The sequence below is a fragment of the Lemur catta genome, chromosome 10 (assembly GCF_020740605.2).
Source record: "Lemur catta isolate mLemCat1 chromosome 10, mLemCat1.pri, whole genome shotgun sequence".
NCBI lineage: Eukaryota > Metazoa > Chordata > Mammalia > Primates > Lemuridae > Lemur > Lemur catta.
The window spans coordinates 76017130-76161308 of NC_059137.1; the positions used below are offsets into that span (position 1 = coordinate 76017130).

Consider the following 144179-nt stretch of genomic DNA (forward strand, 5'->3'; position numbering starts at 1 on the left):
GGTTGAGAAGGATGTTGGATCTGAGACTGTACGTGGGGCCGGGCACAGTGGTAGTTGGCGCTGTGCAGGCTCGAAGAGGAAGCTAATAACCACCACGGAAGGCATGGAGGCCACTTTGGAAATTCTTCTTGGCAATTTCTTCAGAACCAATTTCCAAGTCATATGACAAGAGCAGCCTCATGTGGGAGGTAAACTTTGTTTCTGACCAAAACCAGTATTGCCCGGTTTGATCATCTTTCCCGTGATGAGCTTTGAATAAATTTAGGCCATTTGAAAAATGCAGAAAACCAAGATCGTAACCACTGCTCTCACGGCAGTCTTTAGAATAGATGTTTATTTAGGCTTCATGCGTTTCCAGAGTTGTCCCAGTGCTTCGAACCAGCTATCTTCACTAAATCTCTCAACAGCCCTGAAAGGTGGGTATTAGCAACCCCATTTCACGGATGAGAGAACAGGCTTAGAAGTTAATTGTCAGGTTAGATGGCAAATGGATGGTAAGGCAAGAATTGAAGCCCAGGTCTGGTTTTCTCTGAAGCACATGCCCTTTCTGTAGGCAGTGTTTAAGGAGGATCCCGAAATACTTTAAACAATCTTGCAGTAGTGTAGCCTCCTCAGGAGACTGCTTTCAAGGGGACAGTACACATCTGGCTCTGTGAAGTGTGAGAAATGTGACAAAGACTCTCTCCTTGACCTAACTCTAGTCAGGCTCCTCTGAGCTTCTTTTTGAACTGGCCTCAACCTTGGGCTTCCGCGTCCGTCCTTGTTGGGCCAGCATTGCCCAGTTTTAGCAAGAACTCTGTTAAGTCAGTTTAGAGACAAGCCCCCACCCTTGATGCCTGACCCCCTCACTGTCTGATCACATTCGTACTGCCACCCTCGATGTCTCGTCCCCTGGCCTGCCTTCACCAAGAAGCCTCCTCACCCTCCGTGTCTCCTCTTCGAAATTTCCATCTACCACCTACCCGGACCCCTCCCACGTGCTCTTTGGCTATAAATCCCCACTTGTCCTTGTTCTGTTTGGAGTCGAGCCCAGTTCTATACTGAGGTCTCCTTTCCCCAATTGCAATAGTTCCTGGATAAAATCTGTTTTTACCACTTTAACTGCAATGCAGCTCTGGGTTGCTTTAACAGAAGTCACAGTTAACATATGTGAAAGCCCATTTGCAAAACAAATCCACAGGATTCTGCCCAAGTGCTGTGAAATCTTTGATTAAAGGCTTAAAAACAAGGAAAAGTAATAAACAGTAGATCTGAATACAGTTCAGATAATAAAATACTTTCGCTGGTTCTCATACTCAACAAAAGTATTTTTAATGATTAAAAAAATAAGTAATCCTCACTCTGCTAACTCAGTGACACATTGAAAAATTAGTCTAACTTGTGCAGCCTTAAATGAAGGTACTGTGTGTGTGGGCATGGCCCTTTCTGCCAAGGTACCGAAGAACAAGCCCACTTGTGAAGAGGGTCATCTCTGGGCATGTCTTTCTACGATTCGTAATGTGTATTTGTCAAGGACTACACACTCATAACAGCTAAAAATCTAACCCTCTCGATTTAATGTGGCTACCATCAGGCCGGTCTTCAGACTAAAGCTAATGCCCACGTGAAGGAGGAAGGGGAGACGATCACTTAATTGCGATGCTTTTACACTTCCTCCACGGTGGAGCAGGGAAGGAAGGACTCTTGTGTAGGAGATGCGATGGGTGGGGAGTGAAGATTTCAGATTTTCTTTTTTAAAATAGTAGTTTGCTGCACAGGCAGCAGTGGGTGGTCGAGTCGCACCTGTCCTGCTCAGGGCCGGCCAGTCCCACACACAGACCAGAACTGCCTGTTGTGGGATTGTCTCTGTGTTGTCAGGAAGCCTGGCCACCCTGGGGGGCTTGCATGGCTGATCACATCTTGTTTTGTTTTTTATTTTTGGAGGCAGGGTCTTGCTGCAGCCTCAAATTCCTGGGCTCAGCTGATCCTCCTGCCTCAGGCTCCCAAGTAGCTGGGACTACAAATGCACACCACCTCACCCAGCTAATTTTTAAACATTTTTTGTAGAGATGGGGTCTCCCTATGTTGCCCAGGCTGGTCTTGAACTTCTGAACTCAAGTGATCCTCCCACTTTAGCCTCCCAAAGTGCTGCCTGGCCTGATGAAATCTTAATTTGTCTTCTCCACCCTGGGTGGTGTCTTCTGTCCCCTTCATCTCCCCGTCTCTGACATGGTGGACATGTTGATGGCAGTGCTGTGTTGTCTTAAGGTTTCTTTCAACAAAGCAAAACCAAACAAACAAGCAAATACTGTCTGCTTCCCAGCTCTGCCCCACTAGGTGGGATTCAAAGGCTGTGCTGACACAGACAGACGCTGGTGTCTCTGCTGCCCTGTGGATGTGGGCTTTGCGGGGACGGCAGGAGTGGAGGAAAAGCAGGGGAAGGGCCGACTGAGCGGAGGGACCGCCGTGGCCATTCCTTCCTGCTACAGTTGCTTCAGACGGCCCAGCTCCAGCCAGACGGCCCCTTAATGGCCCTGCACAGCATGCAAAAAAAACCTCCTTTGTAAAAATAACTCCTTTGATTTCTCCCAGCCTTGGACCCTGTTTAGTTAGGGCAATGACCAGGAGGCAAGTCGTCTGGGGCCTTCCTGGTAGAGGGAGGGGGAGACACCCGTGGCTCCCCCAGCTGCACTGCCTGTGGAGCAAAGGGTTCAGAAGCAAAGGAGTTTTAAAAATATAATAAAAAAAGAACAAAAGAAAGAAGCCCTTTTTGAAAATCCTTAATGTTTCCCACTATCTCCTACAGCGATTGCCCTTTCATTAGTGTGGAAATCCAACAATGTGGAAATCGAGGGTTTTTTTTTTCTCTTGCGCTTTGATATCAGCCTAACCCTTGAGGCTAAACTTGTGGTAAGCCACCTATCAAGGTTAGCTAAAATAATGTTGTAGCTGGGAATCCTTTTGCATTTTCATGTTCTTCCTTTGAGGAGTGAGACAATAATCATATGTTATCAGAATCCCCTCAGTTGCTGGCAGACGAAAGCCAGGTTGAACTTGGTTAGGAATAAGGGAGGAAGGTATTGGGAGGATGTTGTAACTGAAGGAGGGATTAACAGTGAACCCATGAGGAAGACAAGGAAACAGCCAGAAATTAAACATCAAAACAAAATAAAACTGGAACCAGAGCCCAAATGCTACTACCAGGATTGTCTAAGTCATTCTCTCTCGTTGTAGATCTTGAGTCTTACATATTATGGGTTAAAACACCAAAGAAGGACTGACTTTGTTTGTTATTTCCATATAGAAAAGTCTTGGGGAAGGCTCTTGTGCTGGTGTTCGACAAGGACCCTCAGGCGGGTCTGGTCAACTCTAGTTGGTGGGGCAGGGTCGTGTAAGAACATGGCAACCCCATCCCCTCCCCCTGAACCACACGTTTGGAAGATGGAAAGGAACAGTTCCAAGAAGGGGGTTTCATTCTTGGAAGGAAGGACAGGTTCTGTTAATAGTCAAACCCAACAGCAGCCATCCACCATTCATACATTATATACTTGCACTTGGACCTGAGTCATGTGATTTTGGCCATCTTGGCAAACAGAGTAGAGTCCTGATAAAAGTCAGAAATCAAAAACCAAATCCAGATATGTGTATATGGCAAGAACTGTATTATTCTTTTATTTATTTGTTTTTAACTTGGAACTCCAAAAAGGACAAAATAAATTGAGAATGACGGGACCCGCACTCTGAAGAAAAAATGCATAGCAGTTTACACTCGTATTTACATAGTCCACAGGACAAGGGACTTTAGTGTGTTCTTATATTCACCTCCACTTTCTCTTCCCTAAGGAAGCAGTGGCCACTGCAAATTGCAGTCGCTAAGGGATTTTCTAGGCTTATTTGGACCAGATTCTCTTTTGCATGCTCTCCATTGTTTTTCTCTTATTTGGCTTGGTCTGAGCTGAGATGCCCACTCTACCCGAGGGCTGTCATCTGGGAGTCTTGCCTCTGCTGACTCACTGGGTGGGCTGTGTTCACTGTAGCCACCTCACCTGTATGAGTTGATCTGCACACTCTCAAGGAGTTCTCTCTCATTCTGCGTGGGTGGCTGTCTCTGCAAGCGCTGTGATGGTGGGTAGCATGTTTGAGGCCCCGTAGGCAGGATGAACCTTCTCCTGACTGGTGTCTGAATGGCATTGTCCATTTACTCAACTCAATGACTTATCACTGAAATATCATTGAAATAAGATAATGAAACACTCCTTCACTCCACTCATCTCACCTGACCCTACCTGCCTGCAATATGTTGCCAGCAACCTGGATATTACTGTACATTAATTCATGCCTAACATGCAGTAGCTTACACTTGGTGTTATTGAATGTTTAAAAATAGGCACAGAGCCTGGAAGTGAGAAGTGAAAATTGCAAAATGGCTGGGTGGGAAAAATGATGGGGTATAGAGCAGGCCTTTTCGTATTTTTCACTGTAGTCCTTTATAGGTTAAATAAAAATTAATATTCATGGTAAACCAAGAGCAACTAACCACTTCATATGTTTTACTGCTTCTTAGCCTATTCCAAATCTGTTTTATTTATTTTAATAGAACTTTCCCTTGATTAAGGCCATTCGTATTAGACCCTGTGCTTTCCATATTTGCAATAATGTTTGCATGTTTGCATTTCTAAAGTTTTGCATTTCAAATCAGGCAACTAGTTTGAGCAAATATACTTCATGTCCACATGACCATAATAAGGGCATAAGACTGTACTACAACAAACCCTCCAAATGGTCTTTTGGAATCAAAGGTTTTATGTTTTCTATTTATAAGAAGAATTGGGGGTGTGGCAGGGATTGGTTTTATTTTTAAAACAGAATAATTCCGTACGTAATTTAAATGCAAAATTGTAGACTAGTATTTTTCTAATTGTAATCAAAACCTGAACTCTCTGACAGGGGCAGATGGAGGTTGGGACATCTCCATGCATGATGATAGCTTTTCCCTTTCTCTTTCCTGCTGCTCCCTTGAGACATCTGTCCCCACTGAGTGTCACACACACATTGCTTACTCCCGCTCCATTTTCCAGGATGCTTCTAACATGCTGTAAAGATGACTTCACAAATAATTTTATTACTTTGATTGTATTTAATCTGTCGAACAGATTTGTGAGGTAAACATCCTAGGCCCACTTGCTACAAATGTCAGGGCTGGGATTTTTATCCATAGTTTTTGACTTTTAATCAAGGACCTTTTTTACTTCATTCATATTTCTCAAATTAGGGTCTGAAGATCGTTGAAAGTCTGCAGTCATATTCTCAAGGGGTCTCAAGTTCTCTGCAAGATTTTAATTTTGTATTTTCATTTTGGTGCAATATCATGAATATCAACATATTTTGGTTCATTTGGATGATGGACTTAACAGAGAACTTCCACATACTTACAGGGTCTGCAGTTTTATCTGTGTTTAAGATTTTGTTGGTGCCAGGGAGTGCCACTTTATTTGTTGTAGACAAATACTTAAAAAAAATAAAAGAACACACTGGCAGCTAATATGTGAATATTGTGTTCTCACCAAACGAAGGCCAAATGACTTCATCACAGGATGTACAAAGGAAGGTTCTGCATAATTTAAATAGAGACAAGCAGTGGAGGCGTTGAGTCATTGCAAAGCATGTGGTTGGCAGACTGAACACAGGAGAACCTGCATGTTGGTAGGTTGGGGGGTGGGGTGGCCATTCTGCATTTGTCCCATTAAGTTAAAATTGTTAATTTGAATTTTATGAGTTTCCTACATTTGTTGATTACTGAAGTTTGTTTTAGTTTTATTATTGCATGATATCTACTTGCAGACATTCTCTGTATCTAGTTTTAATTTTATGTATATTAAAAATAATGTTATTATAAAAATCAGTTAGGATGACATCAGAGGTACATAAGAATGTCTTTTCTTTAAAGAAGTCCATAAATTATTCAAGTTTGAAAAACAGCACTACATCATAGGCTAAATTTCCAAAGAGGTTTTAGGAAAGAGGAAAGTGAGTTTGAGTTTTATGCAATTTATATTTTACTCCTTTGCTCATTCAGTGGGGAGTGTGTATGTGTGTGTGTGTGTGTGTGTGTGTGTGTGTGTTAAACCAAGTGTTGATTTTGCGCTGTGTGCTCCCTCATGTCTGTGAGTGACATGGCAATGATCATTATTGAACCTCACTCTTCTAGGTCTAGGAAGGAATAGAAAACACACAAGTGATAAGATCCTTGCCCATAGGTCAGCAATTTTATTTCGATGTCAAGGCCTATATATAAGAAATTACTAAGGAATAATATGGGAAAATATTTAACTGATACAAAAATTTACAGTATAGATGCAATATGTAGGATGTAAGCTTTTTTTGACTTAGTTGGTAGAAGAGACAACAAAAAGAAACACTTGCAGAAAAACTGTACATTACGAGCATTTGAGTGGTGATGAAAATATCATGCCTCCTTTGACAATCAAGCTTTTAGCCAAATATGTGGAGAGTGAGAAAAATTTATGAAGATTGCTGCTCTTCTTTCTCTGGTTAGATATTTCTAACTTTACCACTCATTTGCCTGACAGATATGCCTGGGGAAATAGCTCCTTACAGAGTCGGTTGGATTTTCTGGTGGTTCGTGAGTCCAGGGGTGACTCACTAAACCAGTAGAGGCCCTGCCTTCAAAATCTACCCAGAGCCTGGTCATGTCTTTCTTGCTCTACTGTTAGTACCTGGCCTAGTCACCACTTCTCAGCTGCCTGGACTGCAGCCACAGCTCCCAGCCCCTGCGGACCCCTTTACCTTTCTCCACTGACAACCAGGAGGCTGCTCAAGCCTGAGCCAGTGCACGTCACTCCTCTTCTCCCCACCTGCTGAGCACTCCCCCCCATTCACAGTGACTGCACAGACCCCCATGGCCAGCAGGCCCTGCACAACGCAGCCCTCTGAATCTCCCAGGCTTCTCTCTACTGCTCCCATCTTGCTCCCTCCACTGCAGGTGCACTGACTCCTCCTTGTTCCTTGAACCCACCAGGCCTGCTCCTGCCTCAGGTCCTTTGCACTTCCCTGTTCCCACTGCTTGAAAAACTCTTCCCCAGATATCCAGAGAGTGCACTCCCTCACCTGGTCAAGTCTTTTCTCAAATCTCAGTTTGCCAGTGATGCCTTCCTGACAGTTCTGTATACAATTGCAACCGCTTGCCCTCCAGCACTCCCCCGTCCCTTTCCCTGCTTCATTTTTTCCATGTGACTTATCTTCAAAGACACTAGTTACTATATGTATTTAATACAAGAAATACAAGAAAAGTGAAAGTATCACCCACTGTCCAATGACCCAGGGACTTTTCTGTTTATATTTTCTTCTTATACTGTATATATAAGTCTGTGTCCCAATCTTTATTGTTTTATATCATCAGCTTTGTTATAAATTAACATGTAATCTTATAATATTATTTCAAATTATTATATTACAATTATTTCACCTTTTTGGCATATGATAATTATTTGCTATTATAAATAATGCTATGATGAATGTCTTTATGCCTGAAACCTTTTCAGGTTTGGATTATTACATTATTAAGTATGAAATGTCTGATTTCTTTAAGTACTAAGTTTGACAGTTGATATATCTGACATTTCACTTTGACACTTCTTATTTTATTTTTATTATGAAGGTACATTCTGATGCTTTGAAACACATGGTTTGGTTTGTGATTATCTTTCAATTTTTTTAGAGCAATTTTTGCTAACCCATGTGTAAATTGTGTGAGTTCTATCATGGAACCAATGCAGTGCAGACTGCTCAAAATATCAATGAAGTGTTTGGGAAGGATGTGGTTAAAGAACACAGTACATAGATGGTTTGAGAAAGTCCATTCTGGTGATTTTAATCTTGAAAATGAGCCACATGGGCGACTTGAAACCAAGGTGGATAATGATGAACTGAAAGCTGTAGTGGAAGCGAATCCATTTCAACCTATGTGTGCATTAGCAGCAAGGTTTGACGTTACTATTCCAACAATATTGGACCATTTGAAACAAATCGGAAAGGTAAAGAAGCTGGATAGATGGATACTGCATGAATTAAATGAGCTTCAGAAGATAAATTGTTTTGAAGCTTGCCTTTCTTTGCTGTCAGGACATAAAGGTGAACCATTTTTACACCATATTGTTACATATGATGAAAAATAGATTCTTTTTGATAATTGCAAGTGTTCAGCAGAATGGTTGGATAAAGATGAAGTGCTCAAAACACAGTCCAAAACTGAATATTCAACAAAAAAAGTTAATGGTGTCTGTTCGATGGTCCAGCGCTGGCATTATCCACTACAGCTTCATGAAACCTGGTCAGTGGATTACAGTGGATGTCTACTGCAATCAGTTGGATGAAATGATGAGGATATAAGCAGCCAAGATTAGTCAATAGAGACAGGCCAATCCTCTTGCAAGACAATGCTCAACCACATGTTGCACAAACAATGCTGCTCAAACTACAGCAGCTGGACTTGGAAACTCTCTGTCATCCACCATATTCACCAGACCTTGCACCAACTGACTACCACTTCTTCCAGGCTTTGGACCATTTCTTGCAAGGAAAAATATTTAATTCTCAACAAGCTGTGGAAAATGCCTTTCATGATTTCATCACCACCTGCTTTCTAGGTTTCTTTGCTGCTGGCATAAACAAGCTACCATTAAGATGGCAAAACTGTGTCAATAGTTTAGGCACATACTTTGATTAATTGTACTGTTTCTTGTTTGACATATAATAAACTAAATTTCTTATTTGAAATCAGACATTTCACATTTAATGACCTAAATATTTTCTTAAGAGATATTAAAAGAAGTGGTATTCCCAGGTCAGTCTCTTGAATGGGCATTTTTGAGGTTCTTGATTCATATCACGAAATTACTTTTGTAAAAAGCCTATAAAAATGTGCCATTCAAACAGCAAAATTTGAAAGGTTTGAACCAGTTTTTTAATGTACCTTTAACAGATATTCCATTTTCATGCCTGCATTCTTGTGATGATAACAGGAGCCAGAACTGATTGTGGTTCTCTTTTAGAGCCACTTCTCCAGCTGTTATGGAGCAATCAATGGGCTCACTGCATTATGCACGTAGAAGCCAGTACCATGACACCAGCCTTTGAGAAAAGAAAAGTTTTACTGCAAGTTGATTAGCAAGGAAACAGGAAGAAATGCTCAAATCTGTCTCCCTGATCAGGTTTTATAAGCATAGGGTAATGAGGCATAATCTAACTGGATCTTTCAATGGGGTGATGCCAGGAGGCATGCTCTGACTGGACCATGCTGTGGAGTGATGCCAGGGATTGATCTGATTGGATCCTGGATCCTACCCTGCAGTGTCTACTTCCTAATTCAGTCCCCGGTCCTCAATCTGGTCTAAGCACTTAGGTTCCACATATAGTTCATCTGGGCATGCTCAGGTTACGTAACCTTCAACCTGGGGGTCCATGGCAACTGAAAAACAACTCACAATTTTGTTACATAAAAGTTAAGCCAGATTGGTCTGGTGCAGTTATACAGCTACCCGAGGGAAGAGGGGACAAGAAGGGTTAGGGCAAATGGGCCCTAAGAGTCTTTTCGGGCTCAACTTCTTTTTTGTAGGGTCTGCTGAGGCTTTTTTGGACCCAGAAAGATACATGCAAGGGGTTGGGGTGTGGATTGGAATATAAATAAAAATCAGTAACTATGGGCTTAAAAATATTCACTTTATGGGGGATGGGTGGTTGGGTGTGAAGAAAAAACATTCACTTTATGACCTATCAGCATTGTGATAGCATTTTGTATTGACGTTTTCCATCTTAGAAATAGGCTTGATAATACCCAGCACTTATCTCATGTAAAAAGATTGATTTGGGTATTTAATATTCCTTACATGGCCAATGGTACGTAAGTATAAAGCATTGTGTTACTCCACTTAGTGATTAGTAATATTTAAGTGGAAGAGACCCCAGGTAAGGATAATTGTTTGGATGAAGGAATTCCAATCCCAAAGCCTCTTGCTTCCTCATTTTACTTACAGTACAGAAAGACACGATTCTCTCGCCCATGCCTGATAGCAGACACAATAGTCCAAAGGGTGTCTCCTACGGAATGTTATTGGTTCTTTCATTCTTCACATGATTGAGAAAACTGAAAAATGTTAGTCTGTGAAATGATTTTTTTCCATGAGAAGAGAGAGGAAAAATAAATATAAGAAACTAGTAACAGCTGTTGTCTCTAGGGAGGGGTTGGCTTAGGAATAGGGAGGAAGAAAGACTTACTATTCACTTCTGTACCTTTTGAATTTCGTAACAAGTAAGCGTGTTGCTTGTGTGACGATGCATCAATCAATAAACCCAGCAATGTGAAGGTGCGCCCTGTGTCTGCTGATGCTGTCAAGAGGTCCCATCTCTGTGGTCTTTGCTATTCAGCCAGGTGGTCCCTAGCATTGAGCACTGCAGTAAAATCCCATTAATTTGGCTTCGACTGTAAAGCAAATTTTATGATGAAAATGGCAGTCTTAGGAACTGTTTTCGGTTACCCTGGAAGTTGCCTTTGATTTCTTTCATCAAAACTGTCTTGAGTGACTGTCGTATGCCAGGTGCTGTGCTCCATGTGGCTCTGGACAAGACAGACGGGTTCCTCGTGGAGGTTACGGCAGGGTGAAGGAGACAGCGGTGAGCATGGTGGGGGGTAGGACACAGAAGCGCAGGGCGCGGTGGGAGCACGGAGCGGGGCGAGTAGCTATTGTCTGGTGAAGTCAGGGGGTGCCTGGGGAGGATGTAGGAGAAGCCAAGGTGAGGGGACAGTGTGCTCAGGTCTGACCTGCTGTGTCCTGTGCAGTGATCGCCAGACACCAGCAGCTGCTGAGTGCCTGAAGCAGGGCTAGTCCAGCTTGAGACACGCACCTTAAGTGTAGAACACACACAGGATTCCAAAGACAGCGTGAAGAAAGGAACGTGAAATATCAAACAATGTTTTACAGTGATTATATGTTAAAATCGTGGTATTTTGGATATATTGGGTTACATGAAATCTATTAAGATTAGTTTCAAAAGTTTAGGTTATTGTTAATCATTTAATCGTCTGAGTTACATTGATGTTGTCTGAACAGGTAACCCTGATTCAGGCTAAGAAATCTAGAATTTATTCCGGTTGGGATTTTATTTTTGTTATTTTGTGTTTTAATTCTTTTGTGGAGCAAGGAGGATCGCTGGTTAATTACTATGTAACTAATGGGAAAAACAGACATAAAAATAAAGAAACAAAGAAACAAACAAAAAAAGATTAGTTTCACCTGTTTCTGTCCATGCAATGTGATTATGTACTGGAAAGTTTAATATTACGCCTGTGGCTGACAATATGTTTCCACTGGATGGCGCTGTCTGGAGTTGACTGTGGGCCCAGTGTGTCCAGCACCGGAAGCAGGTACAGCACAGTCTGCAAGCGGAAGGCAAGGGGGTGTGGCAAGGGCGGGCCTAGATGCCAAACATGATTGGCCCTTGGAGGTCCTTTCAAGGCTCAGACCTTCCTAAGGGCGTGGGAAGCCAATGAAGAGATTCCAGCAGGGCAATGGTAAGAGCACATGTGCATTTTAAAGAGCACCTGGCTTTCGTGGGGAATATACTGGAAGACAGTTAAAGGGCTGCTGCCATCCTCCCCGGCTGCTCTGTGTGCTTGGCCTAAGATCCAAACCCTCACCTGGGCCTGCAGGGCCCTTCGCACCCGACCCCAGCCTTCTGCTCCCACCTCCTGTCGTGCCGTGTCCTCTGTCCGCTGTCTCTCTGGAACAGGGCAGAATCTTTTCCATCTTGGGACATTGTAACACGCTAATCCCCTTTGCCTGGAACACTTTTGCTTAGCTCTTCTCAGAACTGGCTTGTTACTAGAGCTTTCTTTCAGCTCCAGAGTCACCTCCTCAGAGAAGCCTTCCCTGGCCCCCTTCTTAAAATACCTCCCATTATTTCTTTCAATCCGCTCATCATTATCTGAAACTATCTCAGGCCTTATATGTTTGCATATTTGTTTGTCTTTTGGCATTAGGATATAAACTTCTGGCCTTCCGTGTCTAATTTGCTCTTGTGCATGACAGTCGGAGCTTTGGAGCCGGGAGGAACACAGGGAAACATGGTAGACCGAGTGCAGGAGAGGGCCCAGGATATAACTGGAAGGATGTAAATACCAGAGGGTGAGCTGGCGCTGGAGACTGCAGGAACATCTGGGCAGAAGAGGAGCGTCATGTCGTGGAAGACCATGGAAGACAGTGTTTGAAGGAGTTCGCGGTCAGTATGGAAACTGTTGCCTTGTGTCCACCAGCTGTGGAGACTTGGGCGGCACTGGTGACCTTAGTGACAGGCTGGGAGACAGACTACCAGGCAGAGCACAAGGGGGAGGAGAGGGAGTGGAGGTGGCAGGTGTGCACAGCCCCACTCCTCCGTGGAAGTTGGCAGTGGGAGGTCCCAGGGTGCAGCTGGAGGCTGATATGGGGCCTCTGGAGGACTTTTTTTTCAAATGGAAGATAGTTGAGTGGATGGGCTGAGGCTGGAAGAGAAGTTGAAGTGAAAAGGAAAGGAAAGATGAGGTTGGTGGATGTCACCAGGTCTGTGAGAGGCTGGAAGAGACAGAATCACCAGACAAGAAGAGGAGGGTGGGCTGTAGATAGGAGGAGGACACCACCTCTGTTATAGCAGGAGGAGAGGGGGGACAATTACCCAACCTTTGAGATTGGCAAACAACACGGAACATGGTCCCCGTCTCCAGGAAGCTGCAGTCTGGTTGGAGTGGCAAGACATTGCAACCAAAAGAATAATAACTCAGTGTGAAATAATCCTCCAGGCAATGAGTGCTGCAGTATTTCAGAGGAGAGCAAGATTAACTCCTGATGCTGTGATCAAGGAAGTTTTTATGAGAAGTGGCGTTTGATTTGGGCCTTGAAAGCAGGGAAGCATCTCACTAGCTGGAGATATAAGTGGTAAAAGAAAATAAGGGAGGAGAGTGCATTTCATGTATAGGGACTGGCATGAACAAAGGAATGAAGTGATCTACTTCCATCACTTCATTCCATCACTCCATTTATCCTTCAGCTAGGAAACAGAGCTTTTTTATTTTTGGTCTATACTTTGATAGAACATGGTAATTTAGAGGAAGAAAGAGACCTTAGAGATTATCTCTTCAAATGTCCTTATTTTTCTAGGTATGAAAACTAAGGTGCAGAGAGATGGAAATAACTATTGAAAGTCACAAAACTGGTAAGTGACAAAGTCGGGCTCTGGCTCACCAATGTAGCTTCTACGATAACATTATTGTACAGGTTGTAAGGGTAGAATATATTCAGTAAAACCACACCAAATTTTATTGAATTACATCAGAAGTGCAAGAAAGTCAAGTCTAGATCAATTTTAAATTTTTTAAAAGAGATATGGTTATGCAGTTACAGTGATTACAACAATTCTAACAAAGTTTTGCTATAAAGGCATTTCATTGCAACCTACATTAATGAAGAGATCAGGATGATTTGTTATTAGGAGATTAACTGATGACTTCCTTCAATTCACCAGATTTATTCTAGTCTCCCATGTGTTGGCCAAACAGTCCCAATTGGTCAAAGTGAATTTGAAGAAAAATCTATGTTAACTGGAAGCATAAATTCACAAAAGAGGAGGACAAGAAGGACAATGAGAAGGTATTAGTTTCCTATGGCTGCTGTGACAAATTACCACACACTTAGTGGCTTAAAACAACACAAATTTATTATCTTACAGTTTGGAATGTAGAAGTTCAACACAGATCTCACTCGGCTACATCGAGGTGTTAGCAGGGCTGCATCCTTTCTGGTGGCTGTAGAAAAAAATCTGTTTTCTGTCTTTTCCAGCTTCTCAAGACTGCCCACTCTCCTTGGCTGGGACCTTCTTACTCCATAGTCAGTGCCAGCCATTGCACTTCTCTCAGAGCATTTGAGCATCTCTGACCACCCCTGATAAAGGTTAAGAGCTACTGTGATTAGATCATGCCCGCCTGGATATTCCAGGCTGTCCCCCCCCACCCCCATCGCAGGGTCCTTAACCTTAATCACATCCGTAAGGCCCCGTTGCCATGTAAGGTAACAAATTCTCAGGTTCTTGTATTAGGACAGGGACATATTTGGGGGTCCATTATTTGCCTATCACAAAGAAGAAAGAGGAGAAAAAGACATATGGCAGATTATTAGAGAGATGGCTTACAGATAATTAGAAAAGAAAATGAGCATAAATTGCTAGTATAAATTCATTAAATCCTAGCAGATATCATTTCTTATTTAACAGAGTTACTGAGCACATAGATCTGGGGGATGCCAGAGACAAATTTATCATCTGGTTTTTCTTAGGATGTTCTTGTGGAAAGATGAAGGAACTAAGATGTCCCTGCAGTGAGCCCCATTCACAACTCATCAGACAACTGATGAAAAGTGGGAACAGATGTAAACCTGGAGGAACATCTTCTGATGTGGCACGGGGCTTTCTGTCCTCCGTCCTTCTTTATCCACAGCATTATCGGCGACTTGGATGAGGACGTGAGGATCAGGTGTATCAAATTTTCATGTGATCTAATAGGTTAAAAATTGAGGGAAAATCTCAATAGGAAGACAGGACGAAAGCACATGAACCATTTCAATTGTAAATATGAAGTCTTAAATTTCAGGGAGAAAATCAATTAAATACAGGATGGATGGCACTGGATTTGGTGTTAGTTTATGTGAAAATCTTTTCTTGAAAAAAAGCAATAGCTGTGTTTATGAAAGAAGAAGTGATATTAAGGGGATCAATTAACAAATGTTGAGCATCTACTATGTACCAGGTCCTGCACTAGGGGCTTTCCATTTGCCATATGTTTTCACCCTCACAACAAATCTATGAGGAATAATGCTAATCTGTGTTTCACAGGTGAAGTTAGAGGTGTGAAGCAACTTGCCCGAGATTACAAAATCATCTATCCATACAAACCTGGCACTGACTCTACTCCAAAGACATATAACAGAATGACAGGTGTTTTCAAAGGGCTGAGGAATTGTCACTTCATTAGTAAAAGCACAGTGTCCAGGTCATTATAGAAAACATCTAGGGTACATTATCCACTTTGGTCTCCTCCCTTTAAGAGGGGCTTTGACAAACTTGAATGTGGAGTGTTCTGGACACTGTCATAAGAGGAGTAATTGAGCAAACGTGGTATGTTTTGCCTAAAAAATCCTTGGGGTCAGGGTGGATGACACAAAAACTTAATACTCCCTGGAAATATTCAAAGACAACAGAAGTTTCTCTTCTGGAAGTAGTGTGGAGGCGAATTGGGTTCAAGAGAACTTGATGATAATGATTTATGTTATGAAGTCAGCATTCAAGGACAGACTTTGTGTGAGTTTTTTGGATGTCACAACCAAAGTGCTTTCATCTTTGTGGCTAAATAAATGGTGCTTGACATGGACAGGTGCTCAATTTGTGTCTGTTAAGTGTGTGAACAAGTGACTTTGTCAGGGACATTGTACGAGAAATTAGCGAATTGAGAAGGAGGTTAGAAGAGGTAAACTTTAGGGTTATTTTCAAGTTTGGGATTTTTCTTTGATTTGATTTAGATTGTTGAACTGAGATAAGTAGGGCAAACATCCATAGTTCCGGGTTTGCTGCCTCTTTTGTTTTCTTATTGATAAGTCAATGAGAAGTTCTAACAGCCTGATTGACACTAAGCTCTAATGACCTGAATATCAACATCAGAAGCATTTCATATTTGTATTACAAATAAGTCTCTTTGTAAACATGTTGACATTTACATTGTTCTTGAGTACCCCCCACTTTTTTTTTTTTTTTGCATTCTTGCAGGGTTGATTGGCTAAGTCATAGAAAAACAAATTAAATTTGCAATCTAGCCACTTTCTGTAAACAAGCCGGCAATAGAAGGGTCTTTCAAGGGTTGTAGCTATGACGACAGCCCCCTAGAATCAAGTGAGATGTGTTTAGAGGGTTCATTTAGGCAGTGAGTCATAAACTGTGGTGCAGTGAAGATGCAGGAGGATACAGATATAGAAGGGGATGTCCTAGAGCTGAGCCAGGGTCAGCAGTGGCCTATATTGTATGCTCTGAAGAGCTCAAAGGAAGGCCACTGTCCAGCTTTAATTTATTCAAAAATAATGTTGAGGCCATATACATGTATGTCAAAATCCCATCTTTAATACAACCAAACATGTAATATTACTTATTTGTGGTTCCAGTGGAGCAGACAGCTGAATTTTACTAATATTCCTTCATATCTTTTGTTCTATTTTGATGCCCAGTTATTGGACCCAATGGGGTAGATGCCATTATATCCATCCCCAACATGCCAGTGTTTTGTACCCAGTTATTTGGAATCCCTACATTATTAAACTCTTACAAAGTTTATTACAATATGAGACCATGTCACCATAGATACCTGCAAGTGACTTATATGTACAGTTATTTAGTTCTTTGAAATATGCCTCATTGGAATTTAATCTTTGGGAATTCCCAAGTTAATTTACCACTACAGTCATTCTAGCTAACAACCACTCACTCCTTTGTCCTAGATGCCTGAAATTTCCACTTTCAGGGTTATTTCTTTCATGTTCAGACAAGGCTGTTTATTTAGGAAAGGTAATCTTCTAAAACACTTTAATAGAATTAGTTTATCAGATTAGTTTGCCTATCTTTTCTTTCCTAGGATCCTTTGTGTATCACTCAGTCTCTTTAGGAAACTGATGGCATTCTCAAGCTGAGTGATTAAGGGGATTTTAATAGAAGGGCTATTTACAAAGTGTGTGTGTGGTTTAGGAAAAACAAGAAGGGCTAGGACAGCAGCCCAGGCTAGCGACAGTGGGGCTTCAACACCACACCTGGGCCTGATGGGGGGAGTGGGCCAGTACTGGAACCTGGAGACGTAGTTGTATGAAGAGGGCCCCCTGGAAGTTGCTGTGACATTAGGAGGAAGGATGAACAGGGAGTGAGCTGGAGAACAAATATCTGGATGTCATTCTCCTCTCTCCTTCTATCTACTGCTGGTCTCTCACATGAACTAAACCCAAGCAAAACCAGAGGGCAAGGATGCCCATTGGTGTAGTCCATGTAGATCATTCTTCTGGGGCAGGGGCAAAAGTAAGAGATCTAGCACAATTTGTAACAGACTTGGTGTTCCCAGGGCACTGTGCTTGACCTTCTTACACCAACTATTTCCCCTGCTCTATCTCATTTATAATTTTTACTCCTCCTCTTACCCCATATGCTAATGTCCAGATAAGTCTACCTGGTCCTCCCAAAGGCACCTCCCCCTCAACATGCCCTGGACAGACTCATTAAAACTCATCATCTCTATGCCCTTTATCCAACCTGCTCTTCCTCCTGTATTCTGTATCTTATAAGATATCACCAGTCTGGTGCCCAGGTCAGAAATCCAGGAATTATTTCATACGACACTCTTTCCCTCAGCCCCAAGAGCTAATCACCAATTCTGCTGATTTTACCTCTAAGACATTTCTCCATCTAACTTCTTTTTTCTCTATTTCTACTCCCACTTTTCTGGTTTAGGTCATTACTACCTCTTGTAACATGTCCCTTGGCCTCTAGTGACTTCCCTCTTGAAACAATGACCCATGTTGCTCTCAGAGTGTACATTTAGAAATAAAATATGTTTCATTCACACATTGATTTAGAAAATATTTATTGAGACCTATTATGTGCCAAATATGCAAAGCATTGGAAATTTGGGGATGAGTAGACATGTTCTCTGCCTTTGGTTGTTTCTTGTGGTAGACAGAGGCAAATACAGATTGATAGCTGCAATGATAGAATTGTAAGCAAGGCACTTAGCTTATGATAGGGGTAAGGGTGGTGGAGAAAACTCCCTAGAGAAAGTAGCACATAATTTTAGCCCTGAAGGACTATTAGAGGTTAACTAGGTAAAAGGAAGAAGAAAAGGAGACACAGCCAGGGAAAGATGTTTCAGACTGAGTGCAACCTATGCAAGTTCTAGAAGCAAGAGACAACAGGAATTTAACACAATGTGGGTGAAGCAGAAAGTGTGAAATCAGTATCAGATGATAAAGAATTTGTTAAGGACTTTGAACTTTATCTCAAAGATTATGGGGGCCCCTGGAGAACATTAAGTTGAGACTTGGCATGATTGTATTTGTGTTTTGAAAGGATTATTCTTAAAGTTAGTTGGTGAATGGACTTGGCAGCGGGTAAGACTAGAAGCAGATTTGCTGGTTTTTAAGAGCTTTCACTGAACTAAGGAAGTAGCAGTGGATATGAAGGGATCCAAAATTTATGAAGGTGCGATTATTTATAGGACACAACTGAGAGACTGAATTTGGAGAGTGTGGAGAGAAACGAATTGAGACTGATGCCTAGGACTCTGGCTTGAGCAACTGGGTGGATGGTGCCAATATTCACCTAGGTAGGGGATTTAGAAAGATGAGGTGTAGGCACGTTAGGTAATGCCCTTGATTTTGGACATGCTGAATTTGTGATTCCTGTGGGCAATTCAAGTGATGTTGAGTTGGATGTTCATATCTATATTTTGAATTTTGATAGGAAATGAAACTTGTCAAGGCATGCCTGTTGAAGGAAAATAGGCTCCAGAAAGGACCAAATATATAAAGCTTGTTGGAGGAAAGAGAGAACAAGTGTTCAGTGAGTTAGGAGGAAAAATTTTCAGTCCACATTAACTATGGGACCCAGGCCAAATTGTTAAGTTAAAACTTTTCTCTCCAACTTCATAAGCTCTATTAGTACAAACTGCTGGTGGTTCTCCATGCATACTTGGGTCTTTGTTTCTTGGATATCCATCTGCTCTTTGCTTTTAGAGTTTTCTTTGCTTAAAATACCTTTTCTTCCCTCTTTATCTGGTTATTGCTCAAAAACTTTAAAACATTCCAAAATTATCTCAAGATTGTCCACTCCAAGACGACTTAACTTGAGCCTCTGGTTGAGTTGATGCCCTCTCCTCCCCTCCCATAACTTTTTCTTTATATGCCTATTCTAGCTCTTCTCACATGATATTGAAATCATCTGTCTACCTGGCTCATCATACAGATAGTTCCATGAGTTCAAGGACCATGTTGCATGTGAAATTACCCAGGAAGCTGATTCTGAGACAGAGTTAGTGTACCAGATGTTTATTCAGGAGTGGCCTTGGGATCATCAGCTGTGAAATGGAGTAGGAGGAAGCAGGAGTGGGCTGAGGGAGAAGACGAGATCTGATGCAAACCTAACAACTGCCTCACCTGACACCACGTAGATCTATGGAGTGAGAATGGTCTTCCAGAGTTGTTCCAAGTTGGAGTGAGGGGACCTGTCTTCATATACCCCTGCCTCCAACAGTCACTGGGTATGAGCCACCCAGGAAGGGGCGTGACCTTGGGTGAGGCGGCTCTGCAGCTGAAGCAATAACTGAAGGGGCTGACAGCTGAGGGCTGCCTGCTGCCTGCACTCCTCGCAGCTGGGCAGCACATCCTTTCTTGAAGGGGGCTCGATCAGGGCAGTGCACTGCAGTGTCCACCATAGGCTATATATATTTTCTTTGCATTCCCAGGGCCTCCCATAGTTATGTGGCACATAGTAGACCACACTGGAGGTCAATAGGACAAATTTGGCTAGTAGACGAGTATTGTTTTGTTCACCCACAAAGGGATTTTTAGAAATTATTTGTCAACATTTAAAATTGAAAGATTTTACATTAAAATCATCATGGTTTCTAGCTTTTCTTGAACAATCAAAACATTTGGAAACACTGTATCTTTTTCTCAGATGCAGACTGTGGGGCTGGAGCTGAGTAGCGGTTGTCCTCAGACAGGCTTGTGAGCTCTAGTTCTCCAGACACACAACCTTGCCAGTCCCTGAGGCATGGAACCCTGTCTGCTGCATGCATTTATCTTACCCGTAGTCCTTGGAGTTTGCCACCACTGTCAGTTATTAAATAAGTGTTTATTGAACTGAGGAAAGATTAACATCCCTGCAGTATACTTCTCAAGGAACATTCATCTATACTGGCTTTATTTATCCTTAAAACAACCCTGAAAATGAGTATGATCACTCCCATTTTACAGATGAGAAAACTGAGTCCCAGAGTGGCTCAGTGATTGCTCACGGTCTCTAGCTAGAAAGTGGTAGGATTATGATTTGAAATCAAATCAAGCATTTTGATCTTAAACCCCATGATCCTCCCACTATGACACCTGAGGGCCTCGGGATGTTACTGCTGGATGACAATCAGACGAGGCTGTAACTAGTCTAGGCAGAAAGAAAAAACGTCTTAACAAACTAAAAATACTGAGTGTGAAAGAAATCGGAGCATTTCTAAGCTGGCAGCAACAACTGGAAAGGGAGACCTTCTTTTTTTTTTTTTTTTCTCCAGATGGGTTCAAAGGAATAAAAACAATTAGAGCTGCAAGGGAGAGAGGGAGACAAGACAAGGTTGCTGATCAAAGGGAAGAGCCGTGTAGGAAAATAGCAACGTCTCATACACAGCCACACACACGCTGAAAACGTGTCTGCAGCGCGAGGTCATTGTAACTGCCAAGAATAAGCCTGAAATAGATTGTTAAATGAGAGACAATATTGCCAAGGCTGAGTTGTTTGCCTGCCTCAAAAGGACAAAATTCTGAGAGGTGGAATGAAAGCAAATTTAACCAATTGACTGGAAATATGATGAAAATACGATGGGTCCAGTGCCAGATATGGATTAGAACTTCTTTTTCATTATACTAAACTTGACCAGTCCAAAGGCTTTGAAAATCACATTTTTCTTCTCTACATAATTTTAAATAAAGGATATTATTTTTTAAAAAAGAAATTTGCTTTTTGTTCAAAAGCTGGGAGATGAAGTTCTTGACTTCATCTCTAAAAAACCTTTTTTGTTGATACATAATTATAGATATTTATGTGATATTTTGATACATGTATTCAATGGGTAATGATCAAATTAGGGGGTAAATAGGATATATGTCACCTCAAACATTTATCATTTTTTGTTGGGAACATTCCACATCTTCTCTTCTAGCTTTGAAACACACAATAAATTATTGATAACTATAGTCTCCCTACCGTACTATGGAGCACTAGGACTTATTCCTTCTGTGTTTTTGTAGCCATCAACCAAGTCTTCTTCATACCCACTCCTGCCTCTAAAAAACATTTTAAAGTTTAATTTTAATGATTACAGAATACTTGTTTCAGACAGGAGAGATATAAAGCATATGGATATGAAGATGAAGAATATAAAATTATATAATCATAATTTACATCACATTGTATAAGTCATATAACGAAGTCTCAGAGGTGACTTTATTCCTTTGTAATTTAGACTCATATACAGATTTTTTAAAAATAGAATGTGGAAACTTTAAGTTTTGAAAACATGACTGATGAAATTAGAGTTTTTGGTGTAGGAAGGCACAGCTGTTAAATGAGAAATTACCAATAGCAACTTCCTTCGGTTTCATTAGTTGACGTAAATATATTTAGATCAACTTTTGCCACAATATGTCTTTATATGTCTGTCTGTCTTTTTTTGTTTGTTTGTTTAAAGAGACAGGGTCTTGCTCTGTCACCCAGGCTGTCACCCAGGCTGAAGTGCAGTGATGCAGTCATAGCTCTGTGCAGCCTTGAACTCTTGGCCTCAAGGGACCCTCCCTCCTCAACTTCCCAAACTGCTGGGATTATAGGTGTGAGCCACCATGCCTGGCCTATCTAGTTGTCTTTCAGTCTACCTACTTACCTTCCTGTCTCTCTGCCTAGCCATCTATATTTTAGGGGTGGATACTGTTATGGACTGAATTGTGTTCCTTGCCAAATTCATATGTTGAAGCTCAAACCCACCACGTGACTGTATTTGGAAACAGGACCTATATGGAGGTAATTAAGGCTAAATGAGGTCATGAGGATGGTTCCCTAATCCTGTAGGAGTAGTGTCCTTATCAAAAGAGGAAGAGACACCAGAGAGCTCTCTCTCCCTGTGGGCACACAGACGGATAGCCATGTGAGAACATAGTAAGAAGGCAGCTATCTGAAAGCCAGGAAAAGAGGCCTTACCCAAAACTGCTCTGCTGGCATCTTGATCTTGGACTTCCAGCCTCCAGAACTGTTTGTTTAAGCCACCTGGTCTGTGGTATTTTGTTATGGCAGCCTGAACAGACTAAGACATACATATAGAATAAAAGTGAGAAGACATGCATGGAGTTCACAAGCACCAAATTTAAGATACAGCTTAACTTTGGGGTTAAGGGAAGGAATGAAATAGAAGACAGGTGAATATAGAGATCCAAAGCATTCCAATTTTTTTTCCCCCACAACAGAGTTTTGCTGTGCTGCTCCAGCTAGAGTGCAATGGCATCATTGTAGCTCACCACAACTTCAAACTTCTGGGCTCTCAGATGATCCTCCTGCCTCAGCCTCCTGAGTAGCTGGGACTACAGGCTTGTGCCACCATGCTCAGCTAATTTTCTCTATTTTTAGTAGAGATGGGGTCTCCTTCTTTCTCAGGCTGGCCAAAGTTTTAAAAATAAACATGATCCAAGCCAGGCTGGTGGATCATGTGTGTAATCTGAGGACTTTGGGAGGCCAAAATGGGAGGATTACTTGAGGCCAGGAGTTTGAGACCAGCCTGGGCAACTAGCAAGACCCTCTCTCAAAAAAAAAAAAAAAATAGCTGAGCATAATGGCATGTCCCTGTAGTCCTAGCTACCCAGGAGGCTGAAATAGGAGGATCACTGGATCCCAGGAGTTTGAGGCTGTAGTGAGCTGTGATAACACCATTGCACTCTAACTAGGGCGACAGAGAAAGACTCTGTTTCTACAAAATAAAAAATAAAAATGATCCAGTTTCTACTAAAATCCTTATTTTAAAAAACAACAACAACAAAACAGTTTGGCTGCAGTGTGAGAATTGGTATGAACAGGCACCAAGTGGAAGGAGAGACCAGCTGGGAGTCTATCACCTTAGGGCAGGTGAGAAATTATGGTGGCTCAGACTAGGGTGCCAAGAGTTCAGAGGAGAGAAGTGGACACATGCAAGATATATTTTGCAGGTAGGGCTAGGTTACTGATAGATTGGACATGCAATGTGAGGGCAAGAGAAGAATAAAAGATGACACCAAAATTGTGGGCCTGAGCAACTGGTTAAATGGCAATTGGTATGCAGAAAACTATGGTAGAAAGAGTTCTGGTTTGCATTTAAGTTTGAACTGCCTATTAGGACGCTATGTGGATATATCAAGTTGGTAGTTTGATATACAAGTTCAGAACCCAAAGGAGGGTTTAGAGATAGAGATATAACATACACCATTGACTCTAAGATGACATTCATTATAAAACACACCAATTTTTATGTACTTCTAAGAAAAAAAGAGAATGCTGCAACTAAACTATGCCATAATGCTTTCTTTTCACCAAGAATTTTTTATTTAGTAACTATTGAGAGAATTTTTTAAAGATTTATTTGAACTTTTTAAAAAATCATATACCTCATATCTCTCTTTTTTATACATAAAATGGAAAATATAAGTGAAATAAATTGGCTAAGATTTCCAATGCTGCTTCCATTCAGAGTATAAATCTTCTGAATCATTTTCAACTGAGAGTTGTTGACGTCTGTCATGTCATAGTATTATGCTATATGCCTTAGAAACATCAGTGATGCAGCGTTTCTTAAAAGAATGCTCCACTATTATCTCTGGGATTTTTCTCCCAAGGCATTGATACCAATCCTGTAAAGTTTGATGCTGCTGATGAAGATAATTAATACAGATTTTCAGGCAATAATCAGGAATTATACCTCATCCTCAAGTGTTCTTCAGTGTTTTGTTCACTGAAATGGGATTACTTTTGACTAGTCATCCCTGTTAGAATAACAATCAAGTATACGTGTGCATAGGCAGTGACAACTATGGCACAATTGCAGCCTGGTCAACAACAATCAAAAGGTTCCATTATTTGTAAGACACAAGTTGATGTTGAAGATGTTAAATGGCAACAACAAAATAATCAATGAAATATGCTATTGGGGAGGCCTCAGTGATAGATGGTACTTAACATTATGTGATTTGGTAAGATCATTAAAGCAAAGCATTTAATTAGAAAAAGAAAAAGACCCAGGAATAAGCACTACAACACTCCCTCATTTAGATGTTGGTGAAGGAATAACCAGCAAAAGCAATTAGCAATGACCAGCCAAGGAAATCAGAAGAAAATCTGGAGGTCACGATGTTACTGAGAGAGCGAGACTATGTTTTCCAAAGGAAAGAATAATTGGTTAGCTGTGTGGGATTTTGCTGAAAGCTTGACTAAGAGAATAGAGAACTATCCTTTAGAATCTGGCAATGGGGAGGAAACAGAGACAGCATTGGAAAGAATTTTTTTTTTTTTTCCTGTAAAATGGGATATGTTAGAATGTGGTTTATGCAGATGGAGAAGATCCAGTAAAAGAGAAGATATTGATAGTGGAGGAGAGAGAGAAAGAGAATAAATAGGATTCAGTATTTGACACATAGAATTAAGGAAGAAGGGAGGGGGCATGATGAGGCATGTTTGACCTCCCTCTGTTGGCTGGCAGCTCAGTTTAAGGGTATCCCCTTGGCCAGGAGGGGGGTCCAGTCAGTCAGCCCGTGAGAGTGGGGTAAACTTAAGATTTTGTTTTAGTTCACAACACCAAGTAACCAGTACTAGGCTCTTCCTTGAGTGAGCTCTAGCTATGTTGCAACAGTGTTAGAGGGAGAATTACTAACAGCCCTGGGTACAGTCAAAGATATGAGGAAAGAGTGACAATATGGGTTCTGGTTCTGACTAAAACGCTGTGTGTTCACTACACCCTATCTTTCCCACTGATTACTGCTAAAAACTCTAGGACAAAATATATAAAGCAGCTACCTGAGTTTTTGAAGTGCTGAAAAAAAGAAATATCAATCCAGATTTTTATATTCAGCAAAAATACCTTTCAAGAATAATGTTGGAATCGAAACATTTATAGATGAAGGAAAACTAAGAGAATCTATTGCCAGAAGACCTGCTCTAAAAGAAATTTTAAGGGAAGTTTCTTTAGACATAAGGGAAATGATTCTATAGCAAAACTTGGAACTGTAAGTGTGAAGAAAGAACACAAATGGTAAATATGCAGGTAAAACATAACAGACTATTTTCCCCTCCTAAATTCTTTAAAATACTTGTAACTATTAAATGCAAAAATTATAACATTGTTTGATGGCATTTTCAAAGTAAATAGGTATGATAACATATGACAATTGCAAAATAAAGGGGAAAGAGGAAGGAGATTAGGAACAAGGTGAGGGAGTTTGTTCTACAACTCCAACTCAACATTCATATTAGAAGCCTTAGCTACTACAATAAGGCAAGAAAAATAAATAAAGGACAATCAGATTGGAAAATAAAACTTTCCAGATGATGTTATTGCTTACATAGAAAATCTCAAATAATCTACAAAAAGCTCCCAGAATTTAAAAGTAAGTTTATCAAGGCCTTAGGATATGAAATCAATATACAAAAATCAATTGTATTCCCACACAACAGCAATAAACAATTAGAAACAAAAATTAAAAATTAGTACCTATTACAATACCTCAAAGTAAAGAAAATAAATATTTAAGTATAAGTTTATCAAGACCTGTATGTGGAAAACTACAAAACACTGATGAAATAAGGAAAGATCATTTTCATGGATTAGAAGATTCAATATAGTTAAGATGTCTGTTCTTCCCAATTTGCTGTATAGATTTGATGCAATTCCAATCAAAATCTCAGCAGGTGTTTGTATTTATTGACAAACTGATTTTAAAATTTATATGGAAAGACAAATAGCTAAAATATCTAATGCAATATTGAAAATGAACAAAGTTGGAGGACTGATACCACCTGATTTCATGCCTTACAATAAAACTACAGTCATCAAGACAAGGAACTATTGATAAAAAGACAGGCACACGATCAATGAAATGGAACAGAGACTTTAGAAATAGACTCATAAAAATATGGTCAGTTTATTTTTGAAACAGTTACAAAGGCAATTCAATGGAGAAAGGATATTCTCTTTAAACACTCGTGCTTGAATAATTGGACATCTATGTGCAAAAAAAGAAAATTAACCTTGACCTATAACTTCCTAGTTTACACAAAATTAACTTAAAATGGATAATAGACTTAAATGTAAAACACAGAACTTTTGAAGAAAATCTAAGAGAAAAATCTTCATGGACTTGAGTTAGGTAAAGATTTCCTAGATATGATACCAAAAGCAAGATTTATATGAGAAAAATTAATAGACTATCAATTAAAAATTTTTGCTTTGTCAAAATTGCTGTTAAGAGAATGAAAAGTCACAGGTTGAAAAAAAACATTTGCAAATCATATATTTGACAAAGGCCTTATACTTAGAATATATAATGAACTCCCAAAACTCAATCATAAGAAAGCAAAAAGCCCAATTTTTTTAAAAAATCGAATTTCAACACATCAAAGGAGACACACAAATGGCAAGTAAGTGCATGGAAAGATTCTCAGCATTATTAGGATTTAGTCATTAGGGAATGGCAAATTAAAATCACAATGAGATACACCATACACTGATTAGAATTACTAAAACTAAAAACAGAAAAGCAGTTGACCATACCAAGTCTTGATGAAGTTGCAAAACAACTGGAATTCTCATACATTGCTGTGTAAGAATGTTTATTGCAGCTTTATTCATAACTGCCCCCAAAATCAAGCCTAATCAGGCGTGTGCTGTGGGCAGGGCTATGTAGTCGGGGAACATGGAAGGATCTGGGCTGGAGAAAGCCGTGAATGGTCAGAGAGGACAGTTAGGGAGGAATCAAATATGCAAAAAGGGCAAAAGTGACCTCCTTGCATTCTCAGGTTCTTCCTGAATTGCCCAATCGGGTTTGCTTGTGTCAGTGATGCGTGACTAGTTCCCTTGGTCAAGCAAGGACTAAACGGAGTAAAAGTCCTAACGTGGTACAGCCACCCCCCTTTCCCCTCATCCTTGTTCATGAGTAGGGGAGGCTGGGTCTATCACGCAAGAGTTTCTGTTCTTTCTACACAAAGATCTCTTTAAGACGTGCAGCCACTCTGAGTACAGTGCACTCCACTGGGACATTTGCAGATTAATGCACTGATTCATTAGGGACACATTAAACTATACCAAACAAACAAAAAACCCCAAAACCTAATTATCCAATTTTGCAGTTAAGATTACTTAGAGCCAAAAGTATTAATGTATGTTAAATTTTAAAAACACACCCAACATTATGAACACAAGTGTTAGAAGATCAGTGAAATAAAAATCAAACAACCTCACTAGACTCTCATTAGAGGCGTTATTTTCATAAATACGGGACTTACGGTTTTTGGTCCCAAATCCTTTAAGGAAAGAATGCTGGTTTTCCAAAGTCCTTTGGAGGGAGAAATGAAGCTAAAAATGAATGTTCCCTAAAAAATAAAAAAAAAATCATCAAGTGAGATTCCTTTATTCATAAAGAATATTTATTGATTTCCTACTAATATAAAACATTGGTAAGTTTCTGGTTTTTCTTGCTGACAGGAAAAGCAGCTATTGTGGTCCTTGATTCAATTCAGTTGCAGTGTAATGGTTACTAGTTAGCAAAATTGGGGTAAGATGGACATTCTTGTGAAAGTTAAGGAAACTGACAAAGATACATACATTCTATTTTTGACTAGAGGGTGAAATGTACAAACGTCCTTGCTTAAAGCCAGGTTTTTCCAGTTGAAGTACTTAGGGTTTGTTCCTATGTGCAGGTGTATATCCCCAGTCAGGTCTTTCTGATTCACCCCACGGAGGGAGGAAGGATGACTGATACTTGCCCTGTGCTCCACTCCACTTCCCAGGCCCGCGTTTCCCGTTGCCAGACTGCTTTTGAACATAGTGCTGCAGGCAGCCAACAGCAATCACTCAGTGTGTTGGTGTCCCAGGGCTGCCAGAACAAAATACCACAGACTTAGTGGCTTAAGCAACAGAAATTTATTTCTCACAGCTCTGGAGGCTGGAAGGCCAAGATGAAGATGTTGGTAATTTTGGTTTCTCCTGAGGCCTGTCTCTTTGGCGGGCAGATGGCCACCTACTCACTGTATCTTCACATGGTCTTTCTTCTGTGCTCACACATCCCTGGTGTCTCTTCCTCAACCAGTCAGATTGAATTAGGGCCCTCCCCATGGCCTCCTTTAACTTAATCATCTCTGTAAAGGCCCTGTCTCCAGATAAAGTCATATTCTCAGATACTGGGGGTTAGGGCTTCATCACATGAATTTTGGAGGGACACAATTCAGTCTATAGCATTCAGATATAATCTGTGTGCTATCTCTGCCACAAAGTATGAACGCAATGTTTTTACCCAGGAAAAATTTGAAGTGAATATAACCTACTTTTTTTTTTTTAATTAAAAATGTTTGCCGACCTCTGGACTGGAGTGCGCTGCTTTGAGCATGAGATTTTATTGCATGATCCTATCTTCAGGTGCCCTCCTGAGCTTTGGGGGCAGTGCAGAGGGAGGTGTCCATTGTGAGCATCACTTCCCTAACGGGTACAGCGAGATAGTCTGGAAATGGTTCAGATGCTCAGTGGAATCTGGGTCAAGGCACCACCGCCACCCCAGAGACAGCACAAGCCAACAGCTGAGTGGGGACTTCCCCTAAACACTGAGCCGGTGTCACTGCATTTGGGAGTGTTCCTCCACCTCCTTAGCCTGGAGGGAAACCAGGATTGTAAAACTTAAAGAATTTGAGCCACAGTAATTCTATCTTACTGGAAGATACTGCAGTCACGTTTGCACATATGCACACAGAAGGATATTTCATAGCAATCTTCATATAACAGCTTATTGTCACTGGAGAGCAACAATAATGTTTTATCACTTAAGAGATGACCAGCACTCACAGGAAGAAAGCTGGGAACAGTCCCTTTATCCTATCTGTAAGATCCAAGGCAACTTCATAGAAAAAAGTGAGGAAGAGACAATTAAGGGTTACAGATGGGCATTTAGCAAACAAACATGCATATGTTTCTCAGGATTGGTGAGTTCTCTGGGATTGTGCAACACATACTGGCTCAGAACAGTCCACCTGAAACAGAGCAGTGACCGTTTTCTGGCTACTTTGTTACTGTTTTTCTAGGCGATACATAATATTCTTTAATTTGAGATGCACGTTTTAGTATTTCTGCAGCTGGACTTCAGTCTTGCAATAAACATAAAATGTAATATAGTCTTTCTTTCTCCTCCTTCTCTTCATCCTCTTTTCCCTCCTCTTCTTTTTTCTCCCTCCTGGAAAACCCTTATTAACGAACAAGTGCATCTTATAGATGGCGATTTAGAGTTGAGGTAATGTACTTCCAAGTTGTTTGAAGTCCAGTTTGAATAATGTCTTGCAGAATGACTCAGTTTAGTTCTCCCCATTTGGTTCATAGAGTAAACACTAATAATTTACCCTCCCAAACTGGAAGGAACCTCAGTGGGTCTGGGCATTGACAGCCTCTCACATCTCGGATGTTAGTGGGACTCTCATGAGAGGTGTGTCCTAATGAAGGCCTGGGAAGACTATGCCTGACAAAGGCTGTGTAAAGTGCTGGCAAATGCCAAGTTCCAGAAATGAACACAATGTCCTTGGTGGCAAGACAATGTAACATGTCTTTGCTCCAAGTCTATACAAATTTAGGCTTCTTTTCAGAGGAAACCTTTGTTTTGCAAAGTAATGTACACTGGGGGGTGTGTGTGTGTGTGTGTGTGTGTGTAATCTCTAACACAAAAAGAAGCCATCATCTTATGGTAAATTAGAATAAAAGAACCGTTAACTCTTAAATCACTAGAATACATTAAAGAACTAATTACATTAAGAGTAGTCTAAAAGTCAGTCCTCTGGAACAATCTGCTTCATAGATTAGCATGAGAGCTCATTTGCATATATGCTATAGACACATTTAAAAGAGAGAGTGTGTATGTGTATATATAGCATATATAGCATATACAGCATTTTAAAGAGAGTAAACATCATGTTAGTTCTTGTGGCAGAAGACAATTTCAGTGTTTTTGCAACATTTGACAATCACTTCATCTTTGTAATACCATCTAAATTAGCATTTGTAAAAATCCCATATATTACTTAACAGAAAAGGCCTAAGTGGTATCAAATGAGACTGGAGGCAAATTAAGTTTCCTTTTGTCCAACTTTGTGTCACTTCCTGCCTCCATAAATAGGGAAAGCAAAATATCTGTGCTTCTTATTCATGTACATCTGCCAAACCAATTAACACCTCCTGAATGTTATCTTAATTGCATTTATTAACATAACATTAACATAGCAGGGAGATAACATTCAGGAGGTATTAATTGGTTTGGCAGGCACTCTTGAATGCGGAGCATTGAGAAGGGCCCTTCTCAGTATCTTGCTTTTTCTTTATTTCTTCTTCTTCTTCTTCTTCTTCTTCTTCTTTTTTTTTGGTGGTGGAGAGGAAATGAGATTATGTTGAAAGAGAGAAAATATATCTTAACCAAAATGGTAGCCACATCACTTGATTCCCTTCCTAAAGGTTGCAAAAAAATATGTGCCCTCCACCCTGCCTCTTTGTCAGTTTACCGAGCTGCTCTCTCTGCAACAGTCTCTGTGCAGCTCTGCCTAAGGAGGCCCGAGGAGGTGTAGAGGCACTGGCTCCAGTTGTAAATTTTTATAGCACCTCAACTGCTTTACAAATAATCCAAATATGTTCTTCTGATGAGCGTTTAATAGGGCTCCTACCCTTATAGAATCGTAGAGCTATAGAATGTTCTAACTAGATTCATCCATTCATTAACTCGTTCGTTAGGCATTATTGATCATCTCCTGTAGTCCAGGGACTGTGAAATGCTGGAATAAAGAGATAAACAGGATTCAATACCTGGCTCAAGAAGTGCAGCTGGCACAGGAATTGGACACGTAGACCATAATTGCAGCGTTATAGTAGATGCCCGGTATATATTTATCAAGTGAATGCATTAGTGAAATGTGATTATTGTGGCTCTAGCTGGTGGTGGTAGGGAGGTTGGGGAACGTGGGGGTGTGGGAATATGTGTATGAGAGGGCAAAACTGAAGACAAAGAGATGATTGTGAACACAGTTGAAATGATTAGGGACTGAGCTAAGGGGATGGATAAAGAGGTCCGCATAGTAAAAATAGCTGCTAACATATGCTGAGATTTTCTTTGTGCCAGGTAGCACTCTGAGCACTTGATATGCATTTGCTTTTCTCAACAGCCATATGAAGTGGTTGGTCTCATTATTATACCCATATTAAAGACGAGGTGATTCGATGTGGTAGGCTGAATACCCCACCCTTCCTCAGGCTGTCCACACCCTGGTCCCCAGACCCTGTGAATATGTTACATTACATAGCAAAAGGGACTTGGCAGATGTGACTTTGAGATGAGGAGATCATCCCGGATTATCCCCATGGGCCTGATGTAATCGTAGGGCCTTTATGTGGAGGAGGCAGGAGGATCTCAGCGAGAGTGAAAAGATACCAGTCTGAAAGCAGAGCTCAGAGAGGAGAGAAGATGCCACGCTGCTGGATTTGAAGAAGAAGGGGCCATGAGCCCAGGAATGTGGTAGCTTCTAGAGGGTTTTCCATGGCACTCTGTAATGAGACTCCTCCCAGTTACTCACCCTGTTCACTCTCTTTAGAGTACTTTTCTCTACGGGAAAGTAATTTGTTTAATTGTACCATTATCTTTCTTTTAAAAGATAATTGTTTCCTTCATTAGATTATAATTTCTACAAAGGCTGTTTCTGTGTTGTCTGCCATTGATCCAGTACCCAACACTGTGCCTGATGCAAAAAAATGCGCTCAATAAATGTTTGTTAAAAGAATATATTAAAAATGTGAGGGCTGTCTTAAAAAGGAAAAAATTAAAAAAAAATATATAGGAAGAAGCCCAGGTGTGGTAGCTCACGCCTATAATCCCAGCACTTTGGGAGGCCAAGGCAGGAGGATCGCTTGAGGCCAGGAGTTTCAGACCAGCCTGGGCAACATAGCCAGACCTTGTTTGTCTCTACAAAACACTAAAACACTTAGCCAGGCATGGTGGCATGTGCCTGTGGTCCTAGCTACTCAGGAGGCTGAGGCAGGAGGACAGGAGAATTGCTTGAGCCCAGGAGTTTGAGATTACAATGAGGTATGAACGTGCTGCTGCACTCTGGCCTGGTGACAGAGCAATACCCTGTCTTGGAGAAAAAAAAAATATTTTATATATATATATATATATATATATATATATATATATAAAGGGAAAAAGTTCTCAAACTTGCCCAGGTGGCATATTTCCTGGCTATCAGGATGTCCTCTGAGAATCTTGATATATTGAAATAACGGACTCAAAATCACTCTGTGGCATGGAAGTGCAATGTCTAACTGATGGGTATAAAGGCCTGGCCATTTAGGTCTGGCATGGGACAGCCCTGACAGATTGCTCTGGCTTCAGAGCTCCTAGTAGGGTTGTCCAAGGCTGTCATTGGCCCACACTGCCCTTGAATTCTGCCTCTCCGGGTCCTGCTTCCACTTCCCTTTCCACAAATATTGATCCCAAGGACATTCCTTAATAAATATCCTGCAGACTAAGCTCTGCCTTGAATTCTGCTTCCTGCAGACCCCAATCTCAAGCATAGAATTTTGTCTTGAGCCAGATAGTTATCAACAAGCAGAAATAGAATCTAAAATTTAAGAAAAATTTATAAGAGAGTTTAATATTAAAGAGATCCTATCCATTAATTATTATCTTTTTACTGGGTTAGGAAAAGACTGCTATGATTAAAGACGTATCAGTGGAATCCCTTAACACATGGATGCCCCCCAGCAGGTCTGACGCTGGCAATTTTGATTTTCAGGAGCATTTTCACATCCAGAGTCTCACGTGTCATCTTTCTCTTGAATCTGCTCCCCTTCCTGGGTTTCCTGTGTCCGTGAATGGCACCAACATCATTCCCGCTGGTCAGGTCTGAGCCCTGGGAGTTGTCCTTCAGACCTCTCTCTCCTGTTTTCCCTAGTGAATCACCTTGTCACAATAAATGTCTCTCCTAAGTATCTCTTGGGCTTGTCTCTTTGTTCTGTCCCTGTCATCATTCTTTTTTTTTTTTTGTATTTTTTTGTGTCTTTTATTTGTACAATTTATTGGGTACATGTGAAATTTTGTTACATGTATATAATGTGTAGCGATCAAGTCGGGGTATTTAGGGTATCCATCATCCAAGTACGGCACATTTTTGTTAAGTATAGTCACCGTACTGTGCTATTAAACACCGAATCTTTTCCTTCTATTGTACTGTATACTTGTACCCTTTAACCCACTTCTCTTCTTCCTTTCCTCCCCTCCCCACCTCACCCTTCCCAGTGTTGGTTGTCTGTCTTTCCACTCTCTGTATCCGTGTGATTCTTAGCTCCCACATGAGTGAGGGAGCATGCTGTATCTGTCTTTCTGTGCCTGGCTTATTTCTTTTAAGATAATGACCTCCATTTCCATCCATGTTGCTGCATATGTCGTGATTTCATCCTTTCTTAAGGACGAATAGTATTCCATTGTGTATACATATCATATTTCCTTTATCCATTCATCCATTGATGGACATATAGGTTGATTCCATACCTTTGCTATTGTGAATAGCGCTGCAATAAACATGTGAATGCAGGTATCCCTTTGATATATTGATTTCTTTTCCTTTGGATAAATACCAGTAGTGGGATTGCTGGATTGAATGGTAGTTCTGTTTTTAATTTTTTGAGAAATCTCCATAGTGTTTTCCATAGAGGTTGCACTAATTTACATTGCCACCAACAGTGTATAAGAGTTCCTTTTCTTAGCATCCTTGCCAGCATTTGTTATTTTTTTCATTTTCATAATAGCCATTCTGACTGGCGTAAGTTGATATCTCATTGTGGTTTTGATTTGCATTTCTCTGATGGTTAGTGAGGTTGAGCATTTTTTTCATGTATCTATTGGCCATTTGTATGTCTTCTTTTGAGAAATGTCTATTCATGTTCTTTGCCCACTTTTTAATGGGATTATTTGTTTTTTACTTTTGAGTTGTGTGTATATCCTGGATATTAGTCATCTGTCAGATGAATAGTTTAAAAATATTTCCTCTCATTCAACATGTTGTCTCTTCACTCTGTTGATTATTTCTTTTGCTGTCCAGAAGCCTTTTAGATTAACTAAGTCCCATTTGTCTATTTTTGTTTTTGTCTAGTATTTTTGGAGTTTTGGGTCTTATGTTTAAGTCTTTAATTCATTTTGAGTTAATTTTTTATATGGTGAGAGATAAGGGTACAATTTCATTCTTCGGCATGTGGATATCCAATTTTCCCAGCATCAGTTTTTGAAGAGGATGTCCTTTCTCTAGTATAAGTTCTTTTTAGCTTTGTCAAAGATCAGTTGGCTGTAAATATGAGGTTTTATTTCTGGGTTCTGTATTTTGTTCCATTGACCTATGTGTCTATGTTTAGACCAATACTATGATGTTTTGGTTATTATAGCCTTGTAATATATTTTGAAGTCAGGTAATGTGATGCCTCCAGGTTTGTTTTTTTGGTTCAGGACTCCTCTGGCTATTCAGGGTCTTTTTTGTTTCCATATGGATTTTAGGATTGCTTTTTCTAATTCTGAAAAGAATGACGTTGCTATTTTGGTAGGGATTGCACTGAATCTGTAGATTGCTGTGGAAAATGTGGTCATTTTAACTATATTAATTCTTTAAATCTGTGAGCATGGGATGTTACCTTCATTACTCTTAATTCAAGCCACCCATTCCTTCTCTCTTGGTTTAACGAACATCTCTCTTGTTCTCTTATTTTATCTCCCTTCAATTTTTTCTTTATGTTGGAGTGGTCATTGCCTAACTTAAGGCTCTTTAGTAGTTCTCCTCACCCTAAGCATGGAGTGTTACCCCTTAACATGACATCCAGGGCCCTTTCTGATTAGGCTTCTCCCTATGTCTTAGTCTCACCTCCACCATGCCCTTATCCTTACCCTTTCCCCACTGCCTTCTTTGTTTTGGCTCTGCTGAAATTCTCCAAAATGTCCATGCTGGTGCATAGGCCCATCATGTCCTGGATTCTCTTTGGAGCTTCAGCCTCGAATTTTGCCATCACTCCTCTTCCTAGTCTTAGCTACCAAGTAACATGCAGTTTCCCAGTATGCCTTGTCCTTGTTTGCCTCTGGGCCTCCACACATGTTTTTCCCCCTGTCTGAACGATTTCCCCCTTATCTGCCCACCCACTTCTCCAGCTTCCTTTGCTATGTTAATTTCTGCTACTGTCACCCCTCCCTGATTCCAAGAGGATGGGTTTGGTGCTCCTGCTCCTATATGCTCTTGTAGTACTCTGTGCTTAGTGCTGTTAATGAGTTGTGCCATTCATCACTGCCTCTAAACTTGGCTGTCTCAGCTACTGGATTAAACTCCTTATTCATATCTGTGTCTCAGCAGTTAACACACTGCCTAGCACATAGAAGATTCTTGGGAAACATTTATTGATGAAAAAATAAATGAATGAATAACTGAAGTTTCATGAGAGCTCCAATGTTAAATACATAGACAGGGTGGACATTTTTGGCCACATTTTAGAGATATGGAAATTGAGGTTGACTTAGTCAAGGTTATATGGCATTTAAGTCTTCTGATTGCAAATCTAGTGCTACTTACTATAAATGTCTCAGTCCTTTATTCATTCCACATTATATCATTCCACAACTGTTTGAAAGTCTGCTCTGTGTTGAGCTCTATTACAGGCACTAGATTGATAATGGTCTCTCTCATGGAGCTTACATTCCAGCTAGAAAGATTGACAATAAACAAGTAACAAAATTATTTTAAGTACAGATAAGTTCTATGGGGGAAATATAAGGTGAAGTGATAGGTCACATATGGGTGCGGGTGGTTCTTTAGGAACAAGAGTCAGGCTTGTTAGAGGAGGTGACAGTGGAGCAGAGATCTGAATGAAGAGAAGGAACCCACCATGAGACAAGCCAAGGAGGAACCTTCCTGGCAAAGGGAAGAACATGTACAAAGCTCTGAAATGGGAAAGAATGAGTGTGTTCAAGGATCAGAAAGAAGACTAGTATGGTGGGATCACAGTAAGTAATGGGGAAAGTGATGGAAAATATGGTTAGAGATAGCATCTGTCTAGATCGTGTAGGGCTGGTAGATACTGGCCAGGAGTTCCAAGTTTGTTCTAAATGAGATGGGAACTCAATGAAGGATTTAAAGCAGGGAGGGCCTTGCAGTTAATTAATTTAGAGTATGATAGGGTGAGAATCCTAATGATATAGGAGAACTGGATGATTAGGATTTCAGAAAATAAAATCCCAAGTAATGGGGAAAATGGAGTCTAGGGTGATAAGAGCTCTAGAAGCAGTATAGACCTAGTGACCATTTTCCATGGAGAATTGCAGATGCTTTTAAAAGCCTTGCTTATGGTTTGAACAATACCTTCATACTATAAATATTAGTAATAAACTCTGAGTCTCAGTTTCCAGCGTCTTATTTCCAATTGCCTGCTGAACCGATCTACAATGTCCAGAAATTCATGCCTAAAGGTAGATCTGTTAACTTGCCCACTCACCTACCATTCAATATGTTCCATCTTCATTAACGATGGACTCAAGTTATAGGCATCCTAAATGACTATCCAGTGACAAAAGCCCAGATGATTATCAAGTTCTGCTGTTTCCACCACCCACATATTTCTCAGATTCATTTTCATTGTCTTTGTCCCTCTTCAGGTTATCATCAGCTGTCACCAGGACTTTTACAGCAACTTCCCAACTTATGATTAGCTTCTTTATTCCATCCCCTCTTTAAACTGCTGCCAGACCTAATCTTATCTTTTTCACAATGCTAACTCTTATGTTTTATTTCCACTACAAAAGTAATACTTCCTTATTGTTAAATAGCCAAAATCCTGTCACCCAATGAAAACCTAGTGAGCATTCTTCCAGGACTTTCTTCTATGATTATACAGATATACACAACCTTGTTATATTTTTATCGCTGCCAAAATTGGATTATAGTATAATTCCACTTGATAATCTGCCTTTTTGTTTAACAGGTCATAGGTATTTTTTTAAACGCGTAAACATCCTACATCATTTTAGTGGCTTTAAATTATTCCATTATATGAATGTACTAATTTATTTAAACAATTTTCTTTTAATAGCCATTCAGGTTATTTTGCTTTTAGGAATGATGTGTGGAATGTCTTTCTAGATTTATTATGTTTATCTCTTTCTGTTTCATTTTCATAGGAAAAATTTACCTAAAATGGAATTCCTTAATCACATACAACTTCTTTTAATATTTTTGTGGTTTCATGATTTATAATTAAGTTTTAAATTTTTTACTTGGAAATCCTTTGGCATGAGGTGTGAGGCAATGGTCTGAACTTCATTTTTCCTAAAATGACTGGCCAGCTTTGTCAATATTATTTATAGTTTAATGCAATATTTCTCCAATAATTTGAGGTGCCAACTTTGTCATACGCTAAATTCTTGTATATACTTTTGAAGCTTTCTATTCTATTTCATCAGTCTGGCTACAAATTTTGGCAAAAACACCCTGGTGTTTTGACTGTAGTAGCTCTAATAAGTTTTAATATTTGGTAGGCCAAGTCCTCCTATTTTGCTCCCTCTCTTTCATTTTTTTTTTTTTTTTGACAGAGATGTTCCAACTTTTTTCCCCCACATTTTATTTCTCAAATAGAATCTAATACCATTTTATCCAATCTTTTTTAAAAAACAAACTTGTTGAGATTTTTATGTTGATCATATTAAATTTATAGGTTATTTTGGAAGAAATTGGCATCTTCAGAACTGACTTTCTAAAATAAATCTGGTCTCATTTATATCCTGCTTAAAAACCCATCTTAGGTCTCCCTCAAGGAGAAATTATGTTGCTTGGCATGTCGTTTAACACCCTATATATTTTGACCCCTGCATACCTTTCCTTGCCCTTTAAACATTTAGAAAATAAAATGAGTTTCTTAGATTACAGTATTTCAAAGGATATGGAGTTGTCATTTGAATCTCAAAGTTGAGGGAGGGAGTTGGGCAATAGAGAATCCAATATCAAATTGAAGATGTGATTTGAAAATCTGTATTTACCTCATTTGCAGTTGTAGCTGGAGCCAGAAACTCCTAAGCTTGATTGCATTTTGGCCTCTAAAGACATCCAGTGGAAGAACATTAGTTCTAACCTACAATTAATCCAAGAATATGTGCATGATCAAGGCTATCTTTCTTTTAAGTCTTGGGAAAACTGTGACTTTCTAAAACTTTGGCTCCTGCTTCTTGACATTGAAGAAGAAAATTCCACTAACTACAAAATAAACAACTTGGCTACTTTGTGTTTGGTTTGCAGCATAATCTCCAAACCCTGGCCCAGTAAAGTTTCTGTTGGCTCTTTTCACCCCTCCTCACCCTTCCTCATTCCCCATATGTTTCCCTGTTCTCCACCATGTACAAATCTGGTGGTGGAGATCTGGGACGGTGATAGTGGGTGCTTGAGAAGAAAATGAGAGGGAAAAAGGAGACATGTCTGAAAACTAACTTGCCAATGTTAAAACTTGCTGAGAGAAGACTTAACTGTCTTTGTTTGTTTAAAAGTTATTTACTTAATTATTAAAAATTAATTTTTAATTCATTCATTTTTCAACATTTTTAAAGACATAGACAACACATAAGAATTCAAATGCAAGTGCTCTTGTGGGATGTAGATTATGATTTTTCAGGTGCCCAGCTAGGATCCTAGGTACAGTATACTTATTTATATAAACCATGTTAGCTGGAAAATCTTATAAAACTTTAGTCATAGTATTTTAGAATTGGATTTTGTGGTTATCTTGCTAACATTGAGATGTAAAAACAACTCTTTCGTTGCTTCCAGTATTGGAAGAAGAGTAATTGCACAGGTCTTCCAAACTCCAGAGTTTCCATTTTGGTCAGTGGTTTCAGATTTCTCTCCAGTCTTTTTGGAGAGATGCTAAAATGGGTATAATAGATCAGCTTGTGTTTTTTCAGCCTTAATTTCTTTGCCCCTTCTTTACTAAAGTTTATATTGAATAATAAAATAATGAAAAGATAAACAGAACAAAAACAGGAATAGGAGAAGATAGGTACAATTTATAAAATGGATTATCACCATTGACTAATCAAAAGCTTGATATCATAGTCCATGTAAGTTGAAATCAAATTGCTGTAAAGCAAAACAATGCTAAAAAGTTTCTTGACTTTTATTCCCAATGTGTGTTGTTTTTAGGATGTCCTGCATGTGTTTATACAATGAAGATATCCCTACTTTATAATCACTTTTAAGATGAAGTTGCAAAACTATTAACTGCTGAAGGGATTGACAAATTTTTGAGAATCATCTTTCAAAAGTCCAGAATAGCTATTTAAAACTAGTAAAAGCACAGTTATAATGTATCAATTATGAAGCATAAAGGATAAGGAAGGAAATATAGAAAGCATGTACAATATAGTTTTTATCTTTAAGTAGTGTTACAAATGCACCATGAGCCTAGCTAGTTTTTCCCCTTTTGAGTGCGGAAGCTTAGTCATAAAAGAAAGAATATATAACAAAATCAACCAAGCCATTTGCCTCTCCTAAGATCTGATTATGAATTATAGAGCTTGGGGTTCAAGGATGCTAATTGCCCATACAGCCCTGCAGGGAGTTGAACTAAGCTGGGTTGGAGGTCGCAGCAGGGCGGCAGAGGACAGAAGGTAATGAGATGTCTGGGCAGTAGGGCACCAGCTCATTGGCTGCTCATCTGAGGGATCCTGGTGCATGGATGAGGACCAGACTCTGAAAAATAATGAGGTGGATATGACTCATTGGTTCAACTTGAAGCAGAAGAATGGTGAAAGACAAGGAAGGGGACCAAAACATAACTCAAGATAAAAAGCAGTCTTTCTGGGGGGCATTACCTAACCAGCACCAAGAGTTAGAAATGTACCTTTATCTGCTATTATTTGTCCGCTTATTTGAAGGGAATTTCTGAGGCCTTATATGGTAGAACCAGAGCATGTACACACATTTTAATAAGTTGCATCCTTTGCACAGGGAAGAAGCAAAGTTATTAAACATTCTAGAACTTACATTCAAAAGTAGAGAGAGATTTCTGGGTTTTTGTTTTTGTCCCCCCCCCCCCTCCATTAATGAAAGAACATTTCAAACATACACAGAAGTAGAGAGAAAAGCACAGTGAACCTCATGTTATTGCTGCCCAAATTCAGCAATTGTCAACATTTTTCCTACCTTGGATAATTTTTTTTTTTTTTTTGATTAAGAGAGTTGGCATGAGGAGAAGAGCCCTGGAAGGTGAAACTAGTCTGAAAAGGGGTAAGCAGAGGCCCTGGTTGTCTGCAGGGCTCCCCAAGTCCCTCCAGTGTGACATTATTACTTGCATTACTTGGTAAATGAAAGGTATTAGCTCTGCGAATAATCAGTAATCAAAAACTAGTTACTGCTTTGACTTTTTATTACAGGTTCTTCAGCCACTTACATTTAAAATTTTTTAATATATCATTATTTTAAACACACATCATTATTTTAATTATATCCAATTAAATATACCTGCCGTCTCCTCAGTATGTGTCATTATATACTTTACTAAAAAGCACTTTGAATGAATCAAATTGCATACCAATGTTCTTTATTATAATTTCTGTGCACATGTCTGCAGCAGATTTATACATTTTGGAGATTAATTATCAAGAATTTTGTTTAGACTTTTAGTAAATGTGAAACTTAACTTGAACTTCAATTTACTTTGGTATTTATAATTTTATGATACTATTTTATTATCCTGTAGAACATCATTTTGTTTTTCTATCTGAGGAAAGTACTATACAAGTACATGACTGGAAGTCTTTATGGATACCAAAACTATTTGTGCCCAAGTCCTTAAATTACTCATCTCTTTTGTATCCCCTTGAAACTCATTGTCTTTTTATTGAAATGGGCTTTTACTGTGTTGCCCAGACTGGTCTCGAACTCCTGGGCTCAAGCAATCCTCCCGCCTCAGCCTCATGAGGAGCTGGGATTACAGGTGTGTGCCAGCGCACCCCACTACTATGGTCTTTTTGGATTGTGCCAAATAGTGGCCCAAAAATTTTCCTGAGACTCAGTCCCAATCACATCAAAATAATACCACCATGTTACAGGAATATAAGAAATATAGCCTTTAGTGATTGCTTTTAGCTCCAGTTGAAGGATTTTTATTAATAGCTCCTTTTACCCGTGCATCTGTAGCTTTTTATATCTGCTTTTTTTTTTTTTTTTGAGACAGAGTCTTGCTCTGTTGCCTGGGCTAGAGTGAGTGCCCTGGCATCAGCCCAGCTCACAGCAACCTCAAACTCCTGGGCTCAAGCGATCCTCCTGCCTCAGCCTCCCGAGTAGCTAGGACTACAGACATGCACCACCATGCCCGGCTAATTTTTTCTATATATATATTTTTAGTTGGCCAGATAATTTCTTTCTATTTTTAGTAGAGACAGGGTCTCGCTCTTGCTCAGGCTGGTCTCGAACTCCTGACCTCAAGGGATCCTCCCACCTCGGCCTCCCAGGGTGCTAGGATTACAGGTGTGAGCCACTGCGCCCGGCCCTTTATATCTGCTTTTGCATTACACAAAGGGACTAAAAAATTCTTATTAGTGGGGTTTGACACAGGATGGAGTAGCGCAAAGGTCTTGAAACTAAAATTCAACATACAGCATCTGTATTATAGCCAGTTCCCTGCCATCAGCTGTGACCCCATCCCCCCTGGCTGTTTACAACAAACTGATCCACTAAATAAACCCACAAAGGAAAGACCTAACCTCTAGCAATGTTGGAGGCAACCAGTTGGCCCAGTTTGATGCTGACATCTTGACTGGTTCTCATGTTCTAGATCCTAAATCCTTGGATAGACTCTATGACTTGTACCTTTACCTCTCCCCAACCCATATCCCCTGGTTTTGGCATATTTTTTTACTTCCTCCGGTATTTGAACAGAAGCTTTTCTATGTGGCTTCTGGATTAAGTCTTCTCTCAGATGCTGGCAGCTCTTGTTTTCTCAAAGGACGATAGCTGTTGTCAGAGCAGCTCTAGGCGATCCCCCTGTGCCCCTGTAAATGGAGGTTGGGGTTAGAAACTGGGGTTAGAAATACGACCTGTGGTATATTGGTCAGATTCTCTAGTCTCAGTTTCATCATTTATACATGTCTTAGTCAGTTGAGGCTGCTGCAAAAAATACTCTAAGCTGTAGAGCTTATTAATAACAGAAATTTATTTCCCACAGCTCTGAAGGCCGGGAAGTTTAAGATCAAAACACAGGTAGATCTGGTAGACACATGGTGATGATCTGTTTTCTGGTTTGGATGGCGCCTTCTCATTGTGTCCTCACATGACTGAAGGGTCAGAAGGGCTCTCTGGGGTCCCTTTTATAATGGTACTAATCCCATTCATGAGGGCTCCATTCTCAATGACCTAATCACCTTCCAGACACCCACCTTCAAATACCATCACACTGGGGATTAGGTTTCAACATATGAATTTTGAGGAGACCTAAACATTCATTCTATAGCATTGCAACTGAAGGATTTGGGACCAGGTCATTTCTAATGGTGCTTTCATTGTTAACATCCTGTTTTGTTTGTGACTTTTGCCTTAATTTTTAACATTGCGTAATTGATGTATGATTATATTCTAATTGTAAAAGTTTTAAACAGTACACAAATATACAGAAATTGGCTGTAGAGTCCGGCCAACTTCATTATTTCTCCCACTCCTCCTCTATACCCAAAGATAACTACTTATATTAACATGCCTTGATTGATTTGTATCATAAAATTTTATCATGCAAGCTTGCTTCTTTGTGACCCTTCAGCTGCTTTGATTTGTGCATCCTACTTTGGACACTGTTAGTCATTTAAGAGGCTGTGCTGGTGAGGAAGGGTGTGGGTGATCTAAAAGGCACAGGCTTTCAGGAGAAGATTTAAAATATGAACAAAGAATTATTCTCCTGGGTTTGAAAACCAGTCTGCAAAGTTAGTTCTCTCCCTTTCCAATGACGAGGAAATTTGATGGGAAGGAGATGGGGGCAAGAAGAGCAATGGGATGAAAAAAAAAAAATGTTCTCCATCATTTTCCAGATTTCAGTATGTAAAACTAGTCTTTCAGAGATTTTATTTCCTACTTAACAATAAAATTTATGTGGTAAATGATATTTTTTGGATTAAATTTTGTGACCCCGGTGATTAAGTTTTCCATTGACTAAAGTAACTGAGAACATAGATTGTGGTAAAATTCTATGTGAACAGATAACAATGTTTCTTTAAAAAAAGTTCTTTATTAAAATATGACAATTTCTAGTGTCAAATTTTTGTATAAATAGAGGAGTACCTTACAGCAAAATTTAAAGAAATACAAATGCATTGGTATGATCTGGTTTTTTTGTTACTAGCATTACCTAGTATCAATACCTAATTATTTGACCAACAGTACTATTGTAGAAAACAATTTTAACATACCCAAATCAGACCCCTTCTAGAGTGCGTGTAATTCCAAGGCTTTTAGAACGTGATTAGGGGAGCTTATGAAGCTCTTGCAGTTTCCTTTCTGTTGTTCACCTCTTTACTTTAGCAGATGGTCCTTCGAACCCATTTTACATAAGAGTTTGTAAGAATGAATTCAATTTTCAATTGTAGTTTCTTTGTATCTTTGCCTCATGCAAAATTAGAAGAACAAGAAAAAATGGGCAATTCTTATATATATTAAACATCAATGTCAGTAATAGTTTTTGAAAGCAGAAAAATTTAATACATTTTCCTTTCACTTGTTTTGAAACCAGTGACTAGTACAGAAAGCCAGAGCACTAAACATTATATATTCCTGAAAGCAAATAATTTTGTACCTCTAATTCTATACTCAATCAAACTTGTGTTCCAGTGAAAGGACAAAATAAAGGTATTTTTGGATATGACCACAGATCCTCCTCAAAAGTAATCTCCAAAACATATTGCTGTTAAACAACACAAAAAATAAAATTTTATGGGTTCATAAAATTGCTGTATTTGAATACATGCATATATGAATACATATATTTTATGAGTACAGCAATGAGAAATATGTGGGTCAGAAAATATTAAAGTCATAGCTGAGTCTAAAAAACTATTGACACATAATATAGAAATAATTGTTAGTAATATAGAACTAGAATCTTAATCTGTAAGTATTAACAGTAGATATAGGAATATGAAGATTAGAGACTAGGAAACAGAGGTGTAGCCAGAACTGAAGGGGTCTTAAAGATTCTTGCCTTGATCAGGAGGATAATACAGGTACTGATAATTTCTAGACACTGATAAGATATATACCTTTAATGTGATTATTAAAATGTAAAGGTAATCCCTAAGAAGAATAGAAAAGGATACCTTTTTTAAAACATTTAAAAAGGAGGAAAGAAGTGGAACAACTATATTAATCCAACACAAGACAGAGAACAAAAATAGAATGTAAAGCAATGATAAATAGAAAATATAAAAATAAATGGTCAGAAATAAGTCAAACATATAAGTAGTTTCACTAAATGTGAATGGCTTAAATTGTCCCTTTAAAAAACAGGCTTTCAGACTGGATGAAGAAAAAATGCAACTTTATGCTGTTAAAATATGTGATACCTTCAAAGCAAAATAATACAAAAAGTTTGACAAGAACATGCAATAGTCATGAAATTGAATGCAGAAAAGTTACAAAGTATAAACCCAAAAAACAAAAATCCACAAAAATGATGAAAAAACAAAGAGAAACAAATTGGTAAATCCACAGTTATAGTCGGAGAATTTAATACAACTTTCCCCAAAACTAATAAATCCAGGAGACAGAATTTTGAAACACATTTAACAATCCTGATATAAAACATAAAACATATACATATGGACATATATATACATATGATGGACCTAAATGTCCATCAATAAGAGAATCCATAATAATTTGTGGGACATCCATATATTTGATTTCCAAGTGGCAGATCAAAAAAATGAGGTAGAGTTCTGTATTAAGCTGAGAGGATCTTTGGCACATAATATTAGAGAAAAAAATAAAGTAGCAAAACTATATGTAAATATGACCTCATCTATATAACATGTTAAACAAAACTAAGCCATATTTTGTACACCAAACTATAAAGAGATAATCCTTCTAGAGTAGTGAAAAAAGATTGTGGGGGGAGGGAAGAAGATGTGCTTTCATTGCTGATACTTATATAAACTTGTTGATAATTTGAAATGCATTGTTTATTGTATTACTTTTTTTAAAAAAAAACCTCTGTCTCCTTTCATACTCCTAATTATTAAAAAGAAAAGGCATGATTCCACCAGTTTATATTTGATATATTTTGTAGATGACATACCATTTACCATTACAAAAAAGAATTACAGTATTTTTATGCGTTATGCTAATTCTCTTTTCACTCAATAATACTCATTGGGTGCTCAGTTTGTGCATGAAACACTCTATGCTCAGGTGCAGTGCCTGAGAGTGGATGCGTTCTCATTCCAGCCTTACTCTGGATTTGCCTGAGAGACTGTGTGTCCCATGGCAGTGCCGAAGTAGAAGCATACAGCATCTTCTTCTGGTACTTTTGTGCATCTTCCCAGTGTACTGAACAGAGATTCCTTCGTGGTGAAAGTCAGGCCGGTACTATTTTGTGTGGGGAAGATGAAAAATTCACTGTGACCAAGGGCTTCTCTGCATTTCACATGTAGGGAATGGAAATCACATTTGGAATCTTTGCTCTTCCATGTTTATAAGATTAGTTCTTTGTAGAAGGAAGCCAGATCACCTGAAATAACTTGCTCTACAACTAGCCATGTTGGTGGCTGTTAGTACTTTGTACTCTTCCCTGGAATGGTAAACAAATTTAAAATGACCGGTGTACAATTTTCTCTCTCTCTCAAATTTTACATGCCTGTTTGATATTTTCGGTTACATCCTTTTCTTTTCTGCCCAGAGTCTTCAACCAGATAGTAAGTAATTTAACTTCAGATACTGCCAATTTGAATACATGCAACTTCTTAACAACAGCCCTCCGCTGTTCCTTCCCTTTAGGAGAGCATCCCTGAGTTAGAGCAGAGGAGTGACACGGAAAAAGGGCTGCACTGGGAGTCAGAAGATTGAGGCTGCAGCCTTCCTTCTGGGGCCTTCTGCAAGTTACTGAACTTCTAGGCCTCACTTTGTGTCAGCTGTCCAATGGAGAGAGTGGGGAAACTTGGGGTTGGGGGGTATAGGTGAAGAAGGAGAAAGGGCTTTGAACGTATAAAGCGGCAGATCTGCATGAGACTTTGTACAAGTCCCTTGCTCCCCTTCTTGTGCACACACAGTCACACACACACACACAGCCACATGCAGGCTTTGGCTTTCTCTTATCTTTCATCTATGGTCCCTTTAAAAGTAGGCATTTGAATCCCTGGGAACACAGTCAGCTCTGTCTTTTGTCACTTGTACCCATTGATCTCCCTGGCACCTGAGGCCTTGAATGGACTTAGTTCTACCTTTTAGGCAGTACCTGTTTTCTCCCAGAGGGGCATTTAACTGAGTGGTAAAAGCACAGTGTGTTCCCTTTTTGTTAACTTAACCTCTGTGTTGTTTTTTTTAAAAATCAGATTTGAAAGAACAGGGACCCAAGAAAGCCTGTGATATGTAAATATTTAGCCAGGCAGATAGGGACAGTAAGCATTTTCTCTCTTAACACAAAACATGATTTTATTTGCTAAAGCTATAATCTTGTTTGATAATCCATCAGTTTATTATCAGCTATGTGGTGAGACGTAATGCCACAGGGAGATAATCAAGAACCTTGCCTGACACTACAGGGTTGATGACAGTGCTGGGGAAGAGAGAGTATTCTAGTGAGGATTGTGCTAACGGGGCCTTTCTATTTGCAGTTGATTTCCTCCAAGCTTTAACCGTTCTGCTCCCCAGCCTACATGAATAGGTCATCTGAAAACCTTCAAAGAAGGGGAGGCTTTGCAGGTGTGAAAGAACCAGACATGTCTCTTTACCAGGCCCCATTAAGTCATTGTTGCATGCTCGATGCATTTGCAAATCAAAGAAAAAAAGAGATAGGATGGTGCTCCCTTGAAGACAGTGTTTAAACCAAAACCCAAACCAAAGAACAACAGAAAAGTCCAAGTTGAAAACAACAGGAAATCCTTCTACCCCACAGGTAACACTGAGAGCCCAGCTCTAAGTATTAGGTCCAATAAGCCGGATTAGGGAAATGAAACTTGAAAATGACATTGATTTGTAGGACACTCAAAGCTGTAGTCAATTTGTGGTTTCTGAACCCACACACTTGCAGGGTATCTTCAGAGACCTCCTGGTCAGGGCAGTTGGAATGTGCAATCCCAGGGCAGAATTCACACGTATTACAATGAAAGTGGTGCCACTATGCTTATGCAAAAAGGTGGCACTACTTCCAGTCCCTAGTGGGAGGCAGAGAGGCATTTCTTTCCAACTCTCACCTGTGTCTATCCCATTCTCTTCCTTGAAATTTATCTCCTCGGATCACCCACTATGTAAAATGTCTCCACCGCTAATCCTTCAAGTCACAGGCCTGTGGTCACCTGTCTGCTCTCTGGCCACTGAACATAGAGGCCACGTGGTCCGCAGCACCCTGCAGTTGTAATGCCTTTATGTGTGTTATCTCACTTGAGCGTGTCTCGAGATAAGCAGATGAGGAGACTGAGTTTCAAAGAATTCAAGTATCTTGCCCAAGTTTACACAATTGCTGATTTTTCTTGCCTTCTTTTGTTCCCTTCCTATCTTCTTCCTTTCCTTCTTTTCTTTCTCCTCAAAAGGCATTTTCTTAAGAATGTAGACTGGGAAGCCAGATGCCTGGTTTTAAATCCCTAGCCCTGCTATGGCTTTGGGCAAGTTTACTTATCTTGGTATGTTGGTCCCCAGCAGTAAAATGAGGATAAACATATCATCTACTTATTGTGGTTACTGGGAAGATAAAGTTGGTGAATACAAGTGTACTGTTCTAATAGAATACTGTCTGGCACATAGCAAAGATTTAGTAAGTCTTAGTCTTTCTTGTTTTTATTTTTGTTGTTTTCTTCCATTCCCTTCCCGCATCACCCCTACCCCATCAAACATGAATTACCTTCTCTCTGGTGGGCATTGTGCGAGGCTTCCGGGATGAGGAAGAGGAGTCCCTGTTCCATGGGACTCACTGTCTATGAAGAAACAGGCTGTAAAATAAGGGTAGAAGTCACAGCCTCCCTTGATCACAGATGAATTGTTTGATGCCTGTGGGTAGCTGGGAAGGCCTCGTGGAGGAGGAGACCTGGCATCTGAGTTGAACATTGGAGATGAGGAGGGGTTTGCCAGGCCAACAGCAAGGGATGTGTGTACCTGGCAAAGAGGTCAGTGTGCCCCAAACAGTGGAAATGAGAAGTTATTATCAGTTTCCTCCAGCTGCCGTAACAAAATACCACAAATAGGATGGCTTAAAAACCAGAAATTCATTTTCTCACAGTTCTGGAAGCTGGAAGTCAGAGACCGAAGTATCAGCAGGTTTGTTTCCTTCTGAGGCCTCCCTCCTTGGCTTATAAATGGCCACCTTCTCCCCGTGTCCTCACATGGTCTTTCCTCTGCGTGTGCACGTCCCTGGTATCCTAATCTCTTCTTCTAATGGCACCAGTCACGTTGAATTAGGGCCCACCTGTGTGGTCTCATTTTACCTCAATTACCTCTTTCTTACCCTGTCTCCAAACACAGTCACATTCTGAGGTACCGGGGGTGAGGATTCAGCATTTGTATTTTGAGAGGGAGACAATTCAACTCATAACAGAAGCATCTATCAGCTCTGGCCACGGTCAGGTGTGTGAGTATTCTAAGATGAAGCCAGAGTGCCAGGCAGTGCCCAGATCTTGAAAGGCCTGGCGTCTCGGCAGGCTCGGGAGCGCGTTGGGGAATGGGCCCGGCCACCACAGGCCGTGGTGTGAGGGGCAGACTGGCAGGGACTACAGTGCGATCTGTCTGATGAGACACTGGTTTGAATGCCAAGCATCTACGTGGCATTCAAGGGAGCCAGCGATTCCCCAGCAGCAAGAGGGTCCATGAGAACAAGGATGTGTGTGGGTGCAGGGGGACAGGGTGGGGCGCTGGAGGGAGCTGCGGCTGTCCCCGCATCGGTGGGTGGCTGCCAGGCCGCGGTACGGCAGCTCAGACAAGTGAAGAAGCGCTAGGTAACGCAGGAAGCAGGCTCTGGGTTCTTCTTTCCACCCAGAAGCCCCCTCAAGTGTTCCTAACATAATCACATATCTTACGACCGTATTTTGTAAATGAGAGAACAGCCTCCCTTTCGTTTCCCTGCCAGGTAGAAGCACGCAGCAGCTCACTGCTGTTGACAGTCAGAGAATGAGATAATTACCCTTCTCCATTTTTAGATTCCTGCTCCAACTCAAGCATCTCGGTGCAAAAAGAGACGCTGCCTTGGGAAGGGCAGCACAGGTTCGTGCAGCTTCCATTTGGTTCGGAGGCCGCTCTGGTTTTACTTGTTTTCGATACAGCCTCCTGAGCAGAGCACTTCGTCTACGATGTGGGCTTCTCTTTTATAAAATGCGGATCATCGTATGTAAATGACCAGGACGGTGGTGAGGATTCAGTGAGAAATTATATACTAAGAGCCGTCTGTAATCGTTAAAGCAAATGTTTTCTTAGAATTAAAAAAAATATGTCACCTTACCAGGAAGAGACAAGGTGTTTGCAGTTTGTAATTTTGGTGACTTGCTGTCTCAGTAGAAAAAAAGTAAGCAGTTTGGATTCTCACCCCAGCTCTGTTAGCTGTGTGTCCGGGCCTGGGGTAAGGCGTTTACAGACCCTGCTTGTCCAGTACAGCTCTGTCACGTGGGAAGGGGTCTCTCTGAGATGACGTGAGGATTAATTGGATGGTGTCCGTGCCTGTCTGCCAGGAAGACGGCAGGCGCGAAGCATCATCTGGGTAGGTTTGCTAAGCACTAGTTTCTCCTTCCTCTGCTTTTGACAAACAGAGTGACAGCCCAGCGCTGTGTTTAAACAAGTTAATATGTATGTTCCTTGACATAAGGAAGCGCTCTAATCATGAAATACAGCTTGCATGTCATTTGGTTTTGAGATTTTATTGAGTACTACTAATCTTGACATATTTTGGTTGGCACCACGTTCTTGGTATAGTGGGTTTAGCGGTTGAATAGTTTGCAGACTTTGTGAAACAAAATCCTCATTTAATGGTTTAGTTTGGCTACATTTTGAAAATATACAAAAACATAATGCGCTTTTATTTTATAGGCATTTTTTTTCAACTTGTGGCTTTGGTTTTTTTTTTTTTTTTTTTTCCCCTTCTTTTTCCTCAGTGCCCTTTCTTTTCTTTCTCTGTTGCTCTATCTCTTTGTCTGTCTCTCTGTATCTCTTTTTAATGTTCCAGTTGCAGCAGGCTACAAAGAAAGTGCCAGAGAAAGGCAATCTTGTGAACCAACTGAACTGCAAATAGAAGAATCTTCCTTATACTGCTCGAGGTTGAGAATGTGTTCACACCCTGGCCTAATGCTCCCGACTTTTGCCAGGGAGTGGAGGGTTGGAAGCTCCCCAGCAGAAGCACCTGGACTAAATGTGCAACAAGACTTCAGTGAACACCAGTCCCCCAAGTCACTGACCTCAATGACATCATGCCCAGGCAGAGAAAGTCAACAGGCCACTGGCTCCAGTCCCCTCCCTCCTCTCCTTTCCTTCCCCTCTTGCTGTTCCTAACCCAGGGACAATATTTAGAAAGCAGAGCTGAGTTTCGGCAGCCCTCTCAATTACTTTGGCTGGAGCCTTCCTGAGTACATTTTGCTATCTCTTTGTGATGTAAACAATGTAAACAGGGGCACTCACAGTTGGCAGGGATGCTCTGTCTGTTTTAATTACACAAGGCTTAATTATAGTCCCAGGGTCTGGAAACAGCACAAAGTTCTTTGGAGAACTTCACAGGGATTTTTCTGTTATGACATAGTTTATCTGGGGGGGAAAAAAAAGTAAGGCAAAAGACATTTCCAAAGAGGAACTAACAACACTATTCATGCTAGCATTCCATTCCATATTGAGTAGATCACAAAATCAGAGTAGACTTTTTTTTGTGGGGGGGAGGAGGGAGTCTCAAAATGTTGGACTCATGGGGATAATGGTGGCAAAATCTGGATAAATACTAATGAATGGATGTGGGAGAAGAAGAATATAAAAATAAATGTTTTTTACTTAGGAAAGCAACAATAAAGCACCTAGCTGTATCTGAGTGAATTTGCAAGTACCCTGGGCCCCGGGGATATGGAAAAAGATCCCACCATAGTAATAGTAATCTGGCCTCAACCTGAATCATAAAATTCTCTCTGCCCCCAGATATTCAGTAAGAGGGCACTTCGTTACTCTGCTGATGTAGCAAGAAATCGCAGAACTGCCACGGTAATGGATTGAGCAGTGATGGAGGTGGGGAGAGAGGGCTGTTTCTCTGTTATGAAATGTGTTTTTATAGGTAATTCTGATGTACAGTAGGTATTAAATAGAGCAACGAAAAGATGTTTTATTTTAGATTAGTGCTAGAGTGATATTTCCCCCATGGCACTAATAATCCAGCAGCTTGCAAAAGCCTATTTCCCCTCCCAGTTTCCCACAGACTCCCAGCTCTGTTCTGGCATAAGGATAAACCATTGCATAGAGATTTCTGCCTTGGAAAAGGAGACAATCACCTTATATACAGTGCATGTGATATTTAGAAAAGAGAGGGGCATTATTCTTTTTTTTTTTTTTTTTTCGGTGTGGAGGAAGGTATTAAATAAATTCTGTTGTTGCAATTTAGAGATAGGGATGCGCATGGGGCAATCTCTGGGTAAAAACAGGACATCTCAAGAATGGCTTTTTGTAATTGACTGATCATTGAGGACACCCCTTTATGCGGGCATGCTGGTTTGCAATCCAGGGGACATATCAGTTTAGCCTTATATCTCACTGGCTATCTGCACCAAGCAGGATCTGCCATTCTTGTTTAATTGTGTGTTTCTCACATATTCCAAGGGTTGTCACAGGAACAACAATAAGAGGCCTGTTATTGAAACCACATCGTTTTCATCATAGTGGAAAAAAAAAATAAGGTCATTGTAGGCTTGGAGCATTGTTAGGTTTGAGCCTGCCCAAATTATTTTATTCATGTTAAAATGTAAGGAGATGAGAAACATATTGCATGAGAGGACAGAAGTTAATTTATATCTGCCCCTTCCCCCTCAGCAACATTCTCCCTCCCCCTCACCCCTTTTAGCTGGAGGGTGAGTCCTCTCTGCAAACCTCCGCCCCCTCTACTGTTGTTTTGTTTTTGTTTTTTTTTTTCAATTTGTTAAGATGCTGAAATCTGCTTTGTGTGATTTATGAAGGAACTTGAAGCGATTAGTTTCACAGTGCATGAAAATTCCTCAGGTTCTGGGGGGATGGCCAATCTGTTACACTGTTTGCCGTGGACTGGATGGGAACTTGAGCAGCTCGGAGCCATAAGGAGATTGTGTTGAGTTATTAAACACTTGTGGTAAAGCTGCTTGTTGTTAATTCCCCGATGTCCTGCTGAAGCGATAGGATAAAATCAGATCGGATTAGATCAAAGAGCCTGGGAGCCAGCCTTTGGAGCAGGTTCATTTAATCAATAAAGAGGCCTCCTGAGAGGCAGGGAGAGAATGGGCAGCAGTGGTGGCTCAGGGATTAAGATGGGCGGGGGACAGTGGGGAAGAAACAACAGTTTATACGTATATATTTCCCCCTTCTAGAGGAGGTGTATTCTCCTCGCAAACATTTTAGCCACTCGCTCCAAAGGATACACACATTTCTTTAAGATTTCATTACTTCAACCTTCCATGACTCCAATAATGCCCTATAAGCCAGAAGGTTATTTGAAAAAAAAAAAAAAAAAAAAAAAAAAACCACCAAAAAACAACTTCTATTCCATAAAAGGTATTTCAACAAAAGCAATTTAGGCTTAAGTGATTCCTCAAGAAACATTAATCCCTTATGAGTTAATCTGCAAAATTTCCTATTGTCCCTTTGTGAGGAAATATAATAGAGAAACACCAAAAGGCCAAAGTCTGGCTCCACCCCGCTCCTTGTAATCTCCCCGCTGCCCACCTCCCAGCCCCCGCCAATAATTATACAGCATTGTGTATTAAGAGGTCTGATGTGGCTTCCTTCATCCATGATTAACACTTAAACCGATGCATATTCATTCATCTCTTCTCCCTACCAAACCCTGCTACAATGAGGACTTGCCAGTAAGGAAGTGACACCCATTAGAAAGTTAACCACAGAAAATGAGAAAAAAAATGAAGGATAGAGCAAATTAAGGATGCGAGTCCCTCAATGGTTATTGGCCTTAATGGTGTTATAAAAATGAAGTCGGCTTTTACCAGGAATAATTTATATTCCGAATTAAATAAGGATATGTATCTATAAATCCATTCTATAAAACTTAATTTTCCATCTAGATATGCTGATTATTTCGAACCTAGCATACCTTTACCGGTTGTTAATTACTGCGGGATGGTTTAACACTATTTTCCAAATCAGCATGCATGCATAAAATGACTGCAATCCAATTTGACACATTATTAGTGATGATTATTGTCATAGATAAATTAGATTGAACAGAAAATAACCTTCATCCTTAGCATGTTTTAGCTCTCAGAATTAATGTGATTTGGTGAACACATATAAATAAAAATCTGATGAGTCCCTGCTGACTACAGGGCCTGCTGGTGCTGAAGTGTATCAATTTCATGCAGATGATGAATTCCTTAAGCATTCAATGATAATCATGCTTGATTTGACAAGACTTTCTCATGCTATTTTAGGGCCTTAATTTTCTGTGAAGTTCTGTCAAGTGCTCATCAAGCACCCACTTATCTCCGTATCTTAACCTGGCAGCCAATCACAAGGTTGCCTAACAGTACAGCTACTGAGTGCCAGCCCATTAATATTCGAGTCACGTGACTGTCCACGGAGAGAAACCAATCAATGGCTGATTAACATTCAGGTCACATGACTCCCAAGGAGAGTAAATGAGTTACACAGTAAGACATCAAACAAATTTTCATCTTGAAAGAGTGATTGCTTTTTCTGCTGCTGTGATGTTTGTCAAATTCGCTCTAGCCTTGTCCAATTAAGCTCCATGAGCTGAATTAATAATGAAGAGATGTAAGCACCGAGCCAGCATGAGTGCTGCAATCGGTGCCACGGAATAAGAACTGCAAAAAAAAAAAAAAAAATCCTAGAATGATTGAAAAATCACATCTGGATAACTGGAATAATTGCTTTTGCAGTCTTGATGCTATTTTGTAATCTCCAGTGCAAAGTGTGAGCTGGAATATGCTGGGATGTGGCACCCAGTTGGCATTGTGCTTCGGAGATGAATGTGGTTTTGAGTTTAGAACAATTTTAAAGGCATTACACAAATATATGTTAATTGGATTATTATTTGTGACTGTAGTAATGAATTTCATTTGCACAATTATGTTCTCAAGCCTTCTAGAGACATGATCTCTAGAGATTTTTTAAACTATCAGAAGAAGAGAAGGAAATTATTCTGTATTCTTGTATTCTGGGTGAAGAAAGGACTGAACCAAGTACCTTAGAGACAATTTGGGTGTCAGTGTGGGTAGAGGCGAATGTGTGTGCTGTTCATTTTATTAACATTCAGAGGTCAATAAATTAAATTCACTGAATTACTTCAAAATGCACTTGTGAACCCAATGAGAATTATCAGGAAAAGTAGATGCTCTCTTGCTGTTGATAGCCAATGGCAGCTTTCTTGTAGTTTCAGGGAAAGTTCTATTCAATCACAAAGTCAATTGCATTTCAGCACAGATGCGCTACTAAATTCAGGTGACATGTTTAGAATAGAGACCCTATGACTAATAAAGCTTTCATTCCTTCCCTGAAGGGAGTGAGACTTGACTAATGGTTTATTGGAATTATCAAAGAGTGTCAAATCCCACTTAATAAGTTCCAGCATGAAATTAGCTAAATTCCCAAAGGCCTTTCTAAAACAATATAGTCAAATAAAAGGTGTTGGGCGTGCTGGAAAGAGTGTTAAAGCCAGTTACTTGGAAGTGACGAGAAATAAATCTAACCATAGGCAGGAGGCAATGTTTATGTATACAGTTAATAACCTTCTTAATGGGACTTCTTGGCTTGGTGATTCCCGAACAGGGAGGAAAGTGAGAAGTGGAACACAGGGTAGGCGAAGGGCCGTAAGTCAATTCCCAGCACTGTTAGTCAAGGATGGAAATTGCAAAGAGAGAAGCAATGAATTTAAAAGCCCCAGCAAGCAGAGAGAGTGGAAGGAGAGACAAACTGTGCATTTAGGGGAGGCGACGAGAATGGAGGTGGAAGCGTAATGGTTGCAAGTCCAATCTGGACCATCATAAGATAATTAAAACCGACTTAGTCCAAAGAACAAGGACCCCACCATTTCCTGAGCATTGTCTTCTTAGGGCTAGTGAGGTCTGAAAGAGGTCATATTATAGACATGTTTTTTTCCAAAAAAGTACAAGTTGAGATCCCAGCCACTAAGGCTCGCTTATGAAAACGCAGCTCTGAGTTGGTATGGAAAGCTCTGATGTACCCAAGGTAACGTAAGTGTAGCTGGCATTCTTTTCCTAAATATTTTACCCCTGACTCCGTTCTTAGCAACGTGGCAGCCTGGAGCTCTGCTCGCATTCAGCTCACGCACAGCAGAGCCCCTTCCTACAAGCACCCCCACTTCCTGACACTTGAGAGCCACAGAATGGAAGGTGGCTCACGTTGTCCTCAGTTGGCTGTAGAAAGCCCTGAATAAAACAGTATGCCACTTTCTGCATAACTTTACATAATTAATAGTTTTCCACGCAAACTATTGTTTGCCTTAATTGTTGTTTCAACAGCTGTTTTCATTAAATTGTAGAGCCCGCTGTGTCTAATCCTTTGAGCCCCACTATTGATAACAAGAACAGCTCCGAAGCTCGCTCTAGAGGAGAGTTCCCTGCCAAGCTGGAAAACCGTCCTGAAGTTACTTGAAAAATAAGGCCTACAGTGGGACTGGTTGTGTAGCTAATCCATTAGGCTTTTCAAAAGAGCCGTGCTCTGTACCCTTATGGCTAAATTGACCCAACAACCAATCAATGCCTTTATTTGCTGAGTGGCTGCCCCTGAAGGGTCTTCTAGCCGGGTCCAAGTTGTAATCAAAGCCTCCATCAGTACTGGGGCCCTGATGACATAAATGGCCAAACTTTCAAGGCGGCTGGCCGGGGTCCAGTCACACCATTTTGAAGATACAAAGAGGCTGTGTTGCGCGGTGGAATTCATTTTCTTGTTTACTTCCTCCAGAAACAAGAGCATCATCAGCACGCTCAGTGCATCGGATCAGACCGCGGAGTTGTTGACAGAAGCTTGGCGAGGCCTGCCAGCTTTCCACATGAAACGCTGGCTTTCTTCTCACACACCCCCTACCGTTTGTGTCTCTGCCAATTGTAGCACATCAGAGCGGCCATTGAGATAATGACCGTGAAGTCTCATGATACACTTTGATGAAGTGTAACATTTTTTAAAGGATTTTTGTCTGTGCCAAAATGATCGAGGCAGCTGACTAAAAATCGCCCCATCAAAATCAAGACTGATGCGCAGCAGGCGGAGGCATGAGCCTCCCCGGAGGAGATGGGGGCAGTTTTGCAGCCAAAGTGCCTTTCTTTCCGTGTCTGTGTGCGCCGTGGATTCCTTTTTTTAAAAGTTGTCTTTGTTTCAGATGAATGTATGTCAGTTGCTGAGGCTTCAGCCTCCAACATTTTTAAATTCTTTTTTTTTTTTTTGCTATCAAACCCCAGAAGATACAGGACTGATTCCTTTCTGGCAGTTCCTTACGAATGACTTAGAACATAACGTTGTTGTTAATGCCTTCATCTTGGTTGGGAAAAGCATCCCAGCACTTGAGTGCAATAGTGGAGATTTTCAGTCAGAGGCTGACCCTAGATTAGTGTTCAGGTAACCCTGGATTTCTCTGGTTTAGCTGGAATTGAGAGTAGGATACACAAAAGTGGTTCTGAGCCAATGAAAAACAAAATTAAGCTGGTAACAACATAGACAAAGACTGCGTGAGCTTCTTTGGGAGAAGTATCATGTGTTTACTGCCTGGCGGGTCACAACTACCATTTATTGAACACCTGCCGTCACTCAGGGGTTGTACCAGGTAAGTGAGGTATTCACAGAGTCCCCCACCTGCACCACAACTCATTTCACAGGTAGAGAAACCAAGGCCCAAGTGAGGATGACGGTAAGTGACTCGGCCAAGCCCAAAGAGCTGGGATGTGGGAAGGCAGGCCTGACCTCTGCGCTTGCTTACAAGATATTCTCCCTTTCTGTGGTTCGCTGTTTCCATTGCTGATTAAATTGTGCTCAGTGGAAGAAGAGAAAACAATTTGTGGTTGAATTGGTAAAGGCAATGAATCAAATGGGTTTGCAGTTTGCCCTTCTTACCTCTCAGCTTTTTCAAGGAAGACATTAGCTATGTGGCATCCTCTCTTACAAGTGCACAAGCGTATGTTCAGAAACCAGGTTTGAGTGTGAGAGAAGCTGCAGTGAGGTTTTGGCTAACCTCTCCCCCTCTGAAACTTACCTTCTTACTCAAGGGTAAAGCTGGGGAGAGCTCCCACCCTTGGGAGGAAGTGGGGGCTGTGAACTCTAGGACTTCTCAGAATGTCATATGTAAAGAGACACCTGTGCTTAAATAAGTTTATGCAGAAACCACAAGGGGAAAGGGGGTTACAGTTCAGTTGCCTTTAGAATCTTCACTTCTATATAAGAATATTTATCAGAGTGGAGGGGATAGTAGTAAATTGGGGGAAGAGTGAGGGTAAAGGAAGTCGGGGTAGGGGAATAATCATAAAAACACGTGTATTTGAATGTGCAAATGAGATTCCCTTGGTCTTCTTTTAAATGCCTTCATATAGTTTTCCTAAGTATAGTCAAGTAAAAGGTGATAAAATCTCAGACAACAGAACAAAGGAACCGGGCTAATTTTGTGCACACACTGCAAGGAATAAACTGCAGGATTTTGTTACCCTCTTCCCAAAGAAAGCATATTTCAGGAATCAGGATGGGTTTGTCCCAGTTTGCATTTAGATTTTATTTTATTAATTATTTGGATTTTAAAAGGGAACAGCACCCCAAATCCAAGTTTTGCCACCAAGTACAGGCAACCAAATTCTCTTTGAATTTTTATCTTATTTTAATTTTTTATAGAGATGGGATCTCGCAATGTTGCCCAGGTTGGTCTCGAACTCCCAGCTTCAAGTGATCCACCTGCCTCAGCCTCCCAAAGTGCTGAGGTACAGGCATGAGCCACCACACCTGGCCTAGGCTGCCAAATTTACACACCTAAGGCATCATGGAAGAAAAAGGACAATGGAGGTGGAGCACGCAGACATGCAGCGAAGGCTTCTCATTGCTCAGAAGCCAGGCAGGAGTTACATAGATCCATTTGCACAAGGAAACTTGCCTAATGGACTCAGAGGTTTTCTGAGAGTTCTTTCAAAAGCCTCCCTTCCATACCAAAGTATGAGCATATGCATTTTATAGCAAGTGAGTATTCTATTGGGAGAGTCAGTCACAAACTCTTTAGCTCATTTCAAATACAAAGCACTCAGACTCCCAAGGAAAAGGACTCCAGTTTCTTTCAGGAGCCCTTGAGTGAGAGAACCACACAAACCCATCGGATTTTGAAGAGAATTCTCACTTTCTGAGCCAGTCCCCTACTCTCATTTTCCTCATTTGTTAAATGATGAGTTTAGATTCTCTGAATCCCTCCCAGCACCAAAAGTTCATAGTTTTAAGATTCATTAAGTACAGACTAATGCTTTTCATTTCCATTGAGTCTAAGAGGATCAGGAAACTACCTGAATGGGTCCAGACTGACAAATTAAAAAATCTATTTGTTACTTTGCAAACATGCTATACTTCCGAGCCTTGCTTAAGTCTGTGTTTCCCAAGTGCAGTCCCTGAACCCAGGCCGTAAACATCACCTGAACTGCAAATAAATTCCACCCTGTACTTACTGAATTGGAGACTCCAGAAGTTGTGCTGGCTGCCTGAAATGCCCTTTAAGAGATCTATTTGAGACGTAACTCAAATTTTGCTTTCTTCAGGAATACTTCCCAGCATCTCCCCAATGAGATTAAGTTCTCCTTTTCCTATCATCTCAGAGCATTTCCCTTCTTCTCTTGTCAAAGAACTTATAACTTCCTTGCATCTGCTGTATCTGTACATGTTGATCTTTGTCGGAGACATGGAGCCTGGCAGGGTGCAGTGGGCAGCCATAAATGCCTCCCAGTGACCCCCATCGGTTGTTACACGGCCTGTAGGTTCCGCTCCCCTGGGTGTGGGTTCATCTTATTGATTTCCGTGGCAGAAGTGATGGGATGTCACTTCCGAGATCAGGTGACAAAGAGGCTGGCTTCCACCTGGGGCACACTCTCTTGCTCCCTTGGGTTCTCTTCCTTGTCCTCCTCACCTCTTCCTCCCTCTTAGCCCAGATGCCACATAAATAAGCTGAGGCTCTCCTGCTGGAGAAGCCTTGGGGCCGAGGCCTGTGGAGGCCACGCTGTGGAAGGCCACATGTGAGTGAGCTTGCAACTGGGTCCTCCCGGCAGCTGCACCTGAGTGACCGCAGCTCCTGCCTGTGCCTTGATTTGCAGCTGGAACCACCCAGTGAAGCCGATTTTCCATTCCTGAGCCACAGAAACTGTGAGATAATAAATGTTTACTGCTTTAAGTTGCTAAATTTTGGCGTAATTTGTTATGCAGCAATGTATACCTAAATACACGGGGCTCACATGTTTTTGTATTCTCCAAAGCTCATAATGGGATGCTTGGCTCATAATAGAAGTTTATTGTATGATTGTTGGAATTAGAGGAATTTGCCTTGAGAAATTTTCAAGAGTAATTTCTAGATTTAAAAGAGACACATTCATTGTAGGTTTCAGGGAACATATTCCGGAATAAGTTACAGGGAAAGAACAAAAAGGGTGGAGGTCAGAGTAACACAGAATGGAAAGGAAGAGGGAAAATGGGATAAGTTGGAAGGAAACTGTCAGGCTTCTAGACTCTTTCGTTTGAGTTGTCCTGCAGTTGTGGTTCTCAAAGTTATGAAATAAGAGACTTTTTTTTTTATTTTGCCATTTAGGGAGGATTGAGGCCCAGCTCCCCAAATAAATATCTGCAATGCGACAAAGTCCAAAAGTTCCAGAATGTCAGGCAGAGCCCACCGTTTGAGGATAAAGTGCAACGCTCCAGAGCCTGAGTTTGGGTTTAGCTGAGACAAGTATCCAGACGACTGTCCCTCACTTCTATTCTTTCCCCCAACCACATACATACCTTTTTTTAAAAAAAAAAAATTGACAAAAATCGTGTATATTTATGGTATACAGCGTAATGTTTTGAAATATGTATGCACTGTGGAATCGTACGTCTTTTCTTCTCAACATCCTAACAGTCATATTTTCTAATTGTCAGTTCCAGACGTTGCCTTGAATAATCTCCTGAAAGGAAGAACAACAAATCCTCTGGATTTGGGAGCAGCTGGACGTCGGCCTTCCGTCTTTTATGCATATGCTCCTCTTTCCTGGCACAGTGTCACCTCGGGCTCTGTCCCTTTCTGGTCTGAAGGAGGATGAGTGTGCCTGAGAGGATGGAGCGGGTGTGGAAGACAGGCCAGCAGCCCTCCTGCTCCTACAAGCAGCAAGCGTGTGCACACGGTGATGATGGGCTTCTAGCCTTCAGGAGAACGTGCCCTGGTGCCTCTGAATGCTGCTGTTGGTTCCTCCCACCACACACGCACATGCACACACACACATGCACACACGCACACGCACACGTATGCACACACAGTGCAATGCACTCCTCCAAAAACACCAATCTCTGAGAGAATGCAGCCAGCTGGAACCCACCGTGGAACCTCCTTCTCTTGTTACCTCAGGACATAATGGAGACTGACTTTCTGGGAGATTGCTCGGCCGGGTGGGGAATGAAAACTTTAATTTCAAATCATCTTGTTTGCACTTTCCTTGAGAAAAATCTTGGCTTGGATGATACCCAATATAATGTGATCTATTTTGTGTGAGTACAAGGATTTTTCTCTTCATTTTAATTTTCTCATTTCCTAAACATAGGGCTTTCTTTTAGAGATTTTTTTTTCCCCCTTTCCACTGTTGTCATGTTTGGCTTCATTAAAAAAAATTATTTAGAAGAAAGGCTCAATTAAGTTTTATAATATAGGGATATTAGCTTGGTGATTACTTGTGTTACTTAACTAAAGAAAAGTCACATGAAACTGTATGACTGTGATTTAAAGGCACAGCACTTCAAAATAAGTGTCAGACAAAATTGTCTTCTTGTTATGATTTGAGCAGTGGCCTAAGCAAGCTTTTTTGAGTCTGGAGGAATCTTGAAATTGTTACTTTATGGAAACCATGGTCTTGCTAAGGAGATCCTCTGGGCTCTACATTCTGCTATTTCTTTTTTAAAAAAATTTTTAATTTTTTTTTAGAGATAGGGTCTCACTCTGTCACTCAGGCTGAAGTGCAGTGGTGTGACTATAGCTCTCTGCAGCCTTGAACTCTTAGGCTCAAGCAATTCTCCTATCTCAGCCTCCTGAGTAGCCGGGATTACAGAAATGTGCCACCATACCCAGCTAATTTTTGTTTTACTTTTTGTGGAGATGGGGTCTCGCTGTGTTGCCCAGGCTGGTCTTGAACTCCTGGCCTCAAGACCTAATCCTCCCACCTTGGCCTCCCAAAGCACTGGCATTACAGGTGTGAAGTACGGCTCCCGGTCCATCCTGCTATTTCTTACTTGTCCCTTTCTCTACATGCCTCTCTCACCCTTCCCAGGAAACATTTCTCACTGAGGTGTATTGGGTAGAAATGGCCGTCTCCTCTCACCCAAGCTGGGGCTCTCCCCAGTGAGAGGGGAAATGACTTTTCTGACTCTGAGATGATGAAAGTTTCATGCCTATCAGTCTACATAGCTCAGCTAGGTGAGTGAGTTGAGGAAGTGGATGGTCATGTGTGGCCAATTTCTCTGGAGTTCTCAGTGGAATCTGAGCTAGTGACATCTCCACAGATACAAGTTAGGGTAGAACACTATTGCTCTGCAAATCTCTCTCCCCTTGTAGGCTTATCGAAGTCTACATTTTGAGGGAAGGAGTAAAAACCCATATTGGCCTCTGTCTGAGTAGTGATTGCTAAGCATATTTGCCTGATATGAAAAGCAGTTTTTGTTTTTTTTTTTTTTTAGACAGAGTCTCACTCTGTTGCCTTGAGTGGAGTGCCGTGGTGTCAGCCTAACTTACAGCGACCTCAAACTCCTGGGCTCAAGCAATCCTCCTGCCTCAGCCTCCTGAGTAGCTGGGACTGCAGGCGCCTGCCACAACGCCTGCTAATTTTTCTATTTTTAGTAGAGATGGTGTCTCACTCTTGCCCAGGCTGGTCTCAAACTCCTGAGCTCAAGTGATTCTCTCACCTTGGCCTCCCAGAGCGCTAGGATTAAAGGTGTGAGCCACTGTGCGCGCCTGAAAAACAATATTCTGACCCCTGTCGCACCCTGGTGTCCCTGTTTCAGTCAACTGAGCACTCAAGGCCCAGAACACCCTGGTCAGATCCCCCTGCTCTGAGGGCTCATTCTAGCTCCCCAAGCTGCTACTTCTAATCTAACCCTGTCCTGCAGTTTCTGGACTTCTCTGTGATCCAGCCTTGATCCATTTGGTCTTGGAAATGCTGAGATGGCTTCAGCTCTTCCCCTTTCCTGATTTCTTACAGCTGAGGAAGGCGCCGAGTGTTGGCAGAGGCCACACAATGGCAATGCACAGGGACGGCCTTGAAGGAGCAAGGGCTGCCCAACCCTGGCCTCCTCCCGATGTTTATTCTTTTGGCAACGTGGAAGATGTTTGCCAGGGTAGCAAAGCCACACATTCCTGATATAATTGATAGGGCGCTGCCAAGCGATGGTGTAAGTGGTTTATTTTGAAGGAGGTTATTACTGGCCACAAAACTTCAAGTCAGCTGTTTGCTGGGAACCCTCATGAAGGAAGCCCCTGTTTGCAGCGTCCACCCTCAACAGCGTCTGACAGAGGCTTACTGTACTTTTGCACCCAACCACATTCAATCCATTTATAAGACCCCTTTGTGTGAGACACCTCGCCAGAGGAAATTAATGTAGGATATTGCAAACAGCATTTAAGAATGTCTTTTCTATAGAACTGTGTAGTTCTGAGAGCAAAGTGGGTTTTTTTTTTTTTCCTCCACATTGTTATGACTTGACTTCTCCCATGTGGAATGTTTCCAGCCAGTTATGATAAGAAAAGGCTGGACTTTTTACTCTTGTGGAAACCACAGCAGAAGAAAGCCATTATATTATCTCTTCACTTACTCTGCTCCTGTAAATATAAATGCATTTAAGAAACAGGTCCAAGTTTGGGGAGGCGAGGTGGCGGCACTTAAAAATCAGGCAATGAAAAATTGAACGTTCAGGATTATAACGGGTATAATGTGGACAGCAGAAGGTAAACATTTGCCTTATGGGGAGGAAGATATTCTCTGACCCAGTAGTATTATAAATTGTACATTTTGAATTTCTGGGAATGGAAACCATGTTTTTAAATTTGTGTTTTAAATAGCAAAACTGCCATCGAGTATCACAACTTTCTGCTTTTCGTTTTGTAAACAGAGCATTGTGAAGAAAGCAACTACCATCTTCAACCTCATCATCTTATAAAGGACAATTATGGCATCAAAAAAGTAAGGCATAACCTCATAAAGAACCATTCTTTCTATTTAATAAGTCTATCTCTATGCAAAGGGTCACTACCTTGGTCTTTTTGGCTTTTGTTGTTTTCATTTCACAACAGATCAGCGAGCATGATCTTACTCTCTGGCCCTGGTTCAAGAGCTGGCCTTAGTGCGTTGGCTTTGAAGTCAGATAACCTGGGGTCAAGTCCGTGCCTTCCCACCGGGTGGCTGTGTGGCCTTGGGTAAGTTATTTGCTCTCGTTTTTGTTTCTATACAAGGTGGAAAAAAGTGAAACCTACTCTTGAGAAGGCTGCTGGAAGGACTAAGTGAGGTAAAGGAGAAGAGGCTGGGGTATAATGAGCCTGCAGCGCTGGGCCTTGTTCTCAGAGCACCGATGACACAGGCCTTGGGCCGTCACAAGGACAGCACACAGAGTTAAAGCAGAAATGTTCAAATAGCTGACCCGAGAGAGATGTGGTTTCTGTTTGTTTCTTTGCCAAAGTCACCTGCATTTTATCTTTTACATTTGTAAGCAAATCATGTAGGACACAAAAAGTATCAATTTGGAAGAAAAGAAGCAGTATCTCATGAAAGTGTAGGTGCCAGCGTAGAAAATGTAGTTCATAGAGGCTTCTTGCTCAGCAAGCAGAGATGCAAGATGTGGGTAAGAGACACAGTCTGAACTCTGAGAGCTGTTCTGACTGGAGCCAGCTAGAGACAGCTCAGGGCCCCCCTCCGTCCTTAGGTGCAAGAATGCTTCCTCCCACACCATTTGTTTTCTTTCCCTTGTTCTGATGTTGTGATCCTTAGTTGACTTCGATGCATAACTGTCTTTCCTAATACTTTTGCCTGACACTTCCTGCTCTCTCAGCCACTATCCTTTCTACCTGATAAACTCCTATTCATCCTGCGCGATGTCCCCTTTTAAAAAGATTCCTCTGTCTGCCATTTTAAAAACTCTTTTACAGTGAATTATAATTTTTAAAAAAGTATGTCCTTTTCCATGAAATTGTGAGCTTGAAAAGCAGCAATGACCTTGCAGTCTTACTGTGAAGAGTTCCCCTCTCTCCCAGGTGCCACATCTAGCATGCAGTAAGCACTTAACATGTGCTTGTGGACTGGATATTGAATAGCTACATCAAGTGAGTGAAGATCAATTTGTAGGTGAGCCAGTGTTAGACAGTGTGTTGGAACAAAGTATTATGGGCTGAGTTGTGTCCTCTGAAGTTTGTATATTGAAATCTTGACCCTCAGTACCTCAGAATGTGACGGTATTTGGCGATAGGGTCTTTAAAGAGGTGATTCAGTTAAAATGAGGCCACTCTTCCCCTTAATCCAATCTGACTGGTGTCCGGATAAGAAGAGACACCAGATTAGGAGACACGAAGAGACATCCAGGATGCCTGGGCACAGGGAAAAGGCCACGTGAGGACACAGGGAGAAGGCAGGAGAGATAAACTAAACCTCCAACACCTTGATCTTGAAATTCTAGCTTGCAGACTTGCGAGAAAATAAATTTCTGTTGTTTAAGCCATCCAGTCTGTGGCATTTTGTTATGGCAGCCCTAGCAAACTAATACACAGAGTAATGTGCATGAGCCATTTGTGGGGAAAATGTTGATGTATTGTTAAACTGATGTGAAAGGAGAACTTAAAGGGAGGAAGTTACTTAACATCAACTAAACAGCAGTAATAATAGCAAGTCACTATATGCTGACCTCTTCAAAGTTGCTTACATGCATGATCTTATTTAATTTATACAATAATCCCATGAGGTAGTCATCATCATCCCTATTTTATAAATGAGAAAATTGAGGTTTGGAAGAGTCGAGTGAAGACTTAGGTCACCCAGGTTCTGAGCAGTAGCCTGGGACCTGAACCCAGGTCTGGTACCAGAGCTCCTGTGTGTGCTCCACCATCTTGCCAAGGTACATCTGTCGCAGGGTGCAGTCCACGACAGTGTCAGAGACCTTGTGTAGTCTCTGAGGCATGTTTTCTCAAAAGTGTTAAACTTCAAAGGGATATGCCTTCAGAAATACATGGAAATATTACAGCTGAGGAGATTTTGAAAGTTTGCTGATGGATGAAATGATGTATTTGTGAACTTGAGAAGGCTTTTATATGGGGACAAAATTGATTTTGCAGTAGGCAATGACTGAGTAAAGCAAACAGGTACAAATGTGAGACTTGCAAAAAAAAAAGTGTAAAAGAGTCAGCCTAAAACATCCCAAATTAATTTGTATGCGAAGAGCTCAAGCCCTCTAGTCCTTCGGCAAATGAACCAGTGCCCGTTGGCAGAGGTGCTAAGTTGTCAGCATTCTCCTACAAGTGAATTGCAGAAAATGGATTCAGTTCCAGGTCTTTTCATTTAATATCTAGTTCTTTTCTCAGTAAACAAATAAAAAGATTTAAAAAAATATATTTTATTCTCACTAAGAATTTCTTCACCAAAAGCATATTAAAAGGCTTTTAAAAATCCGTATTTATTAAGGAAAACACACTGCTTGATTACACCACTGATTACTATCTTTTACTGATTCCAAAGTTTAGGAGGAGTCTATTAACTGGAAATGCAAAGCAATTCAGAAAGCAAACCACAACAAAATCTTGGGAGAATGAAATACTTTGTCACAAAAACTTTCGATCTCTTATCATTCCTGTATTGTTCTCTAACTTTCTTGAAGACTGAGTTTGTGTTGACTTTTGCTTTCATATTATCTACAGTTTCTAACACTGATTGAACTGGATTGAATTCTGGTCTTCTAGGAATCGGCCCAAATATCAGTCAGTTTCCTTTGAAGTTAGTTCTATTTCTGCTTCTCGCTTAGCAGAGGAGAATCAAGATTATGTTCCAGATTTTCTTGACCATGGCTGCTCTTGGCGTATTTTAAGTGTATAGTCTGCCTATTTGGGTCTAAATTCACTGTAACAAGCCAAGAGTCTGACTAGCTTGAAATTTGTATGTGATATGGAAAAATGTGATTTTAACATGTAAAGACAAAAGAGTACCCTTTATCCTCTATTGTCCTAATTTCTTTGGGGCAAAAGATTAATTAATTGCAAGAAGGAGAAGTGTGCTGCCTCTAATTATGTGGTATGTGTAAGAAAAGTCCAGCTCAAGTGCAAGAATGCAGCCTCTTTTGTAAAACAAGACCTGACTTGGGTATATAAAAGCAACACTGGGAATCAGACCAGGAAAAGAAATCAACCCAGATGTCACTAAGTTTTATTATGAAAGTAACAATGGCATGAAATCACTTTTTTTTTTTTTAAATTCAGAAACAACCTACACTTATTCTCAGTGAGAACTCATTATTGGTCCCCGGTTGAACTTTAAAAAGATTTAAGCTGAAAGAAACCAAAAGCTCAGAATGCACCAGAAAAATTCTCCTTAATTTAATGATTGGAAAAGAATAGGATAAGTAGAAGGTTAGATGTAGCATCAAATCTTTTCAAAAAAAAAAAATCTACCAGCAAGGCCACACATTGTCTCATCAAGTGGGACTAAGTATAACAGTGACTTCTTTCAACAGAATTGGGTAAATATTTGACCTCCAATGTCATTATGGTTAATGTATATTCTAGACCTCAGAGGACAGTAGGATGGAAGACTTGCTTTCTGATTGGCTCTCTAATAGTCTTTGCTTGCTTGGGAAAGACTAATAATATACTCTGTCCTTAACTTGGTGCAATCAACTCTTAGCTGTTCAATAGATAAAACAATAATGATCTCATCCTTTGATCTTTTAACTTTGTGTGATTTGTAAATCAGTACATAATAATAATAACTTCTGGGTTAATTATTAGCTCTCAGAAAATATTCTCACCAATAGCCTTCAGGGCTAAAATTCTTTTATTTAATTCTGAAAAGATTGAAATATAGTTGCTGCATATCCAAGTCTATTACAGTTACACTAATATTTCTAGAACTCATATCTCTCTTGTAATTCCCTATAAGGATACAACAAACTCCCCTATATTAAATTACTCATTTTGATAACTATGTGAGAAGAAGATGCACAGATGGTATTTCTGAGAATGGCATCAAAGCATTTAAAATGCTGATTGGCAACATGTCACATATTTATATGTGAGATGAAAGTCATCTTTTGGCTATGGGAATGCTGCAAAAATAAACACACTTTGGTTTCTGATGCAAAGTTTAAAGTTCTCATGGCAATATCTGTTTGTTCACTTTGCTTACCAGGTACAATAATATACTCGACATGTATCAGTCAACTGCATTTATTAATCACCCACTGTGTGTTCAGCGTCTGGTGCTATGGAGCCTTGGCGAGAAAGACATTCAAGGACTTCATAGTGTAATGGAGGAGAAGAAGAAACACAAATGTGTACATGTAAACAAGCAGGGCTGGAAATGTTTAAACACACACACACACACACGCACACACACACATAATCCTGAGCATCTGTACAAAGACAGGTGGAAAAGACAAAAGGTAGGTGGATAGAATGAGTTCAGCAGCTGAAACGAGGTGAATTTTGTTTTGTTTAAGCTGTGTTAGAGTTTGAACAGGATTTGTCTTCCATTTCCCTTTTTTTTTTTTTTAAGACAGAGTCTTGCTCTGTCGCCTGGGCTAGAGTATAGTGGCATCATCATAGCTCACTGAAACCTCAAACTCGTGCGCTCAAGCAATCCTCCTGCCTCAGTCTCCCAAGTAGCTGGGACTACAGGCATGCACCACCATGCCTGGCTAATTTTTTCTATTTTTTGTAGAAATTGGGTCTCACTCTTGCTCAGGCTGGTCTCAAACTCCTGAGCTCAAGCAATCCTCCTGCCTTGGCCTCCCAGAGTGCTAGGATCACAGGCATGAGAGCCACCGTGCCTGGCCTGTTTTCCATTTCTTAAAAAAAATTGAGGAATCATATACATACATGAACCGAATTTTTTATTACAGTTTTTATGTAGCTAGGGGGGCTCTATGGAATTTGAAGGGAGGGAAGTATATTTCTAGTGGAGAGAAATGCTCAGACAGTAGTTCTCAAAATGTGGTCTAGACCTATGGTCCTCCACCCCGGGGCCGAGGGACAGTCTGTGGCCTGTTAGGAAGCAGGCCACAAGCAGGAGGTGAGCAGCAGCGGAGCCAGCCAGGATAGCCGCTCCCCATCGCTTGCCATCCCCACTCCGCTGTGGTCCGTGGGAAATTGTCTTCCATGAAACCAGTCCCAGGTGCCGAAAGGTTAGGGACCACTGGCCTAGACCATTAGCATCAGCTTCACCTGGGCGCTTGTTAGAAATGGGCATTGCCAGGCCCCACCCCAGGCCTACTAAGTCTGAAACTCTGAGGGGGGGCCCAGCAATCTGCATTTTGACAAGTCTGCCGGGGGATTCTGATGCTCACCCAAGTTGGAGAATGACTGCTCTGTGAGATGGCTGTGAGTCTGGAGCAGGGGTAGCATTCCTTTGAGATGGCAAGGCCAGAGGCCAGCTGGCGTCCACAGGCGGCATTCTACAAGACAGAAGCATTTGGTGAGGAAGGCGCAGTTAGTGAAGCCTGCAAAGCTCACCACCAGGAACTTCGAGAGGCTACATTGAGCCCTCTGAAATGGTTATGTCAGAGCCAAGATACTGAATCAATATCTTCAGGGAATTCTAACTTTTGCATTTTTCTGACTTTTATAAGCATTTCGAACAGTGTAATTCCAAGAGGCTTTTAAATCTAATTTCCTTTGCTTTTAAGGAAAAGATGAGATGTTGGGGAGGGGGCTTATAGGAATGAGTGGCTGGTAGTAAGGTGGTAAAAATAGGATATTTTTTTAAATTTTAAAATATGATTTTTAAAAGGAATTCTTGAAAGACATTGCTTTAAAGCCTATACACCTGGAGCGAAACACAATAGAATAAATTAGTAATAAGAAAAGCTAACATTTATTTTGCTCTTATTATGTGCCAGGCATGTTCTAAAGTATTTATATATGTACATATATATTAATTCATTAATCCTCCCAACTTCTGAGGTAGGGCCTATTACTGTTCTGATGTTATAAATGAGAAAACTGTAGCACAGAGAGGTTAAGAAACTTGCTCAAGGCCACACAGCTGGAGGTGGTACTAGAGCTCAGGCTTTCAGGCTATGTTTTTAACCATGACACTATGTTATGCTGGAAGAACTGAAACACTGGGAGACAACTATTTCTATTTTCAAAGAGTGACTCATTGTTCTAAGTCGTTTGGCATGGGTATTAGGCTTCAGGGCCTGATGACTTTCTTATTTAATTTTCTGGTTGGCCGGCAGAGTATTTCCTGGGCCTGCCCAGTTCTCACAGAAAGTCGCTGAGGCTGACTTCTCGGTAGGGTAAATCAGTTACAAAGGAAAGGTTAGGCTCAGTGCCCAGAGAAAAGCTGGACAAGACTCTGGAATGATTCCCCCTCAGCCTGGAACAGTTTACCTGGGCCTCAGCAGCCCCTGCAGGTTTGGGGGGCTCCTAAAAGTCTTGGGCCCCTCCCAGAATGCATGGAGAGCAAGTTCCATGGGACAGAGGGCGTTAGAGGGAGGAGAACAGAAGACACGGTTTGTTGATACCGTCTTGCCTTCCGTGGGTCATTCTCAGGACAAACAGTGGTCACCATTTATGTGTGAAGAGCATGGCCTTTGGGGTCAGACAACAGCCCGGGTTTGAGTCCCAATTCCTTCACTCACTGGAAGTGTGAATGTACTGCTAGTCCTCATTTTCCTCACTTACAAAGTGCAGATGTTAGTACTTACCTTCGTGTTGTCGAGAAGACTAAGTAAATAATACACTTAAAGTTCTTAAAACAATGCCTGGCACGAAGCAGGGACTGAATGTTCGTTCTTCTTGCCTATTGACCTGCTGCCGCACGCCTGGCACTGTTCTATGAGCTTTTAAGGACACTAATGACCACGTACTACTATTTTGCAAAACAACACCATGACTTAGGTATCTCCCATTCTGCAGGGGAAGAAATTGACCCTTGGAGGGGTTCCCTGCCCCAAGGTGACCCGAGCAGGGAGGGGCACAGGCAGGCTTTACTGAGGGGCCTGCGCCCACGGCTTGGCAGGGCCGCTGTCCCCTCTCCCTCAGACAGACATGCACCCCGCTGGATTGAAATAATTGTCTCTGGGGTCCTGGGGACGCTGCTGCTGAGTTACTGCTTTGTTCACTAGTTTTAAAGCTAGATTTGAAGCAGCTTTTAATCATTTTGCTCATAAACTTTCAGCACTCGGTGGGAGTCCTCCCCACAGGTTGTCTTATGGATGCATCAGCGCAAGAAATGTTTGATGGGGGCCTGCGATTTGCTTGTCATTTTCTGCCCACGTGAATGATGGATAAGTGGTTTGAGTCTCCTACGAGACTTCCTCTTAGGGAACGAATGTAGAGCGGCAGTCGCATTCCCTGACACTTCTCATGTCTTCTGCTAGGCTGTCACTAACACACTGACATCGGAAGCTCGGAGCCCTCTGCTCGTTGCGTACACATGAAGAGACAGCTCGTCCAGGTCAGCAGAGAGGAATATGACCTCTGACCCCTGCCCTCTGGCCAGAGGAGAGTCCCAAGGCTGGATTGATGTCAATGTCATCCCCAGGTACACTGCTCAACCTCATGTGGCTGCAAATTTAACTCGTTATTCTCTAGTTAGTCACACAACAAGTTTGGGCGTCTTTAGTAAATTGATTTCCCTCCCTGGTGTCTTGTGGTGTGCATGCCAGACAAGGCAGGGCAGTATTTCAGACCCCAAAGTAGGTGCCCTGGATGTGTTGTAAGAGACCGAAAGCCAAGGAGTATACTAATGGGCCATCAGTTCACATCTGTGCACATTTTATTGCTATTTGCACAGTAAATCTTTTGGCTTTATAATATTTACTTTGAAGTATATTGTATACCGAGAAAATGAAGCAAGAAACAAAATGCATAATATCAATGACTACAGAAACTGTATTTGACTTTTAAGTATCAAGTTGAAACATATGAAATTGAGTATCTTTAATATTTTTGACTGATGAAAACGAAATATCTCTTGGGCAACAATGGATGTAAAATTAGGTGAAAAAAGAAAAGATTCAAAAATACCAAAATGGAAGTTCCCTCTCATCCACCACATGTTATCAAGACAAGTGCTAAAGTATTAGAGGAATTTTAGCTAGAAAATTTAGCACTATCTGTATTGGAGAGAGATGGAAACTCTTTTATAATGCAGGTGAGATAAATTTGGTAAGACAATATCAGAGGGAAAATATTAGCAGGGGCATTGGCTTAACCCCTCTGGGTCTCGGTTTTCTCATCTGTAGAATGGGGGCATTGCATTGGACGATTCCTAGACTTTTCAGTATGAAGAGTCTGAGCCTGAATGGGCATTTGAAATGGGGATGGGATTGAATATTGGCTCTCCATGAGTTAAGATGCTCCAGACCACACAGAAAATCTTTCTTGGGGATGCATAGAAAAGGCATACCAGTTTAGGATTGATGTCTTTATATACGTTCCTAAGTCCTGTTTGTTTATTTTTTTTCTCACTCTGTCACCTAGGCTAGAGTGCAGTGGCATCATTATAGCTCACTGCAACCTCAAACTCCTGAGCTCAAGCTATCTTCCTGTGTCAGCCTGCCAAGTAGCTGGGACTACAGACATGCCACCATGCCTGGCTAATTTTTTGTTATATTTTGTAGAGATGGGATCTCACTCTGTTGCTCAGGCTGGTCTCTAACTTCCGGCCTCAAGGAATCATCGTGCCTCAGCCTTCCAAAGTGCTAAGATTACAGATAAACCATGCCGGGCTAGGCCTGTTTAAATTTAACATTAAACAGGAGCATTCCTTAACAGGTGCAGTTGCTGCACCCCAGAGGATTTTAGTGGACATACACACAATGTTTTGTGCCCACCAAATTTCTACCCAGTAGAAAAAAAAAATCCATTTATAACTTGGACCACAAATAGAAGGTGATTCTTGTTACCCTCAGACTTGAAAACGTCTTCCTCATTGCAGTGTGGCAAAGTGAGTAGGGCATACACCCTCTTCCTCCTCAGAGCATGCCGAGGATACAGGAGGCTGTGGACAGGGAGGGAACCTTTTCTGGACTGTTACTAAGCAAGTCAGGTAAGAGCATTTTACAGAATGCCCTGGAGAGAAGCAAAGTCTCCTTGGCAATGTCATGATAATATCTGTGTTTTCAAGCAAATCCAAGAACAGGAATTAAAGTCAGTTCTTCAAATGGTAATATGATCCCCATACAAGGAAGTGGCATGAGGCTAATAGGTAGTATTTTCAAAATACCAATAATATGCCAACCCTCTTCTAAGTGTTTTAAATGTATTAGTTGTCTTAATCCTGACAACGCTTTGAGTTCAGTACCTCTTATACAGATGATAAAACTGAGGCACAGCTGGGATGTAAACATTGCTAGTCTGCACAGAAATGGATTAGAAAAATCTAGGTAACACAGGAAGAAGAGAAACCTACCAGGGAACACAAGGATTCTTTCAGTTGGGAACAGTGGGAAGAACTGGATGTTTCTATCTTAGCCCCACTATGTTTCACTTAATAGAACAATAAGACCATATATCATTTCATTAAATACATTACACACACAAGTAGTTCTCATTCTCAGCGACTCTGTTGTCTTTATAAATACTAAAACGATGAATCTGCGTGTTGTTAGTGGCGTGCAGAGTTGGGGGTGTACTGAGTGGGGTTACAATCCCAGCTCCACTACTCGTGAGTTGTGTGACCCAAGTAAATTGCCTAATGAGTTTAACAACTCCCACTGCACAGAGCTGCTGGGAGATTTAAATGAGATCTTATGTCTAACGTAGTTAGCACAGCACCTAACACATAGTAAATGCTTAATAAATAGTGACTAAATAGCTGTTTCTAGAGTCCCCGAACAAGGTAAGCCACGTCCTTCCACAGCGCTCGCTTTGCCTGCTTTAATTGGGGTGTGACACTCTATAAACCTGCTCCCCAGGGCACATAGACCCAACAAATAGAAAGAGATTTAAAGTAATGAACGTGTTCATTATCTTGCCAATTTTATGGGCCAGTCAAGCGGGATCTGCCCTAATCACAGGAATGAAGTGATAAAAGCAATGCTGCCAAGCTCCGATATTCGTGGGGGCAGTTCTTCCCATAAGATGCCTCCACTGAACTTCCCTTTACCCCATTTGCTTTTTCCACTGCTGTGCACGAAGCCGGAGCCATGGGTATTTTCATTCCTAGTGTTCTCACGTGCTGTTTTTTTCATCTACTAAAAAGCAGTGAGCTTAAGAAAAGTTCAATTAAAATGAAACATAAATATTTTCTTTCTTACTGTGTCATTAAAAACTCCCTCCCCACTCCCCAAAGTTACTTGGCACCCACCCAAAGAAAATGTTTTCCCCTTCTGGCCCCCACTATTTAAAGCGTCGAGGAAACAGGTCTGGTAGTTCTGTCTCGACAGGATCCTCACATGGGGAGAGGAGCAGGGGTTTCAAAGGCCTGGAAAACAGAGAACAAAGTAGAAAAGCAAGCAAGGGGAAAAGGGTGGTGAATGAAGGGTAAAAGAGGGAGGGAAAAAAATTACTTCACAAGACAAGCCTAGAATGGACAGGTTCTGGAAGGTGACATCTTATCTTGGGTTTCTGCATAAAGGTTTAAAGCTCCCAGTTAGGTGGTGGCCTCCTCCAGAAGAGAATCCAATCCAACACTGTGCCTGGTTATTTATCACCAATTCCAATATTATTCAGTATAACTGATAGTTCAGATTTACCTTATCAGGTGAAAGATCATCTTCGTGGGCAGCAGTGGCACTAATATTTATTGAGCGTATATTATCTGCTATGAAGTTAACGGGGATTAGTTTCTTTAGTCCTTAAAAAAAAAGTCTGATGAGCTAGGTGCAATTATGATCCTGATTATAAATATAAGAAACCTTATGTTTAGGGAGGTTGCAACGAGTAGATGTTTGAGCCACATTCAAACCCCACCAGCCAGAATCCAGAGCTTGTGCCGCTGTCATATTTTTATAGTACACGCCAAGCTTTGGGACACCTTTTCAAACTTCTTCCTACTGTAACTCCTCTCTCTCTCCCTCCTCTTTTTCCTCCTCCTCCTCTCCCTTCCCATCCTCCTCCTGCTTTTTCTCTTCTGCCTTCCTCTCATTACAGTCAGGTTCTATTTCGTAAGTGGTGGATCATCCAATTCTATTTCCTATCACAGAGCTAATATACTCCTACCAGGCATTTTCCCAACAGCTGCTAATCCAGTGAAATCAGGATCAGTCACCACAGGAAATTCAAATAGAGGGAACTGCTCCATCTAGAGTTCCACTTTGCAAATAAGTTATTTGTTATTTCCATTTAGTACTCTTCCTCTCTTCCCAAGAAGACTTATGCCTTGTCTAAACATTAGACTTTCTATTTTCTATTCCAGGTTAGGCCAAAAATAAAGCTATCTCTGGTGGCGTGCTCGGCGAGTGGCTTCCTGTCGGTATTTGGAGGGCAGCACATTCCTTTTCATCTTCTCTTTTCTAAACAAACGTGTCTGTATTTCGATCTTTTTTCCTAGGGAACTGCTCTTCCCTTTTTTCCCCCATACCCTGAGCTCTCTCTTCTACTCTCTTTGTTTTAGCCAGTTATTTAACAGCTTCAGTTTCTGTCCTGCTCACTTTAAAATAACATAATAAAAACTGAGGTCGTGCTTTTTAAAACCTCCTCATTCTTATTTTAGCAGTGTCAGTTTGCTACTCATTGTTCCTTCTTTCATCCTTCCTCCCTTCCATCCTTCCTTCCAAGTGTATTTGTTTAGTACCTAATAGGTACCAGGCACTGTGCTAGGCTCTGGGATGCAATGGTAAACAGAAATAGATAGAGTCCCTGCCTCCGTGGAGCTTATAGTCTAACGGGGAAGCCAGGCAGAAGCCCAACAATCACATGAGATGGTGTAAGTATTCTGTGACACAGTTTGGTTGATGATGACAAAGGAGTTTAAAACACGGGGACTTGGCCTAAGTAGGGAGCAGAGGGTCTTTCTCAAGCGCCCCTCAGGAACTGAAACGGGGGTAAGAGCTGAAGAGTGAGGAGGCAGTGAGCTGGCAAGGCGGAAAGGGAAGAGTGTTCCAGGTAGGGCAATGTGGGCGGTGAGAGCAGAGAGTGAGGAGGGAGGACAGAGATGCAACAGGAAGAGGGAAAGGGAGGTGGCACAGAGGCTACGCGGAGCTCTCGGGGCCAGTTCAACCAGTCCAAGTCTGTGGAGCAATGGGGAGCCTGCGAGAGGCTGCTGCCGTATCTACGGGAGAGATGACCACAGCCTGGACCATGCCAAGGTGGGGTGGTACAGGTGTGTGTGAATGACATTTAGCAAATAAAATTCACACCACTTGGAGATGGATGAGGTTGGGGTTGGGGCAGGGAGGGCCGGGGGCCACAGATGACTTCACCGATTCTAGTGAGATTGAATGTTTTTCCTTCCGTTCCCCTCCAGTGCCAGGGGGGATAGGTCTGTAAGTTGACATGTGGGGTCTTTACAGAGCTGAAATGGTTAGTGCTGCCCAAAATATTTGAGCAACACTTCTCAGGTGTGCCGATTAGCCAAACTGGAAGAAGGATGTTGACTTTCAGTTCTTGCCTTTGTTTTGTTCCAGCTGCAGAAATCATTTTTGGTGGTTCTTCGACTCCAGTAAACAACAATCCCTGTCCCTTTATCCCTTTGATGGCTTGATGGCTGGTTCCACTTCTGTATTTTCACTTGGACACAATTCTCACTGACAGTAGAAAGTTCAGCACCAAGACCTGCAGCTGTGAAAATACTTGCTCCTCTCTAGGACTGTTAGTACTCCTGGGAATCATGTCACAGTGCCAACCGCTCGCTGGTCCTGAAGTGACCCTGTTATTTTGGGAGGCAGTAAAGGAAATGATATTTTGAAACCCAAAGTGGCACTCTCTGTGGGCCCTGAAAGGTGTGTAAGTGATAAAACACTCACTGTGCTTAAGGACCAGGGAAACAGACAGGTGCTGGATGCTCCCTGGACTCTCTGTGCCTGCAAAATAGAGCTGAGCTCTGTGACATAACCCAGGACCAAAGTGTTCTCTTCAGTTGAATAATTAGACAACAGAGGTGGTCAGTTTAGAAAAGCCACCTCTTCTTCTGTACCTGCTTTAGGATTTTTATTATAAACAAAACACAATCCTCAGGTAGATTGAAGAGCATAGGAAAAAGACTGCTGGAACTTCTATGCGCTGAGCCCGTGTTTTATTCATCTTTGTATCCAAGTGCACCCACAGAGCTTGTCATGTAGTAGGTACTCAACAAATGCTGGCTGGATAAAGGATTCATCTGTGTTCTCATGGGGTATTTTATAGTACGGTGAGTTAAGAATTTTTTGCCCCACCTGGTAGAGATAAACACTTCCTGTGCTCCTTATATCTTTTGAACATTATTTAGCTACAAGAATGCTTTAAAATAAAATAATAAGGGATTCAGTTTTAGTATGATTTTACATATACAGATAGATATACTTGCTGACTAGGTGCTGATAGAGTGCTCTCCCTGGAAGATGCTTTTGCAACCTGAATTGCACTAGGATGAGGTTAGCGATGTGGGAGGAAGGGAAAGTAAGGTAAAACTCACAGCTTAATTTCTAGACAGGATTGCTATTTTAAAAATATATTTTAGTCCGGGCGCGGTGGCTCATGCCTGTAATCCTAGCACTCTGGGAGGCTGAGGCGGGTGGATCGCTCGAGGTTAGGAGTTCGAGACCAGCCTGAGCAAGAGCGAGACCCTGTCTCTACTAAAAAGTAGAAACAAATTATCTGGCCAACTAAAAATACATATAGAAAAAATTAGCTGGGCATGGTGGTGCATGCTTGTAGTCCCAGCTCCTCAGGAGGCTGAGGCAGAAGGATTGCTTGAGCCCAGGAGTTTGAGGTTGCTGTGAGCCAGGCTGATGCCACGGCACTCACTCTAGCCCGGGCAACAGAGCAAGACTCTGTCTCAAAAAAAAAAAAAAAAAAAAAAAAAAAATATATATATATATATATATACATATATATATATATAAAGTGCTTCTTGTGTACCCAGCATAGGCACTGGGGGGTTTACTGGTGATTTGTAATTACCCAGAACATGGTCCAGTGGTCACCTGTTCTTTGAACAGTTGGTCTGTTCTCTTGATTGGGGTTCTGGGCTTCCCCACTCTCAGTCCTCCAGTCGGGGCCCCATTCCTTCTGGTCTGTCCTGTTGGAACAGTCTCTTTACACCGCAGTCTCAACTTCCCCTTGTTGCTGGGTTACTGTCTGTTCGTGGTTCTCAAATTGTGGCCCCCAGACCAGTGGTAAAAGCATCACTTGGGAACTTATTAGAAATGCAAATTCTTGAGCCCCACCCTGGGGCTCCTAGTGAAGAAGGAACTTTGTTGGTTGGGGCCCAGCAATTTTGTTTTGATAAGCAAATGATTTTGATGTGCTTTCAAATTTGAGAACTGTTGTATGTATGTAAAGCTCGGTTCTAACCATATTGCCTCTTTGCTCAACTTTAATCACCTTTATTGCCTTCCTTGCCAACAACAGTCTAAGCATGTATTTTTACATCCTTCTATCCAATGCCTTCTATAATACAGCACCAGCTTATGTTTCTCTGTCCATGAAGGTGTATCCCCCACTACAATCCTAGCGGATTACTTGCTCTCCCTCTCTTCTCTCTTCTTATAGAAACTATACTCATTCCTTAAAGCTCATTTATCTAAGTAATTTATACATGTGGATTTAAAACCAATTGGTGTTGAAGGGTCTATGAAGAAACACAACGGGCCCTACCCCACCTCTCAACCCCACTCTTTCCTACCCCAAGTTCCATTCCCCAGGGAAAACCACCTTAACTTTTTCTATTTTAATTTTTTTTTGCAATTACTATTCCTTATATAACGAATCTGAAAATATTTCTATTTAAAAATAATTAAAATTTTATCTATTGACTTTTATGTTTATCTACTAACTTTTTGCCATGGTAGATAAAATTTGAATAGGTAAAATTTTAGGTGGATAACATTCGGTAGACACCCTACCTCTCCTCTTCACTCTTCCCACTATATCCTCAGTTAAATCTTGATCTTGTGCCAAGTTCATCCTTTTCATGGAAGGTTTTCAGATTTTGCTCTCTTCCCTGCTGTTACAGTGCTTTGCACCTCTCTTTTAATGCATGTCACGCCCCACCTTGTATTACAGCAGCGTTCATAGGTGTGCATTTCCAAGCCCAACTAGGCAGTAAGAGCCAAGGAAGTCTAACCTGTGTTTTACTTTCTCTGCATCCTTTCAGGGCCACACACTGGGCCTAGGACATAGTACAGTCGTGTGTCTCTTAGCAATGGGAATATGTTCTGAGAATTGTATTATTAGGGGATTTCATCATTGTATGAATATCATAGAGTGTACTTACACAAACCTGGGTGGCATAGCCTACTGCACACCTAGGCTGTGTGGGCCCATTGCTTCTAGGCTACAAACCTGTACAGCATGTTACCGTAGGCAACTGGAACACAATGGTAAGTATTTGTGCATCTAAATGTATCTAAATATAAAAAAGGTATGGTAAAAAGATGGTATAAAAGATAAATAATGGTACATCTGTATAGGGCACCTACCATGCCTGGAAGTTGCCGGACTGGAAGTTGCTCTGGGTGAGTCAGTGAGTGGATGTGGAGGCCTAGGACATTACTGTACACTACTGGAGTCTTTATAAACACTGTACACTTAGGCTACACTAAATTTATAAAAAAAATTTTTATTTAATAATAAATGAAACTTGGCTTATTGTAACTTTTTTATTTTATACACTTTTAAATTTCTTTAACCTTTTGACTCTTCTGTAATAGCACTTAAAGCACAAACACATTGTATGGCTGTACAAACACATTTTCTTTCTTTATATCCTTATTCTATGAGCTTTTTTATTTTAAAAAAAAATCTTTTTTTTTAACTTTTTCAACTTTAAAAAAAAAAAAAACAATGACATACACAAACACTTTAGCCTAGGCCTACACAGAGTCAGAATCATCAATATCACCGTGTTCCACCTCCGCATGTTGTCCCAGTGGACGGTCTTCAGGGGCAGTGACACACTTGCAGCTGTCGTCTCCTGTGACAACAATGCCACGTTTGTACTGCCTCCTGAAGGACCTGTCTGAGGCTGTTTCATAGTTAACATTTTTTTAAAAATAAGTAGAAGGAGTACACGCTAAAATGATGATAAAAAGTATAATATTGTAAATGCATAAGCCAGTAACATAGTTGTCTATTATCATTATCAAATGTTACGTGCTGTACATAATCGTATGTGCTAAACGTTTATACGACTGGCAGTGCAGCAGGTTTGTTTACAACAGCATCACCACCAATGCATGAGTGATTTTTATGCTATGACGTCATTACAATAGCTATTTTTCAACTCCATTATAATCTTACAGGACCACCATCCTCTATGTGGCCTACTGTTGACTGAAACGTCATTTTGCGGTGTGTGACTGTGCACACTAAGTGAATGTGGAGAATTTAACAGTGCAGTGAAATATTTGCCCAACCTTGAACCTTGGTGCTGTTGCATCAGTGCTAGGAATTACTAGGAATGTGTCTTCCCTTCCCAGTGTGGTTTGCTAACATTATTGTGGAGAATAGTACACCTGGAGTCTGGAGACTTGAGCCAGGCCAGTCTTCCTGGTGACCCAAGGCAACAATAATATCTATGAACAGAGTTGTAGTGAGGAACAAATGCAACAACATATTTTATAAATATAAAGTATTATGTTGATTCCTTATACTTAAAACAAAAAGGCAGCCCATTTTTTTGTTGCACATAGGGCTATAAAGAACATTAACAACAACCTTTAAATAGAAATTTTCATTGTTAGATCATCTAGGGATTCTTTCTCCCAGGATCAGTCTAAGATTTTGGGGGGTGAGGGGTGGCGAATTGTATTCTTATTGCCTCAAGTTTGAAGCAAGAAAATTCAAACATTTAATACCATTTGCCTGTTCTTTCTTGTTGATGAGAAATCAGCATTCCTGCCAACCTTTCAGGCTTTAAAGGGATTTCAAACTTTATCTTGATTTGATGGTTAAAAAAATTTAACCAAAGACACGTTTTCTAAGCCCTTTTCTGGCCCTACCCATTAGAAAGTGTGAGCTTCTGTTCTATCGAAACTAATTAAACCTTAAATGTATAACCAACTCTCAATTACCAAGGTTAATGGGACTACATGCATACATAATTATATCTTACATTTATACAGTGCTTTTAACTTCTTCAAAGCATTTTTCACTGTATTGCATATATAAAACGGATGGATTTTTTTTTTTTTTTTTGAAATTCACAAATAAGGCAAAAAAGGAATCTTGAAATCAATAATTTCAACTTTATACATTTCCAGAGCTATTAGGGCTAGTAAAATTGCCTAATTGGACTTTCATGACTCTACTGTCTTCTTCGCCCCTCTCAACTAAAGGTGAGAAATGACCGAAAGATCTGGAGCAAGAAGGAAAGGGAGCCAAGGACCTGGGCCATCCTCAAACTAGATCATTAGCTCCGGGGTAATTAAGAATAATTGACTGTATGTGTGACTCTATCCAGAAAGGCCAGAAAGAGATGAAAGGTATAGGAAATGATGCGTAAGTAACAGGATTTACGGGACTCTTATTGTCATGCACTCAACAAGCATTATTGAGCACCTACTGCATGCCAGGGATTGCGTTGTTCTCAACACAGAGGACACATCCAGCATTGAACAATGCAGGCAAAGATGCTACTATCGCTGACATGACCTTCTTGAATGGCGAAGACAGACAATAAACAAGAACATAAATATTCAAGGTAATTCCAAGTGGCACCAAACACTGTGACGTCCATAAGACACAGGGATGTGACAGTGAGTGCTCTGAAGAGGGGATGCTGTTTTAGATATGGGAGCCAGGGAAGGCTTCTGCAAGGAGGTGATATTTGAGTTGTAACCTGTAAGAGGAGGAGGAGTTCTGAGAAGGTTTGCTAACCAGAATGATGCAATGAATGAACTGGCTACATACGCTAGAGGGAGGGAGGTTGGTCAAGGCCAACCCCAGGTCTGCAGTTATTAATTTTGTGTTCTTTTGTTGACAATCCTAAAACCTCTCCAGGATCCCTGATTTATTGCCTCTACAATGGGCGTTGCTGATCACCTTGCCAGGGGTGCTCTGAGGAATAACAGGTAAACAATTGTGAGGAGCTATATAAATGCTAAATGATGATCACGGTAATAACCTTTTATTCGAGTCAGCGCTGTGATAGGCAGCGCACCCTCGGATGCCCTGGCAAATGTGGAAATCAATACGGCTGCTCCCCGGGCACAGCGGCACCATCCTTTAAAATAGAAAAAATAAATGAGCCGATGATCATGATATTCAAAGTGGTTAGTGATCAAATAACTGTCTTGAGAAAAAGCTGGTGTGTGAAGTGTAAAAGGGGAGCAGCAAGATAACGGCACATTGCAGCGCAGAGCAGGTAGAGGATGAGTGGGGACGGCAACTGGCTGCCGGCCGGGGCCCGCGCCGCCCGCTACAGGGTGGCAATGCCACTCTCATCAGGACGAGGCGCTGCCACCACCGCAAGCACTGGCAGACGGAAAGTGGGAAGAGAAAGAGCCGGATCAGCAACATCTTTGCCAGCAGCCCCATCTGGCCCTCTTGGCCTGGGTAAACCTCCCCTGGGGGAGGACTAAGAAGCCAGTACCAAGGGCCCTTCCTTGGAAGGGCACCAAGGAAGTGGGGAGGGAAGAGCGGAATGAGCGTGGCATTTTTTCCTTTCTTGAATGAAATGTCAGAACTATCCCAGCGCCTGGAGAGACTTCGTAGTCTTCAGACCTGAGCCTCTCTACACAATTAGAGACATGAAGCCATCCCTCTAGTTGCTCCTTGTGTCCCCAAAACCTTCTCCTTTTTTCCTTTTCGCAAAACCTCACCCCCAAAATGTTACATTAATACCACAAAATTATGAATTCTTTTTTGTGGGTCCTACCATGTCTGTGATATAAATATTCATGTGTCTGAGTGTGCTTTCCTGTCTCCCACCCCACATCAGCAATTGTTGTGTGCTATGTGGGGACACACACACACACACACACACACACACACACACACACACCCCTCCTTTGTGCAGCCCTGGTACAGCTATTACAGAGTGCCTGTGGAGTGTAGGCCACATAGCAGAGAATTTTAAATTATTGTTGCTTCTTCTCTGAAAAGCAGAAAGGAGAAGAAGAGAATACAGAAAAAAAATCTTCTTTTTAAGTCTGATATCTGACACTTAATACTTTGTTGTATGTGGTCTGAACAAGCCCCTTTCCTGTGGTGAGACAGGTAGACTCGAGATGCTCTCTGAGAGGCTGACTCCCAGTGCATGCTTTACTTTTTGAGGGGTGGCTAGAAATTAGGGGGGTTAAAAAGAATACGGCAGGATAATCCTAGTCTTCAGGAAATTATGATTTAGATAGGGGTGAAGGAAGATCAAGATCCTTCAAAAAATCTGACTGATTTTCACCAAATGGAGTAATTGAAAAATGTTAAATACACCCTGATGCGTATTTGAAGTACTTTGGGCTAGTACGCTGGTATGCGTAGTAAGTGCTCAGCAAACTTTCTGCCGGTAGGTAAGGCATGGTATTAATTCCCACCTCCCCGCGTCTCAGGCTGCTTATAACTGCTCTCATTTGTTCAAGGATACCATTTGTTCAAAGGTTTTGTTTCCCAGCATAGTCAAAGGAGGACTCCGGGGAAAACTGTCCTCAGGAGATGTGGTTATCTTCGTGGTCAACTCAGTCTGGACTAGGTTGGTTCATTAGCAGGCCGACCTAAATGGCTTCCAGGTTTTGTTTGGTATTTTTAATGCCTTGGGCTGTCACTAAGGTGGGAGGGAAAGTGATAAGGAAGGAAGAGACCTGCTCAGATCACATGCTCTTACATTAGGATAACCCAGAGCAAACAAAATCCAGTACTGAACCCCAGGGAGTGGTTCCCAGGTACTGTCTTGGACCCTTTATTTTATCTCGATCTTGCCTTTTTTCTTTTTTCCCCTAAGCCTTTATTTCTGTTTTTATCTGGCACTTGGCTTCTTGACTTGCGTTCTCTCCTCTGCCTCGGGTTCTGTTGCTCACTGCTTTGGACTTGATGACTAATTTTGACTTTCCTGCTTCTCATCGTTGGCACTCCCTCAAAAATGGGTTATATTTATCTTCTGGCTCTTTCTACTTCTGGCTGTGCGGAGGTTTTGACCCTGCTCAGCCAAGTTTTGATCCCAGGACTCTTGCCTGGCTTTGACTTGTCTCAGTGGCATCCATACTGGGCTTGACTCCCCAGAGAATGGGGTGGGGGTTGGCAAGAGGAAGGCAAGGAACAGGAAGACTGTCTGGCTCAGTTAAGCCCCGCAGGGAACTGAGGCCTTGCAGACGGTACAGTGTCTGTCCCCTTATTCCTCTCGGTTTTGGTTTTTTTTTTTTTTTTTTTGGTTGTTGTTGTTGTTCCCTCTTGTCTCTAACCCTTTTTCTTTCACTTTTTATTAAATCACAACCTTCTAACTAGTCTATCCTCTTCTAGCATCCTTCCGTAAGACCTAAGTGGGAGAGAAAGTCAGTGATATTCACTAGACAATCCAAGCTGGATAGCTGGGAGAGACTGCCGAGTTTGTGGTGTCTTTATAATACTTATCAAATGCCATTTACTCATGTTAGGTGGCCAACTGCTGTGACTTGCCAAGGAGTCAGTTGGTAGAAAAGTCAGTAATATTTGTCAAATGAATGAATGAATATCAATTCCTAAATGCATGCACATTGTGTCGGGTACTTTAAATAACAGGAAATATAAGGCTTGGTCCTTGGCTCACACCCATTCCCAAAATCACAGAGAGCCAGACCAGGTTCATTATTTCTTCTGGAAAACAAGAAGTTGTCTCTTAAAATGTTAGGAAAGCATTGGTTTCCGCGGTAATAGACACGAGCTAATAAATTGTGGAAGTCAAACGCTTCACTACTATCAGTGTATTTTCTACATAATGTCTTCAAAAACAGCAAAATGCATAAAACAAAACAAGTAGTGAGAAGTGAGCACCCAGGGAACCACCATCCATATCAAGGAGTACAACTTTGACATGATCCCAGAAGCTTCTAATTTCCTGTCTGATATAATAATCTTTTACTTACTCTTCTTTGTAATTTTACCACTTTTATAAACTCTTCAAAACAAAGTTTAGTTTTACCCAGTTTTTAACCCAAATTAGATTTTTAAAAACCTGAACAAACACATGCACATTCAATATTGCACTTAAAAAAGAAAAGATATTTTGAATTGTACTGATCGCTATCGGAGATCAAGACATTTATGGTTTAGTCTACTTTTATGTTTGCTGACTGCCTGTTGACCTACTCCTTCATACTTCAAAGGTATCCTTTCCAGAGCTGCCTTTGGTCTGTACTAATGTTTTCCCTCATTCAAGGGAACTTTGAAGGATACTGAGCTCATCGTGATGAAATGGATGTCGACATTCCATCATCATCACTGTAATTATTCCTAATTTGTACTTTGCTTCAAAAAGTCTCTTCTCCTTCCCCTAAAGTCTGTACTTTCAAAATGGTATCTACAGCTGTAATTATACCTGACAACAAACTGCCCTTACTGCAACATCTTTTTGATCATGTGCCACACCCAGATTATATAATCAGACATCTTCAAATACTCTCCTTTTTTAAAATTCCCATTTATATTGGGCTGTCAAAGAGCTACAATAATAACAATGGCGTTTTTAACACTTCGTGCAATTCTTTTTTGTAATTATTGCAAATCAAACTTGTGACAGATGATCGAATGCTAGTTGACTTATCTACCAAATGGGTCTTTAAACTACTGAACAAGTGTGCTGGGTAAAAACTACAATGGAACTGGGGCGATTTGATCTCCGTACACAATAAAATCAGACGGTGTCATGAATTCAGGTCCAGAATAATCCTGCTGATCACATCACCTTCCAAATTACTCAGCTACTATCAGTTCCCATAAAGAAGGGGTCTTCTTTCGAGTACCTGTGAGATAGCATTTGGGAAAGCAGAGGGGAGCAAAGAAAGCGCCTGGTGACAGGATTCACTGGAGCAAAGGACAGAAGACACAAATGAGAGGTCTGCATTCTTGAGAAGTTATCGGGACCCTAAGTGCTATCTTTCTAAAGCCTACCACATTGCCACACTGCGCTGTAAAATATAATATTCTGTTGTTTATTTTTTTCCTCGATTCAGAATTCATGTATTTCATAAAGAATTAAATGGGGTGAGATATAATCTCATTTTTCTATATATTTGGAGACAGTGACTAGAGTGCTCTGGCGGAATCAGTTGATTCCTGTAGGGGTCTTGAGAAACAAGATGGGCAAGGAATGTTAGGTCAGGTTATAAAAATCCTTACAATGCTTATATTGGGCTTTATTCTTCAGCCATCATTTAGTGGTTGGTTAATCAATCAATTAATTAATTAATTAATATTTGGGCGCACCACGAGGAAAGCTGTTTTTGATGGTTTCTACAGGGATAAAAAAACTGGCAGGGAGTGTAGATGAGATGATACAGCAGTTCCTTACACTTTAGGACATAAGGCTGGACTGTCCAGGCCGTGGGGACAACGGATTGGGAAGAAAGGGATGGCTGCAGCTCACATGAGTAGGGGAGAATTTGGCTTCTTTCCTCTTGGTCATTTCAGCCACTCGGGCTTGATGCTGTTCAACCTTCCTTATATATTTCTCTTTCCATTTATGCTTTCCTTCTTCCTTTGTTAGCCTACCTTTTCTTTCCTATTTTTGCTCTCCTTTTCTTGGCCTGCATTAAAAAATCTCTTATTACCTTCCTATATAGGATGATGACTGAATCAGTCAAGCAGATATCAACTGGCAGATATGGGGAGCAATTCATTAATTGTAGATTTACTGAATAATTAGAATATGTTGCTGCCGTTTTTTGTTTGTTTTTAAAAAATCTTGTTTTCAATTAGAAACGATAGGAAAAAGAGGAAAGGTGATGAGGGAAAAAAGGTAGAAAGGAAAAGGGAGAGACAAAGATCTTCATTTATTTATTCATTCAAGAAATGCTGTGTTTCTAGAAAATACGGCAGAACCAAAGATGCAAAGAAAATACAACAGAGTAAGTGATTTTATTGTAATTTTGTGATATATTTTCCCTTCTAACAGTTGGGTAGAGTAGAAATGCCAGGATGGGAGTCAAAAGACTAAGGTGTGATGGGTATTCTCCTTCCTTCCCTTTATGTACATGTTTTTCATATCAAAAGGTGGAGTCCCCTTGAAACTGGGCTGGCCTTAGTGACTGGCCCAACCAATAGAATGCTGTGGAAGTGACTTTCTGGGACTTCTGAGGCTACACTGTAAGAAATCTTGCCTTTTGGAACATTTACTCTTGGGACACTCCGTTTTGGAAACCAGCCACCACATTGTGAGAACACCCAAGTCACATGGAGAAGCCACATGTAGGTGCTCCAGTTGGCAGCCCCCCAAAGGGTAATCCTGAACATTCTCTACAAGCTGTGTGAGTGAACCATCTTGACGACCAGCCCACTTGAGCCTTCACATGATTGCAGCTCCAGCCGACATCTGACTGTACTTCCTGGGAAACTCCAAACAAGAACTGCCCAGCCAATCCCAGTCAATTCACAGAATAATAAGAGACAATAAATTACTCTTTTAAATTACAATGCTTTGATGTGATTTCTTACAGTAATAGTTAACTAGAACATTGTCTTATTTTATCCTTATATATAAGACATAAAGAACACATATACTTTATCAAATGTTTGAAGATTCATAGTGTGCAACCCAGAATACATGCATATATTTTTTTTTAAAGATCACTTCATTACTCATTAGCCATGAAACTGGAATCTGAATTGACCTATTCTTGATCAGAAACCTTAGCGAGCATTTAAGCAAATATTTTACACACTATAATATTTTGAGTACAGGTCAGGATAAAGTGACGTGGATGTGGCAAAAATAATTGATTTGTAATCAGAAGATGAGTTTAAATTCTTGTGCTGTCATTTGTCACTGTGTGACTTACAGCAAATTATTTCATGTCTTTTATTCCTGGTTTCCAACGCTATCATGAATAGTTATGTGGGGCATAATGACGGTTTGGTTAGCAATAAACCATATATATTAATACAATGGTGGTTCCATAAGATAATAATGGAGCTACTCTACATAGGTGTACCATTTTTTAAATCTTTTATACAGTATTTTTACTGGACCTTGTTTATGTTTAGATACACAATGCTTATTTACCATTGTATTATAATTGGCTATAGCATTTAGTCCAGTAACATGCTGAACAGGTTTGTATTCCAGGAGCAATAGGCTATACCATATAGGCTAGGTGTGTAGCAGACTACCATGTAGGTTTGTGTAAATACACTCTATCATGTTCACACAATGACAAAATTGCCTAATGACACATTTCTCAGAATGTATCCCCATTGTTAAGTGAGACATGACTGTATGTGAACGTATTTAGTAATGCCTGGCAAAGCACAGATATTCAATAAATGTTATTTTCTTTTCTTCCTATGAAATCCTTCAATCATGAATGCAACCATGTTGAAGTTTAACATGTTCTCATATGGCTGCCTAAAATCGAGTGTTTTTATTATTTATCAAACATCTCCCTTAATAAATATTTCACGAGCTTCCACAGTGTTGCTTTTAGTAGCATGGTCTACCTTAGTTTTCCTGTGGTGATGACTTGTTTAATAGATTTTGGGGACTCATTCTGTTGCCAGAATCTTACAAAGGCCCTTTTGTGGCACCCTTCCTTGGCTTTCAAGGACATGACCCTGTTTCACATCTTGAGTGTGGTTCTCTACCCTAGTGCAAATGTTAATAAGTTAAATGTATATCAAATAAGAATTTTAATTCAGTTCATCATATGTTTATGTATTTAAATTTAAGAATCAAATTGATATAATTGGTAACATTACCCATTTGCTTTGATTTGAGATGCCAAGTGATTGAAAAAATTTTTAATTTAGAAGTGAATTACCTTGCTTATTTGAATTTATCATTTTTGCATAATTAGGATGAACTAATTTAATTTGCAGTTATCCTTTTAAATGACTTAAATGATGTCTGCTGAGATACTCAAGGCCACATGATTAGTGGAGTCATCCTGAATATTCCTCTGATTCACAGGATTGGAAAGTATTAAAGTGCAACTAGGCCGGGCGCAGTGGCTCACGCCTGTAATCCTAGCACTCTGGGAGGCCGAGGCGAGTGGATTGTTCGAGATCAGGAGTTCGAGACCAGCCTCAGCAAGAGCAAGACCCCGTCTCTACTAAAAAAAAAAAAAAAATAGAAACAAATTATCTGGCCAACTAAAAAGTATACATAGAAAAAATTAGCTGGGCATGGTGGCGCATGCCTGTAGTCCCAGCTACTGGGGAGGCTGAGACAGTAGGATCGCTTAAGCCCAGGAGTTTGAGGTTGCTGTGAGCTAGGCTGACGCCACGGCACTCACTCTAGCCCGGGCAACAGAGTGAGACTGTTTCAAAAAAAAAAAAAAAAAAAAAAAAAGTGCAACTTGTAAAGCTTGGAGACAGCATCACAAGCTTGATCCTTTCTCCGTTAATACTTATCTTTCTGTCATGTTTTGCTCTCCTTACCTTGCTCTAGGCTGCTTTACATTTTTCAGAAGGATCACACTGTGCATTTGACGATGGAGTGCTCCCCTTTTTCAACTCTGCCCTGATTCTATGCCATTTTCAGTTGATTGTTGGCTCACATCTCAGTTCTGCAAAGGGGAAGGTAGTTATTCACTTGGTGAGTCATGGTAAGAATCCCCAAGACAATGCTCTTGATGGGGACTGAAGTTTCTTTGCAAATGTTGCTTTTTGATTACGCATTTTAATCAACTTTGAAAAAATTTGAATACCAGACTACCAGCTACGGTAGCTGAAACCTATAATCTTAGAATAGCGTTTTCCAACCTTCAGGCTCTGGATTATGAAATTATTCTGGGGACTGTGGCAAGCACTTAGGAAACAATGAAACAAATTAGGATAGATAATATTAGAATATATTACATGTAATTAAGTAAAGTTTCATAAGATTTTAATATCAGTTTTGTGTGTGTGTGCTTAACTGGTTTATGTTAAAAATTATTTTATGTATTTTTTGTGAGTTGCTGTCCAAAGAGTTTGAAAGCCACTGCCTTGGATTTAAAGCTGTCTGATGCAATTTGACAATATAGCAGTTTGAAATAGCAATATATTTAAAATATAAAAGTGTAGATAGCTTTTAGTTACATATTTTGAACTGGCAGGTTGCTTTGGACCAAGAAGCCTGACTCTGGCGTGAGTGGGCATTTTCCAAAGGGCCAGAGCCCACCCTGCTATCCCCGTATAACTGGGTTTTGTAGGAGCCCAAATGCTGTCTATCTCTCTGGGAGGGTCTGAGGCAAAAGGTTTCTCATGTAACCTGTGACATTGCTGCTGCCCTGCTGAAGCTGGCTGTTGGCAGTACTGTGTCTTACCCAACCAGAAAAAAGCACCCAGTTTTCTCAAGGTCTCAGTCTGCCAAGAAGATGGCATCACACTTCTTCACCATGAGTGGGACCTGTACCTTGCTTGGTTGGCCAGACAATCCTAATCCTTAAAACTCCTCTCTTTGCTAGAGAACTTCCCATTTCTCTCCCACTGGGTCTTAAGAAGATGGGAGGTAGCATTAAAGGTTGTTTCTGTTTTATCCATACCAGGTGAGTCTATGCTTTTATGTAAAGGCCTACTCATTTAGAGGCAAGTTTCGCACCTGGAATTAGAAAACTAATCCTTAATCAGATTAATGCAGTGTCACACTTTCGATCTGCTAATGACCTTTGGAGAGGGACGGCACGTGTTTCTCCAGTTGCTAGATGCCCCTTTTAGAGGATATGTGATATCCCCACCAGGACTTCACTCAGCTGGGCTAACACACTTCAGAACCAAAGGAATCCTCAGGGCAGGAAGTGACCTCTTACTTTTCTGGCTCTTGGTTATTTGTTTCCCCAACTTCTCCTAATTTCAAAATCTACTTTCTCTCTCACTAAAATGAGAGTGAAAGAGTACACTTTAGTGAAATTTGCCATATTGTGTCACTTAACTTTTCCCGTCTGCTTATAGTTTTACATTTTTTTCCATAGAGCAGCTCTGACCTAAATTTTTTACTCTTATAATGCATTTATTTTGACTTTATTATTGCTGAAAATCAATTAAACTCCTTCATCCCTGCTCCTCCTCACCCTGCCCCCCCATCTCCATCAACCTTTTCCTGTTTTTCCCGTGTTTTTAAATATGCACTCAAGATGGTCGTCAACAAAGATTGATTGAATTTTTACATAAGATTTTTTTTCCCCATAGGACATTTTTGAAAATAGCTATAACCCCTTTTCTTAAGGATCCTTTAGATGAATTAAGGAAACAAGTTAGATAAATTTGTTAACAACATTAGAACTTCATTCTAAGATATTTTCTACAGGTCAAAACATGGCATAATTCCTATTTAAAGGGAAAGGCTGTATTATAAATTGTCTTGCAGACCCTTAGATTGTTCTTAAGAGCAGTGTTATGGTGAGAGGTGGGCACAGTCTTGGTCGCCCCAGTGCTTCATTTAAATGGGGAATGTGAGATGGTCTCTCAAAGCACCAGAACTGATTTTGCCCTGAGCCTCTCCTTGGTTGTAAATTCGTATAATCACGGAATACAGAGAGGGAAGGAAGAAACTTGGTGTTTATTCTGTCTAATATTACTTACTAGGAAATTGAGGCTCAGAGATAGGAGATCATTAAGGTCATCCAATTATTTAGTTGGTTACTTGAGTAGAGTGGTTTCAGAATGGATTCAGGAAAGTAGGAGTATTTGAGAGACATTTAGGAATTGTAATAGTTGATCCTGATTGACTGGTTGGTGGTGGGCTTAGGAATTGGGTATGGAGGGGAGAGGGAAGATTCTGGAATACTGCTTGGGCCTTTAGCTTTAGCATCTGCACAAATGAGAGGCTTTCATTTTGAAGGAGAATGTAGGAGGAAGAGTATATCTGCAGAGAAAGACAGGGAGTTTGGTCTGTGAGTGTTGTGTATTGGGTGCCTTTGTGAATCCATGACAACCAATTACAATTGAATATACACAGGAGGAAAACCATGAGAGTACTGAGTCATGAGAGTTTAGTAAGGAGAGTATTTCCAAGAGGAAGTTATTATCATTCACAGCCTCTGTGAAGCCAATTAAGATAAAGGTGGAAATGTGTCCATTAGGGTTAGCTGTAAGGAAGTTGTTGGTGACCTTGGCAAGCGGTGTTTCAATGGAGCTGGAGGCTGGAGGCCAGGCAGTGAGCTGAGAAAGGAGTGGGATGTGAGGAAGTAGACTAAGGAAATATAAACCACTGTAAAGAAGTTTGGGACAGTCAAGGGGAGGGGAGAAGTAGGGTAATACCTGCAGGAAAAGATGTAGAGGGAAGATTTTATTTGATATGGGAGAGAGTCTGGCATATTTAAGTGTCCGTGGTAAAGGGCCAGTTTTCCCACTGAAGTCATTTTTCTCATTTCTAGCTCCTACCTTCTGTCTAAAGGTCTGCACAGTTCCTGGAAGTCGTGGAGCAGATCTTTGGGGAGCATCAGAGTTATCTTTTGCTGCTCCATTATAAAGAAACTCTTGACAACTAGCTCTTGTTATCAACCCATAGGCTGACATTCCTTTGGACTACTTCCCGCATGCTCACATTCACGTTAGTAAAAAGCATCTCTCAAATTTGTTAGTAGGGGCGAAGACAGCAAAACCAACTTCTCCATATTTCAAATTGGCCCATAAGTGAGTTCAACCTGGGAAATTAACATTTTAGATCAGTTTTTCAAAAAGATTGAAATAAATCATTATTTATGGTTAATATTAATCAAACATTTAATACCTGGCACTATATTTACTTCACTATTGTTTGTTGCTTACCTGCTATGTATGCGGTACCTGGCATGAATCATCCAAAGAGGACCTGAAAGTCTTGATTTTTAAGTATTTTATATTTTGAAGGTAAATTTCTAGGGCTTGTGATGATTTTCTGTATTTTTGGTACAATATTCCAAGCTATGTCAAAAACAGTATTCTTTAAGTTACAGCTGAAACTTTTTTTTTGGACACCCTATACCCAAATCCCCTGTCTACTTCTAAAATAGGCCTTGCTGTGTGATTTTTACTAGAAAAAAGGGCCCTACTTCCTACTGAAAATTGAAAGAAAGTTGATCTAGAATTAGCCCATGGGTTCTCCCACCAAGGGTGTGAGATCCGGAGGGAGGAATGCCCAGTCCCAGGGATGGTTGAGAATCTCCCTGGTCGTGGCAGCAGTGCTGGGTGTCCACGGCATCGACCGAGCCAGACTGCTCGGGGGCTGGCCTTGGCTGTGTCCTCAGCTGCCGGGCCTCTCTTGGTCTTCCTGTCTCTGCACTGAGCCTGCTTCCCATTGCTTCACTGAGCTCTCTAAGATCCTCCCAAGAACTTTCTCTTCTGCTTAGATTAGCTGGAGGTGGTTTCTGTTGTTGCCATCAACAACTCTGACAGATTCAGAGGGTCTGGAATAATAAAGCAACCAAAAAACCATTCATTTTCAGCTAACATTTGTGGACTGCAGGTATTATGCTAAGTGCTGCAAATAAATGATGTCACCAAATCCTCAAAACAGCAGGGGGAGGCAGGCATATGTGTCTGTTTTTTCAAGAATCACCTCAAGGGCCTTCTCTTCTGTGACGGCTTTTCTGGCCTCCTCTCCTTGCAAGTAGACTTGATTCTTCCTTTGCGTCCATTCTGTGTCCTACGAAGAGGAGGGAATGTGTGTATGTATACATATACATATAATATATATGATGTCATATAATGTATATGATGTGATATACATGTAACGGTTGTAACGGATGGGGCAGGCCCAGAGGAACCCTGCCTTCAGTGTTGTGCCCTAGGCTTCCCTATCACCTTACCCTCGTCCCAGCCCAGGGAATGTAGCCAGAATTTGGAGCTAAGCCTTTGGTTCTCTAAATAAAGTGCTCTTTTCACTTTAATATGTTGCTGTAGAAATCGGGGAAAGTCCTTCCTCTCTGGTGGATAGTTGCGTGTGTGTTGATAATGGCAGGTGGAGAAAACAAGTGAAGTTTTTCCTACCTCAGGCAGGAAAACAAGTGAATTTTTAAAGTCCTCCATGGTTTACAAAGCAGTTTGAGAGAACAATGGGTGGTAAACAATGGGAATTTACTGTATGCTTAGTAACCTATTCATGTGCACAGTGAACAAGACTCAAGGAGAGGGGTGGGCCAGAGGGGAACACTTGAAGGTTCACAGGTGGAATCTTTACCGACTGCAAAGGAAACTCAAAGACTTCAAAACTAGGTCTATTAAAAGCAGAGCCACACAAGTGGCCTCCCTGGTCTGCAAGCAGCTCCACTGAGCTTGCTGCGGCATTTATGGGGCTGGTGACAGCCGCTTAGTCTAGGCTAAATAGACCTTAGGGTACAGAGGAAAACGACTGGGAGAGTCCTAGTGAAAACAAATAATACCTCAGATCTTCCACTGCTAATCTCTTTGCAGTTTGCTTTATTTATAACTGTGTAAATGTGTTGTAGCAACAACCCAGTTTGTAAACTGAGCCATCTCATCGCTCGTTAATAAACAGGAGGATATTAATAAACAGCTATCTCTTTTTTTAAGGCAACTTGACATAAGAATTAAGGTAAGAATTAAGAATTGCAAAGGAAGGTTTTAATTTATTATGTGTTGTGGCTTGTGTTTGTTTTAAAGGAATTTCGAGGCGGCCTTGACCCAACTTCTGGGTCTTTGCCAGTGTGAAAGAGGGAAGCCCAGAAGTCTGCTAGTGCCCTGTAGCCCTGGCTCTAACGTACTGGTGGAGGGGAGGAGAGGGCACTAGGGTTACTTCCAGTGCTTACAAAACCTTAAAGGTGTCTTGAAAACCTTTTCAGATTTTTTCTTTCTTTCTTTTGGCATAACTTATGAACCATCTCCCTCTGCCACTGGAACTATAAAGACTAATGGCACAGTTTCTGTGTCCAAAAGCTAACACTCTTATGGGGAAGAGGTTACATAAACAGATAATTGTAATGCAGGTGATGCAGACTATTCTGAAGTTTGTGGACATAGGAGAGAGGATGTTTAATTATGTTGGCCAGGCTGGGGGTAGGGAGTGTAGCAAGGGGTGAGATTAGTAACATTTAAGCTGGATCTTGATGGATCTCTTTGGACAGTATGGGTGTGGGAGGGTGTGTATGTGTGGGGGTGGGGGACAGGGAAGAAAGTTTCCCAGAGCAATGGACGAACACAGAACTCTGACTTTAGTTGAGTTTAGAAAGAGAGAGCAACTTTCACGATTGGAATGTGGGAACCATTTGGTTGGGGGATCTCATTTTCTTATTTCATCAGTGATGAAAAGCAAAGATGTAGAAAGTTTAGGGGATCTACTTTACATTCACAAAGATAAGAATGCTGAAAATAATAGAAGAATGACACAACGGGGGAAAATGATCTTTTGAGATCCTAGGGAAAAGCTTCCTGTTTTTCTTGTAGTATAGATGATTTTAGCACGATTTTAGACTGTAGATGTTGGAAGATATACCCTTGAAGGTATATAGCAAAGATAAAAAATAGAGACGGTACTTTAATGGTCGACACCTAGGTGCTCGCATGGGGCAAAGTGGGCCCGAGGCGAGGGGCCTCCATCCTCCATCTCTGGTCTTGATTTCTTCAGTTTCCATTTTCAGCATTTTTATTTTGAGATTTTGTTTCGGTGGTTATTTTCCATCATATAGTTATCCATATTCATTTTAGGGTAATAATATTTTTGTTCAAATACATTCTCTACACTTTTAAGGCTGATTTCATTGACCTGAAGTTAATTGTTTTTTCTTTAAGGAATATAATCCCATGTTTGCCAAGAGACACAAAGGAAAACTTCTACTTTAGTCTACAAAATTCTACCAGTCTTAAATAATTTGCACATTCTGTATATTAGTTACAATTCCATTTGCCAGAATTCAGAAATTGAAATATTTTATATGTGCTGAATATTTGCCACTTGCCAATGGCAATGAGCTCTTGTCTCTGTTCTGCTCTGTGCCCCGCACTGCCTGGGCTTCCTCGCCAGCTGGTGTGCAAGGCACAAGCAAGAGGCGCTCAGCTCCATCTCTCTCTGGGGCTCAGGCAGCCTCTCCCTCCACTCCCCCTGCTGGCCTAGGCGTGCTGGTGCTGAGGGCTCCCGCCATTTGGGTTGGTTTGATGACCCTTAGCCACGCCCACATCTTTGTAAACAGCCTTTCATTGAACTCTCCAGTTGCTCTCTTTGAGGCGCTGAGTTTCTTACAGATCTGACAGATGCATTATTTAGGTGTGCTCACAGAAAGTACAGTGAAGATACATATGAATTCAGTAGGGTACTATTAGCAAACTGCTTTTTTTCTTCACATTAAAAATCTAATGTAAAACTTTAAAAAATGTTTCCACAACTAACTTAAAATAATTTTCTTCCTCACCTCTTGAATATAGCTTCAGCAAGGTCGCTTTGGAATGTTATTAAAGAGTGGTGTTTTCAGGTAATAGGAAGCCCCGTGCAATCTAAAATAAACCTTCCATCCTATGTACAAGTTAAGTTTCCTCTAAGCTCTCCACCGTCTGCCCAGATCAATCCTGACCCAAATCTTGGGGTTCAGTGGTGGGAAGGATGGGCAATATCTATTCTTTTATTCTTTTCGTTCTTCCTCTATTCCCTCCCCAAACTCTGGGATTGTGGCTCCTGGTAAATATCCAGTGCTGTTTGAGCGAGTCACTTCAACGTCTTCCTCATTTGGCGGGTGAGTGAGACCATTCCTGTCTCATCTCTACATATAAATTCACCTTTGAAGAACTTTCTTCTAATGAATCTCTGGTTTTCTCTTTTATAGGCTGCTGGAGAGGTGAGCAATGGATGATTTTGGCTTCCTCGTAATAATTCCTGAGAGGGTGTGTCTAGTGCCTCCGTGGGAGGACATTGTCACCTGTGTCAACAGCTTTGAAGCTTTAGCTGAATTTGTGAGAGGTCAGGAAATGTCTAATCTTATATCCTGTTACGTTTGTATGTATTAAAAAGTGTATTGAGAGGAGAAAACCAGGATTATAAATGCAAGGAAAGTGAGAAAAAGAAAAGATTATCTAGAAAATTGAGGGAGAGAAAAATAAAGGGAGGTGGGGAGAGAGAAAGAACAGGAAACAAGACCACTAATCTAGATATTCTGAAATTCTTGTTAATGTCTTGCCTTGCACCAATTGACTCTCAGTCTATGGTTGCCTGTGGATGCTAAAGTACGTTATTTTACTGGAAAGAGTCTAACGTAGTAAAATAAGTAATAATTTTAAAATAAAAGAAGGCACTTAGGAACACTGCACTAAATTGCTAGAAATTATTTTTTAATTGTAGCAGACATTAAATTTGTTCTTCTGCCATTTATTTTCATTTCCTTTGAGTGACAACCATGATGGTTATGAGGGGTAGACCCCATCTTCAGATCCAGAGGTGGGCCCTGAATGCAGGAAACCATTTAGAATAATCCTATTTCCTTTTCATAGTGATTGATACAGCTTTAAGTCAATCAGAGAATGATATTTCCCTAGTTACTGAAGTTGGATCAGGGGTGGTCCAATCACGGTGAAGCTTGGGACTTCCGTATGGTGGTTCTCAAAACTGGCCTTAACCTTTGCACTGCTCTTGGATGTGAATGAGGGACCACTATGAATGCTGCTAGTGGCCATTTTATGAGGCCAGCCTAGGACCAAAGCCAACATTTAGAGACAGGCAAAACTGAGAGAATTGCAGAAAAAATTATGCCAGGGCTTGGACCAAACCATGCCTGGACCAAGCCATGAAAAGTCCTGTGGACTTTTCAGTTACAGGAGCCAGTAAATTCCCTTAATTGTTTAAGCCAGTTGAGTAGCTTTTCTGTTATTTGCAGCAGAAATAATCTCGATCAATAACGCCTCTGTCATGCTTGAGTAATTTAGGCTTAATTAAAACAAACAGGCCTCATTAAAAGATGATACATTTATAGCTTCAGAATATCAAATACATTTATTGTTTCTGTTATATACGTATTGTAAAGGATCAAAACTAAAATCCCAAAAGCTGAACCTCACTGTCTCATTCGCAGAGAATAAGGGCTATGGAATTTCAAGAAAAACAAATGTTTATAATTAAAGTTGTTTGAAGATAAAGGAAAAATTATAGGTGAGCCAAAGCTGAAACGGTTTGAAAGAGCAACAGCTATTTTGAGAAACTTCTGCCAAGCTAGGCAGAGTAGAAATGAAGAAAAACTGATAGCAGTTTAAGATCTACTATGCCAGTATGCCAGTTCCTTTCACGTACATTATCACACTGAATTCTGACAATAATCCTTGGAGGTTGCTCGTGTCCCCTCCCCCACCTCCACCACCATTGTACATTGGTGGAAACAGGCGAAGAGAGGAAACGTCATTTGTTCAGTATCATATAGTTATTTACTATCAGAGGCAGGATTTGGGCCCAGATTATGCTCTTACTACAAACTCGCTGTTTCTTTATGATATATAGCTGGAAAGTGTAGGGGCCCTCAGTGCCAGCCGGGGTTGGAGCAACTCAGCTGAAACTGCCATCCACTGGTTTCGGATGCATTTAGCAGTTGCTTCGTGTGCTGGAGGTCCCTTATATTGCAAACCCTAAGCTTTAGCTTTTTCAGATACTCTTTAATTTACAAACAAGTCTGGCCCTTTGCCTTGGGAATAGCAAATGCAAGGGAAGAATTGGACTCGGTAGTGTTTGCCTCCACACAACCTAACCAAACATAGGAAGCCTTATTCTGATGCACTGCCTCCTTCACGTTTTTCTAAAAAGATTCACTAACCCTCTGCCAATGTGATAAGTGTTGGGGGAAATGAGTGTCTGAATTGTCATTCTAGGAATTGCCTTTTGCAGCTGAAACTTCACCACTTAGTTAAGCCCTCCCCTGCCATCTGCTCGGCTCCCAAACTGCTGCAAAGGTTGAGAGGAGCTGCTAAAATTACAAAGAGCCGTATCTGTGATAGAAATTCCATGGCATGAAATCTTCTCATTTTTACATCTTGTCGAATGCTGGCTTCAGAGGACCATGCTCTTAAGATCAGGGGGACTCTTACAAGGTGTCAGGTCTTCACAGGCAGCCCTTTCATCGATAGACGATTGTTCACACAAATTCATCTGAACCAACCTCATAATCAGTCCTTGCAAACTCATCTCAGCCCCAGCTCTGAGGCCAATCAAGTCTGAGAGAATTTAAGGAAGCCTGCCTCAGTTGTGACAGTTTCACATCATCTTAGTCTGTTGCCACATGTGAAAGTGACTTACACAGTGCTGGGCACACGGAAGACATTGTTATTCAGGTCTGATCGTTAGACTCTTCCTGCATTTTTGTGAGCAAACCCATTCTCTTGGGCCCCTGTTCTGGAACCTACATCCCTATCTCTTCTCTCTGTGTTTAAGTCTTTAGTTTGTCAAACACTGAAGTTCCTTTTATGATCAGTTCAGCCCTTGTAAAGGCCCAGCTAGGTCTTTGATACTTGTTTCCATCTCTCCTAATATTTACTCCTTCCCTCCTTCCTTCATTCACTCATTCAATATGTTTGTTTATTAGAGAATTTTTACCAGGTGTGAATGCTATTTGTGGAGATTCAGTGTCTCAGATCACGTTCCCTAGAAGCAGAGATTGAGATGGGAATTCTCAGGCAAGTGAAATAGTGAGAGAATGCTGCAACGGGAGGAGGGAAACAGAAGAGGGCAGGGGAAGAAGCTCCGCAACGATGGGCTTTCATGGGGCACAGTGGAGACTGGATTATGCCATCCAGCTTATTCTCCCCATGGGTAAGGGGGCTGGGCTGGGGTACCCCTGCTGTGAGTCAGTGCTTGGCTACGGGCCACCTCTGGGAGTGGGGATGGGTGAAAAACTAACGTCAGCTCTCAAGCTTCCCCAGCCCAGGTGTGTGAGCCCTGACATGAGTGAACAGAGCTGCTTGATGACTCTGTGTGCCCTGGGTACTTCTGCCTTTCCAGGGTTCCCTCCTCTATTAAAAAAAGATTAAAAATTATGTTTAATGACTGCATTGATACAAATATGAATATAATCCAGGCTGCATTATATTTATTTTTTTCTTTGGATTTTGAAAGAGATTAAAATGTTTTTATAGGCTCCTGAAAGTATCAGGGGCCCCTGGCACTGTGCCTACCATGCATAATGGACAAACTGGCCTTGTTAGTGAAGGTAGGATCGTGTGGGAAGGCATTCCGTGGGGTTCAGAGCTGCCGGAGTGCAAAGTGTGTGGCTGTTGCTTTTTCCTTGTCTTTGCTTTCATTTCCTGCCTGGATTCCAAATAATGCTTATTACCTTCTCTTTCTAATGACCATGGTCTATTGAGACTACACTGGGTCAAATTTTGAGTCCTCTCAAAATTCATGTCCACCTGAAACCTAGAATGTGACCTTGTTTAGAAATAGGGTCTTTGCAAATGCAATTGTTGTAGCTAAGTTTAAATGAACATCCTGAATTAGGGTGGGCCCCGAATCCGATAACTCGTACTCTTAGAAGAAGAGGAGAGAGCACAGAGGCAACACAGAGTCACAGCCTTGTGACTCCAGAGGCAGAGATTGGAGTGATGCAGCCACAAGCTAAGGAATGCCAAGATTTGCCAGCAACTACCAGATGCTAGAAGAGAGTCATGGAATAGGTTCTCCCCCAGAGCCTTCAGAGGGAGCATGGGTCTGCTGACACCTTGATGCGGGATTTCTGGCTTCCAGAACAGTGAGGGAGTACATTTCTGTTGTTCTAAGCCACCTGGTTTGTGAAACTGTTACAGCAGCGCTAGAAACTAATACTGACTGTCTTTGCAAAATGTCTTGTCTGAATTTCAGGCATCTCTGGCTTTGACTATCTGGGCAAAATTGGCCCAGACTCCTAACTCTTTGCCCATTACTTTCTGAAGCTTGCTGTCCACTTCCGAGCACAAATGTTTAGTCCCTCAGTACTGAAGAGCAAGCAGAGAATGCACAGACTGGAGAAGTTGCTAAGGTGGCTTTTATCCTACCAGAGTAGTTTCCTTTCTTCATTCATTGCATCACACTTATTATCAGCAGTGCAGGATGCTAGAAGAAAATGGAGCAATGTCTTCAAAGTGCCAAAGCAAAGATTTTCTTTTGAGAGCAAGAAGAGGAGAGGAAGCTAGGTGCGCTTATTGTTTATTATCTTTCTTTTATCCCCAATTCAGAAGGAATAGCAATAAATAAATACCCTGCCCATAAAACCAGGATTTTTCTAGTTTTCTAACTATTTAAAAACAAGAAAAAAATTTTTAAGGAACACTGTATAACACATGCAAATGTGAGGATGACATGCTGTAATATCCCACAACCTATGTGCTACTTGAGGGAAAGGACTGTATCTTCTTATTCTCAGTGCTCAGCATCTAGTGCAGTATCTGGAACATTGTAATCTTCCAGTAAATGTTTTCCTAATGAACTGATCTGCTACTGCATTGATTATCAAGGTTGTTTAACTCATGTGGGGGACTGAGCAGATGTCCCTTGCTACATCATATGCACAAATCCTAAAGTTGCGTCTTTTGAATAGGACCATAATTTCTCTTGGGGGGAGGTGTATGAATGAATATTTATGTTCTCCAAATACTACCTTCAAACAAGTTCTCAAGATCAAATACTTTCTCCTTATCTGTCAATACACTTGGCAAAGGTATTGTCCTTTAGATACATTATCAATACAGGAATACCACTACAAAGTTAGAAATTGACAATTAACATCTTTTGTAAGTGATTTAAAACACTTCATTTCTAGTAAGTTTATTGAACATGGAGAGTGCTTAGTGTGAACCAGAACTATACTAAGCACTGTATATATATTATCTTGTTTAATCATTGTAACTAACCAATGAGGTAATTATAATCATCACTTTACTGAAAGGAAAAACTGAAATATAGATGGATTAATTAATTTGCCCATACATGGCAGAGCTGAGTTTAGATGACTGTTATCCTAACTGCAAAACACCAGGCTGGCGAATCTCAAGTGTGTTAAAAATCACCTAGGGCAGTACGATAAAAATAAAAATTTGTAGGTTTCATTTCTAGAGAATCAATGAGTTTAAGGTAGGCTTGGGAATCTATATCTTTAACTGTCACCCAAGTGGGATGTAAGTGGTCCATGAACCACACTTTGAGACCCACTACTCTATGCTATGAGATTGGGTTATATTGTATCTAACACCTTTTATTCAACACCATTTCCCTCCTTGTGGATATCCAGTTGTTCCAGCAACCTTTATTGTAATGACCATTTTTTGTGCTGCTTATAGTTTCATTTTTGTCATAAATCAAGTGTCCATATGTAGAAGAGTTATGAACATGACACTCCTATTTTATTTTCTCCATATAATTCCTATGGTTATCCATTGTAAACACAATTTGAGAAATTTTGCTATGTACGTAAGGACAAGAAACCTTGGGAAACCCTAGGAATCATTTTGTGAGTGGACATAATATCAGTGAAATTTAGATATGGCCATTTAGAAAGCAATGCTGAGCATTTCCTGGAATCCTCCTTTAAATACACCCATATGGCCTACCAAATACAGTTTCTGGTGATTTTAGGAATGTGTGTACAGTTCAGCAAAACCCAGGAATTACTCTTTATCCCTCTCCATTTTGTTTCTTTTCTTTTCTTCCCTTTAATTAATTTATTTTTATTTCAAAATATTACAAGGGTACAAATATTTTTGATTACATGTATCAGTTTTGTTATGCTTGAGTCAGGGTTATAAGTGTGCCTGTCACCCAGATAGTGTTCATTGTACCTGTTAGGTAGGTTTTCACACATTCCCTCCTCCACCTGGCTTGATTTCCACTGAGTTTTACTTCCCTCTGTACACATGTGTGCATATTGGCTAGTTCCAGTTTAATAGCAAGTACATATGGTGTTTGTTTTTACATTCTTTAGATACTTCACTTAGGATAGTTCCATCCAAATTGTTGCAAAAAGCCTTAATTCATCTTTCTTCATGGTTTAGTAGTATTCCATAGTATACATATGCCATGTTTTGTTAATCCACTCGTGAATTGATGGACCCTTGAATTGATTCCACATCTCTGCAATTGTGAACTGTGCTCAGTAATATTCCAGTGCAGGTGTCTTTGTGATAAAATGACTTCTTTTCCTTTGGATAAATACCCAGTAGTGGGACTGCTGGATCAAATGGTAGGACTATTTTTAGTTCTTTGAGGAATCTCCCTACTGTTTTCCATAGAGGTTGCACTAATTTGCAGTCCCACCAACAGTGTAGAAGTGTTCCTTTCTCGCTGCATCCATGCCAACATCTATTGTTTTTGAACTCTTTAGTAAAAGCCATTCTAACTAGGGTAAGGTGATATCTCATTGTGGTTTTGATTTGCATTTCCCTAATGATTAGTGATGTTGAGCATTTTTTCATATGTTTATTGGCCACTTGTATATCTTCTTTTGAAAAGCTTCTGTTCGTATCTTTTGCCTACTTTTTAATGAGGTTGTTTGTTTTTTCCTTGCTTATTTGCTTGAGTTCTTTATAGATTCTCGTTATTAGCCCTTTATCGGACGTATAGCTTGTGAATATTTTATCCCATTCTGTAGGTTGTTTGCTCTGTTGATTATTGCCTTAGCTGTGCAGAATATTTTTAATTTAATCAGGTCTCATTTATCATCAATACATGAGTGGATTGATAAAACGTGGTATATGTGTTTTTGTTGTTGCTTTTATTGTCATTGGGGTATTCTTCATAAAGTCTTTGCCTAGGCCGATATCTAGAAGGGTTTGTCCAATACTTTCTTGTAGAATTCTTATAGTTTCATGCCTTACAGTTAAGCCTTTTATCCATCTTGAATTAATTTTCATGAATGGTGAGCAATATGGATCCTGTTTCATTCTTCTGCATGTGGCTATCCAATTTCCCCAGCACCATTTATTGAATAGGGCTTCTTTTTCCCAGTGTATATTGTTGTCTGTTTAGTCAAAGATCAGTTAGCTGTAATTGGATGGTTTTATATCTGGATTTTCTGTTCTGTTCCATTGGTCTTTGTCTCTATTTTTATGCCAATACCATGCTGTTTTGGTTACTATAGCTTTGTAGTATAGTTTGAAATCTGGTAATGTGATGCTACGAGATTTGTTCTTTTTGTTTAAGATTGCTTTGGCTATTTGAGCTCTTTTCTGGTTCCAAATGAAACAAAGAATTATTCTTTCTAGATCTGTGAAATACGATGTTGGTATTTTGATGGGGATTGCATTGAATCTGTAAATCACTTTGGGTAGCGTGAACATTTTAACAATGTTGATTCTACCAATCTATGAGCATGATATGTTTTTCCATTGGTTTGTGTCACCTGCAATTTCTTTCCTCAGTGTTTCATAGTTCTCTTTGTAGAGCTATTTCACCTTCATTAAGTATATTCCTAAGTATTTTATTTTCTTTGTACCTATTGTGAATGATATTGAATCTTTGATTTGACTCTCAGCTTGACTGTTATTGGTATATAGGAATGCTACTGCTTTGTGTACACAGTTTTGTAACCTGAGACTTTGCTGAATTTATTTATTGATTCCAGGAGTCTCTTGGTGGAGTCTTTGGGGTTTTCTATAATAGACATAGGATTATACCATCAGCAAAAAGTAATAGTTTGACCTGCTCTTTCCCAATTTGGATACCCTTTATTTCTTTCTCTTGCCTGATTGCTCTGGCTAGGACTCCCAGCACTATGTTGAATAGAAGTGGTGACAGTGGGCACCCTTGTCTTTTTCCAAGTCTTAGAGGGGATGCTTCCAACTTTTCCCCATTCAGTATGCTGTCAGTTTGCCATATATGGCTTTAATAATTTTGAGATATGTTCCTTTTATGCCTAGTTCATTGAGGGCTTTTTTTTTTTTATCATGAAAGGGTGCTGGATTTTGTTGAATGCTTTTTCTGCATCTATAGAGATGATCATATGGTCTTTGTTTTTGCTTCTGTTTATGTGGTGAATCACATTTATGGATTTAGGTATGCTGAACCATCCTTACATCCCTGAGATGAACCCCACTTGGTCATGGTGGATTATTTTTTTTATGTGCTGTTGAATTCGGTTTGCTAGTATTTATTGAGGATTTTTGCATCTATATTCATAAGGGATATTGGTCTGTAGTTTTCTATTTTTGTTGTGTCCTTGTCTGGCTTTAGTATCAAGGTGATACTGGCTTCATAGAATGAGTTGGAGAAGATCCCCGCCTTCTCGATGTTGTGGAATGATTTCTGCAGTATGGATACCAGCTCTTCTTTTTAGGTCTGGTAATATTTGGCTGTGAATTCATCTGGTTTAGGGCATTTTTGTTGTTGCTGTTGTTGGAAGAGTTTTTATTGCTGCTTCAATCTCATTGCTCATTATTAGTCTCTTCAGAGGTTTTATTTTCCTGAATCTTGGGAGGTTGTGTGTTTCCAGGAATTTGTCCATTTCCTATATGGTTTTTTAATTTATGTGTATAGAGATTTTCATAGCATTCACAGATGATTATTTTGTATTTCTGTGGTATCAGTTGTAATATCTCCTTTTCATTTCTGGTTGAACTCATTTTGGTCCTTTCTCCTTTCTATTCCTGGTTAATCTAGCAAGAGGTCTATCAATTTTGTTTATCTTCACAAAAGAACAACTTTTCATTTCATTGATTCTTTGTATTGTTTTTTTATTCTCCATTTCATTTAGTTCTGCTCTGACCCTATTTCTTTTCGTGTACTGGCTTTGACTTGGATGGCTCTTCCTTTTCTAATTTCTTGAGATGTGTCATTAGATTGTTAATTTGTGATCTTTCTGTCTTTTCGATGCAGGCATTTAAGGCAATGAATTTTCCCCTTTGGACTGTTTTTGCTAAATCCTATAAATTTTGTTAGTTTTTGTCCCCTCTGTCATTCAGGTCAAGGAATCTTTTGATTTCCATCGTAATTTCATTATTGACCCAATAATCATTCAGCAGCAGGTTGTTTAATTTCCATGACTTTGTGTAGAATTGAGTGTTTCTCTTAGAGTTGATTTCTAGTTTTATTCCACTATGGTCTGAGAAGATACATGGTATAATTTCTATTTTTTTGAATTTGTTGAGACATGTTTTGTAGCCTAAACAGTCTTGGAGACTGTTTCATATGCTGATGAGAAGAATATATATTAATGTATATTAAGTAGTTTTTGTGTAAAGTGTTCTGTAAATGTCTGTTAGGCCCATTTGTGTTGCCCAGGCTGGAATGCAGTGGTGTGATAGTAGCTCACTGTAACTTCAAACTCCTGGGCTTAAGAGATCCTCTTGCCTCAGCCTCCCTAGTACATGGTACATGGGAGTATAGCCATGTACTGCCACGCCCAGCTAATCAAACGAAATTTTTTTTTTTTTTTTTTGTAGAGACAAAGAAAGTTCTTGCTATGTTGCTCAGGCTGGTCTTGAACAACTGGGCTCATCAGATCCTCCCTTCCTAGCCTTCCAGAGTGCTGAGATTATAGGCATGAACCACTGCACCTGGCCTCAACAAAATAATTTTGATTTCTTGTCAGACAAGCTCTTAAAAGCATCTTTTATTTTATATAGTAATATATAAAACAGGTTAAAAAGTTAGCATTGGTGATGAGTGGCAGGTGAGAAACCTGAGGCACAGAGATGTGAAATTATCTAGCTAAAACCATGAAGGAAATTGTATGAACAACCCAAGATTCCACTGCATTGCTTTTTACTGAGTTCTGAAGTTGGAGGCAGTTACCCAGCTGAGTCCCAGGAAGGGAAAAAGCTTTCCACTAGAAATGGTTCAGGCTTGCAGTAGCCAAGTTTCCATTCATAGCCGCAGTCATGGAGAGTCAAGTGGTGACCCACCTGGTCACAGGAAAAGTGTGTGGGCTAAATGAAGTATTGCTATCCAAATAATTATAGTATGGGCATCTCACCTCAAATTCTGAACACTAATATCTCAATAGCACAGAAAGAGTTTTTTGTTTTGTTTTGTTTTTCAGTACAAGGGGTGTGATGGCCTCTGAATGGGCATGTTATATAGCATATATACTTTCTTCATTCTCTGTCTTAGAAAGCCCAACAACTAAATGTTGAAAGAATTTCATTTGTTCTATAGGCAGCCACACAGCACTTGGACCTCAGCTGATGAATTAATAGTCAACTGGAGAGAAGCAAATAGGTTTGGAGACCTAAGGAAACACCCACAGCCACCGAACTAAAAGAGGAAGCGCATGGGCTTTCCTCTCTCTAGTTTTTCTACCTTTTGAACATAATTAGCTGAAATTTTTCTTAATTAGCATGCACATTTCTCCCAATGATCTGTACTTTCTCTGTGTCAGTCCAGTCATATTTTATTGTAATATTGGAAACAAAGGTCATTGATGTTTTTTTTTGGGGGGGGGGGACAGCCATCATCCCTGACAGGTGAGTGGACAGTGCGGGAGAAATGGATGGTGAGACTTACCTGAAGGTGGAATTGGTGTTCCCTTTGGAAATGTCTCCCAAGCCTCCCTGATAATAACAGTTACCTGGGGTGTTGGTTAAACATACAGATTCCCAGTCTTCTCCTTTAGGGATGCTGATTCAGTAAAGTTGAGATATGTCCCTGGAATATGTATTTTTAACAACCATGTGGTTGTTCTCATTAGAGAAGTGAGAAAAACACTACCTTATGAAGTATAATTTTGAAAAGGTAGTCAGAGACTGGGAGTCCCAGATTCCCAAATATCCCCCCATTGCCTGGAAGGTATTAATATTTCTCTCTTTCTTACTATGTTCCAAAACCTCTGTTCTCCACCTCCCATTAGTTCCCATTCAGTCCCATTTGGGTGTCTTGTTCTTAACTCAAATGCATCATGTCCTCATCATTTCACCTCAGCTAACAATTTCCATTCCATTCCAAGTCATTCCTATTCCACACACCCTGAGTCACAGAGGTACCAAACGATTTGCTATTCCATGCTCTTCAAACCTTTTACTTTTTCACATTCCATTTTCTACATGGAATGCCTTCTCTCACTATTCAGCTCATTGCACTTCTATTTCTTCTTCAAGAGTTCACACATCATTTCCTTAGAAGTCTTCTTTAGCTCCTCCAGGCAGAGTTAATTCTTGCCTGTGTCTCCTAACACTAGATTTCTCTTATCTCAAATGCATGTTATATTGTAATTATTTGTTTACTTGTCTGTCTCTGTAGGCAGCTCAAGTAGGGACAGTGTCTTCATTTCTACCTTCTAATGCCTGGCAGATTATATAGTAGGAATTTTAGAAATATTTACTGAGTGAACTTTTGACTTTTAATAACTTTATTAAATGATCACTATCAAATAGAAAGATGTGGGTTAATTTATTTATGTAACTCCAAGTATTCATTCACTTGTTAATCTATTTATTTAGACAAATATCTATTGAACCCCTATTATATGCTAAGCGTAGAAGTGGAGAGAAACATATTTCTTGCTTTTTTTTTTCTTTTTTCTTTTTTTTTTTTTTTTTGGTGTGTTATCTTCAGCCTGAAGAGAAACATATTCATAAAATAACTTTATAAGGAATACAAGATTTGCTACTGTGAAAAGTGCCAAGAAGCACAGGCGTATGGGGCAGAGAAAGTCTATGAGGGGTGAGGGCTGCTGATGAAAAGGAGTCATCTAGGGACAGAGGGGAGTGAAGAGCCCTCCAGGTTCAGGAAAGAGCCTGCTCCAAGGTCCTGGGTGGGAGGGAGTATAGTCAGACAGGGGACTGCTCTGTCTGGAGCAGAGAGAGCAAGGGGACCTATGGCTGGAGAAAAGGCTGGATCCCAGAGCACACAGATTTGCACAGGCCATTTTAGGAAGCTTTGCCTTCACATGCAGTGGGCACCAGTGAAAAGTAGAGTGATTTTGGTGTGTTAGTACATTTTTGTGGGGATTTATCCTGGCCGACTGATAATTCATTGTATTATTTATTTCTGCTTTGACCAGGTCTTCAGGACAATAACCATGTCCTGTGTTTCTTAGAATTCCCAGTACCTAGCACTATACTATAAATAGAATGGGGGACCAAGAAGTGTGTGCTGTTCATTTTATTTCAGATTCTTGAGAGTGAGGCTTTACGTAAACACACTTAGAAAGAATCTTAGTTAATCAAATCCATTGGATAGCTAGTAATGATATACAATTTGTGTGAAAACTGAAAGAAATGCATATGGTGGATGGACAGCTGGTTGTCCACTACTAACTGATTCCACAAAACCTGTTTCTTAAGTGTTTGGGAAGCTAATAGTCAGGGTTAGTTTCAGAAGAGCCTGCTTCCCTTGTTCAATAAAGTTATTTTACCTCTCATGATGTTTGAAGTTTCACCATTACAGAGTCATTACTAGGCCTTAAAAGACTCTTTTGGTCTTTGAAAATATAAAGACCTAGTGGAGGGGAAAAGATGTACTACATTTGTTAACGGACATCTTTGGGCCATTTCAATGGGCTCCAAATACTGTGGAAATACATGTACTAGGGTTAGAGTGGACACATCTGTGATGTGGAAATGAGGTTTGCCAGGTGGCCAGTTCCTCAGTGTGCCTCTGTGCTGTCCCCTCTAGCAATGAATAGCATTTTGTGAATGTCAGCAATGATTGTGCCACTGACTATCGCAGAATCTGTCTAGACTTTGGTTTCACAATAAAACAGAGTACTTTTCTCCCTACCCTCTAGGACACTACGAAATTTAATGATATGGGGAAAAGTACGATAAACTTTGGGAGGTGAGTACCTTTGTCCTGTAAGCTGAGCTGAAGGCACTGCCTTTGTGTTTCAGTGGACTTCTCAAATCAACTTTTCAGAAACAAGTTCATTTTGTAAGGTCAGGATTTCATTTCAACCTCGGAGTAGATAATGTTAAAATAGTGCTTTCTGATCTTCCATCAAATTTTTGAGACTTCTTTATTTGTCCCATTGTTTAATAGATTCCTAGTTGTTGGAGGGGAGATGAATGAAGGGAGCCCTTGTTGAAGTTTTGGGGTGAGAGTGGTTTTTCCAGAATAGTCCATGATGATTTGGAAAATTAAGAACTCTATGCATGACAGAGGCATATTTCCACTGCACATTTAAAAAAATTTTTTTGTCTCTGAAATTTTTTAATCTTTTAAAAAAATTGTATTTCAATATATTTAGGGGTACAAATAGTTTTTGGTTACATGGAGGAATTGTACAGTGGTAATGTCTGAGTTTTTAATGTACCCATCAGCCTAATAATGTACATTGCACCTGATAGGTAGTTTTTCTTCCCTCATTCCCTTTCCACCCTCCCCACTCCTCAGTCTCCAATGTCTGTTGTACCACTCTGTAGGCACCTGCAAACCCATAGCTTAGCTAAGTGAGAACATGTGGTATTTGGTTTTCCCTTCTTGTATTACTTCACTTAGGATAATGGTCTCCAGTTCCAACCAAGTTGCTGGATGGAAATAAAGACATTATTTCATCCTTTTTTTATGGCTGAGTAGTACTCCATGGTATATATTCATATACACCACATTTTCTTTATCCCCTCCACAGTTCATGGGCACTTAGGTTGATTCCATATCTTTGCAGTTGTGAATTGTCTGCTGCACATTTTCTATGAGACTTTTCTTATTTTCTTCTAGGGTTTTCGCCACTCTGCCATGTAGATTTCTATACTGTTTTCAAATACGGCAATTATATCTCATAGAATGAATTGGTGATTATGGCAAATATTGTATTAAAAATACTTTTAAGATGAATAAAACCATTCTATTAGTAAATGTAACTTCTTTATTTTCTCACATATTCACAAGAGATGTCATCGGTCTTATTTGGAATTTTAATAAATTAAAAAATCACCACTGAGGAATAAGGACCTCATTATTCAAGCCCTGGCAGTAACCGAAAACTGATCTGCCCATTTTTTACCTCTTCCATTTCTCAAAGGCTCATCTCAAGTCCTAGGATTCGTCTAACAGAGTCTAAGTCAGGGGTCGGCAAATAATAGGTCAAATCTGGCCAGCAGCTTTTTTCTGAAAATAAATTTTTACTGGAGCTTAGCCAGGCCATTTGTTGAAGTACTGTTTGTGGCTGCTTTTGTGCTACAACAGCAGAGCTGAGTAGCTGCAGCTGAGACTGTGTGGCCTGCAGAGCTGAAAACATTTACTGTCTGGTCCTTTATAGAAAAAAAATTTGCCAATCCTGGTCAAAGATATGTTTCCATCTATTCTTAGGCCATTAATGAGGCTTGAACTCCTTGAAAGTACACAGACTATCCCCTATTTCTCTTTGTATTATATCTTCAGTGCATATCACACCGTCTTTTGTTAGAAGGAAGTGCTCAAATTCTGAATGAATGAAAGTAACCCGATCCAGCTGTATAAATAATCACATGTCCCCCACTTAAAACCTTAAAGAATATAGGAAAGAACCAATGAAAACCAGGCATGGGTTTTTTTTTTTTTTTTTTTTTAAATCAGGACAATTTGGGGTTGATTTTCAGGAATATCTGCATCCATAGGGCAAACTCTGATCTTGGTGTGCTGCAGTGGGTTGCTTCTTGTCTCATTCTAGCAATCCAGTGCCACTTTTGTGTCCCCAGGAGAATTTTCATACCTAACAAGCTCCCAGAAGTATCTCTAAGGACACCCTAGCGTCAGGTGCGGGGCAGCACGGCCAAGACTAAATCCGCGTGCTGGGGATATTTATATTCCCCACTCATTACCCTAGTAGGCAAATTCTGTTTTGCAATTTGGTATTACATGAAAAAAGGAGGTGTTTGGAAAGCAAATGTGGCCTGTATTTTGTGCTCATTCTACCCTTGTTTGAATGCCCTTGGTTGACTTTGCCTACATATGTAAATCTGAGAAATGACTGGGATGTAAATTTGTTATTTTAAAATTCATATATCTGATGGCTTGTCTGAGTAGGCATTGGAAAGGACTTAGAGAAAATAATCTGGCTAGTTTCCTTAACAGCCAAGCCAGAGGTGGGAAATATGTAGCAAGTTTCTTACCCCTCTGACCCCTTCCCTCCCGTCTCCTGTCAGACACCGCTAATAGATCACTGCATTCTTTCAGACAGAGCCTCAGGATCCTTCTTAAAATGTGCCAGGCAGCCGCCCCAATTAGTCAGAATTGGCACGTGAGGTGAAACCTCACCTTTCAAAGCTGGTTTTACATATTTGTAAATGTGAGAATCTTGTTCCCCCCTTTTATGTCTTCCTCATGCCCTCATGTGGTCCAGGCTCTGAAGACAAGAACTGGGGAGGCCTGGCCAGCCTGGGTGTTGTCAGCAGAATGTTCTCAGCACAGACAGAGGTGTGTCAGGACCAGACCGAGCAAGGCAGGCGGGTGTTGGAAAGTCCCAGGAAATGAACTGGAAACAGCAGGGAGGAGCCAGATGAAGGACGGCTTTGGATCCAGGGCTTCTGGCTCCCGCGATTGTGGAAGCTGGCAAGCCCAACAAAGTGTGCAGTGCAGGCTGGCAGGCTGGAAATTCTGACGGGAGGTGCTATTGCAGATTTGAATCTGAAGGTGGTCTGGGGGGAAGAATTCCTTCAGTCTTTTCTGAGTCCCTCCGCTTATCAGATGAGGCCTACTCACGTGATGGACAGTAATCTGCTTCTCTCAAATGCTACTGACTTAAATGGTTATCACGTCTAAAAATTATCTTTGCAGTAACATCGAGACTGGTGTTTGACCAACTGGGTGCCACAGACTAGCCAAACTGACCCATAAAATTAACCATCACAGTCAGCGTAAGTGATTTTTAGTGGTAGATTGGTGTTTTAAGATTTTTATTATGTTTTTTTAAATTTTATTTGTATAAAACTTCTGATTTCAAGGGATTATTGTTTAGAACAAAGGTAAATTTATTTAGGTAAAACATTTGATTTTTAAAAATATTAAATAAATATTGAGTATAAATAGTATATGGTAGTTTGATGAAGGTTATACTGAAATGACTGAGAATAGAGAAACAATGGTAAGCAACAGAGAATCATTCTACACCTGTAACAAGGAAATGTCATGATAGAAATGGGGTTTAGGAAGGTTAATTGTGCTGATCTGAACAAAGGTCATGGACAGAAAAAAATTCATTAATAAATAATAAATGTAAAAATGTTCTGTCTTACTATAGTGATAAAATAATGCATTTTATAAAGATACTTTATACTATATTTTCTGTATGTAATTTTTCCAATCACCTGTTCCATTTTGAAAAAAAATTGCTTATGCTATTTTTTTAAATAGCTTTAAATTTTATGTAATCCGAGTAGTTAGTCTTTTGCTTTATGATTTCTTTAATGGATTTTAAGCTTAGGAAGTCGTCTTTGGTTTTTAATTTGCAGATCAAATATCTTGTTCAAATGGTCATTTGCAAAGAATGTTTTAAAAAATACTTAACTTTTTAGTGGATCTGGGATTTATTTTGTCATACACTTTGAGAGATGGGTCTAAATGAATTTTATTTCCCTTAAATTCCTACTCAGTTATTCCTGGATGAGTTAATGAATAATTCTTCCTTTCTGGTGATGCCGCTTTTATTTTCTAGCAAATTTTTATATGAAACAAATCAATTTCTGAGCTATCCTGTGTCCTAGGTCTATATATTTTTCTTCTTTCAGTAATGCTTTATTCTAATTATCATAGTTTTGTAACATATTTAAATATCTAACTTGGCTAGTCCTATCTCATGACTCATATTTTTCATTTAGAATTTTCTTTGGTAAACATATCCATTTTTTTCTTCCTGAGAACCTCAGAATCTGGTCAGATTCTCCAAAATTTTCATGGAAGTTTAATTGGATTTTATATAAATCATTATGGGAGGTGTATTAGGGCTTTCCAGAGAAAGAGAACCAATAGGAGATGTATGTATATAGCTATAGATATATCCTATATATATAGGATGGGAAATTTTATAAGAGGGAGAGAGGCATTATAAGGCAGTAGCTCACTCAATTATGGAGGCTGAGAAGTCCCAGAATCTGCGTCCAGAAAGCTGGAGACCCAGAAAAGCCAGTGGTATCGTTTGAAGGCCTGAGAGTTGGAGAGATGATGATGTAGATTTTAGTCTGAGTCTGAAGGCCTGAGAACCATGAGTGCTGAGGGCAGGAGGAAATCAATGTCCCAGCTCAAGCAGTCAGTGAGAGTGAATTCAACCTTCCTCTGCCTTTGTGTGCTGTTCAATTCCCACTCACATTGGGAAAGTCCATCTGCTTTACTCAGGCCATGGGTTCACATGCTAATCTCTTCTGAAAAAACCCTCACAGACACACCCAGAAATAATGTTTATTGAGGGATCTGGGCATCCTGTGGCCTGGACACATAAGTTGATACATAAAATTAACCTTCACTACAGTTGTAATGAATTTACATCTATATACATGTTCAACTTTTGATGTTTGTTGACTATAGAGCACAAGTAAGAGTAGAGTCAATGAATTAGTCTAAAATAATAACAGACATTTTGTCCTAGTTGCCTCTTTCACTTGAGCAATTTAGAGGTATAAACAGTCAAACTGAAATTAATTTCTTTTTATTTTTACACCTAAATGTCTAGCGGAGATGTATTCCAGCAATCAAGGATCCAATGACTAGCTTCAGGGAACAGAATAAAAGAAGCAATGATAAATATAGTGAATGGATTTAGAAATTTTTGGAGGATAATTTGCATTTCAACTTTTATTTTAACTTTCATTTTAATTCCTTAGTATTCCAAATGGAAAGCTATGATCAATTTCTCCAAAGATTTCCATCATGGGTGTTTATAATTTTTTTTTTAACCTTTCTTTTCTCTCCTCTTCTTTTAGTATCTGAATGCTGGGTTTTCCTAGCCCTGGCTAATTCTTGGTACTCTTGACTCTCTTCTGACAGCAGAAAACAATGATCAGACAGGTTGAATGATTCAATGGAAATTTAATCTGATATCAGCCACGTGTAAGAAGCAACCTCATGTGAACTGGAATTGTTATGCTGGGAATTATCTGATTCCTGCAGGCCTCTTGTCCTCAGCCCTGTGAATGACTACTAAGGGAATTTAAAGCATGTGAAATAGAATAAAGGTAGATTTGTTGACTCAGCATTGAACTGGACATCTCTCCTTTTTGCAGGTAAAACTAAAGAGGGTAATCATGGATATAGATTTTATTTATAAGGGAAAAGCATTTAAGTGTATTCATGTAAGGTGCTCTTTGATGCAGTAATGTCTTATTATTATTTTTTTTTTTTTCGAGGCAGAGTTTCACTCTGTTGCCTGGGCTAGAGTGCCGTGGCCTCAGACTAGCTCACAACGACCTCAAACTCCTGGGCTCAAGTAATCCTTCTGCCTCAGCCTCCCAAGTAGCTGGGACTACAGGCATGCGCCACCATGCCTGGCTAATTTTTTCTATATATATTTTTAGTTGGCCAGATAATTTCTTTCTATTTTTAGTGAAGACGGGGTCTCGCTCTTGCTCAGGCTGGTCTTGAACTCCTGACCTCGAGTGATCCACCCGCCTCGGCCTCCCAGAGTGCTAGGATTACAGGCGTGAGCCACCACACCCGACCAGTAATGTCTTATTTTCCTTTAAACTGGACTTACAGTTTTGAATCCAGATGTAAAGGCAGACATAACAAAACCACAACCAAAACAAAGGAATCTCTGTTAACAAAACATCTTAGCTGCAAAGAATGGTGACCTGAAGAATAGAGTTGCCAAAATGTGATTGGTCAGCTCACTGTTCTGAAAAAAAGGAATCCTCTATAGCTGCCTAAGGAAGACCAGTTATGATGCAAAAAACCTGAGAAATGATAGGAGAAAGTAGAGAAACAAACAGAAGGGAAGAACTGGACATAAGAAAAGTGTAGGGAACAGAAGGAACAGCAATGTTGGTGTTGCCAATGTTGAAGATTATGGTAACCACAAGTATAACAACTGATACATTACTGATACATTCCAAGAGTTCAAGTGATACATTCCAAGAGTTCACATCTCCTAGTATCTGCCCTTATATAAGTTCTCTCTATTTGAACCCAAGGTGGAACTGTAACTTTTTCTAACCAACAGAAAGTGGTAGAAGTGATGCTATGCCAGTTCTTGATCTAAACCTTAAGAAGTTCTGCTTTTGTGCTCTTGGGATCCCTGAGCTAACATATAAGAATTTTGTTGCTTTGCTGGAGAAACTATGTGGGGGGTGGGGCATAGGAGAAGCAACGTAAGAGGGAAAGGTCCTGAGACCACAGACGGAGAGAGAAAAGCCCAGCCACCCCAGTGTCCCAGCCAAACCCAGGCCACTGCTGGCCCACCCAGCTGGATGAGTCCGTGTGAGTCACCATTTGCAAGATCAACAGAACAATCATTCGGCTAAGGCCAGCCCAGTTTGTAAAATTGTGAGCAAATAAAATGGTCATTGTTTTAAGCCACGAAGTTTGGGGATGGTCTGTAATATAGCAAAAGACAACTGTCAATATGATAATGGAGGATCAAGACCCAGTGACTCTACACTCTGGGATAGCATGATATAGAGTGAAGATGAAGACCCATGACCACGGTAAGCTTGGTTCAAATCCTCACTTCATCACTGTTTAGCTCTGTGGACTTGGACTAGTTATTTAACCTCTCTGAGCCTCAGTCTTCTTCTCTGTAAATTGAGAAAAAATATTTCTTACCTCACATCATAATTAGAAAATGAAATAAGTGAAATATTAAGAACCCACATATTAAGAACCCACCAAACATTAGTTTCATTCCATGTCCTCCCTATGGTTCCTTCGCCACCCTAGGGTATGAAAAGTTATCTTAACTACTTTAACTCTTAAGAGGAGTTCTGTGACTTGCTACAGGCCATTCTATCATAGGTCAAATAGGCATTGTGCATATGTATTTGATAAATAATCACCATATTTATGTAAAGAAGAGGTAAACTATCAAAATACAAGTGAAAGTTTTTTTTTTTAATATTATGGCAGGTTTTGGGGCCACCGCTGGAAACTGTGTCCCAGACTGTCTACACCTGCTCCTCTGGAACACCACAGTTGTTGGTGTTAGAATAACTTGTTTCATTAAGGAATATTGAGGTTACATTCATCTTATTTTATTGCAGAAGGCATGAAGGCATATATTATATTTCAGTTAGATTTTCACAAAAAGATATTACTATCTCATCTGTTTTTGAAGTTTACTTAGGCAAAGATTACAGATTTCAAGGAAGCAGTAAATAAAATTTGGTGCTTTTTAAACCCTTGGCTTAGTACTAGAAGGTGATTTAGGGTCCTAGAAAGGAGGAAGCCCCAAATTTTGTTTCTAATTCATGTTAAAATTGTGCAGATGTCCGATGCAGATGTCCAGGTTCCCTAAGAGAACACACACATACACACCCCAAAAAAATTAAGGAGAAAAGAAATAAACCTGCCTTGGCCTCAGTTTCCAATTTGTAAAATGAGAAAGCCAGAGTAGATTTCTCAGACAGACTAGAAGGCTCTCCAAGGTCACTTCCAAGAGTGTGGCAGACGTGTCACCTCCTGTTGTCTGTATTAGCCCTTCGTGGACAGTGAGATTAAAAAAATAGGTTGCTCTCCAGCAAAGCTTTAATTGCAGAGCTTTAATTAGAAAAAGAATCAAAATGCTTTTTTAGAGTCTGTTTTTTAATTTTATTTTTAAGTGTGTTCTTATTGTTTCCATTTTATTTTAAAAGAAAAATGCAAGCCTCAATTTGCCAAATGGCTGCACACGTTTCCTCCCCATACACCTGCCCTAGCAAGTTAACCTAAAACAGTTTTCTAAAATGTATTTTTAATGAGAAACTTCGATCCCTGAAATTTGTCTTGAACATTTTTTGCCTTCAGAACTCTTATGGGACTCTGGAGTTTCCATACCTCAGTGCCAAGAGCATAGCAAAGGAATTCGGCTCTACGTAGTAATTACCTTATGTTGGTCCAGCTCAAAGTTGTTTTGCTGTTAATGGCTAAGGAGAGCCGTTTGAATACTTTGATTCTAGTAATAAAAGTTCCAATGGGGAGGGTGGGCAAATGCCCATGTAGTGTTTAGCTTGTTATAATGGCCATATCCAAAGCTTTGCAAAGTAAATTGTTATCAGAGACTCCAAATAAGGGCGGGTCAATATGGAGGAAAGCAAGAGAAAATAGGAGAGCCAAAGTAAGCCTGGGAGAGTCCTCCCTCTCCAAATTGGGCTCCAGAATGATTAGTGGACATTTGTCTTTGTCCTTTCTCATGGCAAGAGGGGAAAGTTCTCCCCAGTAGTCTCCCCATGTGTTTCCAAGATGTTGACACCCCCACTGTATTAGGGCCCTGCAGAGAAACAGAACCAATAAGATACATATAAAAGATACACATATGTGTGCGTGTATATACACACATAAAAGAGATTTAATGGGAAGAATCGGTTCACGTGAATGTGGAAGCTAACAAATCCCCTGCTTTGCCGTCTGCAAGCTGAGACCCAGGAAAGCTGATGGTTCGGTTCGGTTGAAGGCTGAAGGCCTGAGAATCAGGGGAGTCTGTGGTGTAAGTCGCAGTCTGAGGGCAGAAGACTGATGCTCCGGCTGAAGCAGGCAGCAAAAAGGGGGGAATTCTTCCTTCCTTCACCTTTTGTTCTATTCAGGTCCTCAAGAGATTGACTGATGCCCACCCATGTTGGGGAGGGCCATCCACTTTACTGAGTCTACTGATTGGAATCCTAATTCCATTTGGAAACACTTTTACAGACACACCCAGAAATAATGTTTAGCTAAATATCTAGGCACCCCATGATGCAGTCAAGTTAATATGTAAAATTAACCATCACACCAAGGCTTCACAGTAGAGCATGGACATTAGATCACAGTCTCTCAAACTATCTGAGGTGAAAGAGCTTCTCCCCCATCCACTGTGTACTGATACTCATGTAAAATACAAGAAAAATGAATCACTGAAAAACTGACACACAAAACAAAGACATACACAATATGAGCCTCCATTTTTTATTATTAGATTCAATTATCCTGTGAAATTACAATGAAAATTTCTAACATTCTCAATTTTTATACTTATCTTGTCACAGATGGTAACAAAAATGTGTGGACAGGCACTGATCCATGGATTACGCTTTGAGTATCCTGACATAGATAGGTCAGTAGTATTCTCTGGTCACTAGTGATTATTTCAGGGGTGTTCCTATGACCTAAGCTGGTCCCATACACCTGAATGTTGAGACTTTAGTTGGAAGTGCTGGGACCATGATTCTTTTCCTTGCCATCTTGGACCACCAGAGACATGGCCTGAGAGTGAGTGAATGCTCAGAAAGAAGAACCAAGGGATGGCAAGTGAGAAGCTGGATATACTCCTGTATTGGGGAGAAATATAAGCCCATGCATTAAAAATTGTGCTTAAACAAGAATTCATCTGGTTTTCTATCACATGCAGGAGAAAGAGTCCTATGTGATACAGTGATTAATTTGCATGTCTTCCCCCATGAGTGAATGCTCACCGGCTTCTCTTTGCCAGCCATTGTTCCAAAACACAGACCTGGGTGTGCTATTCTTCTGGTTAAGAAGACCTTGGCTTCCCCCTGACCTCAGTACAAATGTTAAGCATCTTAAACTGTCATTCAAAGTCTTTCACAGTTGGGCCCCCTTCTGCTTTTTGAGCCTAATTTTTTTGCTAATTTCATCCTTAGAAATATAGCCTATGCTTTAGTGTGACCAGGCATGTACTTTTATAGATGTAGTAAGTAGGTTTGCTCATGTCCTCTCTGCCTGAGTTGCACTTCCCCTTCCCACACCACTTTCTAACTTACTAAGAATAGAAGCTTTAGAACATAAAGTGTTCATTACTTTTAAATGTTAAGCATTATGCATAGACGTTACTCCTGCTGATTCAAGACCTAATTTTGAGAGTGTTGGCAGGAGGGAAGATTGATGAATGCAGACAGTTGATAAAAAATGCATTTAGACCCCAAAGCTCTCATTCCATAGGGATTCTAACATGGTTATACTACACAAATCTCAGAACATCAAGCTTAGACAAGTGTTACTTTAACTTATTGCAAAAATGAATAAGCAAGAAATAAAAACATATGCCCACACAAAAACATGTACAAGATTGTTCAAAGAAGCACTATTCATAATAGCCAAAAGGTGGAAATGACTCAAATGTTCAACAATTAATCAATGGATAAACAAAATGTGGCATATCTGTAAAATGGAATATTATTTGGCCATAAAAAGAAATGATGTTTGATACATACTACAACACAGATGAATCTTGAAAACATGCTAAGTGAAATAAGTCAGACACAAAAGGCAACATAATGTGTCATTTTGTTTTTATCAAATGTCCAGAATTGACAAATCTATAGAGACAGAAAGTAGATTAGTAGTAACATAGGGCAGAGGGGAATGCAAATATTGAAGGGCGAAGGCTCAGTGGAATAGGGTTTCTTTTTGGAGTGATGAAAATATTCCAAAATTGATTGTGGTGATGGATGCATAACACTGTGAATAAGCTAAAAGCCATTGACTTTTACATTTTTAATGGGTGAATTGTACAATAAGTTAATTATGTCTCAACAAAGGGTTTTAAAAAAATTCATAGAAGCTTTATTCATAATTGCCAAAATTAGAAGCATCCAAGATGTCCTTAAGTAGGTAAGTAAATTGTGCTGTATCCAGACCATGGAATATTATTTGCCACTGAAAAGAATGAGCTACCAAATCATGAAAAAACATGGAGGAAACCTAAATGCATATTTCTAAGTGAAAGAGGCCAATCTGAAAAGCCTGCATACTGTATGATTCCAACTATATGACATTCTGGAAGAGGCAAGACTATGGAGACAGTAAAGAGAACAGTGACTGTCAGGGGTGAGTGGGGAGGGAATGATGCAAAGGCAGAGCACAGAAACTATCCTGGGTGATACTACAGGGTGTCCCAAATGTCTCCATACAAAGGAAAAAAATTGTAATGAATATTTTGTAAATAAAGGTACATTTAGCTACAATTTCCCATTTTCCCTGTGTATGGTGACTTTTAGGACACCCTGTACAATAGTGGATATGTGTCATGATAATTTGTCAAGTCCCATAAAATGTACAACACCAAGAGTGAACCTTAATATAGACTCTGGACTTTGGGTGATAATGTGCCAATGTAGGTTCATCAGTTACAACAAATGCTCCATTCTGGTTTGGGATGTTAATAGTGGGCGAGGTTGTGCCTGTGTGGGGGTAGAGGGTATGTGGGAAATCTCTCTCTGGGAGGGGGTTCAGGGGAGGGGCATATTCACACCTAATGGGTGCTGTGCGCACCGTCTGGGGGATGGACACACTTGAAGCTCTGACTTGGGTGGGGCAAAGGCAATATATGTAACCTAAACATTTGTACCCCCAGAATATGCTGAAAAAAAAAAACCCAAAACAAAAAAAAGGAATCTCTGTAGTTTTCACTTACTTTTGCTGTGACCATAAAACTGCTCTAAAAATAAAGTCTATTTAAAAAAGGAAGAAAAAGAGGAGGAGAAGGAGGAGGAAATTGTCAATATCTCACGAGACCCAACTTCAGAGAGTTGGCATCAACTTTCTGAAGTGTCCCTGAGCGCACTCTCCCCTCCCTCCTAGCAGAAGAATGAATTGCTCTTTTCTCTATCTTCCCATTGTGCGTTATTCTAACTTCTTCTGTAGTTTTTTTGTATCACATTTTATTACAGTGTTTACAGGTCTCCCTTGCTGAGCTATGACCTGCCCGAGAGCAGAGGCAATGTCTTATTTTGTTGGTATTTCTTCAGTACTAGGAATACTACATAGTGGAGTTCAAGAAATGCTTGTTGTGTGAATGTATGAAGAACATTCTACAGCTACTGTTTTAATGCAGTTTTAAAGGATTTTGCCTCAGAATCTGTTCTTCAGGCTTTTGAGGGTCCTGAAAACAGCTGTCTCCAAGCGGCTTATCCCAGGGACAGTGGTCAGGACCTGAGTGAGCATTGAGGAAACTGAGAACATATGAGAATCCTAAACTAATAAGTAATCTATACTGAGTCTCTTCAAATAGTAGCATAATACTCTAGTTGAGCTTTTGGAAAACATTCTTCCTCAGAGACAATATAACCAAGTGTAGTGTGAAATTGGGGACCACACTTCTGTGAGGTGATGTAGGTCGATTTCGAGATGTCATGGGGTGGTGGTGAGAAGTCCTCACTCTCCCAAAGCCACCTCTGCCACCTCCCAACGGCTGCCTGAAATGTTCTGCTGAGAGTCCTCACGAGGCTTAGCGGTTAGATATGTGTAAAATGTGTGGAAGGTATTCCTGGGAGGGATGACATTTTAAACTTTTATTATTCATTATACCTTACTGGGAGTCATATGTAACAGAGTTCTTGAAAGCAGGTTTTAAGACAGGGATAGAAAAAATCTATAAAGATACCAGTGCTAACAGTGGGGAAAAAAAAAGTTAGCTAAGAGTTGAAACGGTACCTAAAATAACTTTTTTTTTTTAAAACTTTCTACATATGCCAGTATTTAATGGACAAAGATAATATTCTTAGCCACACAACTGCTTTAATTTTAGGACTAGGGCATACTTTTTAGAAATCACCTATTCATATTGTTTAAAACAGAAGCATTGAGAATGTAGGAGATTTATTAGAGCTCTGCTGCTCACTGTGTGATCTAGAGAAGTCACGTACCCTCTCTGAACTACAGTTTTATTCATTGATAAAATGAGCACAATAATACCTGCTCTGCTTACCTCACAGGGTGGTTGTGAAAATCCACTGAGATTGCTGGAAGTAAAATTCTTTGTAAATTAGACAAATTTATTTTTCATAATAGATGCTAGTGTAGAAAGGATGAGAGCTATGAAGCTGTCCCTCTCAGTGTCAATGGAGTTTATTACTGGTGGCGCACACACAAAACAGTTGTACCTTTTGTCTCTTGTTCCTTTAAATTTTGAAGAAGCTTCTACCAGGTTCAGAAAAGGAATCTTATCAGCATTTGGGGAAAAGACACTTTATTGAAACTTAGTTTTTAACTCCAGGCACACATATCCTTGTAAGGATATCTAGCCAAGGAATACCATTTTAAAAGATAAAACCTATTATTTGACCATCTTATCAAAGAATCATTAATTGATATCAGAAAATTGGGGAGGGCAGACACTCAGGGATGCTTTGCTAAGGAGCATGATGTGTCTGAGCAGTTATGACCCAAGTATCTGATTTGTTCCAGAGATCGCTTTGCAATTACAAATGCTGGGGGTAGGGAAACCTCTCCTCTGCATTTGTATAGCTCTTGAACTACGTAGGACTTAATACTAAAACTGCATTATGAGGTCAAGGTCAAGAGCACCCAACTTACAGATGTTTATGTCTCCTAGTTTCCAGAAGTAAATATTTATTAAATGAACTTGACTGAGGATGCCCATATCAAAGAGAGGAGGCAGCCTCACCTCTTGGCAGATTTTGCCCTCAAGGCAGGTTACCTGTTCCTGCATAATTGAGAGGGGATCCTGCCAGGCTTGAAGGCTGTCCTACCCCTTCAAAAGAGATCAAGTCACAGTGGTGGCCCATGGGTGTCAAATAAAGGGCTGCACAGTTTAAGAAAGACATGAGAACCTAGGAGACAGTTCAGAGGACAGCTGTCATCATGATAAAGAGTTTAGAAAAGAAGGTGTAGGAAAAGGGGTGGGCAGGGGGAGGGATATTGGGATTATTTAAACCTGACAAGAAGAGCCTGAATAAAGTGTGACAGGTAGTTGATATTTGGACATTCGCAGGGATGATTATATAGAGCAGATCTTTTCAAGCTTTTTTTTTTTGGTGCCAAGGCATTCTTAGGAAAAGATCACATTGACATGGGCCATAGGATAATCAGGTGAGGCTGCTCAAGACTAGGTTCTGCCCTGAGGCTTTGCCACTCCTAGGTCCCACCCTGCCAGGAAGGACTGAGGGAGTCAATAGCTTAGCGCACTGTGAGCCAGGCCTGGCTTGGGGGAGTCTCACACCTGTTAGGAAATTGCTGTAGAAGGCTGGGACTATTTGTATTTTAGATAGGATTAGAAAAAGTGTGGACAATATAATGAATGAGAGATTGAAATAAAAGGAGGAAATGATTGGTTCCTGGGTTTGAAAATACTGGATTGATTTGTCAGAAGATGGGTGTGTGTGCACTAGAGCCTGTCCCAAAAGTCTTCGTATAGTTTAAGCTTCACTAACTTCAGAATAACAAGTGCTATAAATTTACCCCCAAGATCGATTAAAGTTTTAATTATATACATGTATATTTTATACTTATTTTAGTTTTGTGCATGTTGAATAATGAATTATTAGTTTGAATTATTTGAGTCAGCCCTTCTGATTGGAAACAGTGAAGGCTGACTTTAAAACAAAAAATTTTCTTTTCAACATTCATAAAACAAAATAAGTATAAAAGAACTTTAGGTTTCATGTCTGGGTTAGTGTAAGGCAAAAGCGTCCTGTAGATAACATGGATTTGAGGACATGTGTGATCCTGAGAGTAGTGTATAAATGTCTGGGAAGAAGCAGAAATTCCAGGGAGTATTTCAGACTTTCTATGTCCAAGTCATGGGCTTGCACAGTAACAGGGGACTCAGGTAATATCTGGATGGCGGATGAAACCAACAGAAAATTTCACTGAGGCAAATATATGCTATAAAGAAGGGGTGGAGTTGGAAAACAGGATGGCAGGGGACGGCAGAGGGACCCAGAGGGCCCAGGAGGGGCAGAGGGATCTGCTGGGCTGGTGGGGGGAGGGGCTGTGCCACACCCTCCTCCTCTTGTCCCCTCACCACCCTCAGAAGCCCTCTGTGACTGCCCTGTGCTCTGTGATGCAGGCCTGGGACTGTATATGTGGCAGCCCAGGCACCCTCAGCTCTCAGTTGCTTCAGCAGCCTGGTCTTCAGCCATGGAGAACGTTCTCCATGTACTGAATAGCCACCCGGAGCTATGGTGGAGCTTACGCTCAGCCGCATTGAATTTAGACCCCCAGTTCACTTTTCTCGGTGGTTTGGGGTTACTCTTCCTCTACCTAACATACCCGGTGCTAGACTCCTTTTTATCAACCACCTGGGACAGTGAAGACAGTCCAAAGGTAGGGAGCACCCAAGAGAGATTCTTTGTTGCTGGTTCCCATCCCTAGTCCCACATTGCTAATGGAGTTTGGTGGCCTTAGAGACTGATAGGACGTCACTTTTCTAGGGAAAGAGGTCAGGCAGGGCTAGGGGTTCAGGAGGACTGAGGTTTCCACCTGAGGCTCACACCTGAGGTGTCTGGGTGTGGGGGGGGGGGCGGGGGGATTTCAGGATAAAAGCCCAACAGTGATTTTGTGGTCTTGGACTGGCATAGCTAGAAAGTGTGGGTTCTGTGAAGGAGAACAGGCTCTCCTGACACGCGATCTCGAGTCACACTCTCATGTCAGGTGTCACTCGACCAAGCCGTCCTTCCTGTTGGGCTGGTCAGGAGAGCAACGCCAAGAGCCTCCAAGCTCTGTCTCCAGGATACAGGGGCCTGTGAGGGCAGATGTGACTGCTGGCTTCTGAGTCTGTGTCCTCCTTGAGCACAGGACTTCTGAGAACATCAAGTGGGGATTTCACAGACAAAATCCTCCTGTGAATTTTTCAAAGAAGGAAAAATTGAAAATATTTGACAGTTTTAAAAATTGATAAAAGGAACAAATTTCTATTCCTTAAAACGGAGAGTCATGGATACTGAGTGTCTGCGCTTCCTGGAGAAGAGGAGGGAGAGAAGCGAGTCCCAGCCTCTCTCTCTTTTCCTTTTGTTCTCAGCCTCAGGGTGGAGGGCAGATAAAAAGGCCAGGTGGGATAAGGAGAGGTAAGATTCCCCTGTCTGACCTGAGCTCTCCAAGGTGGGCTTTCCTGTCCCTTCCTGACATCCCGGGCCACTCATCTCTGGGGATGTCAGTTGCCAGATAGTCTCTGTGGGAAAACAGCCCTCAGAGGAGGCTCACGGGAAGGCAATGGGACCTGAGACACTTCCCGGAGTCCCTGCTGTGTCCCTGTGTGGGCAGGAGGGAGGGATGGACCTGGGTACTGGGTGTTGCCCAACAGGTGGCCATGCAGGTGCGGAGGAAGGACTGCCGACGGGTTTGGAGTCAGAACTTCTGTCTCCTGACTGTGTGAGCACTTTCCCTTCCTGGTGCTCAGCTTCCTCTTTGAGGTAACCACTGAGGTCTGTGCTTCGTGTGGTGGGTCTGAGCATCATGTGGGATAATGTGTGTGAAAATGCTTTATAAATGAAGTCACATACACGGGCAGCCTTGTTAATATTCCTGTTGACCATTTGACCTTGTCTGCTGACTTTCGGGCTATCAGAGTTTGATATCCCAAGGTTCCCCCATAAAGGCACTCCTGGGCGGTCCTTATGCTTCTACCTTCCTCACGTGTCACCTCGTCTCCTCTTTCCCAGCTCGGAGGAGGATTAGCTGGAGGGAAGCGGAGGAGGAAAGGAAGATGCTTACCGTCCTCACCAGGTGAGTAATCTTTCCCCTTCTTCCCTGTTCCCTGTTCAAACATGTTCTGTGTATTTCAGGGATTCGGTGCCACCTGCCGCAGTCATGGGATGGGGTAGCCATGGGAACGGGTATGTGAACAAAGGCCTGGGGGAGATGCCAGAGTGTATCGTGAAGTAGAGAGTGGGGGCAAGGGGAGGGGGCAGCAAGCTTTGGGTGGCCCCATCCCCCTAGGCTAGCAGCCCCTCCCCCTTTCCTTGTGCTGGTCCTGGATGCAATTTTGTCCCTCCTGTCTCCTTTAGTGATGATGACATAATGAACTTTCATCATGTTTTATGTCTGGACCACCTCTGTGGCGTGTGTAATCGGGCAACTACTGAGATCATGAAAATGCTGCTCTGGGAGACCCTGGAAGATACAGCTTCATCTGTGTCACCTTCGGGGTTCACTGTTTCCCAGACAGCATCATCTTGCACTTTGCCCTCCAGCGGCTCAGCAAGCCCCCCAGGAGAATTAACACCTGCTTCTCTGCCCGAGCCTTCTCCACCTGCCGCTTCTATCTCTCGCCTGATCTGATGACCCCCTTACCTGCTTTCACCCACCCTCCCCACTGGGTGACTCCTCTGCCAGCAAAGCCTACCAGTCCCCACCCCAGCTGCTTGCCTTTCCTCCTCTCCCACCCCCTCAGAGCCCCCCAGGGCCATTCCTTCAACAATATAAATTGACAGTAAACTGTTTTTGTCAAGTGCTGGCCAGAGTTTTCTTACAAGGATTGGATAGATCAGAGTCAAGGACAGACAGCCCCAGAAGAGTGTGGCATTTAAGTACCAGCTATTTTGTCAGGAACATTCCCCATCCATGCCCCGCAGGGAGCCTGTGCCCCATCCAAGCCCCACCTGCAAGTATCAAGCTGGCCAAGTGCCTCCAGCTGCCCTACCGCTGCTGAAAACACTGTGTTCTGAGATGTGCCTCTGCTGTCTAGACAGAAAATGCTTCTGAAGCATTTCAAGGGAGGAAAATACCCTTCTCCAAAATAGTGCATTCCTTGTTGAGAATATTGATTCTCCTCATTGAAGATATTGATTCTCCTCAAAAATGTTCCAATAAGAGTGGTGTCTTTTTCGTGTACTGTGTCAGGGGCATAGGATTTGGGTAACCTAGAGCTTGTGTTTAGGGACAGGTAGGAGTTAGTTCAGCTCTTCCTATGGCCTATTTTGGCTTCTAAAAAACGACCAGTCCCTGGAGCTCTTGTTGAGGAGTGGAGATCATGTGCCCCCAAAGCCCCCTCCCTCCCTGATGAAGTGTGGGAAGATGGGCTCTGTCTCCTACCTCTTAGCTTTCCTCACTGCCGTCGCACGGCAGCCCCACCTGCCCCTCAGGTCCTTCAGAGCAGTGAGGAAGACAGGTCTTTCGTATCTGATGAGAGGATCAAAGACAGGAATATTTTTCATAAAATAGTGGCTTAATCATTTTTTTAGAAAAAGTTGTCAGTGACCAGAGGATGACACAGGTAGGTGCGGGCGTTTGGGGAGTTATTGCCGCAGTGGGTACTGTGCTGGTGGGGCAGGGTCTTAGGAACAGGGAAGATGCTGCCTAAGAATCCATACTCAGGTGTCACGTAAGCATACTTTGACCTCGATGTTGTGGTTTCCTTACTAGAAAGTCACCTTGGGGAAGTGGTTCCCCTCCCTGGGTATTTTTTCAGGCTGCCTGGATAGATGACATTTGCACAGCAAAAGGATCACCCAGGTATCAGGGGCAGGAATGTCACCCAGGCAGCTACTTACTTCCCAGAGTAAAATAAAGCTGAGAGCGAGGAAAAGATGCCTTAGAGTAGCGGGCAAGTAATAAAAAAACATAAAAGACAAAACTGAAGATGGGAAAGAATGCCCTCGCTGGTGGAACAGAGGTGTTTATGCCCCATTCTGCCCATATCATGACCCTGTCCTGCTCCCCCTTTCCCAGCCTGATCCAGACACCACTTCCTTGAGGGTGATCAGGGCACTGCAGGGCTTACTGATGCCATTTGGCGGAAGTGTACATGGGGCTGTTCTTTGGGTATTAAAGCAATATATGCAGGGGTGTTTTCAGGCATGGCAGCCCCTTCTTTAGGGAAGGTGACCTCAATGCTTCCTTCTATCTGTGCTTGATGACAACATGCAAGATCTTGTACTTAGTGTGTACAGTTCACCTATCAAGATGGAGGTGCCACCTTTGATCTTCATGGGCTTGGTGGAGCCATGGTAGATATCTCCCAGAACACCTGCAGCTCGTGATACACAGGGGAGCCCTGGACTGTGCACCAGGGTTACAGATATTTGGGGGCTCACTATGGACCTTTACAGAATGCTTTTTTTGGTGAAGACTACACACATATCCACCCTTAAAACAGGGGTCTGTAGAGGAGGCAACTCCACTTATATAGACCGGGACTCAAAAATGGGATGAGTTTCCTAGCAGGCACTTGAGGTAGTTTTCCCAGAAAAGTCTGTGAATGTGGAGTATCAAAACAAAAACAAAAAACAGATCTCCACTACATCCCCCTTACTCTGCTATACTTCTATTTTCTTGTCCAGAGTGATACCATTGACCCTGCAGTGTCTGAAGCTCAGGGTTGCTGAAAGAATGCAGAGTCTGGGGAGGCCCTGGGAAAGACAGAAGGTGGGATGGGGCCCAGGGGGAAGAACTTGTAGAGGTGGAGACTCAGTGGAGGACCCCAACATCCATGTGGATAGAGGAGCCAATAGCCTGGCCTCTCAATCCCTCCATCCTCCCATCTTAGGGTCCTTTACCTCCATTCCAGTTCAGTTACTGCCACACCTGGAGCTTACCATCAGGAACACCTCTGACATCTGTGATAATACAGCTGACATTTCGCCCTTTGACCTCATCCCCTATTCTTCTACCATATGCCCTCAGTTGGTCATTTTTTCAACTCCAGGTCATTAATTGTTCTACTTATCTATGCACCAAGTTCTTGTTTTAATTTCTCCCCTTAATCAAGGCAGATTTTAGGGTCTATCTGGTAGCCAATGTTTAAAAAGCTCCACTTCAAATAGGCCTCATCCAGTCCCCTTTAATTCTTCCCATTTGGCAAAATCCCATCTCTCTGCCTTTTCAAGAAACGGCTTCCTTTAAGTAACTGATCACTATTGGATTAAATCTCACAAATCTACCGGCACTGTGATAAAATTCGTGGTCAGCCCCAGCACTATCTGGAAATAATTCACTCATTCATTCCAATATAATTATCTGGTGCTTACTAACAATAAAACAAATAGAGTTTAGGTCACTTCTTTTTTTAGTGCACTCTCTCCCATGCTGCTCAAATCTATTTCAAACCTTCTGCACTTTGCTCAAACTTAGGCCACCTTCACTTGCTTAGCAGATGTAGTGGACTCACCATTTACAGAGGACCTAGAAGCCATTAGATGGGAATTTTTCATCAAAAAATGTTAAAGAAACTTTCCTTCTTTCCTTCTGTTATATAGAAAGAGATTTCTTTCTAAGATTTCTATCCTCAAAGAAATTACATTACCTAAAATGTCTTTACTGAGAGATAGCTAAAACCTAGTCTTTTTTTTTTTTTTTTTTTAAGACAGAGTTGCACTCTGTTGCAGGAGCCAGAGTGCCATGGCATCATCATAGATCACAGCAACCTCAAACTCCTGGGCTCAAGCAGTCCTCCCACTTCAGCCTCCTGAGTATCTGGGACTATAGGTGTGTGCCACCACACCAGGACATAACACCTAGTCTTGATGGACTGATCCACCCTTGCCAGCTCTCCTTATTGCCCCCTCCCCTCTCCTCATGGGGCACTCAACATCTTTTATTTTGTAAAACTTTTAATTACAAAAATGTTTAAACATACACAAGAGCAGATAGAACAGTATAACTCCCGATGTACCCATCAACTAACTTTTGTGATTACCATGTGTGATGCATCCCATCTTTTATAGGATGATTAAAGTGTAAAAGTCCATTTAAACATCTTGCCATCTATCTCTCAGAAGAGCATATGCCATGTGCCCTATGTCAGTGCTCTCACATTCCTTTGATGTTTATCACATGAGGATCACACTATCCACAACAGTTGTCCACAGCATTTGTGAAACACACTGAGCTTTACTGGCTCTGGCAACCAGCTCTGCTCTGCCTTGTAGTCAACCCCGAGAAATCATTTGGATTCCTCTGCCAACTTCATATAAGCCATAATCTTTACGGAACAGATTCAGTGCATAATATTGCAGTCCCTTAATCACATAGTAAGTAGAACATGAAAAAAGTACAAAAGTAGAAAACTTTATTAATACATGCTGATAAAAATTTGAGATTGCTATATAAATGTTTTCAAATATTTAGAAGAAAACAACTTTTTTCTGTCACACATTTAAAATGAGTTATTGTGTTTCCAGTTAAATACAGTAGATCAAATATACTTGATTATCCCCTCTCCTTCCCAAAATGTCATTAAAAGTAAAGGATTATAAGAAAAAATGCTCAACATCATTAAGCATCAGGGGAATACAAATCAAAACCACTATTAAATATCAGTTCATACCCACTAGGATGGGTACAATCAAAAATTCAGATAAGTGTTTGGGAGAAAGTGGAGAAATTGGAAGCCTCATATACTGCTGGTGGGAATATAAAATGGTGTGGCTGTTTTGGAAAACAGTCTGGCAGTTCCTCAAATGTTAAACAGGGTTGGCATATAACCCAGCAATTCCTCTCCTAGGTATATACCCAAGAGAAATGAAAACATATGTCCAAATAGAAACTTGCACACAAATGCTCATAGCAGCATTATTCATAATAGTCAAAAGGTGGAAACAACTCAAATGTCCATCAACTGATGAATGGATAAACAAATGTGGTATATCCATACAATGGAATATTATTCAGCCATGAAAAATAAAGTATTAGTACAGGCTACAGCATGGATGAACCTTGAAAACATTATGCTAAGTGAAAGAAGCCAGAAGCAAATGACCACATGTCATTTCATTCTCATGAAATGCTCTGAATAGGGAAATCTATAGTGACAGAAAATATATTAGTGGCTGCTCAGGGCGTGGGGAATGAAGGGCAGAAGGGGTGATAGCTAAAGGTTATGGGATTTCTTTCTGAAGTCATGAAAATATTATAAAATTGGCTTTGGTGATGGATGTACAACTATGATATACTAAAAATCAATGAATTATACACATTAAATGGGTGAAGTGTGTGATACGTGAACTGTATTTCAATAAAACTGTTTAAAAACTAAAGGATTTTTTTTTTAAAAATTAAGTGCTTGAGGATGACAAGGGCAGGAGAGGATACAACAGAAGAGTTCAACACATTTTTGGAAGATGGAAACCCAGGTAACTGACTTAGCAAAGCAGATGAAACACCTGCAAACCAGTTCACATCAAGAAACCCCAGAAAACAAATGACACAGTGGCACCAAATAAGAATTAGGGATTACTTGCTATAAATATGGTTCTTTGAAATTTCGGTCCTTGTTTTGCTTTACATTGTGTATAATTAAAAAAAATTCGGGAGGGGTGCTCTTTTCCTGTATTTCGGAAAACTCTGTTGAAATGTTAGCATGCTTCAAATGTGGAAAGAGGATCCCAGGTTCCTCCCTGGGACAGAACCTGAGACCACTGTTTTAAAGTTGGCATTGCACGCTACTGGGGTCTGGGTGTGGTGTCGCAAATGTGGGAATCAAAGCCAAAAATCTCAAACGTTATGAAAAACTAAAGACAACACAACCAATGGTCCATTTTTAAAATGTATTAATTTGAAAGTAATTAAACTTGTAGACAAGTTGCATGGAATGAGTGGATTAATAAAATGTCGTATATGTATACCATGGAGTACTACTCAGCCATAAAAGTATGAATTAATGCTTTTTGCAGCAATTTGGAAGGAATTGGAGACCATTATCCTAAGGGACATATCTGAAGAATGGAAATACAAACACCACATATATCATATACTCTCTAATACATTGGAATTAACCAATGACACACAGAGGGAAGTAAAAGTCATTGGAAATCAAATGGGGGGAGAGGGGGAGCAGAAGGGAAAAACCCCACCTATTGGGTACAATGAACACTATGTGATGGGCACATTTATACCCCTGACTCAAGCCATGTATCAAAAACATCTATACCTCCTTAATATTTTGAAATATAAATAAATAAATATGAAGATAGGCAAAGAAAGGAGCTGTCATTACTGTTAAACCCTCACCATATAGAAGGGAAAGGAAAGGATCGGGTGTCTGGGGTCAAAGCAGATTCATCAGACTCAGTGAGGAAGTGTAGGCAAGCAATGTAAGGAAATGACACAGGGCTTCATTTCAGTAGTGTATAATCTAAATAAGGGTGCTTTAAGGGTTATAACTGTTAAATGACTGGCTAACATGGGGAGAGAAAACAAATACATATACATCATTAACAAAAGTGATATCATTGTTTTAAACAGTATAGAGGAATTATGGTGAAAAGTTAGAAAGTAGATGGGGAAAAAATTGTAAAACTTTTCATGGAGGAAATAAGCATAGGTGTGATTCAAAACACAAGGCATTGCGAAATATAATTTCACTTGTGCTCCTTAGAGGTTACATTATGCTAAAGAGAAGTCTGCTCCCTAAATAAGGATGAGTTTGGTTGTGTGGGTTCTGGTTCGGCACAATTGTTCTTTAAAACTGATGTAGAATTAAAAAATGTTAGGAAGGGAAGAGAGCGTTTGGTAGAGAGAACAAAGAGGGAGCAGTAGGGTAGAATGCTATATGGGTAAAGGTGGCTAGATTTGAGAGCCCTTAGGGGCAGAATAGCCTAAAAGGGATTTGGAGAGAAAAAAAGTTTTTCAAGTTTTTGCCATGGATATGTTTCCATTGCCTTGTTTCCCTCTTCATAGTACAGGCTACTCTGCCCTCTAATGATTTTTGGCAAAAATAGATCCTTTTGAGGAATTGTAGGAGGGTGGGCTGCTGCTGAGTATATTTCTCGTTTTGTACAGGTAAACAACTACTGTGTGTGTATGGAAAGCTGTAGTTCAGGACAGAGTAGATCTTTCAAAGATTATATAGGATCTGAAGAAAGATCACCAAGCAGTAACAGGTAGAATAAATAGAAAGTTTCATTAAGGTAAATATAAGAAATAGTGAAAGGGTGGAGTTAGAGGTTAGGGTGGAGGGATCTAACGGGTCCCGGGGGATAGGCAGATCAGCTGGGCTGGATGGTGGGAGAAAAAACTGTGGGTTCATCTCACGTGTTTTTTTTTTATTTCAGCATATTATGGGGGTACAAATGTTTAGGTTACATATATTGCCTTTGCCCCACCTGAGTCAGAGCTTCAAGCCTGTCCATCCCCCAGACAGTGTGCCCTGCACCCCATCTCATATATGTTGTCCCCTCCCCCACCCTTAAGAGCCTCTGGTGTTTATGCTAAAGCTCTGTGATGTGGGCCTGGAACTCTGGTTTAGAATATGCACTCAGTGCTTAGCATCTAATGATATGGACAACCTTTGTCTGAGGAGCCATATTGCACCATGGCTGATCTGCTTGACTTTGTGGGTATTTCTAACCTCACCTTCCTGTGTGGGGTGGGGGTCTTCCTTCTGTCTCTCTGGTACCTAGAGAAGAATCTATGTTTCCCAATATTTTGGAAACAGAGAGACATTAATCAGGTAAGTAAAGCAGAGTTGCTCAGAGATTTTAGATCTTTTTTCTTTTCTAATATATGCATTTAATGCTATAAATTTCCCTCTAAGTACTGCTTTTCCTGCGTCCACAAATTTTGATAAGTTGTATTTTCATTTTCATTTAGTTTAAAATATTTAAAAATTTATCTTGATACTTCTTCAACCAATGTATTGTAGAGTATTTTGTAATTTCCAAGTATTTTTGGATTTTCTAGCTGTTGTTCTGTTATGTACTTAGGGTTTTATTCCATTGTGGTCTGAGAGCAGACATTGTATGATGCCTATTCTTTTATATTTGTTAAGGTGTGTTTTCTGGCCCAGAATGTGATCTATCTTTGTTAATGTTCCATGTGAGCTTGAACAGAATATGTATTCTGCTGTTGTTGGATGAAGGTAATTTCATACATATCAATTGGATCAAGTTGATTGATAGTGCTATTCTGATCCACTATATCCTTATTGATTTTATGCCTGCTAGATCTGTCAATTACTGATAGAGATGTTGAAATCTCTAACAATAATAGTGGATTCATCTATTTCTCTTGCAGTTCTGCCAGTTTTTGCCTCATATATTTTGACACTCTGCTGTTGGATGTATACACGTTAAAGATTGTTACAGCTTCTTGGAGAACCGACCCCTTTGTTATTATTTAACGCTTGTCTTTAGCCCTATAATTTTCCTTGTTTTAAAATTTGTTTTGTCTTAAATTAATGTAGCTACTCTTGTTTTCTTTTGATTAGTGTTAGCATGGCACAGTTTTTCCATCATCGTACTTTTAATCTATCTGTGTCTTTAAATTTAAAATGAGTATCTTGTAGAAAACATATAGTTGGGTCTTGTTTTTTATTCATTCTGACAGACTGTCTTTTAATTGGGGAATCTAGGCAATTCACATTTAAAGTGAATTTTAAAACATAGTTGGATTAATATCTACCATTTCTGCAATTGTTTACTATTCATTGCACCTATTCTTTTTTTTTCTCCCCCTTTTTTCTGCCTTTTGTGGTTTTAAACAAGAATTTTATGCTATTTATTTTTTATTGAGATGATATTTTATTTTACATATATTTTTAGAGATAGGATCTTGCTCTGTCACCCAGGCTAGAGTGCTGTGATATAATCGTAGCTCACTGCAGCCTTGAACTGCTGGGCTCAAGCAATTCTCCCACCTCAAGCTCTTGAGTAGCTGGGACTACAGGTTTGTGCCATAATGCATGGCTAATTTATATTTTTAGAGACTGGTCTTGCTATGTTTCCCAGGCTGGTATCAAACTCCTGGCCTCAAGTGATCCACCTGCTTGAGGATCCGGAGTAGCTGGGACTGCAGGCACAAGCCACCGTGCCTGGCTATTTTATTTTTAATTGTTATGTTTAAGGTGTACAAAATGATGTTTTGATATAATTGTACGTAGTGAAATGGTTACTACAGCCAAATCAATTAACATAGACATCATCTCACATATTACTTTTTTGTGTGATAAGAGCATCTAAAATCTACCCTATTAGCAAGTTTCCAGTATACAATACGACATTGTTAACTATAGTCCTCATGCTGTACATTGTTAGACATTTAGATTTATTTATCCCACATAATTACAACTTTGTACCTATATTTTCCCATTTCTTTCCCCTACCCCTCTGCCCCTGGTAACTACTGTTCTACTCTGTTTCTATGTATTCAACATTTTTTTTAAGATTCCACATATTAGTGAGATCATGCAGTATTTTTCTTTCAGTGTCTGATTCATTTCATTTAGCACAATGACCTCCAGGTTCATCCATGTTGTTGCAAAGGGCAGGATATCCTATTTTTTTTTTTTTAAGGCTGATACATATCTCATAATTTCTTTATCCATTCATTCAATGAACACTTAGGTTGTTTTTCAACCTTGGTTATTGTGAATAATCCTGCAATGAACATGGGAGTGTAAATATCTCTACAAGGTACTGATTTTATATCCTTTGGATACACATAAAGTATATTTTGTCTGATATAAGTATAGCTACTCCTGCTATCTTTTGGTTACCATTTGCATGGAATATCTTTTTCCATCCCTTCACTTTCAGTCTATGTGTGTTCTTAAAGCTGAAGTTGAATCTCGTTTTTTTTTTTTTAATCATTCAACCACTCTATGTCTTTTGATGGAAGAATTTAATCCATTTACATTTAAATTAATTATTACTATATAATGATCTACTATTGCCATTTTGTTAATTGTTTTCTGTTGTATAGTGCTCCTTTGTAACTCTCACCATCTTCCTTTATGATTTGGTGATTTTTAAAAATAAGCATTTTATATGATTCAATTTTCTCTTCTCTTTTATCTTATACATTATATTTCTTTTAAAAAATTTTGATGGTTGCCCTAGTTTGTAATATATGTTTACAACTAATTATACTGAACTTACAAATAATACCATATTGTTTTGCCGCATAGTAGTGAAGGTATGTTATAATAAAGTTTTCCCAATTCCTCCCTCCTGTCCCTTATAACATTGTTATCATTCATTTCACTTATCTATATACTGTAATCACTCAACATGTTTCTGTTTCTGTTATTATGTTAATTAAGAATAAGAAAAATAAAAGTTTTATCTTACCTTCATTTATTCCTTTGCTGGTGCTTTTTCATTTTTTATATATAGGTCTGAATTATCACTTTCCTTCTCCTTGAAGAGCTCCTTTTAACATTTCTTGCAGGGCAGGTCTGCTGGTGATGAATTCCCTTTGTGTGTTTTTGTTTTTGTTTGTTACAGAAAGTTTTTATTTCTCCTTCACTTTTGAAGGACAATTTTGTTGGATATAGGTTTCTAAGTCAGTGTTATCCTTTTTTTTCTATCAATGCCTTAAATATTTCACTTCACTCTTCTTGCTTGCATTGTTTATAGTAAGAAGTCTATAATGCTTATTTTTGTTCCCCTATAAGTAAGGTGTTTTTTCTCCTCTGGAGTCTTTCAATATTTTTTTTTATTTGGTTTCCTTCAGTTTGAGTATGATATGCCTAGCTTATCATAAATAAAAATCTTATCCTGCTTGGTGTTATCTGAGCTTCCATGATCTATGGTTAATTTATCATTAATTTTGGAAAATTCTTGGCTATTATTACTTCAAATGTTTCCTTTGTTTCATTCTCTCTTTTCTTTCTGGTATTCCAATTACATGTATGTTACATATTTTGAAACTATCTGAAAATTCTTGAATAATCTGGGTTTCAAAAATTGTTAATTCTTTTTCTCTTTGCATTTCTGTTTGACAAGTATCTATTGACACATATTCAAACTCATTTTTCCTCCCTTGGCCATATGTAGTCTACTGATGAGCCTAGTAAAGGTATTTTTCATTTTTGTTATGATGCTTTTTATTTCTAACATTTCCTTTTGATTCTTTCTTAGACTTTCCATCTCTCTGTTTACATTCCTCATCTATTCTTGCATGTTGCCTACTTTTTCCATTAGAACCCTTAACACATTTATCATAGTTTTTAAAATTCCATATATGATAATTTCAAAATTGGTGCCACATATGAGTACAGATCTGATGCTTGTTTTGCCTATTCTATTCAGACATTTTTTCTTGTCTTTTAGCATGACTTAGGATTTTTTTGTTGAAAGCAAGACACAACGTATTGGGTAATAAGAACTGAGGTAAATAGGCTAGAATTTATGTTAATCTGTCTAGGAGTTGTTTGCTGTAGTTGTACATAACAAAGCCTTCAATTTTCTTTAGTGTCCTTGTTTTTATTCCCCCTGGTATCATGCATTTTGCCTAAGATCATCTTCTTAAGTATAGCCTACACTCTGAAGCTCTTTCAACTATCATCCCTTGTTACCATACTGAAGCTCGGTTAATGTGGTGGTAAGGTGTCTGCGAGGTGATATGATTAAACCTCAGTCTTTTAGTAGGCCTATGTCCCTGGGCTGTGATGTTCACAAGTGTTTCTAAGCTTTTTCCCTCTCCCCTTAGGTTAATTCAGGAAGGTTAGAGGGAGCTAGAGTTGGGTAACTGCCCTTCCTTCATGTGGGATAAGGCTCTGGTTGTATTTTCCCCTGATGAGTGAGCTTCTGCTATGAAGAAAACTCAGGGTATATTTCAAAATGGTTACCTTTCCCTTTTCCCCTGCCAGAAGCATGAGGGTTTTCTCATGGCTCTTCACTGTGAGTACTTGATCGAACTGCTAGCGGTAAAACCCATGAAAATATGGGGGATCCCCTCAAGACTGTGACCCCAGGAATTTTCTTACTCTCAGGCTAGCTCACACACATCCTCTAGAAATTCATCAAAGTGTCCATTTAAGTGTTCCTACCAGTTTATGCCTCAATAGCTTCTGCTCCAGGTAAGCTGATCTCTACTATGACTCTCTTTATTTACCCCTTCTGAAGATTGTGGGGAATGGTTTGCTCTGTGACCTCAATTCTCTGGTGGCTCCAAGAAATGGCATTTTCAGTTTGTTCAGCTTTTTTCTTCTTCTAAAGATGACTGTAGAGACTTCCAATCTCTTTCAATGTCAGAGCTGGAACTAGAAGTCACCCCTCAGAGGATGATTCCTTATTTTCCTGTTCCTCTTCCCACATTTCTCAATGAGTTTGATTGGCTTAAAGAGATGCCTGAGATGGGAAGTCTGAAAAGAAGATAGAACATCACTCTTCTAGGGGAAGAAGTTGGGCAGGGCTAGGGTTTCAGGAGGAGTAACTAAGGTTTCCACCTCAGGCTCACAGGCTACCTGTCTGGGTGTGGTCGGGGGTTCCAGGATAAATCCCCAAACACAGTGATTTTGTGATCCTGGATTGGTATATTTAGAAAGTGTGGGTTCTCTGAAGGAGAACAGGCTCTCCTGACACTTGATCTCAAGTCATATTCCCATGTCAGGTGTCATTCGACCAAGCCTTCCTTTGTGTTAGGCTGATCAGGAGAGCTACGTTGAGAGCCTCCAAGCTCTGTCCCCAGGATATGGGGTCCTGTGAGGGCAGATGTGACTGTTGGCTTCTGATTCTGTGTCGTCCTTGAGCACAGGACTTCTGAGAACATGAAGTGTGGATTTCATAGAAAAAAAATCCTCCTCTGAGTTTGTCAAAGAAGGAAAAATTGGAAATATTTTATCACTTTTAAAAATTGATAAAAGGAACAAATTTCTATTCATTAAAATCGAGAGTCATGTTATTCATGGATAATGAGCATCTGTGCTTCCTAGAGAGAAGAGTGAGAGAAGCAAGACCCAGCCTCTCATTCTTTTCTTTTTGTTCTCCATATCAGCGCAGAGCGAAGAGGAGAAGGAAAAGTGGGACACAGAAAGGTAAGGTTCTGCCTATCTGACCTGAGCTCTCCAAGGGTGGGCCTTCCTGTTCCTTCTATGAGGTCCCAAGTCCCTGATCTCTGAGGATGTCAGTTGCTAGATAGTCTCTCTGGGAAAATAGAGCCCTCAGAGGAGGCTCATGGCAAGGCAATGGGACCTGAGACACTTCTCAGAGTCCCTGCTCTGCCCATATGTGGGCATGAAGGAGTGAGGGACCTGGGCAATGGGTGTTGCCCAATAGGTGGCCATGGGAAATGTTGAGGAAGGACTACTGATTGGTCTGGAGTCAGAACTTCTGTCTCCTGACTTTGTGTAAGTACTTGGACTTCCTGGGTGTTCAGCTTTCTCTTTTAGGTAGTCACTGATGTTTGTGTTTCATGTGGTGTTTTTGAGCATCATGTGGGATAATGCATGTGAAAATACTTTATAAATAAGGCCATATACACATTGAACCTTGTTAATATCGTCAATGATGATTTGACCCTTTCTCCTGATTCTTGAGACTCCCCAAGACCAATCTAACAAAGATACCATTGAGGGATATTGTATTCAACTCCTGTAAGATCTCTCTGCTTCTGACTCCATCACTGTCTTGTAACATGTTCTCCTATCTTTCCAGGTTGGAGAGATTGCCAGAGTAAAGTAGAGGAGGCAAGGAAACTGCTTTTTCTTCTGCAAAGGTGACTCAATATTGTCCTTCTTTCCTGCACCCCTCTTTTTAGTAGAATCTGTACAATTCCAGGACCTCATTAAAGGCTAGGGTTGATAATGAGATGGAAAATCCACAGTGAAAGCCTGTGGAGAGAGGGATAAAAGGTATATTGTGGGATCAGGGAAGTGGGAGCATATAAAAGGACAGTATGCATTGGGTGGCCCTTGCTTTGCCAGACCTGCCGAGGTCACATACATTTGTTTTGGTCTGGCTGCAGCTTTGTACCCCTTGTCTTCTACAGCCCCTCAGGCCAGCATCAAGATACCATCTGCTTCCGTCAACTGTTATGCCCAGACTCACTCTGTGAGGTGTGTAATAGAACAACTGCCGAGGTCAAGCGACTGCTGTTCCAGGAGTCTCCAGAAGATGCTGCTCCCTCTGTGTCCTCTTTGGCTTCCACAGCAACTGGAAAATCAACACCAGTCCCTCTTCCTGAGCCTTCCCCACCGCCCGTCTCCATTCTCTCACCTGACCTGATGACCCCTTTACTGGACTTCCTTTCGCCCTTACCATTGGATGACTCCCAGACACCACAGCCTGCTCCTTCCTTAGAATCCAAATTCCCACTGGACCATTCCCCACCCCCGCCACTTGACTTTTCCCCTCTCCCACCACATCATACTCAGGGAGCAGATCCTGTTCTCCAACCTGAGGCCACTTTGTCTGCAAAGACCATCTTCACATTTGGCCCCATCCTTTCCCAAGATATTGATGCCTTACCACATTTATCCCAGGCAACAGATCCCACTGATTCACATACTCGTCATCATGCATCATCAACCTCATCTGCTTCACCACCATCAGACTGTACTTTAACTGAGACTCAATCTAAATCAGTCTCCATCTTACTGAAGCCTGTTCTAGAGATGTCCTCTCCAGATAGCTCTGATGGGTTGTCTACTTATGTACCAACAGTCAGAGGCATTGAACCTTCAATTTCAGAATTCTCCTGGTGGAAGGCTCATGCCAGGAACATGTTCCTCCCCAGATTACCACACTCTGATTTTCAGCAGGAACACGTTTCTCTCCATCTAACAGAGACCTCTGCTACCAAGCATGTGGTGGCCAGTAGTTTTTCTGTCCTTGGCCTTAACATACAGGCACTCTTGGAGAGACAAATAAAAAAAAGAATGTCTTTGGAGGTTTTGGAGAAGAAAGAAAAGGAGGAAGGACCATTTTCAAAACAAATGTGGTCAGAATACCAATGGACATCTTCAGGGAATTCACTGGAGGCACTGGTTGATGAGCAGGACACCACAGCCCCCCAAACTGGCTGGAATACCAAAGACACACCAGAGAATCTGTGTATTAGTCAGCAGCTCCTATGTGTCAAGACTTTGGGAGGAAACTTTCAGCAGAAATATAAGCAGCTCTTCTGGGGTCTTCCCTCTCTGCATAGCGAGTCCCTAGTGGCTACTCTCCTGGTCTCTAGGAGCAATTCCCCACTAGAGTCTTATTTTATCTTATTCAATGGAATCTGTAATGCTCCTGAAGTCCAAATACAGGAACAAGAATCTCCATCACTTTCTCAGTCCCATCCTCTTCCCCACACCCAGGTACATCCCCACTCCTTTTCTCAAACCAATCTTCAACCACAGATTGTACCTCTTACTCAGGTCCAGTCCCAGGCCCACCTTCAATCCTCCCTTTCTATCCCACCATCGTCTGTTCCACCCCAGATTAAGGACTGTGGAGTACATGTCCATAGACTCCAGAATGAGGCTGACATGCACATCTCAAATGAAAATCAACATCTGGAATGGCATGTGTTACAGAAGCAACAGGAAGCTTTGTGGGGTTTAGTCCCTGTGCTCCAAAGATCTCAAGAAGCTGTTTGTCTTCCAGCTCCCAATCTTCCATTGGTCACCCAGTCCTCCCAGGCCTCTGTTCCAGTCTCCATCTTTCCTGGCCATTTTCATTTCAGTAGTGAACCCCAGGAGCAACTGGAGCTCCATGTTCCAAAGAGGCTAATGCCACACTGGTGCTTCCATGCCCATAGGAATCTAGGATCTGCAGCACTGATGGAACCTCAGTGCAAATCAACAGAAATATCTCAGCAGAATTTCAGTCATACTCATTTACAACCCTTTGAGCTTCAGGGCCACAGTAACAAGGATGTACAGAAGATAGAATTGAGTTGCCCAGGAAGTTTCCATGAGAGAGTCTCAGGAAAAGACAAGACAAAGAATCTTGGGCACATCTTCTGGAGGTGCCCATTACACAATCCATCAACAGACTCAGAATATGTCCGAGTGAAGGGTCTGAGGGCTGCCTCTGAAGCAAAAAGTGACTGGGTATGTCACTCAAGAAATGACTCAGGGAATGAATTACTAAGCATATCAAGGACGAACTTAGACCAGAATGAAATAAAATCCATTCTTAGATTGCATTTGAGCCGGAAGTCTTGGCAGATTTCTGCAGATAGGATCCCTATAGGCGTGTGTCATTCATGGATGGCTGACAGTAATGCACAGCCTCTTCCTGGGAGTTCCCACGCCAACACGAAAAACAGAAATTTAACACCATTGGTGGGTAGGGCCAACTGCAAGATTACCATGGGAGAGCTTTCCTTTCTTGATCCCAAAACCCGTCAGGGTCTAGAAGCTCACATTATGAGGTTTAGTGTAAGTCAGAAGTGGGGCCTACCCCTTAAGGTTCTTGAATCCATAAAATCCTATGTGTTGAGAGAAGCCAAAACATGGCCTCTTCCCCAATCTGACTTTTCTTTGTCTGCCACCAATTTTTCTAGAGTGGTTTCCAAGTCCCTTAAAGGAAGCTCTGAAACTTTTCAGGGAGACAAGTTAGGAACAACAAAATCAATTCCCAGCCTAGATCATCTCCTCCCTGCTACACCATCTGTGGGCAAAGAAGTACACTGGAATCTGAAACAATCACCCTCTGATGCTGACCACGAGCCTGCGGAGAATGTCCAGATAACTCAGGACGGCAGACAGACTCTTCTGCCCTGCATACACAAAGCAAGTCAGAAACAGACTATACTAGCCAACAGACACAGCCCAAAGCTGCCCACAGGGCAAGATGGGGCTGGTCATACCTCAAGGAATGAGAGAGTGAATTCCTGTGATAGAGTAGAAAGGCTTCAGGGCAAAAGAATGGTGGAGAAGAATATAGAACATTTTTCTATGTCCAATGTGTTTAGGGAGATATTCAAGGCTGATGAGCTCTGTAGTCTTCAATCACAATCTAGTGATATCTTGACAACTAGTGAGTCAGGAAGCTGCTCAATGATAAATGTGAATATGAGTAAAGAAGAAACTACCCTGACCATCAAATACTCTCCACCAAGAATATTGATTCCTGAAGATCCTAAATCATCAAACCTTAAAACACAGCTGGTTAGTGAATTACAATTGAAATTGGAGAGTGAGTTGCATAGCCAGGCTCAAGACTGTCCCAGTGACATGTCCTCTACTTCAGACAGCTTGGCTTCTTATTCCTCCCAGAGTGTCTCCTGTGGGGACCTGGAAGCTCCCCAGGTGCTGCGTGTTCACTCGGACAATGGAGGGATCATGATGCGGCAGAGGCGGGAGCCCTGGGTCCCTAAGTGTGTCTTAGAGAAGTGCCAGGATAAAGATTTCCCATCAGCCAAGAGGAGAGAGAGCCTTCTGGAACCCCAAGCAGGACAAAGTGGATGTGAGGACTCAAGATTGGAGACATCCAAAGCCATAAGGAAGAGCCATCCTGTGAAAGATGGGAAATTAGAGAAGACTTCCAAGTGTCTGTCCCAGAAGGAACCTCCTGAAAGTTATTTCAGAAAAAAGATGAGGCAACTTTTTCAGTGGTTCAATTCCAAGAGAAAAAGAATAGGGGAGCAAAGTCTCCCGCAAAAAGGCAAGTTTATGCCATCCTTTTTACACGGCCAAGACCCCGCTGAAGGTAGAGCTGTCTTTGCGTGTTGTGGGCCTCTTGAAGCTTCTGAGCTCATGATTGTCCTTGGGAAGATCCTTGAGGAAAAACTGGCATGTAGGCAGCAACCTGGGGCCTTGTGATTAAG

At 40.8% G+C, this 144179-nt stretch overlaps 4 long non-coding RNA genes across 4 annotated transcripts; all 4 read left to right on the top strand.

The window, feature by feature from the left end:
• The first annotated feature begins 11416 nt into the window (after positions 1–11416).
• LOC123646018 lies at positions 11417–89640 on the top strand. Its single transcript, XR_006737758.1, has 9 exons — positions 11417–12273; positions 13185–13239; positions 13549–13673; positions 60640–61242; positions 63850–63920; positions 64031–64153; positions 68118–68370; positions 71314–71477; positions 89592–89640. It is a non-coding gene; the product is annotated as an uncharacterized LOC123646018 (long non-coding RNA).
• LOC123646019 lies at positions 81365–87219 on the top strand. Its single transcript, XR_006737759.1, has 3 exons — positions 81365–81722; positions 82022–82092; positions 87200–87219. It is a non-coding gene; the product is annotated as an uncharacterized LOC123646019 (long non-coding RNA).
• A 7296-nt stretch (positions 89641–96936) lies between the features above and the next one.
• On the top strand, positions 96937–115267 carry LOC123646100. The gene is made up of 4 exons (XR_006737794.1): positions 96937–97010; positions 112680–112759; positions 114818–115117; positions 115245–115267. It is a non-coding gene; the product is annotated as an uncharacterized LOC123646100 (long non-coding RNA).
• Positions 115268–126434: 11167 nt separating this feature from the next.
• Positions 126435–140089, top strand: LOC123646116. The gene is made up of 3 exons (XR_006737796.1): positions 126435–126482; positions 139418–139452; positions 140072–140089. It is a non-coding gene; the product is annotated as an uncharacterized LOC123646116 (long non-coding RNA).
• Positions 140090–144179: the final 4090 nt, after the last annotated feature.